This window comes from Pristiophorus japonicus, chromosome 9, assembly GCF_044704955.1.
Source record: "Pristiophorus japonicus isolate sPriJap1 chromosome 9, sPriJap1.hap1, whole genome shotgun sequence".
Classification (NCBI taxonomy): Eukaryota; Metazoa; Chordata; class Chondrichthyes; family Pristiophoridae; genus Pristiophorus; species Pristiophorus japonicus.
The window spans coordinates 15,326,021-15,470,199 of NC_091985.1; the positions used below are offsets into that span (position 1 = coordinate 15,326,021).

At 46.1% G+C, this 144,179-nt stretch overlaps 1 protein-coding gene across 1 annotated transcript; it reads left to right on the forward strand.

Annotated features, from left to right (window-relative positions):
• The first annotated feature begins 49,607 nt into the window (after nucleotides 1-49,607).
• nmbr (neuromedin B receptor) lies at nucleotides 49,608-105,065 on the forward strand. Its single transcript, XM_070890935.1, has 3 exons — nucleotides 49,608-50,011; nucleotides 83,175-83,523; nucleotides 104,682-105,065. The coding sequence occupies exons 1-3, from the start codon at nucleotides 49,608-49,610 to the stop codon at nucleotides 105,063-105,065; spliced, it is 1,137 nt and encodes a 378-aa protein (XP_070747036.1).
• Nucleotides 105,066-144,179: the final 39,114 nt, after the last annotated feature.

Consider the following 144,179-nt stretch of genomic DNA (forward strand, 5'->3'; position numbering starts at 1 on the left):
AGCTTATTCAGCAATCTCTTTCAACATGGCCAGCTCATTTGGTTCTTTCAAGCTGCTACTTGTTATTTCCCCAACTCCACAGGTTTTTATTGCCCTTCCTTGGCAGTGCACTGACTGATTCCTCATGACCTGGCCAGTCCTCTCATTTAGGGAATGGTGGCATTGGGCAGCCTTAACTTACTGAATTGAGCTTCATTGACCGATACATAGAACCATAGAACGATGCAACTCAGAAGGAGGCCATGCGGCCCATTGTGCCTGTGCCAGCTCTTTGATAGAGCTTTCCAAGCGAGGTCCCGTCCGCCCTCGCAGGTGGACGTGAAAGGTCCCATGGCACTATTTCGAAGAAGGGAAGGGGGAGTTATCCCCAGTGCTCAATCAACATCTAAAAACAGATTATCTGGTCATAATCACGTTGCTGTTTATGGGAGCTTGCTGTGCAGAAATTGTCTGCCGCATCTCCTACATTCCAACACTGACTACACTCCAAAAATGCTGTAAAGAGGTAGTGGCGGGTAGCATGCTGCGGGATGGAGTCGAGAACACTCGAGTCAAAGGCAGAGTCTCGATTGAGGAGATCTTCGAAGTGCTCCTTCCAGCGGGCCCTGACTGCCTCGGTGTCCTTGATGAATGTTTCCCTATTCTTGGCCAGCAGTGGGGTGGGGCCTTGGGAGTTTGGACTGTAGGTGGCCTTGACTGTGATGAAGAATCCTCGCACATCATGGCTGTTGGCCAGCTGCTGTATCTCCTGTGCTTTCTCCATCCACCATCTATTCTTTAGGTCATGGGTTTTTGTTGGACTTCAGCCTTGAACCATCTGTAATGCTGCTTTGCTACTCCTGAGTTGTGTTGTTTCTTAAGGCTCAGCAATGCCCTGCGAACTATTAGCTCTTGGATCTCCTGATCATTCTCATCAAACCAGTCCTGGTGTTTCCTGGTTGAGTGACTGAGCGTCTCTTTGCAGGCACTGGTTATGGAGGCCTGGAGGGCAAACCAAGCGCTGTGGGCATTCTGCGTCTCTAACTTTTTCCAGTTCTGTCGAAGGGACATCGAGCTGAAACGTTAACTCTGTTTCTCTCTCCACAGATGCTGCCTGACCCGCTGAGTATTTCCAGAAAGCAGATGAGTTTAGCATGATGGATCAGTCTGAAAACAAAAAGATTCAATGAAAGTTCTAGGACTGAAGGATGATGGATAGTTAGAAGATAATCTTGCAGGTACAGGACATTTATCAGCCAGAAGACAGGTCTCATTGGACCTCATTCATCCTCAGAGTGCTCAGCTAATTTCAGATATTGGATGATAAGCAACTAAAATTAATGGAACCACTACAGAATGTGGAAGGAGTTTCTTGTCACTGTCCCATGCCCATGAATCATTTAAACAGTCTTGTTTTCTGTAAATGTAGTGCAATTAATCCACCATGTTGAGTTAGAATCAGTACCAATTAATGTCTATTCCATTCACTGTCTGTGTCAGGCTGATGGTCCCATGGTTGGACTGGACAGTTGTTAAGGAAAAGTGTCTCCTTGCAACAGCGCTGCTGGTCTGGCTGGGCAATGTGTCTTGCTAACTTTATAAATGGTCTCTGTCAATGTTAAAACAAGTCTAGCATATCTCAAATGAAAAGAAGGCTATTTGAGTGAATATGGGGCTCAAGCGTAGTAAGTGTTAGTGATTTCAGAAAGCAGGGATTTCCGCATTAAATCACCACACTGATTCATCCTGTAGCTAATGTATTTTTGCAAGAAATACGAATAGAAAAATACATTTAATTACTTTCCCATATCTGTCCCTGAAATATTGTACTTTAAAATCAATATTATTCAAATAGCAGTCACATTGGTCATGCTGGATTCTTTGATCTCTCAGGCTCTCTCTTTCTCTCTCCCCAATCCCTGTTTCTCCCTCTTTCCTGACTCCTGTTCCTCTCGATCTCTCTGATCCCAGTCTCTCTCTCCTCAACACTAAACTTTCTCTCTCTCTTTCTTTCACCTCCTAAAGTTTATAGAACATCAAAGAAAAGCTACAAAATATGTGTAATCAGTGCACTGTCATTTCCTCTCTTTCTCTCACACAGGCGCAGATACAAAGATACACAGGGAGAGAAATTCGCATTGTTTGCACATCCCTTTCACGCCACTGGGGGTGCTAATGGGGCACAACTAACTTCTCGCCCGGGGCTGCTACCGACTCATAAGAACACAAGAAATAGGAGTAGGAGTCGGCCATTCGGCCCCTCGAGCCTGCTCCACCATTCAATAAGATCATGGCTGATCTGATCCTGGCCTAAGTTCCACTTCCCTACCCGCCCCCCATAACCCTTCACTCCCTTATCGCTCAAAAATCTGTCTATCTCCACCTTAAATATATTCAATGACCCAGCCTCCACAGTTCTCTGGGTTAGAGAATTCCAAAGATTCACGACCTTCTGAGAGAAAAAATTCCTCCTCATCTCCGTTTTAAATAGGCGACCCCTTATTCTGAACCTATGCCCCCTGGTTCTAGATTCCTCCACGAGGTGAAACATCCTCTCTGCAACTACCTTGTCGAGCCCCTTATACATTTCAATAAGATCACCTTTCATTATTCAACACTCCAATGAGTATAGGCCCAACCTGCTCAACCTTTCTTCATATGACAACCCCTTCATCTCAGGAATCAACCTCGCGAACCTTCTCTTAACTGCCTGCAATGCAAGTATATCCTTTCTTAAAAAAGGAGACCAAAACTGTTCGCAGTACTCCAGGTGTGGTCTTACCAATGCTCTGTACAGCTGTAACAGGACTTCCCTACTTTTATACTCCATCCCCTTTGCAATAAAGGCCAGCATTCATAATTACTTGCTGTACATGCATGCTAACTTTTTGTGTTTCATGTACAGGGACCCCCAGATCCCTCGGGACTGCAGCATTTTGTAATCTCTCTCCATTTAAATAATAATTAGTTTTTTTATATTTCCTACCAAAGTGGATAACGTCACATTTTCCCACATTATACTCTATCTGCCAAATTTTAACCTATCTATAACCCTTTGTAGATTATTTGCATCATCCTCTCAACTTGTTTTCCCACCTATCTTTGCATCATCAGCAAATTTGATTACACTACACTTGGTCCCTTCATCCAAGTCATTAATGTAGATTGTAAATAGTTGAGGTCCCAGCACTGATCCCTGTGGCACCCCATTAGTTACAGTTTGCTCATCATCATCATCATCATCATCATCATAGGCAGTCCCTCAAAATCGAAGACTTGCTTTCAACAGTCAAATACGGGAATTACAGTCTCTGTCACAGGTGGGACAGACAGTCATTGAAGGAAAGGGTGGGTGGGACTGGTTTGCCGCGCGCTCCTTCCGTTGCCTGCGCTTAGTTTCTGCATGCTCTCGGCGATGAGACTCGAGGTGCTCAGTGCCCTCCTGGATGCATTTCCTCCACTTAGGGTGGTCTTTGGCCAGGGACTCCCGGGTGTCGGGGGGAAGTTGCATTTTATCAAGAAGTCTTTGAGGGTGTCCTTGAAATGTTTCCTCTTCTTACCTTGAGCTCGCTTGCTGTGTAGGAGTTCCGAGTAGAGCGCTTGCTTTGGGAGTCTTATGTCAGGCATGCGAACAATATGGCCCACCCAATGGAGCTGGTTGAGTGTGGTCAGTGCTTCAATGCTGGGGATGTTGGCCTGATCGAGGACGCTAATGTTGGTGCATCTGTCCACCCAGGGGATTTGCAGGATCTTGCGGAGACATCCTTGTGCCGCAGGGATCAGTGCTGGGACCCCAACTATTTACAATCTATATTAATGACTTGGAAGCAGGGACTGAGTGTAACGTAGCCAAGCATGCTGATGATACAAAGATGGGAGGAAAAGCAATGTGTGAGGAAGACACAAAAAATCTGCAAAAGGACATAGACAGGCTAAGTGAGCAGGCAAAAATTTGGCAGATGAAGTATAATGTTGGAAAGTATGAGGTCTTGCACTTTCGCAGAAAAAAAATCAAAGAGCAAGTTATTATTTAAATGGAAAAAGATTACAAAGTGCCGCAGTACAGCGGGACCTGGGGTACTTGTGCATGAAATGCAAAAGGATAGTATGCAGGTACAGCAAGTGATCAGGAAGGCCAATGGTATCTTGGCCTTTATTGCAAAGGGGATGGAGTATAAAAGCAGGGAAGTCTTGCTACAGCTATATAAAGTATTGGTGAGGCCTCACCTAGAATACTGCGTGCAGTTTTGGTTTCCATATTTACGAAAGGATATACTTGCTTTGGAGGCAGTTCAGAGAAGGTTCACTCGGTTGATTCCAGGGATGAGGGGGTTGACTTATGAGGAAAGGTTGAGTAGGTTGGGCCTCTACTCATTGGAATTCAGAAGAATGAGAGGTGATCTTATTGAAACGTATAAGATTATGAGGGGGCTTGACAAGGTGGATGCAGAGAGGACGTTTCCACTGATGGGGGAGACTAGAACTAGAGGGCATAATCTTAGAATATGGGGCTGCCCATTTGAAACAGAGATGAGGAGAAATGTCTTCTCAGAGGATTGTAAATCTGTGGAATTCACTGCCTCAGAGAGCTGTGGAAGCTGGGATATTGAATAAATTTAAGACAGAAATAGAAAATTTCTTAAAAGATAAGGGGTTATGGGGAGCGGGCGGGGAAGTGGAGCTGAGTCCATGATCAAATCAGCCATGATCTTATTGAATGGCGGAGCAGGCTCGAGGGGTCTACACCTGTTCCTATTTCTTATGTTCTTATTTTCTTATATGGTCCACGTCTCTGAGCCATACAGTTTGCTAACCTGAAAATGATCCATTTATCCTAACTCTCTGTTCTCTGTTAGTTAGCCAATCTTCTATCCATGCTAATATATTATCCCCATCCCCATGAGCTCTTATCTTGTGCAGTAACCTTTTATGTGGCACCTTATTGAATGCTTTCTAGAAATCCAAATACACCACAACCACTGGTTCCCCCTTATCCACCCTACTCATTACATCCTCAAAGAACTCCAACAAATTTGTCAATCATGATTTCCCTTTCATAAAACCATGCCGACTCTGCTTGACTGCATTATGATTTTCTAAATGTCCTGCTACTACTTCTTTAAGAATGGACTCCAGCATTTTCCCAATGACAGATGTTAGGCTAACCGGTTTATAGTTTGTGAAATTCCGCGGGAGTTTAGTGGAGGTGCTAACCAGTAGCGCCCCTCTCCTGCCGGTAGCACGCGAGCCGCAGCGCCAGCAATGATGACGTAATCACCGTGCGCAAACCGGGCTTCAGTCCGCTCGCAGGGCGAAAATTAAAGGGGAGGTACGGCGCCGACATTTTGGGAAAATGGCCGACTCACCAGTCGCCTCCTTGCCCTCCTGAAATCGTGGGGTCTGTGATGCGATGTTGCAGCCCAACATTCTGCTTCTGTGACGGCCAAAGCACCCCATTCCCCAGTGGTGTAGTGATGGCCCCTTTCCCCGTTGCAGAGTCGGCAGCAAGCCCTCCCTTTAATGGAAGAAGAAGGCCCTGTGCTCCCACCAGTGCTACACACCTCTCCACACAGCGTTGGAAAATTCCCATGGTTATCAACCTAATCCCACCCCTGAGACTAAGTGGAGCCCACGACATTGCACTCCACTTCCTCTCTGGGGCGGTAACCCCAATTTTGCTGCCGGGGCGGTACTGATTTTTGCCTCCACAGCCTCTTTATGAAAGAAAGACTCAACATGAATTTTACAACAACAAAACTTTTGAAATTGCTCCTCTACCTTATCTTCAAATCATTTTTAAAAAATCTGTTGAGCAGAAACTAACAGAAGCTAAAGACAAATATTTGTCAGCATCGCTAGCTGAACGGTATGGATGCATCCTGGGCTCAGACTGCCCAACACAACATCACAGCTATGGGAAAATGTTTCAATTCCAGCCCCAGGCTTTAAGGAGCGGCTGAGGCCTTCAGATAAAAACCTTAATCGCGGCACTAAAAGACACAAAAAACAAATCAATGAATACATTTAATCAAGTTATTGTGAAGTATGTAATTGATTTTGTTTCAACCCTTATTTTGGACACCAGAAATTTCAGTTACTAAAAATAAACTTCAGTTTGTATTTTGAGAGAAATATGGGAACCCAATGGCCAGATTGCAGCATGACAAGGCATTTACATAGGCACTTTATAATGGTTAAAGTTAGCACAGAAAGAATGACATGAACATAGCAACAGAAAGTCAAGTGCGGTAGACAGGAAATCCATGCAGACATAAGATTTTTATTATATTGCAGATAGGTTTGGTATCAAACCATGTTTCAAAAATATTAAAAAGTCTTTCATACAGAATAAAATATATTGCAAGAACATAAGTACTGGGAGCAGGAGCCTATTCTACCATTCAAATCATTTTTTAAATGGCTGACCTTCGACCTCACTTTCCTGCACTATCCCCATATCCCTTGATTCGCTTAGTGCTCAAAAATCTATCAATTTCTGTCTTGAATATATGCAACGACTGAGCATCCATTGCCCTCTGGTGTAGAGAATTCCAAAGATTCACCACCCTCTGAGTGAAGACATTTCTCCACATCTCAGTCCTAAATGGATGACCCCTTATTCTGAGACTATGACCCCTAGTTCTAGATTCCCCAGCCATGGGAAACATCCTCCCTGCATCTACCCTGTCAAGCCCTGTAAGAATGTTATATGTTTCAATGAGATCACCTCTCATTCTTCTAAACTCTAGGGAATGTAGGCTTCCTAGGACAATCCCCCTATCCCCAGGAATCAGCCTAGTGATCCTTTGTTTCACTCCTGCAAAGGCAAGCATAGCGTTGTGCAGTTACTGTTGTTATATAAGTCAAAATGTAGCTACTGTTACGTGGGCAAATGTACAGGTACTGTTAGGCTTCTCCAATCCAACTGATCTGATGGATTCTTAGTTCTCCCAGTGTCGGGAAAGGTGATAAGTAGGGTAGGGTAATGCTTCCTCAATCCTACTGACTCTGCGCTTTGTCAGGGTAAGGACAGGTACAGAGTTGTCAGCACATCAGCTGTGGCTCAGTGGGTAGCACCCTCCCCTCTAAGTCAAAAGGTTGTGGGTTTAACGTCCCACTCCAGAGACTTCAGCACATAAATCTCGTCTGGCACTTTAGTGCAGTGCTAAGGGAGTGTTGCACTGTCAGAGGTGCTGTCTTTTGGATGAGATGTTAAACAGAGGCTCTTTCTGCTCCCTCAGCATAAAAGATCCCATGGCACTATTTTGAAGAAGAGCAGGGGAGTTATCCCCAGTGTCCGGGGTGCGTGGTGAGGCTTATAAGAGGCCCAACGTCGGAGGAGGAGCGGCAGTTCGAGCAGCGCGAGTCCAGGGTGCGTGGTGAGGCCTATAAAGGCCCAGCTTGTGCAGCTCCAGCCAGGAGAAAAAGCAAAAAAGGAGGAAGAAATCAAAAGGTGAGTCCGGGGTCGGAGGCCTATAAAAGGCCGCGAGAGGCGTCGGGAGTTCGTTGGTGAGGCGTGAGTCTGGGGTCGGAGGCCTATAAAAGGCCGCGAGAGGCGTCGGGAGTTCGTTGGTGAGGCGTGAGTCCGGCGTCGGAGGCCTATAAAAGGCCGCGAGAGGCGTCGGGAGTTCGTTAGTGAGGCATGAGTCCGGGGATCACCAGAGGCCTATAAAAGGCCGCGAGAGGCATCGGGAGTTCGTTGGTGATGCGTGAGTCCGGGGTCGGAGGCCTATAAAAGGCCGCGAGAGGCGTTGGGATTTCGTTGGTGAGGCGTACTTGTGCAGCTTCAGGGAGAAGGCAAAAAAGAAGTAGAAAGAAACAGAAAGGTGACGTCACAGCCTAGGGGGTAAGTGATTGGCTGGTGATTGGTGAGTAGTTTTTCTTTTTCTTTTTTATATTAGTCAGTAACGTTTAGCATTGTTGTTGCCAATTTAAGTGTATCTAAGGGTTAAGTCATGGCAGGAGAGCTTGGTCGGGTGTTATGATCCTCCTGTACCATGTGGGAACTCAGGGACACTTCCGGTGTCCCTGACAACTATGTGTGCGGGAAGTGTATCCACCTCGAGCTCCTGACGGTCCGCGTTGCGGAGTTGGAGCTGAGGATGGATTCACTCTGGAGCATCACGATGCTGAGAATGACGTGAGTAGCACGTGTAGCGAGTTGGTCTTACCGCAGGAGAAGGATCCACAGCCAGCTAGGGAATGGAAGACCAGCAGGAAGAGTAGTGCAAGGAAGGTAGTGCAGGGCTCCCCTGTGGTCATCCCCCTGCAAAACAGATACACCGCTTTGAGTACTGTTGGGGGGGATGACTCATCAGGGGAGGGCAGCAGCAGCCAAGTTCATGGCACCGTGGCTGGCTCTGTTGCACAGAATGGCAAGAAAAAGTGTGGGAGAGCGATAGTGATAGGGGATTCAATGGTGAGGGGAATAGATATGCGTTTCTGCGGCCGCAACCGAGACTCCAGGATGGTATGTTGCCTCCCTGGTGCAAGGGTCAAGGATGTCTCGGAGCAGGTGCAGGACATTCTGAAAAGGGAGGGAGAACAACCAGTTGTCGTGGTGCACATTGGTACCAACGACATAGGTTAAAAAAAAGGGATGAGGTCCTACGAGACGAATTTAAGGAGCTAGGAGCTAAATTAAAAAGTAGGACCTCAAAAGTAGTAATCTCGGGATTGCTACCAGTGCCACGTGCTAGTCAGAGTAGGAATCGCAGGATAGCGCAGATGAAAAGTGGCTTGAGCAGAGGTGCAGCAGGGAGGGATTCAAATTCCTGGGGCATTGGAACCGGTTCTGGGGGAGGTGGGACCAGTACAAACCGGACCTGGGCAGAACAAGAACCAATGTCCTAGGGGGAGTGTTTGCTAGTGCTGTTGGGGAGGAGTTAAACTAATATGGCAGGGGGATGGGAACCAATGCAGGGAGACAGAGGGAGACAAAAAGGAGGCAAAAGCAAAAGACAGAAAGGAGATGAGGAAAAGTGGAGGGCAGAGAAACCCAAGGCAAAGAACAAAAAGGGCCACTGTACAGCAAAATTCTAAAAGGACAAAGGGTGTTAAAAAAACAAGCCTGAAGGCTTTGTGTATTAATGCAAGGAGTATCCGCAATAAGGTGGATGAATTAACTGTGCAAATAGATGTTAACAAATATGATGTGATTGGGATTACGGAGACGTGGCTCCAGGATGATCAGGGCTGGGAACGCAACATCCAGGGGTATTCAACATTCAGGAAGGATAGAATAAAAGGAAAAGGAGGTGGGGTAGCATTGCTGGTTAAAGAGGAGATTAATGCAATAGTTAGGAAGGACCTTAGCTTGGATGATGTGGAATCTATATGGGTAGAGCTGCAGAACACCAAAGGGCAAAAAACGTTAGTGGGAGTTGTGTACAAACCTCCAAACAGTAGTAGTGATGTTGGGGAGGGTATCAAACAGGAAATTAAGGGTGCATGCAATAAAGGTGCAGCAGTTATAATGGGTGACTTTAATTTGCACATAGATTGGGCGAGCCAAACTGGAAGCAATACGGTGGAGGAGGATTTCCTGGAGTGCATAAGGGATGGTTTTCTAGACCAATATGTCGAGGAACCAACTAGGGGGGAGGCCATCTTAGACTGGGTGTTGTGTAATGAGAGAGGATTAATTAGCAATCTCATTGTGCGAGGCCCCTTGGGGAAGAGTGACCATAATATGGTGGAATTCTGCATTAGGATGGAGAATGAAACAGTTAATTCAGAGACCATGGTCCAGAACTTAAAGAAGGGTAACTTTGAAGGTATGAGGCGTGAGTTGGCTAGGATAGATTGGCGAATGATACTTAAGGGGTTGACTGTGGATGGGAAATGGCAGACATTTAGAGACCGCATGGATGAACTACAACAATTGTACATTCCTGTCTGGCGTAAAAATAAAAAAGGGAAGGTGGCTCAACCGTGGCTATCAAGGGAAATCAGGGATAGTATTAAAGCCAAGGAAGTGGCATACAAATTGGCCAGAAATAGCAGCGAACCCGGGGACTGGGAGAAATTTAGAACTCAGCAGAGGAGGACAAAGGGTTTAATGAGGGCAGGGAAAATGGAGTACGAGAAGAAGCTTGCAGGGAACATTAAGGCGGATTGCAAAAGTTTCTATAGGTATGTAAAGAGAAAAAGGTGAGTAAAGACAAATGTAGGTCCCCTGCAGTCAGAATCAGGGGAAGTCATAACTGGGAACAAAGAAATGGCAGACCAATTGAACAAGTACTTTGGTTCGGTATTCACTAAGGAGGACACCAACAACCTACCGGATATAAAAGGGGTCAGAGGGTCTAGTAAGGAGGAGGAACTGAGGGAAATCTTTATTACTCGCGAAATTGTGTTGGGGATGTTGATGGGATTGAAGGCCGATAAATCCCCAGGGCCTGATGGACTGCATCCCAGAGTACTTAAGGAGGTGGCCTTGGAAATATGGATGCATTGACAGTCATTTTCCAACATTCCATTGACTCTGGATCAGTTCCTATGGAGTGGAGGGTAGCCAATGTAACCCCACTTTTTAAAAAAGGAGGGAGAGAGAAAACAGGGAATTATAGACCGGTCAGCCTGACCTCAGTAGTGGGTAAAATGATGGAATCAATTATTAAGGATGTCATAGCAGTGAATTTGGAAAATGGTGACATGATAGGTCCAAGTCAGCATGGATTTATGAAAGGGAAATCATGCTTGACAAACCTTCTGGAATTTCTTTGAGGATGTTTCCAGTAGAGTGGACAAGGGAGAACCTGTTGATGTGGTATATTTGGACTTGCAGAAGGCTTTCGACAAGGTCCCACACAAGAGATTAATGTGCAAAGTTAAAGCACATGGGATTGGGAGTAGTGTGCTGACGTGGATTGAGAACTGGTTGTCAGACAGGAAGCAAAGAGTAGGAGTAAATGGGGACTTTTCAGAATGGCAGTCAGTGACTAGTGGGGTACCGCAAGGTTCTGTGCTGGTGCCCCAGCTGTTTACATTGTACATTAATGATTTAGACGAGGGGATTAAATGTAGTATCTCCAAATTTGCGGATGACACTAAGTTGGGTGGCAGTGTGAGCTGCGAGGAGGATGCTATGAGGCTGCAGAGTGACTTGGATAGGTTAGGTGAGTGGGCAAATGCATGGCAGATGAAGTACAATGTGGATAAATGTGAGGTTATCCACTTTGGTGGTAAAAACAGAGAGACAGACTATTATCTGAATGGTGACAGATTAGGAAAAGGGGAGGTGCAATGAGACCTGGGTGTCATGGTACATCAGTCATTGAAGGTTGGCATGCAGGTACAGCAGACGGTTAGGAAAGCAAATGGCATGTTGGCCTTCATAGCGAGGGGATTTGAGTACAGGGGCAGGGAGGTGTTGCTACAGTTGTACAGGACCTTGGTGAGGCCACACCTGGAGTATTGTGTACAGTTTTGGTCTCCTAACTTGAGGAAGGACATTCTTGCGATTGAGGGAGTGCAGCGAAGATTCACCAGACTGATTCCCGGGATGGTGGGACTGACCTATCAAGAAAGACTGGATCAACTGGGCTTGTATTCACTGGAGTTCAGAAGAATGAGAGGGGACCTCATAGAAACGTTTAAAATTCTGACGGGTTTAGACAGGTTAGATGCAGGAAGAATGTTCCCAATGTTGGGGAAGTCCAGAACCAGCGGTCACAGTCTAAGGATAAGGGGTAAGCCATTTAGGACCGAGATGAGGAGAAACTTCTTCACCCAGAGAGTGGTGAACCTGTGGAATTCTCTACCACAGAAAGTAGTTGAGGCCAATTCACTAAATATATTCAAAAGGGAGTTAGATGAAGTCCTTACTACTCGGGGGATCAAGGGGTATGGCGAGAAAGCAGGAATGGGGTACTGAAGTGCATGTTCAGCCATGAACTCATTGAATGGCGGTGCAGGCTAGAAGGGCTGAATGGCCTACTCCTGCACCTATTTTCTATGTTTCTATGTTTCTATGTCACAGCCAAAGGGGTAAGTGATTGGCTGGTGATTGGTGAGTAGCTTTTCTTTTTCTTTTTTATGTCAGTAAGTAATCTGTTAGCATTGTTATCGCCAATTTAAGTTAATCGAAGGGTTAAGTCATGGCAGGAGAGCTCGGTCACGTGATATGCTCCTCCTGTACCATGTGGGAACTCAGTGACACTCCCAGTGTCCCTGACGACGACATGTGCATGAAGTGCATCCGCCTCCAGCTCCTGACGGACCGCGTTGTGGATTTGGAGCTGAGGGTGGATTCACTCTGGAACATCGACGATGCTGAGAATGACATGAGTAGTACGTGCAGCGAGTTGGTCTTACCGCAGGTGAAGGGTCCACAGCCAGCTAGGGAATGGAAGACCAGCAGGAAGAGCAGTGCAAGGAAGGTAGTGTAGGGGTCCCCTGCGGTCATCCCCCTGCAAAACAGATACACCGCTTTGAGTACTGTTGAGGGGGATGACTCATCAGGGGAGGGCAGCAGCAGCCAAGTTCATGGCACCATGGCTGGCTCTGTTGCATAGGAGGGCAGGAAAAAGAGTGGGAGAGCGATAGTGATAGGGGATTCAATTGTAAGGGGAATTGATAGGCGTTTCTGCGGCCGCAACCGAGACTCCAGGATGGTATGTTGCCTCCCTGGTGCAAGGGTCAAGGATGTCTCGGAGCGGGTGCAGGACATTCTGAAAAGGGAGGGAGAACAGCCAGTTGTCGTGGTGCACATTGTACCAACGACATAGGTAAAAAAAGGGATGAGGTCCTACAAGACGAATTTAAGGAGCTAGGAGCTAAATTAAAAAGTAGGACCTCAAAAGTAGTAATCTCGGGATTGCTACCAGTGTCACATGCTAATCAGAGTAGGAATTGCAGGATCGCGCAGATGAATATGTGGCTTGAGCAGTGGTAGAAACATAGAAACATAGAAAATAGGTGCAGGAGTAGGCCATTCGGCCCTTCTAGCCTGCACCGCCATTCAATGAGTTCATGGCTGAACATGCAACTTCAGTACGCCATTGCTGCTTTCTCACCATACCCCTTGATCCCCCTAGTAGTAAGGACTTCATCTAACTCTTTTTGAATATATTTAGTGAATTGGCCTCAACAACTTTCTGTGGTAGAGAATTCCACAGGTTCACCTGGGTGAAGAAATTCCTCCTCATCTCGGTCCTAAATGGCTTACCCCTTATCCTTAGACTGTGTCCCCTGGTTCTGGACTTCCCCAACATTGGGAACATTCTTCCAGCATCTAACCTGTCTAAACCCGTCAGAATTTTAAACGTTTCTATGAGGTCTCCTCTCATTCTTCTGAACTCCAGTGAATACAAGCCCAGTTGATCCAATCTTTCTTGATAGGTCAGTCCCACCATCCCGGGTCTGGTGAATCTTCGCTGCACTCCCTCGATAGCAAGAATGTCCTTCCTCAGGTTAGGAGACCAAAACTGTACACAATACTCCAGGTGTGGCCTCACCAAGGCCCTGTACAACTGTAGCAACACCTCCCTGCCCCTGTACTCAAATCCCCTCGCTATGAAGGCCAACATGCCATTTGCTTTCTTAACCGCTTGCTGTACCTGCATGCCAACCTTCAATGACTGATGTACCATGACACACAGGTCTCGTTGCACCTCCCCTTTTCCTAATCTGTCACCATTCAGATAATAGTCTGTCTCTCTGTTTTTACCACCAAAGTGGATAACCTCACATTTATCCACATTATACTTCATCTGCCATGCATTTGCCCACTCAGCTAACCTATCCAAGTCACTCTGCAGCCTCATAGCATCCTCCTCGCAGCTCACACTGCCACCCAACTTAGTGTCATCCGCAAATTTGGAGATACTACATTTAATCCCCTCGTCTAAATCATTAATGTACAGTGTAAACAGCTGGGGCCCCAGCACAGAACCTTGCAGTACCCCACTAGTCACTGCCTGCCATTCTGAAAAGTACCCATTTACTCCTGCTCTTTGCTTCCTGTCTGACAACCAGTTCTCAATCCATGTCAGCACACTACCCCCAATCCCATGTGCTTTAACTTTGCACATTAATCTCTTGTGTGGGACTTTGTCGAAAGCCTTCTGAAAGTCCAAATATACCACATCAACTGGTTCTCCCTTGTCCACTCCACTGGAAACATCCTCAAAGAAATTCCAGAAGGTTTGTCAAGCATGATTTCCCTTTCACAAATCCACGCTGACTTGGACCTATCATATCACCTCTTTTCAAATGCACTGCTATGACATCCTTAATAATTGATTCCATCATTTTACCCACTACCGATGTCAGGCTGACCGGTCTATAATTCCCTGCTATCTCTCTCCCTCCCTTCTTAAAAAGTGGGGTTACATTGGCTACCCTCCACTCCATAGGAACTGATCCAGAGTCAATGGAATGTTGGAAAATGACTGTCAATGCATCCACTATTTCCAAGGCCACCTCCTTAAGTACTCTGGGATTCAGTCCATCAGGCCCTGGAGATTTATCGGCCTTCAATCCCATCAATTTCCCCAACACAATTTCCCGACTAATAAGGATTTCCCTCAGTTCCTCCTCCTTACTAGACCCTCTGACCCCTTTTATATCCGGAAGGTTGTTTGTGTCCTCCTTAGTGAATACCGAACCAAAGTACTTGTTCAATTGGTCCGCCATTTCTTTGTTCCCTGTTGTGACTTTCTCTGATTCTGACTGCAGGGGACCTACGTTTGTCTTTACTAACCTTTTTCTCTTTACATATCTATAGAAACCTTTGCAATCCGTCTTAATGTTCCCTGCAAGCTTCTTCTCACACTCCATTTTCCCTGCCCTAATCAAACCCTTTGTCCTCCTCTGCTGAGTTCTAAATTTCTCCCAGTCCCCGGGTTCGCTGCTATTTCTGGCCAATTTGTATGCCACTTCCTTGGCTTTAATACTATTCCTGATATCCCTTGATAGCCATGGTTGAGCCATCTTCCCTTTTTTATTTTTTTACGCCAGACAGGAATGTACAATTGTTGTAGTTCATCCATGCGGTCTCTAAATGGTGAAGCAGGGAGGGATTCAAATTCCTGGGGCATTGGTTCTAGGGGAGGTGGAACCAGTACAAACCGGACGGTCTGCACCTGGGCAGGACCGGAACCAATGTCCTCGGGGTGTGTTTGCTAGTGCTGTTGGGGAGGAGTTAAACTAATATGGCAGGGGGATGGGAACCAATGCAGGGAGACAGAGGGAAACAAAATGAAGACAGAAGCAAAAGACAGAAAGGAGATGAGTAAATTGGAAGGCAGAGAAACCCAAGGCAAAAAACAAAAAGGGCCAATGTACAGCAAAATTCTAAAGGGTCAAAGTGCAATAAAAAGGCAAGCCTGAAAGCTCGGTGCCTCAATGCGAGGAGTAATCGGAACCCAGGAGAGGGCTCTGATCTAGTTAGAGTGGGTGAGAGTGCAAATGAACAGGATGCCAAGAAAGAATGCAAAAGGCAGGAGGCAACAGAGCTGAGTAGCACTGGGGTAAGTGTAAACTACAAGGTGATAGGAAGGGACAATATGTATGAATATAAAGGGGCTGCAGGAGGGGTCAAAACTAAAAATCATGGTTTAAAAACTAGTATTAAAATACTCTACCTAAAAGTACGCAGTATTCGAAATAAAGTAAATGAGTTGATGGCACAAATCATTACAAATGGGTATGATTTGATGGCTATTACAGAAACGTGGTTGCAGGGTGGCCAAGACTGGGAATTAAACATACAGGGGTATCTGACAATTCGGAAGGATAGACAAGAAGGGAAAGGAGGTGGGGTAGCTCTGTTAATAAAGAATGATATCAGGGCAGTTGTGAGGGATGATATTGGCTCTAATGAACAAAATGTTGAATCATTGTGGGTGAAGATTAGAGATAGTAAGGGGAAAAAGTCACTGGTGGGCGTAGATTATAGGCACCCAAATAATAACTTCACTGTGGGGTGGACAATAATCAAGGGAATAATAGAGGCATGTGAAAAAGGAACGGCAGTAATCATGGGGGATTTTAACCTACATATCGATTGGTCAAATCAAATCGCACGGGGTAGCCTGGAGGAGCAATTCATAGAATGCATATGGGATTATTTCTTAGAACAGTATGTTACAGAACCTACAAGGGAGCAAGCTATCTTAGATCTGGTCCTGTGTAATGAAACAGGAATAATAAACGATCTCCTAGTAAAAGATCCTATCGGAATGAGTGATCACAGTATGGTTGAATTTGTAATACAGATTGAGGGTGAGGAAGTAGTGTCTCAAATGAGCATACTATGCTTAAACAAAGGGGACTACAGTGGGATGAGAGCAGAGTTAGCTAAAGTAGACTGGAAACACAGACTAAATGGTGGCACAATTGAGGAACAGTGGTGGACTTTTAAGGAGCTCTTTCATAGTGCTCAACAAAAATATATACCAATGAAAAAGAAGGGCGGTAAGAGAAGGGATAACCAGCCGTGGATAACCAAGGAAATAAAGGAGAGTATCAAATCAAAGACCAATGCGTATAAGGTGGCCAAAGTTAGTGGTAAACTAGAAGATTGGGAAAATTTTAAACGACAGCAAAGAATGACTAAGAAAGCAATAAAGAAAGGAAAGATAGATTACGAAAGTAAACTTGCTCAAAACATAAAAACAGAGAGTAAAAGCTTTTACCGATATATAAAACGGAAGAGAGTGACTAAAGTAAATGTTCGTCCCTTAGAAGATGAGAAGGGGGATTTAATAATGGGAAATGTGGAAATGGCTGAGACCTTAAACAATTATTTTGCTTCGGTCTTCACAGTGGAAGACACAAAAACCATGCCAAAAATTGCTGGTCACGGGAATGTGGGAAGGGAGGACCTTGAGACAATCACTATCACTAGGGAGGTAGTGCTGGACAGGCTAATGGGACTCAAGGTAGACAAGTCCCCTGGTCCTGATGAAATGCATCCCAGGGTATTAAAAGAGATGGCGGAAGTTATCGCAGATGCATTCGTTATAATCTACCAAAATTCTCTGGACTCTGCGGAGGTACCAGTTGATTGGAAAGCAGCTAATGTAACGCCTCTGTTTAAAAAAGAGGGCAGACAAAAGGCAGGTAACTATAGGCCGGTTAATTTAACATCTGTAGTGGGGAAAATGCTTGAAGCTATCATTAAGGAAGAAATAGCGGGACATCTCGATAGGAATAGTGCAATCAAGCAGACGCAACATGGATTCATGAAGGGGAAATCATGTTTAACTAATTTACTGGAATTCTTTGAGGATATAATGAGCATGGTGGATAGAGCTGTACCGATGGATGTGGTGTATTTAGATTTCCAAAAGGCATTCGATAAGATGCCACACAAAAGGTTACTGCAGAAGATAAAGGTACGCGGAGTCAGAGGAAATGTATTAGCATGGATCGAGAATTGGCTGGCTGACAAAAAGCAGAGAGTTGGGATAAATGGGTCCTTTTCGGGTTGGAAATCAGTGGTTAGTGGTGTGCCACAGGGATCGGTGCTGGGACCACAACTGTTTACAATATACATAGATGACCTGGAAGAGGGGTCAGAATGTAGTGTAACAAAATTTGCAGGTGACACAAAGATTAGTGGGAAAGCGGGTTGTGTAGAGGACACAGAGAGGCTGCAAAGAGATTTGGATAGGTTAAGCGAATGGGCTAAGGTTTGGCAGATGGAATACAATGTCGGAAAATGTGAGTTCATCCACCTTGGGAAAAAAAACAGTAAAAGGGAATATTATTTGAATGGGGAGAAATTACAACATGCTGCAGTGCAGAGGGACCTGGGGGTCCTTGTGCATGAATCCCAAAAAGTTGGTTTGTAGGTGCAGAAGGTAATCAGGAAGGCGAATGGAATGTTGGCCTTCATTGCGAGAGGGATGGAGTTCAAAAGCAGGGAGGTCCTGCTGAAACTATACAGGGTATTGGTGAGGCCGCACCTGGAGTACTGCGTGCAGTTTTGGTCACCTTACTTAAGGAAGGATATACTAGCCTTGGAAGGGGTACAGAGACGATTCACTAGACTGATTCTGGAGATGAGGGGGTTACCTTATGATGATAAATTGAGTAGACTGGGTCTTTACTCGTTGGAGTTCAGAAGGATGAGGGGAGATCTTATAGAAACATTTAAAATAATGAAAGGGATAGACAAGATAGAGGCAGAGAGGTTGTTTCCACTGGTCGGGGAGACTAGAACTAGGGGGCACAGCCTCAAAATACGGGGGAGCCAATTTAAAACCGAGTTGAGAAGGAATTTCTCCTCCCAGAGGGTTGTGAATCTGTGAAATTCTCTACCCAAGGAAGCAGTTGAGGCTAGCTCATTGAATGTATTCAAATCACAGATAGATAGATTTTTAACCAATAAGGGAATTAAGGGTTATGGGGAGCGGGTGGGTAAGTGGAGCTGAGTCCACGGCCAGATCAGCCATGATCTTTTTTGAATGACGGAGCAGGCTCGAGGGGCTAGATGGCCCACTCCTGTTCCTAATTCTTATGTTCTTATGTTCTTATGTTCTTATGCCCTGGCCAATATTTATCCCTCAATCAACATAATAAAAAAACAGTTTATCTGCTCATTATCACATTGCTGTTTGTGGGAGCTTGCTGTGCTCAAGTTGGCTGCTGCATTTTCTACATTACAACAGTGACTGCACTTCAAAAAGTACTTAATTGGCTGTAAAGCACTTTGAGATGCCCAGTGGTCATGAAAGGCGCTACATAAATGCAAGTATTTCTTTTTAAATGCATTGCTGTGATGATTCCCTAATCTAGAGGGTCCCAAGTCTATTAAAGTCTCCTCAATCCAGCAGGTCCCAGGTTCAGTGGAGAAAGAGTTCTGCAGCCCAGCCAATCAGGATCCTGCATTTTATCAGGGTCAGGCACAATGAACGCTGCAATAATGGACTATCAGGTCTCTTCTGGAACAACACACTGCTTATGAATAGTTAGACTTCATCTTGTAGAGGTCTTCGGCAACACTTCCCTCAGCCGACCCTAGAAGAAGCTTATGGTTCTGGCCATGCAAACTAAGTGCTTCTCCCCTTTACATTGTTTTAGTTTTTATAGATTGTTATAAAATCCACATACTTGAATCAATTTCTTCGTTTATTAGGAGCATAAATATTATATTGTGAGTCTGCATGCCTCGCCTAAGGCAATGCTGCTTCAAGTGAGAATCAATGCAATTCCTTCTAACAAAATATAATAACTTTTTTTAACAACTCTGTCATTGCTATAGTTTTGTGTTTGTATGCAAGATATTTTCTTTGATTTAACACCACCTGTAAGTTGACATTGTAACCCCTATGATGCGGAGTGTGCTTTGTTCTGCGCAATATCTAGATAAGCAATGCCCAGGATTTGCAACAGAAACCCCTTTCTCTGTACACTGGATAATGCAATGTATCACATTCCACCACGTAATTGTCCATTCTTCAAAAGGCAGACTGAATATGCACTCATAAGAACATAAGGAATAGGAGCAGGAGTAGGCCATTTGGCCCCTCGAGCCTGCTCCGTCATTCAATGAGATCATGGCTGATCTTTGACCTCAACTGCTGCATTATTCCCATATCACTTGATTCCCTTAATATCCAAAAATCTATCAATCTCATGTACGAATTCTTAACCCTGAAACAACAATTAGTTTTGTTTAAATAAAAGTGGTAAATGAACGGCAAATAATATAAAACAGTAAAGCTGATTTCAACCAATCCACTCGGTAGGATTGAGGTGCTCGTGGCCCTAAAACTGGAGTGCCTTACTTACTGCTATGATCCCACTCCCATCCTGCCCAGTGACATTTTATGTCCCAGTGCCTTTAAAAGGAGGTGGGACCCTCAATAGCATAGGCAAATCGAGATCAAATAATTTACACAGGACTTCAAATGTCATTTTTTAGGCACATCATAGGAGCTGACTGATTTCCCACCTTCCCAGAGCTGGCAAGCAGCAGCATGGTGCATATTTGGCACTTACAGCTCACTGGAGGAAAGGAAAAGAGGCTCAGGTTTCTAAATTACATATCATATCATATATCATAGGCAGTCCCTCGAAACGAGGATGACTTGCCATCACGCCAAAAAAAGGATGAGTTCACAGCTGTTTCGAATGAAGAACCTATACTACATCCTCAAGGGTGGAAGATGCCTGTGCGTGGACTTTTTTAACGTGTGGTGCCCATTGCACACCAGCCACCACATGGGCTTGACAGAGCTAGGTCTTGGTCCAGCGGCAAGGATTTCCGAAGACAACTGGGGACCTGCTCTGCTGCACGGACCTAGTGCGCGCACATATCGCAGTGTGGGCTGGCCCGTGCTGCCCCTGGGCCCCAGGCCCCGAACTCACACCTCCCCTGGGCCCCAGGATGTACGGCACAGAAACAGGCCATTCGGTCCAATCAGCCCATGCCGACGTTTATGCTCCACTCGAGCCTCCTCCCGTCTTTCCTCATCTAACTCTATCATCATAACCCTCTATTCCCTTCTCCCTCATATTCTTGTCTAGCCTCCCCTTAAATGCATCGATACTATTCGCTTCAACCACTCCTTATGGTAACAAGTTCCACATTCTCACCACCCTCTGGGTAAAGAAGTTTCTTCTGAATTCCCTATTGGATTTTTGATGACTATCTTCTATTGATGGCCTCTAGTTTTGTTCTTCCCCACAAGTGGAAACACTCTCTCTGTCTCCACTCAATCAAAACCTTTCATAATTTTAACGACCTCTATTAGGTCACCCCTCAGCCTTCTTTTTTCAACAAAAAAGAAATCCAACCTGTTGATCCTTTCCTGATAGGTATAACCTCACATTTCTGGTATCATCGTTGTAAATCTTGTTTTATATCCTCTCCAGTGCTTCTATACCCTTTTTATAAAATAGCGACCAGAACTGTACGCAGTACTCTAAGTGTGGTCTAACCAAGATTCGATACAAGTTTAGCATAACTTCCCTACTTCTCAATTGTGTCCCCTCGTGCTTGGTTTAAATAACTCCGCCCCCCACCCCCCGCCAGAAAATGACTCATACATTCTACTCTCCTTCTCCATATGTAAGACAATAAAGATGCCACTCACTTTCACTCTCATGTGACTCCTGGTTAGAAAGCTGCTACTGACTCTTGGCTCCTCCCACAATTAAGTTCACCCACAGAAATATTGATTCAAACCCGCTTGAAGTTACAGTAAAGCAAAAGGCAGTGGGTGGCTATATCTTTCATGGTTACAACGCAATCATAGAATCATAAGGGCCAATTTTCGTCAAGGCCTCCGACCGCCCAAGTGCTGCCCAAAGTGCTGCCGATGTCCACCGAGGTACCGACAGGGACTCTGGGCGGGGATTTCATCGCCGAGGTCCCTCGAAGGTCGACAGGCGGCAAATGGACGACGTACGCCGCCAATCTGGGCGGCAGCGGGCGGGAGGTCGCATTCTCGGCGGCAGAGGCGCTTGCCGCCCAAGTGCGGCCGAGGATGGAGTCGGGGCCCACGGAGGGCCGAAGAGCTGGGAAAAAGAAACAGCAGTAAAAAAATAAAAAAGAGTATCCGAAGACCTTCAGGGGACCCCCCCGTCCCAGGTAAGTCGCTGATGAAAATCAGTATTAAAATGTTCACTTACCTTCTTTTCAGGTTCTTCATACCCACCGTCGGCGACAGGCCAGCCTCCGCCCCCGTTCTGCCGCCGACTCCCGCCGAATCCCGCCGACTCCCGCCCGCAGGAATCTGGGCGGGCGGGAGCTCAAATTGCACCACTCGGCCGTCCGCTGGCATCAGCGGGCGGTGTTCCCGGCAACTCTCCCCTCCCGCCCGCTCCAGGCCACCTCGAAAGTGGCACTGGGCGCATCTTCAGGAGGAATATCGGCGCCAGTGGGCGGCAGTCGGTCAGTGGCAGCGGGCGGTGAGGTGCTGAAAACAGGCCCGATAGAAATCTATGGCACAGAAGGCGGCCAATCAGCTAATTGTCTCTGTGTCGGCTCAACACCCAGTTGTACTGCTCTAACCAATTATGAATGGATGAACAATCTTGGACGATCGTGATGGAATGCGATTGTTCTTGCCATGTCCACATTTCATACCTAAACAACCCATTTATGTTATCTTTAGAAGCAGACAGCTTTTCTGGCTTCTGAGCTGATGGTTTTCTTTGAAAAAAGATTGTGTGCGACCTTAGCTGTTAACCTCTCTCGTGCTGTTTTACTTCACTCAAAAGGCTGTGAATCTTTGGAATTCTCTGCACCAAAGGAGTGTGGATGCTCCGTTATTCAGTATATTCAAGGCTAAGCTAGATAGATTTTTGGACTCTTGAGGAACCAAGGGATATGGGGATCGGCAACAAAATGGAGTTGAGGTTCAAGATCAGCTATGATCTTATTGAATGGCAGAGCAGGCTCGAGGGGCAGTATAGCCTACTCCTGCTCCTAATTCTTATGTTCTTATGTTTTAGCAATAAAAAGTACAAGTTAAAAAAAACCCAAGTCAGGCAAAAATCTAATACAAAAGCAAAATACTGCAGATGCTGGAATTTGACATAAAAGCAGAAAATGCTGGATATCTCAGCGGGTCAGACAGCATCTATGGAGAGAAAAACCGAGTTAACGTTTCAGGTCAGTGACCCTTCGTCAGAACTGGTAAATGTTCGAAATGAACAGATTCTTAAGGAGCACTGAAGGGAGGAGGGGAAGAAAGAACAAAAGGGAAGGTCTGTGATAGGGTGTGAAACATAGAAACATAGAAACATAGAAAATAGGTGCAGGAGTAGTCCATTTGACCCTTCAAGCCTGCACCGCCATTCAATATGATCATGGCTGATCATGCAACTTCAGTACCACACTCCCGCCTTCTCTCCATACTCCCTGATCCCCTTAGCTGTAAGGGCCACATCTAACTCCATCATGAATATATCCCACGAACTGGACTCAACAACTTTCTGTGGTAGAGAATTCCACAGGCTCAACACTCTCTGGGTGAAAAAGTTTCTCCTCATCTCGGTCCTATATGGCTTACCCCTTATCCTTAGACTGTGACCCCTGGTTCTGGACTTCCCCAACATCGGGAACATTCTTCCTGTATCTAATCTGTCCAGTCCCGTCATCATTTTACATGTTTCTATGAGAGCCCCTCTCATTCTTCTAAATTCCAGTGAGCATAAACCTAACCGATCCAATCTTTCTTCATATGTCAGTCCTGCCATCCCGGGAATTAGTCTGGTGAACCTTCGCTGCACTCCCTCAATAGCAAGTACGTCCTTCCTCAGATTAGGAGACCAAAACTGTACACAATATTCAAGGTATGGTCTCAGCAAGGCCCTGTACAACTGCAGTAAGACCTCTCTGCTCCTATACTCGATATGAAGGCCAGCATGCCATTTTCTTTCTTTACTTCCTGCTGTACCTGCATGCCTACCTTCAATGACTGGTGTACCATGACACCCAGGTCTCGTTGCACCTCCCCTTTTACTAATCTCTCACCATTCAGATAATAATCTGCCTTCCTGTTTTTGCCACCAAGGTGGATAACCTCACATTTATCCACATTATACTGCATCTGCCATGCATTTGCCCACTCACCTAACCTCTCCAAGTCACCCTGCAGCCTCTTAGCATCCTTCTCACAGCTCACACCGCCACCCAGCTCAGTGTCATCTGCAAACTTGGAGATATTACATTCAATTCCTTCATCTAAATCATTAATGTATATTGTAAATAGCTGGGATCCTAGCACTGAACCTTGCGGCACCCCACTAGTCATTGCCTGCCATTCTGAAAAGGACCCGTTTATTCCCACCCTTTGCTTCCTGTCTGCCAACCAGTTCTCTATCCACGTCAATACATTACCCCCAAAACCATGTGCCTTAATTTTGCACACTAATCTCATGTGTGGGACCTTGTCAAAAGCCTTTTGAAAGTACAAATACACCACATCCACTGGTTCTCCCTTATCCACTCTACAAGTTACATCCTCAAAAAACTCTAGATTTGTCAAGCATGATTTCCCTTTCATAAATCCATGCTGACTTGGACCGATCCTGTCACTGCTTTCCAAATGCGCTGCTATTACATCTTTAATAATTGATTATTGATTCCAGCATTTTCCCCACCACCAATGTCATGCTAACCAGTCTATAATTCCTGTTTTCTCTCTCCCTTCTTTTTTAAAAAGTGGGGTTACAATAGCTAACCTCCAATCCATAGGAACTGATCCAGTGTCCATGGGATTTTGGAAAACGACCACCAATGCATCTTCTATTTCTAGGGCCACTTCCTTAAGTACACTGGGATGCAGACTATCAGGCCCTGGAGAAGTATTGGCCTTGAGTCCAATCAGTTTCCCTAACACCATTTCCTGACTAATAAGGATTTCCCTCAGTTCCTCCTTCTCGCTAGACCCTCGGTCCCCTAGTATTTTTGGGAGGTTATTCGTGTCTTCTTAGTGAAGACAGATCCAAAGTATTTGTTCAATTGGTCTGCCATTTCCTTGTTCCCCATTATGAATTCACCTGATTCTGACTGCAAGGACCTACATTAGTCTTCACTAATCTTTTTCTCTTCACATATCTATAGAAGCTTTTGCAGTCAGTTTTTATGTTCCCTGCAAGCTTACCCTCGTACTCTATTTTCCCGCTCCTAATTAAACCCTTTGTCCTCCTCCGCTGAATTCTAAATTTCTCCCAGTTCTCAGGTTTGCTGCTTTATCTGGCCAATTTGTATGCCTCTTCCTTGGATTTAACACTATCCCATATTTCCCTTGTTAGCCACGGTTGAGCCACCTTTCCTGTTTTATTTTTACTCCAGACAGGGATGTACAATAGTTGTAATTCATCCATGTGATCTATAAATGCTGCCATTGCCTATCTACCGTCAACCCTTTAAGTATCATTCGCCAGTTTATCCTAGCCAAATCACGTCTCATACCATCAAAGTTTCCTTTCTTTAAGTTCAGGACCCTAGTCTCTGAATTAACTGTGTCGCTCTCCATCTTAATGAAGAATTCTACCATATTATGGTCACTCTTCCTCAAAGGGTCACGCACGACCAGATTGTTAATTAATCCTCTCTCATTACACAAGACCCAGTCTAGGATGGCCTGATCTCTAGTTGGTTCCTCCACATACTGGTCTAGAAAACCATCCCTTATACACTCCAGGAAATCCTCCTCCACTGAATTGCTACCAGTTTAGTTAGCCCAATCAATATGTAGGTTAAAGTCACCCATGCTAACTGTTGTATCCTTATTGCACGCATCCCTAATTTCCTGTTTGATGTCATCCCTAATCTCCCTACTACTGTTTGGTGGTCTGTGCACAACTCCCACTAACGTTTTCAGCCCTTTGGTGTTTCGCAGCGCTACCCATATATATTCCATATCATCCAAGCTAATGTCCTTCCTTACTATTGCGTTAACTTCCTCATTAACCAGCAATGCTACCCCACCTCTTTTTCCTTCCTGTCTATCCCTCCTGAATATTGAATACCTCTGGATGTTGGCTACTCAGTCTTGGTTACCCTGGAGCCATGTTTCCGTAATCCCAATTACATCATATCCGTTAACAGCTATCTGCGCAGTTAATTCGTCCACCTCATTTTGAATGCTCCTCGCATTGAGACTCAGAGCCTTCAGGCTTGATTTTTTTTAACACTCTGTCCTTTTAGAACTATGTTGTATTGTGGCCCTTTTTGATTTTTGCCATTGATTTCTCTGTCCTCCACTCTTGCTTTTCTCCTTCCTACCTTTTGCTTCTGCCCCCTTTATACTTCCCTCTGATCCCTGCATATGTTCCCATCCCCCTGCCATATTAGTTTAACCCCTCCTCAGCAGCACTAGCAAACACTCCACTTAGGACATAGGTTCCGGTTCTGCCCAGGTGCAGACCGTCCAGTTTGTACTGGTCCCACCTCCCCTAGAACCGGTTCCAATGCCCCAGGAATTTGAATCTCTCCTCCTTGCACCATTCCTCAAGCCACGTATTTATCTGAACTATCCTGTAAGTCCTACTCTGACTAGCATGTGGCATTGGTAGCAATCCTGAGATTACTACCTTTGAGGTCCTACTTTTTAATTTAACTCCGAGCTCCCTAAATTCAGCTTGTAGGACCTCATCCGGTTTTTTACCTATAACGTTGGTACCTATATGCACCATGACAGCTGGCTGTTCCCCTCCCCCTCCAGCCGCTGCAGCCGCTCCAAGACATCCTTGACCCTTGCACCAGGGAGGCAACATACCATCCTGGAGTCTCGTTTGCGGCCGCAGAAATGCCTATCTGTTCCCCTTACAATAGAATCCCCTTTCACTGTAGCTCTCCCACTCTTTTTCCTGCCCTCCTGTGCAGCAGAGCCACCCCTGGTACCATGGACTTGGCTGCTGCTCCCTTCCCCTGATGAGCCATCTCCCCCAACAGTACCCAAAACGCATTTATCTGTTTTGGCGGGAGGTGACCGCAGGGGATCCCTGCACTACTTTCCTCTCCTTGCTCTTCCTGATGGTCACCCATTCCCTATCTGGCTGTGTAACCTATGCCTGCGGTGTGCCCAACTCACTAAATGTGCTATTCACGACATCCTCAGCATCGCGGATGCTGCAGAGTGAATCCATGCGCAGCTCCAGTGCTGCAATGCGGTCTGTCAGCAGCTGCAGCTGGACACACTTCCTGCACATGTAGTAGTCAGGGACACTGGAAGCGTCCCTGATTTCCCCACATAACACAGGAGGAGCATGCCACGGGTCTGGACTCTCCTGCCATGACTTAACCCTGAGATTAATTTAATTTGGCAACAATGCCAAAGGTTTCTTACTGATAAGAAAAGAAGAAAAAGATCAAATACTCATCAATCCACCACCCAATCACTTACCCGCTTGGCTGTGATGTCACACTTTGATTTCTTTTTACTTCTTTGTTTACCTTCTGCTCCTGCCCCTTCACCAGCTGGCTCCTCGAACTCCCGCTGGCTGTTCCTGTGGCCGCTCGCCAACAGTTGCGCCCTTTTATGGGCCACTCCTTGAATTCCCTCTGGCTGCTCCTCGACTAATCTTTTTCTAACTTCTGCCATTCCCATTTGAATTCGACCCCATCATCCCTTTTGTCTCTCTAATCTCTCCTACCTTCCACCCTATCACAGACCTTTCCCTTTTGTTCTATCCTCCCCTCCCCCTTTCAGTGCTCCTTCAGAATCTGTTCATTTCGAACATTCACCAGTTCTGACGAAGGGTCATCGACCTGAAATGTTAACTCTGTTTTTCTCTCCACATTGAAATTTCCAGCCAAAAATCTATTTTACCTCACATTTAGCATCTCCATTATTTTACCACACTATAATAAGACAGTTTAGCTTAAATTCCTGGGCCAGAATAAGTTCAACCCTCCATAAGTTTCATCTGTGTCTCAGTGGGTAGCACTCTTGCCTCTGAGTCAGAAGGTTGTAGGTTCAAGTCAAACTCCAGAGACTTGAACATAAAAATCTAGGCTGACGCTTCAGTACAGTGCTGAGGGTATGCTGCACTGTCGGAAGTGCCGTCTTTCAGATGAGACATTAAACCGAGGTCCAGTCTGGTCTCTCAGCTTCCATGGCACTATTTCGAAGAAAAACAGGGGACATATGCCTGGCGTCCTGGCCAATATTAATCTCTCAATCTACATCTAAAAAAAACCCACATTATCTAGTCATTATCACATTCATAGAATCAATGGGCTAGATTTTACACTTTTGTGCAGATCGCCCAAAAATGGGCGTTATTTCCGGCGTGGGCGGTAAAAATGGGTTTTCATATCGCTGGATTGTCGTCCATTTTCAAAGACCCCGTCTCCATTTTAAAAATTGGACGTTACCTCGTGCGATCTGAAATGGGCGTTAGCGTTAAATCTCTCTGACCTTCTGCTGTAAAGTGTCACTGTCCTTAGCAACGGCACGGCAACGCTCATTTCCGGAGGTCAAAGGTCATCACTACATGTGCATCAGAGGAGACAGAGAGAGAGGGAGCAGAGAGGGATTGAAGGTGTGTGTGGCTGTGGTGTGGTTGCTTGTTTGGCTGCTTTGGGAGGTAGCAGGGAGAGTTTTGAGCTTTATAGCAAATTGTGCGAAAAAAGTTAGCTGCTACCAGCCAGATATTTTCATGAATTTGGTGCCTATAATGGAGGGAGTGGAGGAGGCCTCACAGCATGCTGTGGAGACTGATGCTGATGAGAGCAGTGAGCTGGGAGAGGAACAATTGGGAGGACGAAAGAGAGCGAGGAGGTTCTCAGATGAGGCAAATGCCTCCTCTCCTGCAGGAGGTCGAGTCACGCTGGAATAATTTGACACAGGAAGGGCGTGGGAAGCCCACTCCAAAGGCCTACCAGAAAATATGGGCTGAGATTGCAGAGATGGTCTCGTCGGCGACCAACGAGGAGCGTGAAAGCAACCAATGCCGAAAGCGATGGAACGACCTTGTCAGATCCACATGAGTAAATATTACATTTGTTTACATGTACTTATATATTTAAATCATTTGATTTGTAAGAGTCATGAGTGACTATAATCAGATGTGAGGTCTTTCACTTTTACCGGGAATGTTGTACTCAAAGCCTGCGATCACGGTGCACGACTTTAAGTAAAGAATGATAATTATCATAATAATCATCATTATCTGTCGGTTATGTGTTGTATCAGTCTCTGTGACCGTGCCAAGCAATGATATCACGCGATGATCTCATGCCATGTCGTCCTGTTACCTTTTACAGAAGAAGCTATCGAGGAATAGGGCCGAGCAGAGGCGAACGGGTGGGGAGTCCACCAGTCATCAGCGACCTCACTGACATGGAGGAGCGGGTGCTCGCGCTAGTGGGGATCCACCCCCGGATGGTATGCAGGTAGTTGCAGACCCTGAAGTGATGCCATGTGAGTAAAGTATACACCATTGCGTGATGTAAAGTCAATAGATGCCACTCCCACTCATACCTGAACAATAATATATGATAGATGATAGATGATTTCTAAAAGTATCCTATAAATAATGCTGACCTCATGACAATCATTGCAATGCAGAATGTGTTGATGGTCATGAAATGTGATGTCTGTGATGATTTTGATAGTGAATATGGTGCTTTTGTCGTGCATATTCTGTATGTAGCGCTGGACTTACCTTGTGACCCTAACACCCCCTTCTCCTCTAATAACCTAATTAGTCTTTTTTACACCTCAGACAACAGTGCCTCCCAAGGCAAGAGCACAGAGGCCAGAAGGTGGGGGCGCGGGGCAGGAGTCGGCGGATGATCCAACATCTGATGCTGAGGAGCTCCGATTCTCACCCTTCAACCTGCTGGATCCATTTTCAATGGATGAGAGCGCGGACTTTGAGGAGTCTGCATCGCCAAGCTCCAGAAGGCATTCAACCCCAAGGCCATCTCGTGCTCCTCCGGCCATTCCCACTTGCACTCTGGAGGTGCAGGGCCAAAGCACCTCGCCACAGGGCACCCTAGGCTTTCCCAGGACGGCGCCGACTCCTTGGGGGTTTCGTGGACGCGGTAGGTCTGCTCCACGAGCGCCAGATGAGAGGGGCTACATAGTAGAGTTGTCCAGGAGGACTGTAAACATAGGTGTCCAGATCCTACAGGCATTGGGGGGCATATCCCGACAACTGGCCAGCATCTCCGGCACCATGACTGAGTACGTTCTGCGGATGGCGGAGGCCCTGGAGGCGATAGCCAGGAACACTGCTGGCACAGGCCTCACCATTGTCCAAGAGCGTGGCACTCCACCCCTAGGCTCCACACCCACATGAGAGGCAGGAGCAAGATCCTGCTTCTGGATCCGAGAATGTTCCCACCTCGGTACCCTCTGCTCCCGTATCCGTGCAACCACCGGCTCTGCCTTCATCCCCCCACCCCCCAAAGAGGCACCGCCTGAGGAGTGCCTCGGCCAGGCAGCATGGAGTGAGGAGAGGAAGGGGGAGAGGTGGGGAGAAGAAGAGGAGGGGGGAAGGAAAGTGAGGTGCATGTCCGCAGGTGATGGCTTTGTTATATCTCCATCTCGGTGTATGCAATTTGTTGTAAGGTATGGCGGGAGGGGGCCACCTTGTTGGTTTGCATTTGTGTTCTGTTTTTCTGGACATGTTCACCATTTGATTGATGTTAATGTTCTAAAAAGTGGGGTGGTGTGGGGTGTTTTTGCCCGTGATACTTATGATTTCAGACCAATGGTAATATTAAATGTTTTTTATTCAACATAACCTTGTTGCGCATTGTCTCAGACAGCTGGACCGGTACACACTGGTGATTCTTTAATATGAAATGGTGTAATTAACCTTAACTTCAGTCAACTTAAACTTTAACTGGCACCAAGGTGATGCCCACCATTGATGTCTGAGCTGCACACACAGCAGTTCTTTCAGGCAAATTGCTCATTGATAAGCTGCTGACGTAAGAGTCTTGCAGCTATGTAGCCACCACGGGCCCTTTCCTGCGGTCTGGAGGGGGTCGTGGGCATGGTTGCATAGTCAGTCTGATTGTGTGGCCCTAGGTCAGCATCCAGCCCCTCGTCCTCCTCTTCCTCTTTGTGGAAGCGCAGTCATGAGAAGGTGCCCACATGGCGATGTGCAAACAGTGTACCCTGTGTACAGTGTACAGCTCCGAAGGCAGGTGTTCTCGGATAAGTCGAGGTAAGACCGCTTCTCCCTGTAAGTGCGGGTGGTTTATGGTCTGGTCCTCCTCATCAGTCTGGCACATCTTAGATTGGGCACATAATGCTGTTGATTAGATGTTGTGCCATTTGCACTCTGCAGCATCTGCGTTGTAATCGATGCAAGCTGAGAAATGGCTGGCCCCATTCCAATAAAAGTATAATGCCGATTGTTCACTAGCAATAAATTTGCCCACTAAGACTCGACAGTAAAATCCAATCGTCCACAGTATGATAAGATGTCTGTTCAAATGGTCACATCACCTGAGAAGAACTCCAGAGTACATCCAAACTCCCCAGAAGTTGAAGCAGCCTACAATTTACAAAATGGCGTCCACACCGCTGTGATTAGTTCAGATCAGTTCAACTTTTTCAGAGCGATTTTTTTCGGTGAGCGAGATTGTGGGCGAGGTGTGTGCGAGGTGCTGAAAGGGACGCCGGGCGATATACTGGGCGTTAGTTTCGGCAAATGTGATCTTTACGACAAAAAAAAGTGTGTGGTCGCTATTATTAAAGCTCGTCATTAACTATGTGCCGAACGTAATGCTGGGCGATATTATGGCCGTTGAGTTCACCCATTCTGATGATTCCGCCCCCAAAAAGTGGGCGGCCAGTATTATTTTTCCTCAGCGTTACGTACATGCTGAAAGTAACGCTCGGTGATAAGTGTCCAAGAAATGGGCGTCAGTTTCCATTTTGTGCCTAAATGGGCGATATATGGGCAATACACCTCATTTCAGCATTAAAATGGACATTATGTGGGCGGTATGCATGAGAAAATAATGGAAAATCTAGCCCATAGAAATTTACAGCACGGCCAACAAAGTGATATACAACAAATCCCATTTTCCAGCTCTTGTAGGTTATGACACTTCAGGTGCACATACAAGTACTTTTTAAATGTGGTGAGGGTTTCTGCCTCTACCACCCTTTCGGGCAGTGAGTTTCAGACCCCCACCTTCCTCTGAGTGAAGAAATTTCCCCTCAAATCCCCTCTAAACCTTCTACCAATTACTTTAAATCTATGCCCCCTGATTGTTGACCCCTCTGCGAAGGGAAACAGGTCCTTCCCATCCACTCTATCTAGGACCCACATAATTTTATACACCTCGATAAGGTCTCCTCTCAGCCTGCTCTGTTCCAAAGAAAACAAACACAGCCTCTCCAATCTTTCCTCATAGCTAAAATTCTCCAGTCCAGGCAACATCCTCGTAAATCTCCTCTGTATCCTCTCTAGTGTCATCACGTATTTCCTGTAATGTGGTGACCAGAACTGCATGCAGTGCTCTAGATATGGCCTAACTAGTGTTTTATACAGTTCAAGCAAAACCTCCCTGCTCTTGTATTCTATGCCTCGGCTAATAAAGGCAAGTATTCCATATATCTTCTTAACCAGCTTATCTACCAGGCCTGCTACCTTCAGGGATCTGTGGACATGCACTCCAAGGGTTCCTTTGTTCCTCTACACTTCTCAGTGTCCTACCATTTAATATATATTCCCTTGCCTTGTTAGCCCTCCCCAAATTCATTATCTCACACTTCTTCGGACTCAATTAAATTTGCCACTGTCTTCCCACCTGACCAGTTCATTGATATATTCCTGCAGTCTACAGCTTTCTTCTTCATTATCAACAACACAGCCGATTTGAGTATCATCTGCAAACTTCTTAATCATACCCCCTACATTCAAGTCTAAATCATTGTTATATATCACAAAAAGCAAGGGACTTTGTACTGAGACCTGCGGAACCCCACTGGAAACAGCCTTCCAGCCACAAAAACACCCATCAACCATTACCCTTTGCTTCTTGCCTCTGAGCCAATTTTGGATCCAACTTGCCAGTTTGCCCTGGATCCCATGGGCTTTTAATTGTGTGACCAGTCTGCCATGTGGGACCTAATCAAAAGCCTTGCTAAAGTCCATATACACTACTTCATACGCATTGCTCTCATCGACCCTCCTTGTTACCTCCTCAAAAAATTCAATCAAGTTAGTCAGACACGACCTCCCCTTAACAAATCCATGCTGACTGTCCTTGATTAATCTGTGTCTTTTTAAATGAAGATTTATCCTGTCCCTCAGAATTTTTCCCAATAATTTTCCCACCACTGAAGTTAGGCTGACTGGCCTGTAATTACTCGGTCTAACCCTTTCTCCCTTTTTAAAGAAAGGGTCAATGTTAGCAGTCCTCCAGTCCTCTGGCACCACACCTGTAGCCAGAGAGGATTAGAAAATGATGGATAGAGCCTTTGCTATTTCCTCTTTTGTTTCTCTTAACAGCCTGCGATACATTTCATTCGAGCCTGGGGATTTATCCGCTTTCAAAGCTGCTAAACCCCTTAATACTTCCTTAATACATTGCTGTTTATGGAAGCTTGCTGTGCATAAATTGCCTGTCGCTTTTCCCACATTACAACAGTGACTACACTTCACAAAGTACTTCATTGGCTGTAAAGCGCTTTGGGACATCAGGTGGATGTGAAAGGTGCTGTATAAATGCAAGTCTTTCTTTTATATTGCTAAATAGCACATGTTCTGCTTGATTTCCCATTATATGTGACACACTGTTGTCTCACTACATCTAATGGAATGAGTGCATGTATATAGCGCCCTTTCCAACCTCAGGACATCCTGTTGAGCTTCACAGCCAGTGAGCTATTTTTGAAGTGTAGTCACTGTTGCAATGGATGGCAACACGGCAGCTAATTGCACACAGCAAGCTCCCACAACCAGCAATGAGATAAATGACCAGGTCATCTGTTGCCCCTGCTCTTCTTTGAATAGTGCCGTGGGATATTTTAGATCCACCTGAGAGGGCAGGTTGAACTATGGACTGAACTGGAAGACAGCATCTCTGACAGTGCACAGCTCCCTCAGTGCTGCACTGAATGTCAACCAAGATTTCATGTTCAATCTTTGGAGTGGGACTTGAACCCACAACCTTCGGCCTCAGTGCCCCCAATGAGTCAAGGCAGTTACCTATTGTTACTAGTGAGGGTTAATTAATTCTGGCATCAGAAATACCATGAAAACTTTGCTTTGTTTTATTACTATCTAAGTACAGGTTGAACCTCTTTTATCCGACACCTGCCCTGTGCCAGGTAAGGGATATTGCTGGACGAGGGGAGGTCACGTTAAATTGGATGGTACAGGTACTGATAAACGGGATATCGGGGATGGCTGGCTTGGGGCTGGGAGTGCGGCAGAGAGATCGTCGGGTGGGGGGGGGGGGTGTGGGTGGGTGGGGGGGGGGGCGGTGGATCGCGGGAGGGAGGGAAAAGGGAGGTTCAACCTGTATATAGAAATGGCTATGTATATAACTGAATGGCAAAGATTTGACTCATCTTTCTCCTGCAAAGTGCAGTTAAATGTAACATGGGTTAGAATCATCGTGGACATTCTTCATAACAGGTCTGATTCAAGGCACTGACTATTTACGCAGTGAAACAGACTCTGTACCTGTTTGCATATATCAACGCATTGCCAGCCGTTTATCCACATCAAGATCAGTTGTGAAATAGTCTGATAAGCTGGTTCAATTCAGCACAAAATACCTGCCTGTGTAATACTGCCTTTGTCTTGAGATGCTTATGAGTCAAGAGGTCTCGATGGGATTGTTGGTTCTGCCTCACAGACCTTACAAACTGAGATTTTTGCAAGCTTGTACTAAGCCAGTGGCTACATCAAAGGCTTATTGTTGTTTTGGGGACATTTTTTAAAGCAGGGCACAGTCCCTGGAACATTCTGATGTTCAAGTTAAGATTGAAAAGGTGAAGGATTTGTTCAAGCTGAATCGGAAAGAAAGTCTTGCATTTATATAGCGCCATTCATGACCTCAGGATGCCCTTAAGCACTTTACTTACAGTGAAGCGCTTTTGAAGTGTATTCACCATTGTAATGTAGGAAACATGGCAGGCAATTTTCCAACAGCAAGAAACCACAAACAGCAATGAGATAGTGACCAGATAATGTGTTTTCGTGATGCTGTTACTAGAGTGGTCATTGAATATATTTAAGGTGGAGATAGACAGATTTCTGAACGATAAGGGAGTCAAGGGTTATGGGGAGCGGGCAGGGAAGTGGAGTTGAGGCCAAGATCAGAGCAGCCAGGATCTTATTGAATGGTGGAGCAGGCTCGAGGGGCCAAATGGCCGCCTCCTGTTCCTATTTCTTATGGTCTTATATTGGAGCATCAATGCTTGATGCTGAGAGTTGTTGGAAGATGAGTTTGTTGTTATGATCTCAATCTCAGCCTCAACCTAGGGGAGAAACACCTCATGGGGTACAAGTGCTTCCTCAAAGCAAGGCAGGGAAGAATTAGGATTGTCACCTTCAGGTCAACAGTGGTGCATAGTAGGGAGCAAGATACCAGGCTGCAGTCCACCAGACTCAGCTCTGCATAATGCAATGAGCAGGGAGGTCCAATTGGGGAAAGGGCAGTAAATGCATCTAAAACAGGATTATTTGGTGGGTGGTTGAGTCAGAACCCATCGCAGAATGGTTGAATGCTATTGGTTCAGTGAGTAGCCCTCTCACCTCTGGGTCAGAAGGTTGTGGGTTCAAGTCCTGTTCTGGGGACTTGAGCACACAAATCCAGGCTGACACTCGCAGTACAGTGCTGAGGGAGTGCTGCACTGTCGGAAGTGCCGTCGTTCAGATGAGATGTCAAACCGAGGCCCCGTCTGCTCTTGCAGGGGGATGTACAAGACCCCGTGGCACTATTTTGAAGAAGAGCAGGGGAGGTATCCCCGGTGGCCTGGCCAATATTTAGCCCTCAATCAACATAATGAAAACAGATTATCTGGTCATTATCACATTGCTGTTTGTGGGAGTTTGCTGTTGGTAAATTGCCTGCCACGTTTCCCACATTACAACAGTGACTGCACTTCAAAAAGTACTTCATTGGCTGTAAAGGGCTTTGGGACATCTGGTGCTCGTGAAAGGCTTTTCTTTTTTCTTGCAATCTCTTTCCACTGGCCTTGAAGGCACCAGGTGGAGTAATGTTGGCGCAGTTTCAACTTTGTTGCAAGTGAGAATGAGGCCACAGCCCCAGCAGCTCATAATTCAGCATGAGCTGGTTGGTGAAGGAAATGGAAAAGTCACGCCATTGACAGCAGGGGGCGCTCCTCTGTGGTTATAGCCAAGGCATGTTGTTTAGGCAAAATGATAGAGTTTTGTCCAACAGCTAACTGGACAATGGCTGACCTGGAAGTGTTTGAGATTGAATCTGGGTGTCAATGCTCAGCAATAGTACTCTTTATCTTGATGAGCATTCATCTTAGTTTTTTATTTTCAAAAATAGAGTATTGACCTCATCAAAACGTAATGGTACACTAGATTAGCAAGGCCGTTATATAACTCCTTCAGTCGTTTGATGATTTCCAAGATAAGTGTCGCTTTGAATGTTATCTTCACCAACCAGATCCTTCAATTATATTTTGCAAACACGCTGAGCGTGTCATAGTATGAAATAGGTAGGTTTCAGGTCATAAAGTAAAGAAAGAAAGATTTGCATTTATATTGTGCCTTTCATGACCACCGGATGACCCAAAGCGCTTTACGGCCAATGAAATACCTTTGAAGTGTAGTTACTGTTGTAATGTAGGAAATGCGGCAGCCAATTTGCGCACAGGAAGCTCCCACAAAGAGCAATGTGATGACCAGATAATCTGTTTTTTTTGTTATGTTGATTGAGGGATAAACTTTGGCCAGGACACCGGGGATAATTCCCTTGCTCTTCTTCGAAATAGTGCAGTGGGATCTTTTACGTCCATCTGAGAGGGCAGACGGGGCCTCGGGTTAACGTCTCATTGGAAAGACAGCGCCTCCAACAGTGAAGCACTCCCTCAGCACTGCACTGGAGTTTCAGCCTGGATTTATGTGCTCAAGTCTCGAGAGTGGGACTTGAACCCAGAACCTTCTGACTCAGAGGCGAATGTGCCACCCACTTTTAATTTTATTATTTATTCAACATTAAAACATTTACAACATTATGATCATTCCATTGTATCATACAAATCCTTTTTGCCCCCCTGCACAGCCGTTCCTCCAACACATATTAACATCAAAACCTGAAGTTTAACTTGTTTCCTGTAACATATATTAAGCTATTGTACTTTAAAAATTGATCATAATCAAATCTTTTGAAATCTTTCTAGGATATCCTCATTCCAAAAGCTTTCTTGCAGACACAACAGGTCAGTGCCTATAAAACACTGCAACAACTGCTTCAATTTCTTCACCCTCTCGCACTGTCCGTTCACATTAATCGAGACCAATGTAATCATTGCTCCTACTAAAAGAAGTGTGCCTGAATCCCCCCAGCATTTACTCTCTGACCCTTCCCTCCTCTCATGCTCCTTCCTAACTTTTCGGGCAGCTATTGATTTCTCCTGCAGCCTCTGGCTCTTTTTCACCTCCTGTTTGAACCTTAGCTGCTGCTTCAGCCTTTTCCTTACCTTAGGTTTAGGCCGAGGAGCTGCCCCTTCTCCCTCCTTCTGCCCCCTCTCTAACCTTTCCCTTTCCACATGATGCCCCCCCTCCCCCCCCACCACCCCACTCCCCACTTCCATGTCTCCATCCCCCTCTGACTCCGCACCCTCGAGCTCTTCCATAATCTCCCGTCCCTGTTCCCGTTCAGATACAGAATCTCCCTTCGAGAGTCTTCCTACTATCGTGGTTTCTCCAACAGTGCCGCTCCCTTTGGCCTCACCTCCTACTCTGACCCTGACTCCCCATTTCTTCTCTCGCTGGGACAATGGAGTGTCTTCACCTATCTTGTCCCCTTTTATCACCTTTGTCTCCCTGCTCCCGTCCAGCTGCCCTTTAAGGCTCCTGCCTCTTGCACCCTCTCCTTGTCTTGCCCCCTCCTGCTCCCTAAGATATCCAACTCCCCATCTTTCTTTGGAGTACTTACACTTGCCCCACCCCCGATTCTTTAGGGAGAACCGAGCTGTATTATGGATCGACTCTGCCCTTGACCTGTGCTGCCCCCCACTGTCTTTGTCCTTTTCCACCGTACTTGGTATATTTCCCCCCCCATCTCCATCTTGTTCCCTGCGCCACAATTTTCTGCCTCTTGCGTTCTTTCCTCATTCTGTTCGCCGGCAGTGTCCTCCTCCTGCTCCGCTCCTCCGGCTACTCCACTCACAACTCCTGCTCCTTCTCCCATCTCCTCGTTACTCAAGAGCCTTGCTTTTGTCCCACACTCACAGTGGGTGGGGCCTTTGTGACACAGCCCACAGCTCTCTGCCTTGCAGCTCCAAGCATTGAGTCCAGACTCATCGCAGTTATGTCAGGACACGTCTGGACAGCTTCTTACAAGATGCTTGTATCCAAGACAATAAAAGCAGACCTTCACCTGGTAATCATGCAGTACCCGGAAGTACTGCACTCCTTCCATTGTCTCGAGTTTCATGCTGTAGAGTCCTTGTGCATGGAACACAACAAGTTAGTATGCAGGTACAGCAAGTAATCAGGAAGGCAAATGGAATGTTGCCTTTTATTGCAAGGGGGATCGAGTATAAAAGCAGAAAATTCCTGCTACCACTGTACAGGGTATTGGTGAGGCCACACCTGGAGTACTGCGTACAGTTTTGGTCTCCGTATTTAAGGAAGGATATACTTGCATTGGAGGCTGTTCAGAGAACGTTCACTAGGTTGATTCTGGAGATGAGGGGGTTGACTTATGAGGATAGTTGAGTTGGTTGGGCCTATACTCATTGGAGTTCAGAAGAATGAGAGGTTATCTTATCGAAACATATAAGATACTGAGGGGGCTTGACAGGGTGGATGCAGAGAGGATATTTCCACTCATAGGGGAAACTAAAACTAGGGGACATAGGGCCCAAGATTGATGGCCTTACCACCCACTGCTGCCCACAGCCGCCGACATTCCTCCTCGGGTTCCGCCCAGTGCCACTTTTGATTTGGGCTGGAGCGGGCGGGAGTGGAGAGCTGCCGGGAACCGTCTGTTGACGTCAGCGGATGGCCGAGTGGGGTAAGTGGACTCCCAGCCACCGAGATGCCAGATTAGTGTGGGTAGGAGTCGGCGCCAGAACGGAGGTGGACTATTGGCTGGAGGCTGGTCTGGCCCTGACGGTGAGTATGAAGATCTGAAAAAAGGGCGATTAAACACTTTATAATTTTTTTCTTTACAGGGACTTACCTGGATGGGGTCCCCTGGAGGTGTTCTGATGGGTTTTTTTTTAATGCTTTTCCTTTGCAGGTCTTCCTGGACCCTCCCTGGGCCCAACTCCATCCTCGGTGGCACTTGGGCGGCAAGCGCCTTTGCTTCGAGTTTGGGAGCTCCCGTCGGCTGCCGCCCAGATTGGCGGTGCCAGTTGCTCTTTTGCCACCCACCGACCTTTGAAGGACCTTGTTGATGGAAACCCCGCCCAAAGTACCGTCAGGCACCTCGGCGGCCATCGGTGGTCCTTTGGGCAGCACTTGGGCGGGCGGGGGCCTTCACTAATTTCAGTCCCATAGTCTCAGAATAAGGGGCTGGCCATTTAAAACAGAGATGAGGAGGAATTTCTTTCCTCAGAGGGTTGTAAATCTGTGGAATTCTTTGCCCAAGAGAGCTGTGGAGGCCGGGTTATTGAATATATTTAAGGTGGAGATAGATAGATTTTTGGGTTACGGGAAGTGGGCAGGAAAGTGGAGCTGAGTCCATGATCAGATCAGCCATGGTCTTATTGACTGGTGGAGCAGGTTCAAGGGGCCAGGTGGCCTACCTCTGCTCCTATTTCTTGTGTTCTTTTGTTCTTATGTAGGGTAATGGCTTCACTCCCTCTGGGAAGCACACCTTTACATAACAGGAATTAAGGGTTATGGGGAGCGGGCGGGTAAGTGGAGCTGAGTCCACGGCCAGATCATCCATGATCTTGTTGAATGGCGGAGCAGGCTCAAGGGGCTAGATGGCCTACTCCTGTTCCTAATTCTTATGTTCTTATGTTCTTATGTTCTTATGTAGGTTCCATTTGCTACCTACGTTCCTGGATAGTATCTCCTCTATATTGCCGAGCAAATTTTAATGTCCCACGACTCGAACTTTTTTATTAGCACATCATCCTCAATATAAACTGCCAGGTTTAAGAATAAGACCACCACTTCTTCAGAATACAGCAGAAATAGATCCAAGAACTTCTCACCAACCTTCAAACTCATTAAAATTCTTTCCACCTCAATCAACTTTGGTCGGCAAGCAAAGCAGCTTCCCTCACCGCAGTCCTCATGTACTGCCTGGATAATATCCCAAGCTCGTATCTCCTTATCCTCGCACTGAACCACCATCGCATTTTCTTTTCCAAACCTCCTGAGGTCCCGGCCCAAATCCTTGGGTCTTTTATTCTCCCTTCCCCCAACATATTCTCCCCGGATTAAATTCATCCTGGGAATATTGTCCTGTGAGTGGCCCCACACTCTGGGTCCCTCAGCAGCCATCTAGCTGCTGCTTATGGGCCAAAAAGACCCTAAAACCTTATAAAAGCAACCCAAAATCCTACCATCAACTTTTTACAAACTCACTCCAACTCCCAGCATTAATCAAACACCCAGCAGCACCTGCACACTCCTAGCCCCTCCCACCTAGAGAGTGCTACCCACTGAGTCACGGCTTACACAACAACAAGAACTAATCATCAGCCTAGTTCCCTTAACAATAGTTCCCTCTGTACAATATGCTTCATTGTGATTGTACTCAACCCATTCAATTTGGTTATGGAACTGAGCGACCACTGGTAAAGTCTTCAAGAAAGCATGTCTCTTGGAAACACTCTCAGAGATGGTATAGCCATATAATTATATATAATTTACAGCACAGAAACAGGCTAAACAAGGCCATGGCAGTGTTTATGCTCCACATGAGCCTTTTATGCTCCACACAAGCCATAGTTAAAAAATGTCAAATGCAACTTAAAAGTACCCAAACAGCCAATCTGTAACCTTGTAAGTGTTATTAATGAAAATGACTCACAACGTGATTACACTTCAAAAGTTAGATGCAAGTTCTTTCTTTCTTTCTTTCTTTCTTTCTTTCTTTCTTTCTTTCTTTCTTTCTTTCTTTCTTTCTTTCTTTCTTTCTTTCTTTCTTTCTTTCTTTCTTTCTTTCTTTCTTTCTTTCTTTCTTTCTTTCTTTCTTTCTTTCTTCCTTCCTTCCTTCCTTCCTTCCTTCCTTCCTTCCTTCCTTCCTTCCTTCCTTTCTTTCTTTCTTTTTCTTTTCTTCTTTCTTTCTTTTCTTCTTTCTTTCTATTCTTCGTTCTTTTCTTTATTTCATACTTTCATCCTTTCATTCTCAGGAAGGCAAGGTTTGAGGATGATGCAAAGAGGCTGTAAAGTGATATAGACGGGCTAAGTGAGTGGACAAGCACATGGCAGGTGGAATACAATGTGGATAAATGTGAAGTTATCCACTTTGGTAGGAAAAATAGAAATACAGAATATTTTTATATGTTGAGAGATTGGGAAATGTTGGTGTTCAGAAGGACCTGGGTGTGCTTGAACATGAATCTCAGAAAGTTAACATGCAGGAACAGCAAGAAATTAGGAAAGCAGATGCTTTGTTAGCCTTTATTATAAATGGATTGGAGTGTAAAAGTAAAGAAGTCTTACTGCAATTATATTGGTGAGCTCACACCTGGAGTATTGTGTACAGTTTTAGTCTCCATACCAAAGGAAACATATACTTGCCTTAGATGGATGCAGTGAAGGTTCGCTAGACTGATTCCTGGGATGGGGGGATTGTCCTGTGAGGAGAGATTGAGGAAACTCGGCCTATATTTTCTGGAGATTAGAAGAATAATAGGTGATCTCATTGAAACATAAAATTCTTAAAGGATTTGACAGGGTACATGCATTGAGGATGTTTCCCGTGGCTGAGGAGTCTAGAACCAGGGGTCACAGTCTCAGAATAAGGGGACAGTAGGATTGCGATGAAGGGAAATTTCTTCACTCGAAGGATTGTGAATCTTTGGAGTTCTCTACCCCACAGGGCTGTGGATGCTCAGTCATTGAATATATTCAATGCAGAAATTGATACATTTTTGGATACTGAGGGAACCAAGGGATATGGGGATAGTGCGGGAAAGTGGAGTTGAGGTAGAAGATTAGCCATGATCTTATTGAAAGGCCAAATGGCTTCTTTCTGCTCTTATTTCTTTTGTTTTTTTTGTCCTTACGTGTTGGTATCATCGATTAATATCGTTATTAGCTTATTTTTTATTCGTTCATAGGATGTGCATGTTGCTGGCAAGGCTGACATTTATTGTCCATTTTTAATTGCCCTTGAAAAGGTGGTAGTGAGCCGCCTTCTTGAACTGCTGCAGTCCAATTAGTGAAGGTACTCCCGCAGTGCTATTAGACTTCTTTGTAGCGGTTTGGTACAACTGAGTGGCTTGCTAGGCCATTTCAGAGGGCATTGCTGTGGGTCTGGAGTCACATATAGGCTAGACCAGGTGAGGACGGCAGATTTCCTTCCCTAAAGAACATTAGTGAACCAGGTGGATTTTTCAACAATCCGTTAGTTTCATGCTGGGGGGAGGGAGGGGAGAGACCTGGGGAGGATCATTCCAATTTGAAATCCATCTATGTAATTGCCCTGCGGTCTCTATTCGCTGGATCGAACAGTCACACCTCTTCAGTTACCATTCAGAAAGTATGAATAAGAACATAAGAACATAGAAACATAAAAAATAGGTGCAGGAGTAGGCCATTCGACCCTTCGGGCCTGCACCGCCATTCAATATGATCATAGCTGATCAGGCAACCTCAGTACCCCACCCCTGCCTTCTCTCCATACCCCCTGATCCCTTTAGTTATAAGGGCCACATCTAACTCCCTTTTGAATATGTCCAATGAACTGGACTCAACAACTTTCTGTGGCAGAGAATTTCACAAGTTCACAACTCTGGGTAAAAAAGTTTCTCCTCATCTCAGTCCTAAATGGCTTACCCCTTATCTGTAGACTTTGACCCCTGGTTCTGGACACCCCAACATCGGGAACATTCTACCTGCATCTAACCTGTCCAGTCCTGTCAGAATTTTATATGTTTCTATGAGACCCCTCTCATTCTTCTAAATTCCAGTGAGTATAAGCTTAGCCGATCCAGTCTTTCCTCATATGTCACTCCTGCCATCCCGGAAATCAGTCTGGTGAACCTTCGCTGCACTCCCTCAATAGCAAGCACGTCCTTCATCAATTGAGGAGACCAAAACTGCACACAATACTCAAGGTGTGGCCTCACCAAGGCCCTGTACAACTGCAGTAAGACCTCCCTGCTCCTATACTCAAATCTCCTCGCTATGAAGGCCAGCATGCCATTTGCTTTCTTAACTGCCTGCTGTACCTGCATGCCTACCTTCAATGATTGATGTACCATGACACCCAGGTCTCTTTGCACCTCCCCTTTTACTAATCTGTCACCATTCAGATAATAATCTGCCTTCCTGTTTTTGCCACCAAAGTGGATAACCTCACATTTATCCACATTATACTACATCTGCCATGCATTTGCCCATTCACTTAACCTGTCCAAGTGCCCCTGCAGCCTCTTAGCATCCTCCTCGCAGCTCACACTGCCACACAGCTTAGTGTCATCTGAAAACTTGGAGATATTACCTTCAATTCCTTCATCTAAATCATTAATAGATATTGTAAATAGCTGGAATCCCAGCACTGAACCCTGCGGCACCCCACCAGTCACTGCCTGCCATTCTGAAAAGAACCTGTTTATTCCCACTCTTTGCCTCCTGTCTGCCAACCAGTTCTCTATCCATGTCAGTACATTATCCCCAATACAATGTGCCTTAATTTTGCACACTAATCTCTTGTGTGGGACCTTGTCAAAAGCCTTTTGAAAGTCCAAATACACCACATCCACTGGTTCTCCCTTATCCAATCTACTAGTTACATCTACAAAAACTCTAGAAGATTTGTCAAGCATGATTTCCCTTTCATAAATCCATGTTGACTTGGACCGATTCTGTCACCGCTTTCCAGATGCGCTGCTATTTCATCTTTAATAATTGATTCCAGCATTTTCCCCAACATCGGTGTCAGGCTAACCAATCTATAATTCCTTGTTTTCTCTCTCCCTCCTTTTTTAAAAAGTGGGGTTACATTAACTACCCTCCAATCCATAAGAACTGATCCAGACTCCATGGAATGTTAAAAAATGACCACCAATGCATCAACTATTTCTAGGACCACTTCCTTAATTCTCTGCGATGCAGACTATCAGGCCCTGGGGATTTATCAGCCTTCAGTCCCTTCAATTTCTCTAACACCATTTCCTGACTGATAAGGATTTCCCTCAGTTCCCCCTTCTTGCTAGACCCTTGGACCCCTAGAATTTTTGGGAGGTTATTTGTGTCTTCCTTAGTGAAGACAGAACCAAAGTATTTGTTCAATTTGTCTGCCATTTCCTTGTTCCCCATTATGAATTCACCTGATTCTGACTGCAAGGGACCTACATTAGTCTTCACTAACATAACAAATATGAGCAGGCGTAGGCCCCTTGAGCGTGCTCTGCTATTTAATACGATCGTGGCTGATCCGATCATGGACTCAGATCCACTTCCCTGCCCGCTCCCCATTACCCCTTATTCCCTTATCAGTTAAGAAACTGTTTATCTCCGCCTTAAATATATTCAATGACCCAGCTTCCACAGCTCTCTGAGGCAGTGAATTCCACAGGTTTACAACCCTCAGAGAGAAGAAATTCCTCCTCATCTCAGTTTTAAATGAGTGGCCCCTTATTCTAAGATTATGCCCCCTAGTTCTAGTCTCCCCTAACAGTGGAAACATCCTCTCTGCATCCACCTTGTCGAGCCCCCTCATAATCTTATATGTTTCGATAAGATCACCTCTCATTCTTCTGAATTCCAATGAGTAGAGAAGAATGCTTGGACTCTGATGTTTCTTTGCTTTCCCTTGCTGCTTTCGAGGTTGAGATCTGACACTCTGCAGAATCAAAACATTTCTAATCCTGTGAAATATAACGGCAATGTGTTCTGTTCAGTGTGTTGGGGGTTGGTGGAGACTCAAACCTTTAACCTCACCCTCTACTCCCTCCGCATCACCCATTCAGTTCCAGGCGCAATTCAGAAAAAAGTGAGGAGGGTCAATTATTGCAAAAATCTCCCTTCAAAGTCACCATCTCTTCTTTAAAGCGGCTCATTATAAATTCGCTGTTTAAAATTACCACAGAATTTTCCTCGGAATTTGAAAGGGTTTCAAGATGACAAAGAAACTCAGATCATAGATTAAAAGTGGCATGTAAAACCACACATATATGAAAAGAAACCTTTAAGTCTGAGCCTTTTTTTAATCTCTCCAGTCACGGGGAGCAGTTTAGCTAGTTCTAAAGGACAAGGCTTAATCTAGGTTGTGAAAGTAGATTGTTGTGGGTCTGGAGTCACATACAGATTAGGTAAGGATGGCAGATTTCCTTCTCAAAAGGATATTAATGAAGCAAATGAATTTTTATAACAATCACCATTATGGAGGCAGAGAGGTTGTTGCCACTGGTCGGGGAGACTAGAACTAGGGGGCACAGCCTCAAAATACGGGGGAGCCAATTTAAAACCGAGTTGAGAAGGAATTTCTTCTCCCAGAGGGTTGTAAATCTGTGGAATTCTCTGCCCAAGGAAGCAGTTGAGGCTAGCTCATTCAATGTGTACAAGTCACAGATAGATAGATTTTTAACCAATAAGGGAATTAAGGGATACAGGGAGCGGGCGGGTAAGTGGAGCTGAGTCCACGGCCAGATCAGCCATGATCTTGTTGAATGGCGGAGCAGGCTCGAGGGGCTAGATGGCCTACTCCTGTTCCTAATTCTTATGTTCTTATGTTCTTATGATGTTACCTTTTTTAATTCCAGATTTATTTAATTAACTGAATTTAAGTTCCCCATTTAAAAAAATCTCATAATACTCCAGTAAAGCACCTTGGGACGTTTCACTACATTAAAGGTGCTATATAAATACAAGTTGTTGTTGTAGGTATTAGTTAGAAGATGAGGGGGTTAATTTATTCATTGGATGTGGGCATCACTGGTAAGGCCAGCATTTATTGCCCATGAGATGGTGGACTGTAGAATCTTTGGAGGATTAGAGAAAGTTCATTGGTAAAATTAAAAAGGATATTATGAATGCTAAGAGATAGCATGAAAAATTCTTGGCAAGTAAAATCAAGGAAAATCCAAAGATGTTCTATAATTATGGTAAGAGCAAGAGGATAATTAAAGAAAGGGTAGGGCTCTTAGAGACCATGAGGGTAATCATTGCAGAGGTGGAAGATGTTGGTATGGTTCTTAATGAATATACTGCATATATTTTCACAAAGGAAAGGGGCAATGCAAATATTGTTATCGAGGAGGAGTGTAAATTTGTGGCTGAAATATACATAGTGAGAAAGGAGGTATTAAGGGGTTTAACAGCTTTGAAAGTAGATAAGTTTCCAATCCCCGGCTAAAATGCATCTCAGGCTGTTGAGCAAAGTACAAGAGGAAATAGCAGAGGCCTTGACCATCATTTTCCAGTCCTCTTTGGATTTGGGCATGGTGCCGGAGGACTGGAGAACTGCTTCAGTACCCTTGTTTAAGAAGGGAGAAAGGGATAGGCCCAGTAATTACAGGCCTGTCAGCGTAACCTCAGTGGTGTTAAAATTATTGGAAAAAATCCTGAAAGACAGGCTGAATCGACATTTGGAAAGACATGGATTAATCAGTATGGATTTGTTAAGGGAAGATCGTGTTTGACTAACCTGATTGAATTTTTCAACGAGGTAACCAGGAGGGTCGATGAGGGTAGTGTATACGATATAGTGTATATGGACTTTAGCAAAGTTTTTGATAAGGTCGCACATGGTAGACTGGTCATGAAGCCCATGGGATCCAGGGCAAAGTGGCAAGTTTGATCTAAAATGGGCTTAGAGGTAGGAAGCAAAGGGTAATGGTTGATGGATGTTTTTGTGACTGGAAGGATGTTTCCAGTGGGGTTCCACAGGGGCTCAGTACTGGGTCCCTTGCTTTTTGTGGTATACATCAATAGATTTGAATATAGGAAGTATGATTAACAAGTTTGCAGATGGCACTAAAATTGACTATGTGGTTGATAATGAAGAGGAACGTCATGGACTGCAGGAAGATATCAATCTACTGGTCAGGTGGGCAGAGCAGTGGCAAATGGAACTTAATTTGGAGAAGTGTGAGGTAACGCACTTGGGGAGGGCTAATAAGGAAAGGGTATACACATTAAGCGGTAGACCACTTAATAGTGTAGATGAATAAAGTGACCTTTGGAGTGCTTGTCCACAGAACTCTGAAAGTAGCAGGCCAGGTGGATAAGGTACACGGAATGCTTACCTTTATTGGCCGAGGCATAGAATACAAGAGCAGGGAGGTTATGCTTAAATTGTACAATACTCTGGTCAGACCACAGCTGAAGTACTGCATGCAGTTCTGGTCACTGTATTATAGGAAGGACGTGATTGCACTGGAGAGGATGCAGAGGAGATTTATGAGGATGCTGCCTGGAATGGAGAATCTTAGCTATGAGGACAGACTGGATAGGCTGGGTTTGTTCTCATTGGAACAGAGGAGGCTGGGAGGACAGCTCATTGAGGTATATCAAATTTTGAGGGCCTAGACATAATGGATAGCAAGGGCCTATTTCCCTTGGTTGATGGGTCAATTATGAGGGGCATAGTTTTAACATGGTTGGTGGAAGGTTTAGAGGGGATTTGAGGGGAGGCGTCGTCATGTAGAGGGTTGTGGGGGTCTGGAACTCACTGCCTGGAAGGGTGGTGGATGCAGAAATCCTCACCACATTTAAAAGGTGTTTGGATTGGCATTTGAAATGCCGTAACCTGCAGGGTTACGGACCTAGAGCTGGTAAATGCGATTAGATTGAATAACCCCTTATTGGCTGGCGCAGATACGATGGTAAGTACTGCAGGGAATCAAATTCAGCCAGGGTGATCTCCTGAACTAGGTTCAATCGCCTGGATGGGTCAGAGAGGAATTTTCACAGACTGTTTTCCCCAATTGGCCTGGGTTTTTATCTGTTTTTTTGGCCTCTCCCTGGAGATCACATGGTTCCGGTTGGGGTAGATGTAGAGTGTTCCAGTGCAAGGGGTGTCACAGGTGTGTGGGGTGGACTGGTTGGGCCGGATGCTCTTTACCTGTCCGTCATTGTTCATTGTTCATAGGTTTATTTTTAACCTTCAGGGCTGCTGACTGAGGGCAGTGTGACTCTTTGACGGCCGACGTGGACACAATCGGTCGAAAATGGCCTCCTTCTGCGCTGTAAATTTGTATGTTACTATGTTGCTACATTGCTGTGGGTCTGGAGTCACATATAGACCAGGTAAGAATGACAGGTTTCCTTCTCTAAAAGACATTAGTGAACCAGATAGATTCTTTTTACAACAATTACCATTATTTGCAATACCTTTTTTTATTGCAGGTTTACTTAATTAACTGCATTTATACTTATATTTGAGATTTAAACGCATGATTTCAATTGTTAGTGCAGGCCTCTGGATTATTGCTCCAGCAACATAACCACTATGCTAATGTAACCCGAGTGTGGGGTGAACATTGGCCAGTCTGCTGGACTGACTTGGTTAGTCATGGAGTCAGGGCGCCCTCCAGCACGGGAAGGGCTGTTCTTCCAGAGCAGGATATCGGGGGTTCGGCTTCAGAAAGGTGAAGCACACACAACTCGCAATCCCCACCCTCCACAATCTCCTCACCATGTATATTATAAATTGAGCGGGTGATGGCATTAAAGAGTTAAATATCCTTCGGATTCAAAGAAAGCAAGTCGGATAGCAGCCCTGGGATTTCAGATAGATGAGTTAGCGGCTAAGCCGAGGCAGAGTGCTTATTGCCATGAACATGGAGGCGTTCCCCGGAGTTTATTTTAATTGGATTCAGCAAGAACTTTCGTCACACTCCACATGAACCCAGTGACTTTTACAATTTCGTCTCCACTTTGATACAATGAATGGGACCACTCTGTTTCGGCAGCAGTCGGTAAAACAGCGTCCTTTTGAGAATTGGGTAATAGAAATTGCTCAGCGAGGGAGCGAGAGATACTCAGAGGAAGAAACATCAGAATTCAGGGAGCAATCTTAAAGAGATTGGGCGAGGGAGAATAAAAGCAGTGCCCGAGAAAATGGTGAGAGAAAGAGAGGGCTGAGAGTGAACGAGAAAGGAGGAGGGCGAGGGAACCCGAGAGAGTGAGCGAGAGAAAGACAGAAGGGAGTGGAAGAGAGAGAGAGAGAGAGAAGAATCCAAATGAGAGAGAAAGGGAAATAAAGGAAGTAAGAATCAGAAAAAGGGAAAGTCAGAAAAAAGAGAATGAACAGGGAGAAGGAAAGTGTGAGAATCCGACAGACAGCGCAACTTGTCACAGCGAGAGAGAGATAAGTCCTGAGTGTGAAAAAGAGAGAGAAAGAGAATCAAGGAGTTAAAGAGAACAGCCGTGGTCGAGAAGGAAGAGAGCTTCACGGTGTCAGCACCGTGCCTGGTGAACAGCTCCTTTTTACAGTATCGCACACTGTGACTTCAGAATCAGGCACCATTTCAGCACCCCAGCATCGGGACAGCTCCCCTGCCTGCAAATCAGACTGGGACTGAACTTCAGGTATTTCCGAAGCTTTTTTAAAAAACTTCTGTTAATATATATTATTGTGAATAACATTTAGAAATCAAAATCTTAGCACAGGTTGTTATTAAAGAACATTCTTGCGAATATTTTGCCGAAATACCGACCGACTTGTGTTTTATGTTCCCTTGTTCTTTCATTCTGTCTTTCAGGTAACTTGTTGCGTTTGGGCTGAGGGGCGGTGAGCAAGCTTGCCGAATATCGCGACCACCCAGTGCATTGACTGACTATTACAGAGCTGACCTCAGGGGAGCTTGAAGCCATTGCGGACGAGAACGAAACGCAGCCTTTTCCAGGTTTTATTTCCCTTGGGAAGTTGAGGACACTGTATCAGGATGGCCAGTGGACTGTTCTCCAACAGCACCTTCCTCTCCCCAGATAAGTCAACTTTGAATAACTTTACCGAGGAGATCGTCTACCTCGATACGGTGTTTTTCGTGATCAGATGCATCGTTCCACCCATTTATCTCCTGATCATCACGGTGGGCTTGTTGGGCAACATCACTTTAATCCGAGTCTTTGTGGCGAACAGCGCCATGCGAAATGTACCCAACATCTTCATTTCCAGCCTGGCCGCCGGGGACCTGCTGCTTTTGGTCACCTGCGTCCCCGTGGACGCTGCCAGGTACTTTTTCGAGGAGTGGATCTTTGGCACGGTAGCTTGCAAACTCATCCCCCTTATCCAACTCACCTCGGTGGGAGTGTCCGTGTTCACATTAACAGCCCTCAGTGCGGACAGGTAAGCAAGATCTCCAGGCAGTCCGATAATCAATCAATCTATCTATCTATCTATCTACCTACCTAACTATCTATCTAGCTATCTATCCATCTATCCATGAAGTTGTCTTTCTATCTGATGGTCTATTGTCCATCTATTCATCCCAATTATAATTATAATTAGGTTAATGAAATAATATGCAATATACCAATATCAGAAAATAACAGCATTGAGAATGCTGTATTTAAAAATTGAAGGAAAGGGGACATACGGAAGTTACACAAAGGCAGACCAATGACTTGCCTTTTCTGAGGGATGGAGGAATTTCAATATATTTACCAAAAGTGAAAGGACAGAGTTCATGGTACCCTAACAAGTAAGACCAACATCCTTAGATTAATTACAGAGGGAGCCCCAATGATGAAAGAGCAATGCTCCGATGTTCCCTGCTATCACGTTCCCCTTTAGAGATAGAAGACTCTCAAACCTTCTGTATGATATGATTAGAAAAAAAGCTGGCATTCTTGAAAGGGCAGTCGCAAACATGCCATTGATAGGCAGTATGTTAATCTTTTCAGTAGTACATACCCTTCATGGCTTTCAAAAATATGTCTAGAATCTCTAATGATGAATGTTAGCAGTTAAAATTAAAGAGATACATAATGGTGGGGATTACAACTTCATGCATTCAGTGGAATCTCTACTTGAACTCCGAAAAAATTGAATTTCATTGTGTGCCCACTGCATGATGTTGTATACGAGTGATGAAGAGTATGAAAATCATCATCATAGGCAGTCTCTCAGAATCGAGGAAGACTTGCTTCCACTGTTAACATGAGTTATTAGGTGGCTGAACAGTTCAATACAAGAACCACAGACTCTGTGGGGCAGATAGTCGTTGAGGAAGGGGTGGGTGGGACTGGTTTGCGCACGCTCTTTCCGCTGCCTGCACTTGAATTCTGCATGCTCAGCACCCTCCCGGATGCACTTCCTCCACTTACGGCTGTCTTTGGCCAGGGACTCCCAGGTGTCAGTGGGGATGTTGCACTTTATCAGGGAGGCTTTGAGGGTGTCCTTGAAACATTTCCTCTGCCCACCTTTGGCTCGTTTGCCATATCTACACCTGAAATTTACTGTAGCCAGCCAATGAACACCATTTGTTAGACTTGCCCTTGCTCGTTTAATTTCCATGAGGTTTTGCACAGTAAATTGCTGCAAGTGGGAGATTGAAACAGTGAGGCACTCTCCACAGCGCATCTGGGTCCTATTTGAACAGGACAAGCAACTGTGTATCTCCTTAACCAATCAAATTGAAGAAATGTTAATGAGCAGCGCAAAGTCTGAACCAGGAAGTGTAAGTTAGAATAATGAATTTCATGTCATATAAGGTACAGAAAGCAAAATAAAGATAGGGAAATAAATATTAGATGATGGGTAGGGGGGGGGGGGGGGAGAGAGAGAGAGAGAGAGAGAGAGAGAAAAGGAGACAGACAGAAAATGTAAAAAAAATAGTATTATAAAAAATCTCAAACAATTAAAAGCTGAAAGAATGAGACTCCGCACTTGTAAAAGTTAATTTGAAATGCCAGAGAGATTGTTTTGCAGTAATTAAGACTTATCACGCTGTTTTAAAAAAAGTATACTTAGACTGAAATGGACATGCTCTAACTTTCTGTGTTGAGTTTGGTCCATATCTACGACATCAGTACAGGAACTTCATGCTGCTCAATACATCTGAATGGGGAGCCTGACAGATGCCCTTTAGGCACAGTTCACCACGTTATCACCAACTTCTGGATTTTCTCACTTAACTGCGCTTCTGTGCTTGGCTGAAGTTCTTATCCAATCTACGTAAACAATGGTGAGTGCCATTGGCCTCACCATTATTTTTACAGTAAGCTGTGGCCCACAATTAACACAAATGTATTCATACTTAAGAGCTTTATTTAGATGCGTTTCCTAGTGTGCGATATGGTGGGGAGGGGTCATAGCAGATGAAGCAGTGTTCACAACAAAAAAACAGCATTTATATAACTGTGTATATTATTATTGGTGGGTGCAGTAAAGAAGGGGAGAGAGAATAGAACCTGTGATACAAAGTGCTGGGGAGGACGGCATGGCAGGATAGGTGAAGAATGGAGAGCAGATGCTGAAGACAGGAAGTCGCCAGGGAGAATCGAGAAATAAGCATCCTTCTCTCATCAGGTCTTTGCTTTCCAAACCTGTTATGCCTTTTTTGCCCTCTGGATTTCTGTGGCGACCTTAATCAACATTACTGACATTCCTATCTTGTTCCCATTCCTGCTCTCCTCTCTACATCATCCGTTGTGCCAGATGATTCGACTCAATCAGGTTTATGAGGGTGAATGACATTTAAGTAAAATACAATTCTTCTTCTAGCAGTATTAAAATTCATTCCAAGAGTTAATATTTAATCTGCTTTTCCTTAGATGAATGAACTGTTTGCAAAACATGGGTTTTATATGATAGGGAGCCAATTATTTATTTGTATTTTGCATAGCTACCTGGGGAATTGTAAAGAGCCATGTGGTGGGGATGGGAGGGTTCCTTCGGTTGCTAATGGTTATACATTATACATATAGTGGGATGGTTTCATGTGTTTATTTTTCTAACAGATCGGATTTATGATTTTGCTACAAAGACAGACCAGAAAAAATCTTCCCACTTTGCTTGCAATGTTGCTAACACACAGGGACCAGAGGAAATCATCTCTCTCATATCTTCAAATCTGTAACAGAATGATAGAAACTTACAGCACAGGACAAGGCCATTCGGCCCATCGTACCCATGCTGGCTCTCTTAAAGAGCAGTCATGCTCAGTCCCACAGCCCGGCTTTTTGTCCGTAACCCTGTAAGTTCCTCATCCTACAAGCACCTATCCAATTCCCTTTTAAAGTTATTGATGGAATCAGCTTCCACCACCTTTTCAGGTAAAACGTTTCAGATCCCGACGACTCTCTGAGTGAAAACATTTCTCCTCATCTCCCCTCTAGACCTTTTGCCAATGATTTTGAATCTATGAACCCTGGTTATTGACCCACTTGCCAGAGGAAATATTTTTTTTCAACTTACTCAATCAAAACCTCTCATCATCTTGAAAACCTCTATTTGGTCATCTCTTAATCTTCACTGTTCCAAGGAGAACAGTCCTAACTTTTCCAAGCTCCTCATAACTGAAGTCCCCCATCCCTGGTAACATTCTGGTAAATGTCCTCTGTGCCCTTTTTAAGGTCTTTACATCTTTCCTAACATTTGATTAACTTGTATATTAATTCACTTCTTAGACAGATGAGATATTCATCATTCTGTTTGGCTCCGTCAAAAACTTTGGCCACTGATTCCACCCCCTCACTGGTTGCTTGCTCAATCAGTGTTCAACCTTGATGTCCTGTTTAACCCTGAGCTGAATTGCAAACGCCACACACCAGCCGCCACCAGCTCCATAGCATTGCCCACCTTCACCCCTGCCTCTACAATAACCAGAACTCTCATCCATGCAATTGTCACCTCCAGGTTCGACTGGTCATTGGCCTCATGAGCTCCACTCTGCCTAAACTATAGCCCATCCAAAATTCCACCAACTGCATCTGATTCCACACTGTCCCACTCTCCTATCCCAATGACCTCACCAAACCTTGTTGAATCCCAAACCCCCAGAATATTAATATCAACATCTTTGTGTTTATTTACAAATCTCCCCATGGCTGTATGCTTCCATACCTCTATTACATAGAAACATAGAAAGAAACATAGAAATTTACAGTGCAGAAGGAGGCCAGCCGACAAAGAGCCGCACGGCCCTCGGTCAGCAACTCTGAAGGTTACATTTAAACCAATGAACAATGAACAATGGTGGAAAGGTAAAGAGCACCCAGCCCAACCAGCCCGTCCCACACAACTGGGACACATCTTACACTGAAACATTCTACACTCCACCCCAACAGGAGCCCTGTGATCTCCTGGGAGAGGCAAAAACCAGATAAAAATCCAGGCCAATTGGGGAAAAAAATAACCTTCTTCAATCCTGCATTTCAATTCATGGCCTCTGCACTTTCAACCTGAGCTTCTTTTGTGCTCATTCCGCTTTTGATGGCAAAGCCTTCAACCATCTTGGCCCCAAACTCTGATGTACTCTCCCTAAACCCCTCTACTGTGCCAACTTTCTGACCTGATACAAAGCCTCCTCAAAATCTACCTCTGCGACTATGCCTTTAGTCACCTCCCTAACTTCATTCCTTTCACTAAATGTCTGTTTGCACCTCTGTTGAGCACTTTGAGACATTTTATTACAGTCAATGCACCATGTAAATGCAAGTTGTTAATCTTTATACTTTGAAACATAGCAACATAGAAAATAGGTGCAGGAGTAGGCCATTCGGCCCTTCAAGCCTGCACCACCATTCATTATGATATGGCTGATCATGCAACTTCAGTACCCCATTCTTGTAGGTGGATAAATCCCCAGACTTGGATGAAATGTAAACCAGGCTGTTAAGAAAAGCAAAAGAGGAAATAGCAGAGGCTCTGACCATCATTTTCCAATCCTCTCTGGCTACAAGTGTGGTGCCAGAGGACTGAAGGACAGCTAATGTTGTACCTTTGTTTAAAAAGGGAGAATGGGATAGACTGAGTAATTATAGACCAGTCAGTCTAACCTCAATGGTGGGAAAATTATTGGAAAAAATCCTGAGGGACAGGATAAATCTTCATTTGGAAAGACATGGTTTATTAAGGACAGTTAGCATAGATTTGTTAAGGGATGGTTGTGTTTGACTAACTTGATTGAATTTTTTGAGGAAGTAACCAGGAGGGTCGATGAGGGCAGTGCATATAAGGTAGTGTTTATGGATTTTAGCCAAGTTTTTAAGGTCCTACATAGCAGGCTGGTCACGAAAGTAAAAGCCCATGGGATCCAGGGTATTTGAGGAGCTCTAACAAGGCAAGGGAATACACATTAAATGGTACGACACTGAAAAGTGTAGAGAAAAGTGGAGTGCAGATCCACAAATCCATGAAGGTAGCAGGCCAGGTAGATAAGGTGGTTAAGGAGGCATTGAATACAAGAGCAGGGAGGTTCTGCTTGAACTGTATAAAACAATGGTTAGGCCGCAGCTGGAGTACTGCATGCAGTTCTGGTCACCACATTACAGGAAATGTGTGATTGCACTGGAAAGGGTGCAGAGGTGATGTACAAGAATGTTGCTTGGATTGGCGGATTTTGGCCATGAGGAAAGATTGGAGATGCTGGGTCTGTTTTCTTTCGAACAGAGGAGGCTGAGGGGAGACCTGATTGAGGTGTATAAAATTATGAGGGGCCTGGATAGAGTGGACAGGAAGAATCTGTTTCCCTTAGCAGAGGGGTCAACAACCAGGGAGCATATATTTAAAGCAATTGGGGGGAGGTTTAGAGGGGATATGAGGGGAACTTTCTTCACCCAGAGGGTGATAGGGGTCCGGAACTCACTGCCTGAAAGCGTGGTAGAGACAGAAATCCTTTCCACATTTAAAAAATACTTGGATGTGCCCTTAAAGTGTTGTAACCTACAGGGCTATGGACCAAGAGCTGAAAAGTGAGATTAGGCTGGATAGCTCTTGGTCTGGCGGCGTAGATACGATAGCCTTCCTCCGTGCTGTAAATTTCTATGATTCTATAATTCTGTGATGCTTCCAATAAACATACAGCAGGCACCACCACGGAGACATCAGAAGAATTTGTGATTGAGTGATGTTCATCCATTCCTTCAGCTGTGCTTTTGCAGCTTTTTCATCATACATATGGACAGATTTCTCATTTTTCCAATATCCCTCTATCACTTCATGCGTTGACTCATACTGGCAGCTCATTGGGATCCCATTGTTCTGTATGAGTATTTCCTCCCGAAGTCTTAGGCTATCTGACCACGACGAAGCACGTAACAGCAAAGCCCGACTCAGACCCTACCACATTGGATCATTTTCACCTTTGGCGGATGGTGTAAAATTGCCGTTAGCACACTGGCAGCCTGTTATATTTCCAGCTTGATTTTTCTTTCAGTTCACTTCATTAGAGAGGAAAATTGGACGGGGTGTAAGAATCACAGAATAGACTCAAAGAATGGTTACAGCACAGAAGGAGGCCATTCAGTCCATTGAGCCTGTGCCGGCTCTCTGCAAGAGCACCTCAGCTACTACCAATTCCCCCCTTTTCTCATTAGCTCTGCAATTTATTTTCTTTCAGATACTTATCCAATTCCCTTTTGAAAGCCACGATTGAGTCTGCTTACACCACCCTTTCAGGCAGTGTATTCCAGATTCTAACCATTATAGGCAGTCCCTCGAAATCGATTGCTTCCACTCTAAAATGAGTTCTTAGGTGACTGTACAGTCCAATACGGGAATTACAGTCTCTGTCACAGGTGGGACAGACAGTCATTGAGGGAAGAGGTGGGTGGGACTGGTTTGCCGCACGCTCCTTCCGCTGCCTGCGCTTGATTTCTGCATGCTCTTGGCAACGAGACTCGAGGTGCTCAGCGCCCTCCCGGATGCTCTTCCTCCATGTAAGGCGGTCTTTGGCCAGGGGTTCCCAGGTTTCGTTGGGGATGTTGCATTTTATCAAGGAGGCTTTGAGGGTGTCCTTGAAAGGTTTCCTCTGCCCACTCGGGGCTCGCTTGCTGTGTAGGAGTTCCGAGTAGAGCGCTTGCTTTAGGAGTCTTGTGTCGGGCATGTGTAAAGAAACTCTTCCTTATGTCACCTTTGGACCTTCTGCTAATCACCTTAAAATGGGCAGGTGATCCATGAAAGTGAAAATTAGCTCCGTACACTTTCTAGTGGGGCCATCCACTAGCAATCAAGAGCAGGGACCTTAGCTGATCCTTGCCTTCCTAGCTCAGGAATAATAAGGCTTATTGCAGCGATCTCATCTTTTAAAAAATGTGTTCTCGGGATGTGGGTGTCACTGGCAAGGCCGGTATTTATTGCCCATTCTCTCATTGCCCTGAGAAGGTGGTGGTGGACCTTCTTCAACCACTGCAGTCCGTGTGGTGAAGGTACTCCCACAGTGCTGTTGGGCTGTGGCGGTTTGATACCAACTGATCAACTTGCTAGGCCATTTCAGAGGGCTGTTAAGAGGCAACCACATCAGCTGTGGGGCTGGAGTCACATAGAGGCCGGAAGGGTAAGGACGGCAGGTTTTCTTCCCTCAAGTTCTTTAGTGAACCAGTTGGGTCTTTATGATCCGACAGCTTCATGGCCACTTTTACTGATGCCAGCTTTTTATTTCCAGCTTTTTCTAAAAGCTGAATTCAAATTCTCAAACTGCAGTGGTGGGATTTGAACTCTTGTTCTGTTAGGTTATTAGTCCAGGCCATTTAAGGTCGACTAATATATCCCAGAGCAGAGACGGGAGCTGAAACCTTGCTACTAGCGTGAGCCAGTTCCACGTGGCAGGTGCATTTACACAACTGAACCAGAGGGGGAGCTGGCACCACAGTTCTTCCTTGGAGCATTGTTGACGGTGAGCTATATGGAGGAACATCTTCACAAACTGCAACAGTACTCTAATTCCAGGCTAGGCAAAAACTTTATATAGGGCTAGATATTCCTGTTGTCAATAACAGCAGACAAACCCTCAGTGCATCCATGTGACACTTAAGAGGAAGTTAGATAAATGCATCGGGGAGAAATGAAGAGTAGGATATGTTGAAGAGATGGGAGGAGGCTCGTGTGGAGCATAAACACCGGCACAGACCAGTTGGGCTGAATGGCCTGTTTCTGTGCTGTAACTTCTATGCAATTCTATTTAATCTCAACAGAGGCCTTAATCTGTTTTACAGGCGGGCAGAAACATCAAACTGACATGACACAGATAGATAGATTTTTAACCAATAAGGGTATTAAGGGTTATGGGGAGCGGGCGGGTAAGTGGAGCTGAGTCCACGGCCAGATCAGCCATGATCTTTTTGAATGGCGGAGCAGGCTCGAGGGGCTAGATGGCCTACTCCTGTTCCTAATTCTTATGTTCTTATGTTCTTATGTTAAAGCCGTTATCCAGTATTCTTGCCAACAATTTCTAGCCATTTATGCTTCCATTACATTCCTGCTATGAGGTGTGAATGTATCCCTGATCGATACACATGCTAATCTATCTGTGCACGGCTTGGCTTTCTTGTGCTGTGTTTGATTTGATCGCAACATATTTACACTCGAGTTTCATTTATACTTGTCTCTTTTGCTGTGCATATTTACTGACCCCCTTCCCCCGCAGGCTTGCCCTCAGTCACCGCGATAATTGATGTTTACACACTCCCACTGTTAGTTGTATTCATGTGGTAGTTTGTTGTAGCTCAGCTGTTGGGTTCTGTTGTGACTGGGATCTAAATGTGTTCTCTTGTTTGTGTCCCAGCCCTCATGTCTCATGTTCTTCAGTGAGCTGCAGCACTGTAAAGAATCTTTAATTTACTATTAATTGGTTTCTACATGGCTGGTCTTATTTTGGTCGCTTTCTTTACCTCATCTAGATGTTTGTTGTTTTAAACAATCTTCAGTTTTCACTTGAGTAATAATGAATTCAGTCTAATGGTTGTAACCACTATTTTTTTTTCTATTTTAACATAAAAACAATCTAAGTGTTAAATATAATTTCTTCAGAGTATAACACAATTTACAAGCGGAGTTTTGTCAGCAGATTTGAAGGTAGGCATGCGCTCAATTTATGTAGGTTTCTCTCTCTTCAAACTTAACACAAAATGCTTCTTTTTTATGCTTTATTCTTTTTATCAAACTGGACGTGGCCATGCCTTATTTGGTAGGCTCTGGTCAATGCACTGTCCTTCAGCCGATTCTTGCGCACACAAGTTTACATTTCTCGTACATCAATATCCTATCGCCTTTCGCGTAGGTTGCAAAGTTATGTGATGGGATGTTTACAGTATGGCATTACTATAAACATCCCAAGGCCTTACTTCAATCTTGCTTGGGAGATCTGTAATTCTCTCTCTCTCTCTCTCGACTGTTGCTAGGCTAGGGGATCTTTCCCTCCCTCAATGTTGATCTTCAGTAACGTCATCCTTACACATGGGGTCAGTTTCCACATGCACACTGATGGCACTCAGCTCTACCTCCTCTTGGGATTATAAAACCCACATGCACATACAAGTGCACACACACTTGGGGAGGTGGTATTTCTGATCACCAGCTTCCCATAAAAGTTACGACAGGAAATAGAATAAAAGAAAGATATGCATTCATATAACACCTTTCATAACCGCCAGATGTCTCAAAACATTTTACAGTCAATGAAGTACTTTCAGAGTGTAGTCACTATTGTAATGTAGGAAACATGGCAGCCAATTTGCACACAAGCAAGCTCCCACAAACAGCAATGAGATAATGACCAGATTATTTGTTATGTTGATTGAGGGTTAAATATTGAGCCAGGACACCAGGGATAACTCCCCTGCTCTCCTTCGAAATAGTGCCGTGGGATCTTTTATGTCCAGTTGAGAGAGCAGACGGGGCCTCGGTTTAACGTCTCATCCAAAAAGGCAGCACCTCCACCATTGCAGCACTCCACTGGAGTGTCAGTCTTGACTTTTCTGCTCAAGTTGCATGGAGTGGGACTTGAACCCCCAATGTTAAGTCTTGGAGGCAAGTGTGCTACCCACTGAGCCACAGCTGACACTGGGAGAATCCTCTTGTAATCTCTCACTCAGCCACCATAACATCACTGCAATCTGCATTTATTGGCGTGCAGTGCTGTAAACACGTGTCCTTCTTCGCAGAGAGTTTGCTGAACAAAATTTTTGGTAACTTTTAGGAAGCAGATTGCTGAATTGATCAGTTAAAAATATCCTGCAGGCAGACACTGTGTTATGTTGCTGTGCACTCCTTTAATTGTGTGCCGTCCAGACATACAGGAGAGAGAGATACTTGCACCAGGTTTATTTCCCTCGGGGAAGTTAGTTCTTGGTTCAAAACCATTGCATATTTACCTTATCAAGTCAGCCTTTGGGGGACCCACCTCAGGCAACAAATTGTCTGGTGCCTTGTTCTGTCAACCCCCCTTAAAAATAAATCCGCCGCAGAAAAACATCACAATTGCTGAGTCCACAGAGCTTCCTCTACAACTGATGGAGCTTTGATTCCTTCTGGGGAGCGGAATATGGAATGTGGACTGCAGCTGTGAGTACCGGCTGCTCCCCCGGCTGCTGATAACTGATGTTATTTTGCCAGATGTGAGAACCGTTCATTGTTTCACGTTGTTTATATGGATTATATTTTGTTAATTTTCCAGAGGAAATCACCACACAGCTTATTTTATAAATAATGTGTCTGCATGTATGAGTGTGTATGTTTGTCTGTGTGCGTATGCACATGCTTGTGTATGTGTATGCATGTACGTGTGTGTGTGCTTGTACATGTGTGTATGTATGCACATGTTTGTATGTGCATGTGTGTGCATGTACATGTGTGCATGTGTGTGTGCTTGTACGTGTGTGTATGTATGCACATGTTTGTGTGTGCATGTGTGTGCATGTACATGTGTGCGTGTGTGTGTACTTGTGCATGTGTGTATGTATGCACATGTGTGTGTACATGTGTGTGTGTATGCACACATTTGTGTGTATGTGCATGTATGTGTATGTGTATGTGTGCGTGTATGTGTGTGTGTGTGTATGCAAATGTTTGTGTGTATGCATGTAAGTGTGTGTGTGTGCATGTACTTGTATGTGTATATGCACATGTTTGTGTATGTATGTACATGTGCGTGCATGTATTTGTGTGTGTATGCACATGTTTGTGTGTGTGTGTACATGTGCGTGTGTCTGCATGTACTTGCGTGTGTATGCACATGTTTATGTATGTGTGTATGTATATGTGTGTGCGTGTGTGATGGTGTGAAATTCACACTGCCTAACAAGTGGCTTCCACTTCAGTGGAGGCTTACGCGCCATTTCATGGAACAGAGATCTTGGCTCGTTACAAAAGTCATGTGGTTCAATTCTTGTTGAGCTATTTAATTCGCCTGATTACATCTGATGTTCCAAGATCGGCTTAACTAACTGTGGGCAGTAAATTAAAATGTAAATTAGTGGCAAATCATGCCCGCGTGCTTGAGCAGGACATAGGTTTTATTGCCCTGCATCTACCACCTACCTAATATTAATGGCTGCTACACATTCACTTTCCCCCAGGACTATTATGAAAAAACTTCTGCTCACTGAATGTATGTTTATTTACTATTCCTGTTTGAATTTACTTTGCAATGGAAAAGTTGCAAACAAAATTAAAATTCCACCTGAAAGGCCAACATCGATAATCCTGGAGGTTACCAAGGCTTGAAAGATTAAGGGAGGTGAGGTAATTCAAGTATACAAAATCAAAATACTGCGGGTGCTGGAAATCTGAAATAAAAAATAAAAAATGCTGGAAATATTCAGCATCTGTGGAGAGAGAAACAGAGTTAACGTAAATCAAGTATTGGTTTGGTGATTCCAAGCCAGGGTTTTCGCAAGGACTGCAGTGAAGAATAAGCCCCAGCACTGTTTTCTTAAGGGCAATGAGGGATGGACAATACACGCTGGTCCTGCCAGTGACATCCACATCCCACGCACAATCAAAAGCTTGTCGGAGGAAGGGAAGGCTAAGGGAAGTAAGGAACAGACTTGAATTCCTGGGAGGAATTTGAGTTAGGAATTTAAGATATGTCAAGTATGAGAAGAAGCCTATGGTCGCACCAGAATTCTGACTCTCCCAGCCCAATATCCAATTGTGTTTTGAAAATCTTCTAAAGCGTGAGTCCCGACTGTCTATTCTGGCAGATTATTCCAGCTATTTATCACCCTTTGTGCAAAGAAGTTCTTTCCAATATGTGATCGAAAGATTATGAGGGGGCTTGACAGGGTACATGCAGAGAGGATGTTTCCACTGATGGGGGAGACTAGAACTTGGGGGCATAATCTTAGAATAAGGAGCTGCCTGTTTAAAATTGAGATGAGGAGGAATTTCTTCTCTCAAAGGGTTGTAAATCTGTGGAATTTTCGTTGCCTCAGAGAGCTGTAGAAGCCAGGACATTGAATAAATTTAAGACAAAGATAGACAGCTTCTTAACCGATAAGGAGATAAGGGGTTATGGGGAGCAGACAGGGAAGTGGAGCTGAATCCATGATCGGATCAGCCATGATCGTATTAAATGGTGGAGCAGGCTCGAGGGGCCAAATGGCCTACTCCTGCTCCTATTTCTTATGTTCTCATGTAAATTTATTTTCACTATTTATGCACTATTGCACCAGTATTTTGAAGTAATATTAAGAGGATGCAATGAGTCTTGCTTTAAAGCCAATGAGAATGAAGGGAGGTGGAAGAGTACAGAGGATGATGGATTTGTTCCTGTGGGGGAATGAGAGAGGGAAGTTTAAAGGAACGCTGACCAGAGCTTTTCAAAAATAGAGAGGAGACAGGATGTGAGGGGGAGATCAGTAATGTTGGTTGGTCACTGTTGAGGTAATACTTCAGAGACCAGACCCCTCGTCCGGGTGAAATACGCCCGCACTGTCTCAGTTGCTTTTCAACCAAGACCACCTCTGGTTCTTCTAATGAGTTGAGTCGGGTTAGTCTTAATTCAGCATCAGGTCTTTATTTCCCGAGCATATCCACAGGGAGCCTCTCTCGAACGCTCGAGGTGGAACACTCTGCAGAATGCAGAAATGGTTACATTCTTATACCTTTCACGGTCCCTGTCCATGTGCTCCTGGAGAGAGTCCCCACGGCCTTGCTCACAATCGTTCTCCTTGATTATACTATAGTTGCGTATCTATCGATAGTCGAAGGTTCTTGGCTTGCTTTTAATCCATTTAGTACGTCTAGCTTATTTACCTTGTTTGCCCATCTGACTCCACATTCTTGAAATAGTGACAATGGCAGTTTGTTAATTAGATCAGTATCCAGTCTGCGTTCTGCAAATAGATCAGTATTTCCCTGACAATTTTCTTGATTGAATTTCCATCATGCTACAACAGTCACGATTATACTTACCTCAGCGAGTCCGTGGTGGCGATGCCGATGGTGGGTCACGATCCTGCTGCTGGTTCCAGCTTGCTCTGTGAAATGACTTTCCGTTGATTGTTAAACCCGCTCAGCACACCTCCCGGGCCAATTGGAGGAAGCGGGTCCGGTGATGTCATTTGATGATGCGTCATCAGCCGGTTTCCTTAAAGGGGCCTTGGCCAACTTTCTTTTGACATCTGTGCTATCAGTGTTCTACAGCATTGAGGTGCTGCAAACACTGACAATTACTGCACAGAGGCAGAGGGCTGAACCCAGGATCTCCCATGACTCCCTCCATATGCTTATGAAGGGAGTCATAAGATGCAGGGAGGTTCTCTTCCCTTCTCTTCCCTTCCGATGGGCAAAAGAGACCTCCCCAGGAGACCTAAACAGCCTAGTTCAGAGGAGAGCACAAGAAGGGATGTGATCAGGATGATCACAGTGGGTGCAATGGCACAAACCTTTCAATGATCTCAGTAGATCACGAAACATTAGCAGTACAAAGCCACATTCAACCTCATCCTGCTGTATCTCACATCCCCACCACTCTGCCTTCCCTACCCTATTTCCGCATATCCTTACTCTCACCAACTTACCTTGCAAATCTACCCATCCCTTTCTCTATCTACATTATCACATTCCCATCTCTCTTGCCAACCTTCACACTCATTGTCATCCTAGTCCACTCGTACCAACTAACAAAGCACAAGGGTAGCCACTTGAATGTGTTATCCAATGTTCATGTAAAGTTTCTGTTAATATGCTGTCAAACAGTGATACCTTTATTTTCAATACTTTCCATTCTTGGGCCGATTTGTGTGCACCTTTGGAAGTGGTTTAGTGAGTTGCAGTGAATGGTGAGACATAACGGAATCCCCCCCACAGTGGCGATGAGTGTGAAAGGAATGACTTGGATATTGTAGGGATGTTTATGGTGTTAGTGGTGTCAACCTGGAGCATCATGTGGCAGCCAGGGTGTACAGCATTAAATGAAATAAATCTGGCCATGGTGTAAGGCCATTCCTGGCCTCCCAAGCAGCAATGTAGTCGGGTGCTGATGCCCTGTGTCCTGTGCAGCATCAATTGACTGTGGAGAAGGTTGGCGTTGTTGTTGGTGCTGCTGGTGTGCCTGGTGCTGATCGTGGTCAGATTCTGAGGACCAAGGTGAAACAATATAAGTGGTACCCATGCTGATGGAATAGATGACAGGTGAAGTTGAGATGACAGAAGTAATCTGTCAATGGCAAGAGAGGTTGTTCCAATGAGGTGACACATAGAAACATAGAAACATAGAAACATAGAGTGTTTGCTCCAAACACTTGCAACCTGCATAAAGCTCAATCTGTCTTCCAAATGCAGTAAGCAACAGCTTCTGTGTTTGGAAAGTGAAGAACTTCGAAGTGGGAGCTTTTAAAACATATTTCAAGCTGTCAGGTAATCAGCTGATTCAATGGCCATTCAACTCCCGCCTCAGCTTAACAGACGTGATCCCCGAGCAGCGTGGGCCCTATGGGCGAGCAGTTAAACAGAAAAGGTAGGGCTAAATGTATTATTAATGATCTGTCAACAATGCAATAATCAACTTAATGGGGTTCCCCGTCGCTGCGTGTTGGGTTTGCTCAGCGCTGACAGACGTGACATTGAGATGGTAGGTTGACAGCACTGCCCTAACCCGCTGTTAAAAAACACATTCCCACCCGACCTGCCACCGATCCCGCCCACGGAAAAATTCCGGCCTAAGTCTGCATCAGAGAGACTGCACTGCAAAACATTCCAGAGAGGAGTCGCCGGGGTAATTTTGAAGCCTCCTTTTCGGCAGAAATTAGGCGCTAGTGCCCCCAAACAGTGGGAGAATGACTTACTGCCCCAATCCTGAAGACACTGAGGCCGATCATCCCCAGGGCCTATCGTTAAGTGGCCACAGCTCTCACCTGAGTTAGGCACTAGGGGGCCGAATTTGCCCAAGGCCTCCGCCTGCCCAAGTGCCGCCCAAAGTGGCCGCCGATGACAGGCGAGGTACCCGACGGTACTTTCAGTGGGATATTCATGAAGAAGGTCCCTTGAAGGTTGGCGTACGCCGCCAATCTGGGTGGCAGCCGGCGGGAGGTCTCATTCTCGGCAGCAGAGGTGCTTGCCACCCAAGTGCCGCCGAGGATGGAGTCGGGCCCATGGAGGGTCGAGAGCTAAAAATAAAAATCATTTACTAAAAATTGAAAAACTATTGGAAGAGCTTCAGGGGACCCTATCAAGGTAAATCGCTGTGGAAAAAACAATAAAAAAATGTTCACCAACCTTTTTCCAACGATCTTCCTACTTACCGTCGGGGACAGACCAGCCTCTATGCAGTGGTCCACCCCCGTTCTGCCACCAACTCCCATTGACTCTCGCCTGTCCCCAATCTGGCATCTCGGCAGGAGGGAGTCTACTTACGGCCGTCCGCTGATGTCGGCGGGCGCTTCCCGGTGGTTCTCCCCTCCCACTCACTGCAGACCACGTCAAAAGTGGCACTGAGCAGATGTTGCAGAGGAATGTCGGCGGCAGTGGGCGGTAAGTTGATCAGTTTCGGCCCCTAGGGTCCTTTGATGCTTCCTGTCTTACATTGCAACAGTGACTACACTGCCAAAGTACATCGTTGATGGTGAAGCGCTTTGAGACATCCTGAGGCAGTGACAGGCATTATATGGGGTATGGTAGCATAGTGGTTATGTTATTGGACCAGTAATCCAGAGGCCTGGACTAATAATCCAGAGACATGAGTTCAAATCCAAGAATGGCAGCTGGGGAATTTAAATTCAATTAATTAAATAAATCTGGAATTCAAAAGCTAGTGTCAGTAATGGTGACCATGCGACTACTGGATTGTCATAAAAACCCACTTGGTTCACGAATGTGCTTTAGGGAAGGAAATCTGCCATCCTTACCCGGTCTGGCCTATATGTGACTCCAGACTCACAGCAATTTGGTTGACTCTTAACTGCCTTCTGAAATGGCCCAGCTAGGCACTCAGTTGTAACAAACCACTACAATAAAGTCAGCACTGTGGGAATACCTTCACCACATGGACTGTAGCGGTTCAAGAAGGCAGCTCATCACCACCTTCTCAAGGGCAATTAGGGATGGGCAATAAATGCTGGCCTTGCCTGCGATGCCCACATCCTGTAAACTAATAAATAAAAAATTATTTTATTTCTTTAGTGATTAAGATTGAGAAATAAGAAGGGAAATAATTTTATGGAACAAGTCATTTAACATTAAGTTCCATTTTATATTACATTCTATATAGTTAAATCTTAGAATTAAAGACTGCAAAAGTAACTAACTTTACAATGTCTGTACAGAGGTTAACTACAGCCTGCATCTGTATCTGGCCTGCACATGTTAACATTTAGATTCACTTTATCACGCTAAACTTGAGACTCAATATTACTGTTTTCATAGGTGCACTCCTTTGGTGTCTTGCTGACCCTAAAACACCAAAGTTTTCTCGTACAACTCGGGACCATAAGACACCAGAAGGTCGATTGAGTGTGGGTAAAGGTACACAGTAAATGGTAGGACACTGAGAAGAGTAGAGGAATAAAGGGACCTTGGAGTGCATGTCCACAGATCCCTGAACGTAGCAGGCCAGGTAGATAAGGTGGTTCAGAAGGCATATGGGATACTTGCTTTTAGGGTGTGGGGGAGGAGTCAGGTGAGGGACAATTTAGATATCTAAAGAGAAAGGTCAGTGCGATAGAGCAGTGTAGTGATTTGGGTAAAAATAAGCAGGAAGGGACAGAGGGTTGAATTTTGGTCACCATTCTGCGGTGTTTTTTTGGCTTACGCTGTTTTTTTTGGAGCAGACTAAAATCTGCAAGTTTTGGCAGAGTCTCTGCGCCATTCTAAAGTAGGTACGCCCGATTTTTTTAGTTCCCGATTTTTTGACGTCACTGGGGGCGGAACCTGCCGGGTGCGCCATTTCTGGCCATTGTAGTGAGTTTGGCCAAGTATGATTTTTTTCTAAAATGGCGCACTGCACCATTCTGAAAACCTGCCTTATGCTTAAGGAAATCGCCGCAGAGAAGACGGCATTCTTTCAGCAAAGCTGAAGACACGGTGGCCGGGGGGGGGGGGGCGGGGTGGTGGAGATGGGGGGATTCAGACTCAGATTCAGGTTCAGATTAAATTGCACAGTCCAGTGGAATAACGTTCTGTGACTTATTCACTAATGTCAAAGGTTGTGGAGTTCCCTTGTTTACGTGCAGTGCGAAAGGTTACTTAACTGTCCAATAATGTGAATAATATTTACCGTGCTCACTGCAAGGTCACTGTGCATTGAGTTGAACATTTGGAGGACTAGATTAGCAGTGGAATAAAATACAGCAAAAATTCCCTCATTCATTACAGGATTACCTTGCAGCAGGAAATTATTCTGGTACGCACCTATCACACTGCTTTATGATATCCAGCATTATAACATTATTTTATTATAAATGATGCACCACAAGATTGAAAATATCCAACATTGAAGGTTAAAATCTTTTAATTATTTAAAAACTGTTTGTCACGGAGTCGTTCAGCACAGAGACACAATTAGAGTAAATCTAGAATCTGCACATTAAAAATAAAAGAAAATGATAGAAACACACAACAAGACTGTCTGCATCTACAAAGAGAAAAGGTAAGTTCATGTTTCAGGTGAAAATCCTACATTATGAAGAAAGAATCAGAACTATACTCATTTTCATGGGCGAAAAGAATGAGGCGAGATATAATCCATGTTCATAAAATGCAGAGAAGACAAATTACACAGATGGCAACGGGCCAATGCGGGGGCCTTTCGGCCCGGGATCGGAGGGGGCCGGTGATGGGGGGGCGGGATGGTGGGGGCCTTTCGACCCGTGATAGGAGCGGGCCAGTGCTGAGAGGTTGCTTCCCCTGGCTAGAGAGTCTAGAACTAGGGGGCACAGTCTCAGGATAAGGAGTCGGCCATTTAAGACAGAAATGAGGAGCAAGTTCTTCACTTAGAGGGTTGTGAATCTTTGGGATTCTCTGCCCCAGGGGGCTGTGGATGCTGAGTCTCTGAATATATTCAAGGCTGAGATCGATAGATTTTTGGAGTCTAGGGGAATCAAGGGATATGGAGATCAGACAGGAAAGTGGAGTTGAGGTCAATGATCTGCCATGATCTTATTGAATGGTGGATCAAGCTCGAGGGGCGGAATGGCCTACCCCTGCTCCTATTTCTTATGTTCTTATATTTTTATTAGCTGAGGTCTAGAATATAAGAGCAGGAGGGGTTATGCTTGAACTGTATAAAACACTGGTTAGGCCAAAGCTAGAGCACTGTGTGCCATTCTGGTCACCACATTACAGGAAAGATGTGATTGTACTAGAGGATGTTACTTGGACTGGAGAATTTTAGGTATGAGGAAAGATTGGATAGGCTGGGGTTGTTTTCTCTGGAACAGAGGAGGCTGAATGGAGACTTTATTGAGATGTATAAAATTACGAGGGGCCTAGATAGGGTGGATAGGAAGGATCTATTTCGCTTATCAGAGAGGTCAACAATCAGGGGGCATTGACTTAAAGTAATTGGTAGGAGGTTTAGAGGGGATTTGAGGAGAAATATTTTCATCCAGAGGGTGGTGGGGCTTGGAACTCACTGACTGAAAAGGTGATAGAGGCAGAAACCCTTTCCACATTTAAAAAATACTTGGATATGTCTTGAAGTGTTGTGACCTATAAGGCTACGGGACCAAGAGCTGGAAAGTGGGATTAGGCTGGATAGCTCTTGGTTGGCCAGCACAGACACGATGGGTCGAAATGGCCTCCTTCTGTGCTGTAAATTTCTATGGGCTAGACTTTCAGCACATAATCGCCCATTTACCGTCTATATAAGTGCTGAGATTCAGGATATCGCCCATATTTGATGATAAATGGAAACTAGCCCCCATTTATTGCCCATTTATTGCAGGTGCAACTTTTGGCATACAGGAATGAGCTGAATTGTCTGTCTTATTTAAAAAAATATATGACTTCATCACTCGTGCAAGGCCCAGAATACTGTTTATAATGGAAACTAGCGCCCGATTGTCGCCCAGGTTATTGCCGAGCGCTACTTTCGGCGTTTCACCATATTGCGCCCAAATGATCGCTTGCCCAAAAAGACGTTCAAGAAAAGCTGCACTCACCTGACCTTAACACGGCAGTATGGAGGAAGTTTAATAAAAGGCTGTTTGAAGTGGTTGGCAGCATTGAGGTAATTCATGAGTGATTTTAGGGGCGTTTTTGAATCTTGCCAATCATCTAATCACATTGTGGTTAATTTCCAGTTTATATTGTATTTGCTGAGGACAATTTAAGAAGACACAATAGGGCATTTATAGTGATTTATAGTGATGAGGCCTGTAATTTCTCAACCAGTAGTGATGACTACTCAGGTGCTGCAGAATAGAGATGGGAGAAGGTTCATTGAGGAGCATTATGTGCCCAATCAAAGAGGTGGCAGACTGCTGTGGAGGAAGAGACTTTACACCCAACGCATTTACAGGGATAAGCGATCATACTTGGACTTGTCCGATAACACGTGCGATAGGAGGCTGCGCTTCCAAAAGGAGGTCATCAGTGAGATATGCAGCCTACCAGCACCATCAGGACTGCACTGCCCGTTGAGGTTAAGATTACTGCCGCATTTTCCTTCTATGCATCGGGCTCCTTTCAGGCCTCAGCTGGCAACATTTGCTGCATCTCTCAGCACGCCACACATTGCTGCATTCGACATGTGACTGAAGCCCTTTACGCACGCAGGATGGACGTTATAAACTTCCTTATGACCAGGGAGGGCACAGAGTGAGAGGGCTTTCAAGTTCTTGAGAATAGCAAACTTCTCCAAGATGCAGAGAGCAATAGGCTGTACGCACATCGCTGCGAGCACCTTTACAGGATGCAGAGGTGTTTTGGAACCGAAAGGGATTCCACTCCCTCAATGTGCAGCTCATTGTCGACCACAAGCAAATAATCATGGCAGTAAATGCAAATTTTCCAGGCAGCATCCATGGTGCGCACATTTTATGTGAGAGCACTGTCTCTGACCTGCTTAACAATCAAGATCACAGTCGGATGCTGGGGAATAAAGGATATGGTCTTGCCAGCTGGCTCATGACCTACCCCCTGCGTAAGCCCGAGACAGAAGCCGAGAAGTGCTACATCGAAAGCAATATAGCCTCACACAATATCGTCAAAACGACAATTGGAGTTCTGGACCACTCAGGAGACAACCTACAATACCACCCTGAGCAGGTCGCTAAGTTCATTGTGGTGTGCTGCATGTTCCAAAACCTAGCTATCAGGAGAGGACAGCCATTGCCAGATGGAACTGCCGGTCCACCTCAGGACAGAGGGGGGGGGCGGCAGAAGAGGAGGACGAGGAGGAGGAGGCTGAGGACCTCGGGGAGGACAATCAGCCTGGCGATGAACCCATGCCACCACCATCCGCCCCTGCGCCGCCCCCCCCCGTCCCACTAGAAAAGGTAGTTATGCAGCTGCAAAACTGTTGCATTAGCAGTTCATAAATGAACGCTTTGCGTGGTTACATTGGTGACAGTTACAGTTGCATTATGTTTCATCCTTGCCTGGCCTATCCATTCTTTGCAACCCTTGTATTGATGTTTAACCTTACGTTATTAGAAGACACTGCACAGCAATTGTAAAGTTAAATAAAATGTTTTAATAATTTAACAAGTAACGTAAAAAAAAAATTTCAACAAACTATAACACCCATCCACCCCCCACACACAACAGTCAACAAAATGTCTCCAACAAAAATACATTTTTAATTAAGGTAACAACCTTCCACAACTTCCAACATTCAATAAATTTTTAACAACAAAAATAGATTAGGCACCCCCCCTCCCTACCTGAAGCCAGATAGAAAGAAGAAAAGTAAAAGTAGAGGGCAGAGAAACCCAAGGCAAAAAGCAAATAGGGGTAGATTGCAGCAAAATTCTAAAGGGGCTAAGTGTGTTAAAAAGACAAGCCTGAAGGCTCTGTGCCTCAATGCGAGGAGTATTCAGAATAAGGTGGACAAATTAACTGTGCAGATAGCAGTTCACGGATGTGGTGTAATTGGCATCATGGAGACATGGCTCCAGGGTGACCAAGGCTGGGAACTCAACATCCAGGGGTATTCAACATTCTTGAAGGATAGATAGAAAGGAAAAGGAGGTGGGGTAGCATTGCTGATTAAAGAGGAAATTAACGCAATAGTATGGAAGGACATTAGCTAAGATGATGTGGAATCAGTATGGGTGGAGCTGTAGAATACCAAAGGGCAGAAAACGCTAGTGGGAGTTCTGTACAGACCACCAAACACTAGTACTGAGGTTGGGGACAGCATCAAACAAGGAATTAAGGATGCGTGCAATAAAGGTACAGCAGTCATCATGGGTGACTTTAATCTACATATTGATTAGGCTAATCAAACTGGTAGCAATGCGGTGGAGGAGGATTTCCTGGAGTGTATTAGTGATGGTTTTCTAGACCAATATGTCGAGGAACCAACTAGAGGGCTGGCCATCCTAGTGTGTAATGAGAAAGGACTAATTAGCAATCTTGTTGTGCGAGGTCCCTGGGGAAGAGTGACCATACTATGGTAGAATTCTTTATTAAGATGGAGAGTGACACAGTTAATTCAGAGACTAGGGTCCTGAACTTAAGGAAAGGTAACTTCGATGATATGAGACGTGATTTGGCTAGAATAGACTGGCGAATGATAGTTAAAGGGTTGACGGTGGATAGGCAATGGCAAACATTTAAAGATCACAAGGATGAACTTCAACAATTGCACAAGCCTGTCTGGAGTAAAAATAAAATGGGGAAGGTGGCTCAACCGTGGCTAACAAGGGAAATTAAGAATAGTGTTAAATCCAAGGAAGAGGCATATAAATTGGCCAGAAAAAGCAGCAAACCAGAGACTGGGAGAATTTTATAATACAGCAGAGGAGGACAAAGGGTTTAATTAGGAGGGGGAAAGTAGAGTATGAGAGGAAGCTTGCTGGGAACATAAAAACTGACTGCAAAAGCTTCTATAGCTATGTGAAGAGAAAAAGATTAGTGAAGACAAACGTAGGTCCCTTGCAGTCAGATTCAGATGAATTTATAATGCGGAACAAAGAAATGGTGGACCAGTTAAACAAATACTTTGGTTCTGTCTTCACGAAGGAAGACACAAATACTAGGGGACCGAGGGTCTAGTGAGAAGGAGGAACTGAAGGATATCCTTATAAAGCGGGAAATGGTGTTAGGGAAATTGATGGGATTGAAGGCCGATAAATCGCTAGGGCCTGATAATCTGCATCCCAGAGTACTTAAGGAAGTAGCCCGAGAGATAGTGGATGCATTGGTGATCATTTTCCAACAATCTATCAACTCTGGATCAGTTCCTATGAACTGGAGGGTATCTAATATAACATCACTTTTTAAGAAAGGAGGGAGAGAGAAAATGGGTTAGCCTGACATCAGTAGCGGAGAAAATGTTGGAATCAATTATTAAAGATGAAATAGCAGCGCATTTGGAAAACAGTGACGGGATCGGTCCAAGTCAGCATGGATTTATGAAAGGGAAATCATGCTTGACAAATCTTCTAGAATTTTTTGAGGATGTAACTGGTAGAGTGGACAAGGGAGAACCAGTGGATGTGTTGGATTTGGACTTTCAAAAGGCTTTTGACAAGGTCCCACACAAGAGATTGGTGTGCAAAATTAAAGCACATGGTATTGGGGGTAATGTACTGACGTGGATAGAGAACTGGTTAGCAGACAGGAAGCAGAGAGTCAGGATAAACGGGTCCTTTTCAGAATGACAGGCAGTGACTAGTGGGGTGTTGCAGGGCTCAGTGCTGGGACCCCAGCTATTTACAATATACATTAATGATTTAGATGAAAGAATTGAGAGTAAAATCTCCAAGTTTGCAGATGACACTAAACTGGGTGGCGGAGTGAGCTGGGAGGAGGACGCTAAGAGGCTGCAGGGTGACTTGGACAGTTTAGGTGAGTGGGCAAATGCATGGCAGATGCAGTATAATGTGGATAAATGTGAGGATATCCATTTTGGGGGCAAAAACACGAAGGCAGAATATTATCTATATGGCGGCAGATTAGGAAAGGGGGAGGTGCAACGAGACTGGGTGTCATGGTTCATCAGTCATTGAAAGTTGGCATGCAAGTACAGCAGGCGGTGAAGAAGGCAAATGGTATGTTGGCCTTCGTAGCTAGGGGATTTGAGTATAGGAGCAGGGAGGTCTTACTGCAGTTGTACAGGGCCTTGGTGAGGCCTCACCTGGAATATTGTGTTCAGTTTTGGTCTCCTAATCTGAGGAAGGACGTTCTTGCTATTGAGGGAGTGCAGCGAAGGTTCACCTTCTATTCTTACTACTAGGGGGATCAAGGGGTATGGCGAGAAAGCAGGAATGGGGTACTGAAGTTGCATGTTCAGCCATGAACTCATTGAATGGCGGTGCAGGCTCGAAGGGCCGAATGGCCTATTCCTGCACCTATTTTCTATGTTTCTATGTTTCTACCAGACTGATTCCCGGGATGGCAGGACTGACATATGAGGAGAGACTGGATCGATTGGGCCTGTATTCACTGGAGTTCAGAAAGATGAGAGGGGATCTGATAGAAACATATAAAATTCTGACAGGACTGGACAGGTTAGATGCAGGAAGAACGTTCCCGATGTTGGGGAAGTCCAGAACCCGGGGACATAGTCTAAGAATAAGGGGTAAGCCATTTAGGACTGAGATGAGGAGAAACTTCTTCACTCAGAGAGTTGTTAACCTGTGGAATTCCCTACCGCAGAGAGTTGTTGATGCCAGTTCATTGGATATATTCAAGAGGGAGTTAGATATGGCTCTTACGGCTAAAGGGATCAAGGGGTATAGAGAGAAAGCAGGAAAGGGGTCCTGAGGTGAATGATCAGCCATGATCTCATTGAATGGTGGTGCAGACTCGAAGGGCCGAATGGCCTACTCCTGAATCTATTTTCTATGTTTCTATGTTTCCTTCCTCTACCTTTATCCCCCCTCATCTGAACCCCTCCACCCTTTCTCACTTACGCCCCTAGTAACGGGGCTAAGTCGTCATGCAGTGGAGCACCTGGAAGGCTGCTGCTGTGTGTGGGGCGGTGTGTGCCGTTGACAGATGGACTTCCGGGGGCCGAGGAGAAGAAACTTCTTTTGAGTTAGGATGTTGTTGGTGGTACGGCACGTCGGGGTGCAGTGCTGCTTCCCAAAACCATCGCCTGCCGCATGGTATTGACGGAGTAGGCCGTTTGCCGTGTTGCCACAACCATATGCCCCACGTTCTCTGAGATTCTAGCAGATAGTATGGCAATGTTGCCGGTCCACCCACCAATTGCTTGGAGGCGTTCTCGACCAGTGTCGACTCGCGCCCTCGACAGAGACACCACGTCCTCGTTCACACTCTGCCTGTCGCGGCGCGTGCCGACCTCACCGACCCAACCTCCACTGGGTCGGCGTAGGCACTGGACCACTCGGAGTGCCCTGCTGCAAGCCACTTGGCCCCGTTACTTCATCCGTTGAGGCTGACGTGGCCGCAGGTACTTCCTCAGCCGGCTCATCGTCCTCCTCAGTTGTATCGCCTTCCCCCATAGTCAGCACGACCTGCAGCAATTGTTGCACCTGGGGAGTCTGGGGAGCTGGAAAAAATAATTGAGGTTAGTAGAAGAGAAGGGGAGACATGAGAATGATTGTGCTGCGCAGGCATATATACGAGGAGCAACACTACTGCAGTAAACGTGAACGAAAGACGTTGCATATAATTAACATGGGAGTACAGAAGAGTACAGAAACTAAATGCATAACATTACATCATTGATATATTATAATCAAATGGCATTAAATTACTTTAAATTACCACTGCTTTACACATTTCTCATGTGGCGCAAGAAGGAGATCTGCGCCACCACGGGTGGCAGAACAATTATGTGTGCCTATTAGGACAGATGCATGCTGCTCCAGATCAGTGAGAGGTTGCAGGTCAGCAGGCCCTCCTCGGTCCGCCTCTGCTCGGCTTGATTCTTAGATATCTTCCTCTGCAAATATGCCTTAGCTAATTGCCTAGGTACTATTACGGAAACACACAAATATTGTAATCCACAATTAGTCATTCCACATGCTATTCATCATTAACGTTAACATTATATGCTAATACGGTTTGTATGCAATTGATGCATGGTTATAACATCTATGTTCAGAGAAAGTATTTAATATGATCGTGTTTAGGGACTAATGCTTGACACTAACCCTCTCGCGTACAATCCCCAGGAAAGGCCCCATCCACGGGCCGTGCCGTTCAGCACCTGAGAGGAGGGAGCCGGGTTATTGCAATCGATGGAGGTCCCCTGGGGTGGGCCGGGGGATCAGGACCTCCGGTGAGCTCGGCAATGACAGGATCGTAATGGGAGGGGGCACCATGTCCCTGGGCTGTGCTCAGAGGCCTCCGTGTGGCCGGAGCTAATGTCCCAAAATGACCCAGGGGAGACAGTGAGCCAGGGCAGCTGTCCCCCAAATCCAGGCTGGGTCACTGTGTGAGTGGCAGCAGCCGGAGAGACTCACACAGTCTGAGTAAAGGTGACCAGACCCCTCAGTGCTCAGTCGTGTCCCCATCCACCAACGTAACCCAAAAGGAGTTGCTCACAGCACACAGGCAGCGATATAATTTTATAATTCTCCTTCGAAGCCAAAGTGGTAGAAATGCCGAGTTTTTGCGGTCTGTCTGTTTCCAGTCATTCTTTTGACCCAAATTTTTGATCAAAGCATTTAAATAATAATTAAAAATGTCGATTAAAATGTAGCTCAGCAAGATTAGACTTAAAGGACACAGGTTCCGACCCCAGTCCAATTCTGAACAGGAAAGCTACCCAAGATTACACAGTTTAATTACAATCCAGCAGATTTATATTCTAATTAATGAGTCAGTGCATCATTACAATTATGAATGTAATATTTTAATACTTACTCTTGCAGATGCAACAAGACTGTTCCATCGCTTGCGGCACTGGTCCGGCTCTCTGATATCATGGGCTGCCGATGAGACTACCTCGGCAATATCAGCCCATATTTTCCTGTATGTTCCTGCGGGGGGGTGGGGTTCCCACACCCACACCTGGGTTAATTGGACCCACCGAGTCTCCACCTCCTGGACCAAGGCCTCGTTCACCTCTTCGGAGAACGGTCCCACTCTCCTCCCTCCAAACTCCCCAACGCTCTCTCCGGTTCTTCGTGCTCCATCTCGATGTTATCCATTATTTATACTTCAACTGACAAGCTCAACAAGAAACGCCCTTCTCTCAGAAATCCTCTCTCTCTCCCTCCCTTTGCGCTCTGAGCATGCGCAGATGACCCCTGGCCTCCCGAATCGCGGGAAACGTTCTTTGCCTAAAAATAAACGCGCATGCGCAGAACGGCTGTTGCTATGGACGCCAGCCTTGCACGACTGAATACATCGCTATTGCCCATTTCACATCGTTAAGGCAATTGCCCAAATTAAAAAGGCGAAACTAGCACTTTTCTGAAATGGCCGATATTCCAGCGATCCTGAAAAATAAAAAAAATATTAAGGCCGGAAATATCACCCATTTTTGGGCAATAGCGATCAAAGAGGAAATTCTAGCCCATAGATGATTCTATAAAAGGGTTATGGCAAGTGTTTTAACTCCCGTACCCAAGAGTTAATTCTTGGCACAGAACTGCAGCCTTTGTCTAATCATTTATAGCACGGAAGGAGGCCATTTTGGCCCATTGTGTCCGTGCCGGCCGACCAAGAGCTATCCAGCCTAATCCCACTTTCTAGCTCTTGATCCATAGCCTTGTAGATTACGGCACTTTAAATGCACATCCAAGCAGCTTTTAAATGTGGTGAGGGTTTCTGCCTCTACCACCCTTTCAGTCAGTGAGTTCCAGACCCCCACAACCTGTGGGTGAAGAAATTTCCCCTCAAATCCCCTCGAAACCTTCTACCAATTTCTTTAAATCTATGCCCCCTCCTTGTTGACCCCTCTGCTAACAACAACAACTTTTATTTATACAGCGCCTTTATCGTAGTGAAATATACCAAGTTGATTCACAGCAGTGTTATAAAACAAAACCAATAAATTTGACACCGAGCCACATAAGAAGAAATTACAGCAGATGAACAAAAGAGGTAGGTTTTAAGGAGTGTTTTAAAGGAGGAAAGAGAGGTAGAGAGGCAGAGAGGGAATTCCAGAGCTTGGGGCCCAGGCAGCTGAAGGCACGGCCACCAATGGTTGAGCGATTATAATCAGGGATGCTTAAGAGGGCAGAATTTGAGGAGCACAGACATCTCTGTGAGGCTGGAGGAGATTATAGAGATAGGGAGGGGCGAGGCCATGGAGAGATTTGTAAACAAGGGTGAGAATTTTAAAATCAAGGCATTGTTTAACCGGGAGCCAATATAGGTCAGCGAGCACAGGGGTAATGGGTGATCGGGACTTGGTGTGAATTAAGACACGGGCAGCCAAGTTTTGGATGACCTCAAGTTTATGTAGGGTAGAATGTGGGAGGACAGCCAGGAGTGGGTTGGAGCAGTTAAGTCTAGAGGTAACAACGGCATGTATGAGGGTTGTAGCAGCAGATGAGCTGAGGCAGGGGTGAAGGCGGACAATGTTACGGAGGTGGAAATAGGTGGTTTTAGATGATAGGGAGAGGGATGGAGTCGATGGCTGGGAACGCAGTTTATGGCGGGGAACAAAGTTCATGGCTTCGGTCTTCCCAATATATAATTGGAAAACATTTCTGCGCATCCAGTACCGGATGTCGGACAAGCAGTCAGACAATTTAGAGACCATGGAGGGGTAGGGAGAAGTGGTGGAGAGGTAGAGCTGGGTGCCATCAGTGTACATGTGGAAACTGACTCGGTGTTTTCGGATGATGTTGCCAAGGGGCAACATGTAGATGGGAAATAGGAGGGGGCAAAGGATAGATCCTTGGGGGGACACCAGAGGTAACGATGCGGGGGCGGGAAGAGACGCCATTGCAGGAGATTTTCTGGCTATGATTAGATAGATAAGAATGGAACCAGGCGAGTGCAGTCCCACCCAGCTGGACGATGGTGGAGAGGCGTTGGAGGAGGATGGAGTGGTCAACTGTGTCAAAGACTGCAGACAGGTCCAGGAGGACGAGGAGGGATAGTTTGCCTTTGTCACACTCACAAAGGATGTCATTTGTGATTTTGATGAGAACCATTTCAGTACTGTGGCAAACCAGAATGAATGGATTCAAACATGGAGTTCCGGGAAAGATGTTCATGGATTTGGGAGGTGACAACACGTTCAAGGACTTTGGAGAGGAAAGGGAGGTTGGCGATGGAGTGGTAACTAGCAAGCACAGAGGGGTGAAGGATTGTTTTTTTGAGGAGAGGGATGATGACGGCAGATTTTCAGGAGAGGGGGACAGTATCTGAGGAGAGAGAACCGTTAACAATGTCGGCTAACATGGGAGCCAGTAAAGGAAGTTGGGTAATCAGCAGTTGAGTGGGAATAGGGTCAAGGGAGCAGGAAGTGGGTCTCATGGACAAGATGAGCATGGAGAGGTCAAGAGGGGAGATCAGAGAGAAATTAGGGTGGGCTAGAGGAAGGAAGGATCTGGCAGAGGCAACTGATGGGGTGGTCTCAATCTTTTTGTCGGAGGCGAGTGTGGTGGAGACAGGGGAGAGGGGTTTCAGGAGACGGTTAGCAGTAGAGAATAGTAGCCGGGGGTTATTTTTGCAATCCAGAATGATCCTGGAATAGTGAGCAGTTTTTGTAGACAAGAGTAGGACCCAATACTTGATGTGGTCCAGCCAGATCTGGCGGTGAATGGCTAAACCAGTTGTCTGCCACATCCGTTCAAGTCTGCGCCCCTGGACTTGAGGGAGTGAAGATTAGGGCTGTACCACGGGGAATGGCCAGGGTGAGAGAGAGTAATGGTTTTAATAGTGACTAGGGTATCAAAGCTGGTGGTGAGGGTGTGGTTGAGCAGATCAGTGGCTGCAGAAAGGTCATGGTGAACGGAAGGCCAAAGGCTGGACAGTTTGGAGTTGATAAGTGCCGTTGTAAGAGAGTTTGGAGACTGTTTTCTCCTGCGACAGATGCAGAAGGAAGTAGGGTTGGGTGGGGGAAAGGGGATGTGGGTGGAGAACGATACAAGGAAATGGTCAGAGATGGCTTTATCTGTAATTGACACGGTAGGAATAGCGAGGCCACGAGAGATGGTAAGTTCAAGGGAGTGGCTGTGAATATGAATTGAGCAATTCACATGGCGGGAGAGATTAAGGGAGGACAGGAGGATGGTGAACTTAAAGGAGAGAGAGCATGTTGAATTGTGATGGATTTTGAAATCACCGAGGATGATTAAGGGAAATAGATCCTTGCTATCCACTCTATCTGAGCCCCTCATAATTTTATACACCTCAATAAGTTCTCCCTCAGCCTTCTCTGTTCCAAAGAAAACAACCCTAGCCTATCCAATCTTTCCTCATAGCTAAAATTCTCCAGTCCAGGCAACATCCTAGTAAATCTCCGCTGTATACTATGCTTCATCTAATAAAGGCAAGTATTCCATATGCCTTCTTAACAACCTTATCAGCTGGCCTGTTACCTTCAGGGATCTGTGGACATGCACTCCAAGGTCTCTTTGTTCCTCTACACTTCTCAGTGTCCTACCATTTAATGTGCATTCCTTTTCCTTGTTAGCCCTCCCCAAATTCATTACCTCACACTTCTCAGGATTGAATTCAATGTGTCACTGTTCTGCCCACCTGACCAGTTCATTGATATCTTCCTGCATTCTACAGCCTTCTTCTTCATTATCAATCACACAGCCAATTTTTGTATCATCTGCAAATGTTTTAATCATACCCACTACATTCAAGTCTAAGTCATTGATATATACCACAAAAAGGAAAGGACCTGGTTCTGAGCCCTGCGAATCCCCACTGGAAACAGCCTTCCAATCACAAAAACATCCATCAACCATTACCATTTGTTTCCTGCCTCTGAGCCAATTTTGAATCCAACTTGCCTCTTTGTCCTGGATCCCATGGGCTTTTACTTTTATGACCAGTCTGCCATGTGGAACCTTATCAAAAGCCTTGCTAAAATCCATATACACTCCATCAAAAGCACTACCCTCCTTGTTACCTCCTCAAAAAATTCAATCAAGTTAGTCAGACATAACCTTCCTTTAACAAATCCATGCTGATTATCCTTGATTAATCTGTGTCTTTCGAAATGAAAATTTATCCTCTCCTTCAGAATTTTCTCCAATAATTTTCGCACCACCGAGGTTAGGTTGACTGGCCTGTAATTACTCGGTCTATCCCTTTCTCCCTTTTTAAACAATGGTACAATGTTATCAGTTCTCCAGTCCTCCAGCATTGCACCTGTAGCCAGAGAGGATTGGAAATTGATGGTCAGAGCCTCTGCTATTTCCTCTTTTGCTTCTCTTAACAGCCTGGAATACATTTCATCTGGGCCTGGGGATTTATCCACTTTCAAAGCTGCTAAGCCCCTTAATACTTCCTCTCTCACTATGTTTATTTCATCTAATATTTCACACGCCTCCTCCCTGATTGTGATGTCTGCATTACCCCTTTCGTTTGTAAAAGTAGTCGCAAAGTATTCGTAAAGAACCATAACCACTTCTTCTGTCTCCACACACAGATTACTTTTATGGTCTCTAAAAATTTACATTCCTAACAAATCCACTATGGAGAGACTGCACATTGTCTGTTGGAAGATACAGGCTTCAAAACAATAACAACAACTTGCATTATATAGCGCCATTAACATCGTGAAACATCCCAAGGCGCTTTACAGGGGCGTTATCAAGCAAAATTTGGGACCGAGCCACATAATGAGACCAAACGCTTGATTAAAGGGTTAATCTTTGAGGAGATAGAGAGGCAGAGAAAAGAAAAGCACCTTTCACGATCATCGGACATCTCAAAGCATTTTACAGTCAATGAAGTACTTTTTGAAGTGTAGTCGCTCTTGTAATAGGAAATGCGGCAGCCAATTTTCGCACAGAAAGCTCCCACAAACAGCAATGTGATAATGACCAAATAATCTTACTTTGTTTTGTTGATTGAGGGATAAATATTGGTCAGGACTACAGGAATAACTCCCCTGCTCTTCTTTGAAAATAGTGCCGTGGGATCTTTTATGTCCACCTGAGAGTGCAGACAGGACCTCAGTTTAACATCTCATCCAATCGAAGGCACCTCCAACAGTGCAGCACTCCCTCAGCACTGCCATGGATTATCAACCTCGCTTCATGTGCTCAAGTCTCTGGAGTGGGATTTGAACCCATGATCTTTTGACTCAGAGGCAAGAGTGCTGCCCGCTGAGCCACGGGTGTCATTCCTGAGAGGTGGAGGGAGGGAATTCTGGAGCTCAGGGTCAACATGACTGAAGGCACCGCCACCAGTACTGGGGCAAAGGAATTGGGGGATATGCAAAAGGGCAGAATTTGAGGAGCACAGGGGTCACAGGCCAATTGGAGCTTGACTTGATGACTTGGTGCACTGATACACTTTAAGGAATTAAAAAGGCATGACTTCTTGGTAGATGGACTGACCATTTCCCATGCCTTTTAGAGGAGGCTCGATAAGTACACTGTGTTGCCAACTCTGGTTGGACCTATTCCTGGAGAGTTCATCACATGACTCCACCTCCAGCTGCCCTATCCAGTCAATCTGCGTTTCTCCCCTCATCTCTAATATTTATATAACTAATAAACCAAAGGGTACAAAGAAAATTAAAACAAAAGCATCCTTTATTTCAATGCGCCTGCAATGTTTCCCCCAGCTTGCTCGCAGCGGTGTCCAAGAGATCAATCTTTATTTGCTGGACACTCCAGGGCAATCCTGGAGGGTTGGCAATCCTATTACATGAGGGGATAGAAGGATGTGCTAATGGTGCGAGATGGTGGGGTGGTAGGAGGTTCATTTGGAGCATAAACACCGGCACAGACCAGGCACCGAATGGCCTGTTTCTGTGCTGTACATTCTATGTAGCGATATTTAAGATTATGAAAGGGTAAATGTAGAGGGGCTGAAACTCATCACCTCACCGCCCGCTGCCGCCCACTGCCACCGACAGTCCTCCTGAAGATCCGCCCAGTGCCACTTTGGAGGTGGCCTGGAGCTGGCGGGAGGGGAGAGCCGCCGGGAACCGCCCGGGTGATGTCAGCGGGCGGCCAAGCGGCGCAACGGACCTCCCGCCTGCCGAGCCCCCAGATTCCTGCGGGCGGGAGTCGGCGGGACCTGGCGGCAGAACAGGGGTGGGCCGCTGTGAGGAGGCTGGTCTGTCCTCGATGGTAAGTCTGACGAACCTGAAAAAACGGTAAGTGAACATTTAAAAAAAAAAATTTCCACAGCGACTTACCTGGGATGGGGGTCACCTGAAGGTCTTCCAATAGTTTTTTAAATTTTTTCTTGATGCTTTTTATTTTCAGGTCTTCCCCCCCCCCCCCCCCCCCGGTGGGCCCGACTCCATCCTCGGTGGCACTTGGCTGCCGAGGACGCGATCTCCCGCCCTCTGCCGCCCAGATTGGCGGCGTACGTTGTCCATTTGCCGCCTGTTGACCTTCGAGGGACCTCGGCGATGTGTATCCCGCCCAAAGTACCGTCCGGTACCTCGGTGGCCATCGCCGATACTTTGGGCGGCACTTGGGTGGGTGGAGGCCTTGATCAAATTCGGCCCCCAGAAAATACGTTTCCACTTGCAGGTGAGAATAGAACTAGGGGCCGTAAATATAAGAGTCACGAATAAATCCAATAGGGAATTCAGGAGAAACCTCTTTGCCCAGAGAGTGGTGAGAATGTGGAACTCGCTACCACAGGGAGCGGTTGAGGCGAATAGCAGAGATGCATTTAAGGGGAGGCTTGATAAGCACATGAGGGAGAAAGGAATAGAAGGGTATGTCGATGGGGCGAGGTGGAGAGGGGTGGGAGGATGCTGGTGTGGAGCATAAACACCGGGACGGACCTGTTGGTCTGAATGGAGCGTCTGCGTGCTGTAAATACTGACTTGTCAACTGGAGTAAAGTCGTCACGTGTGCATTTACTGTTGTTGCAGGTACAAGGCCATCGTAAATCCCATGGACATCCAGGCGTCCAGCGCTGTCCTTCACACCTGTCTTAAAGCGGTCACCATATGGATTGTCTCCGTGGTGCTGGCCATTCCGGAGGCTGTCTACTCACAAGTGGTGCAGCACCACAATGGGGAGAACGACAGCTTCAGCGCCTGCGTGCCGTACCCGCTCTCCGACAAGCTGCATCCGAAAATCCACTCGGTCCTGATATTCCTGGTGTACTACCTCATCCCCCTGGGCATCATCAGCGTCTACTACTTTCACATCGCTCAGAGCTTAATCAAGAGCGCGCACGACATGCCCGGGGAAAGCAGCGAGCACGCCAAGCGGCAGGTATGTTCGCGGAGTGTACAGCGAGAGGCCTCTGAGCCTGTCACCGAGCTCAGTGATGCATTTAAGGGGAACAACAACAACAACAACAACAACTTGCATTTATGTAGCGGCTTGAACAGAGTAAAACGTCCCAATGCACTTCACAGGAGCGATTATCAGACAAACATTGACACCTCTGATTGGACGTATTCCTATATCAGAGTCACATGAAGAGGTAGTAGGGCAGGTGACCGAAAGGTTGGTCAAAGAGGCAGGTTTTAAGGAGCGTCTTAAAAGAAGAAAGAGAGGTACCGAGGCGGACGGAGAGGTTTAAGCAGGGAGTTCCAGAGCTTAGGGCCCAGGCAGCTGAAGGCACCGCCACCAATGGTGGGGTGATTAAAATTGGGGATGCTCAAGAGGCCAGAATTGGAGGAGCGCAGACATTTTGGCTGTGGTGGGGGGAGGGGTGGGGGCGGTGGAGTGGGGAGAGGGCGTAGGAGGGGGTGGCAGTGCTGGAGGAGGTTACAGAGTTAGATAAACACACGATGGAGAGAGGAATAAAAGGATATTCTGATAGGGCGAGATGAAGTAGGGTGGGAGGAGGCTGGTGTGGAGTGTAAACACCGGCATGAACTAGTTGGGCTGAATGGCCCATTTCCGTGCTGTAAATTCTATTTAAGTTCAAAACAAGCCCAGGCAGAACAGAATTTAAAAAAAGTCAAAGTGATTGCAATTCAGCAAAACTGACATTTCCGCTGTGGTGTCGATTTCACATCTTCGGCAATTTCAGGGAGATGATGTGCAGCCCAACTGAGGGTAACGGCCGAGAACCACATTCAAGGTGAGTTGGGAATGGAACAAGATTGCATTTGGAAAAGCACCAACAACTACAGCAATAAAAGGCTCCAACATGAATAAATGCAAAAACTGGGTCTTGAAGGACAGGCGTTCTCAGGTGCAAGGGGCCTCGTTAAAATCAATAGCACGTCGAGTGCATTGCATCGCAATAATAGGTCACTCCAATGTTGTTAGCATTACCTTGCCATGTACTGTGAAGACCCCTGTCAGAGTGTTTATATTTAATTTATTGCTTGTAGCCTTCTGTCTGGGTATCTCATGAACTGTTGGAATTGTAATTCTGACTGCAGATTGAACATTCCGTCGACTGACAACAAGAACAGAGGTCACTTTAATTCTCCGCTCCACTTCTGCTCTGACCTCTCCGTCCTCGGCCTGTTCCAATGAAGCTCAACGTAAGCTCGAGGAACAGCACCTCATCTATCAAGGGAAACCAGGGATAGTATTAAAGCCAAGGAAGTGGCATACAAATTGGTCGGAAATAGCAGCGAATCCGGGGACTGGGAGAAATTTAGAACTCAGCAGAGGAGGACAAAGGGTTTGATTAGGGCAGGGAAAATAGAGTACGAGAGGAAGCTTGCAGGGAACATTAAGATGGACTGCAAAAGCTTCTATAGATATGTAAAGAGGAAAAGGTTAGTAAAGACAAATGTAGGTCCCCTGCAGTCATAATCAGGGGAAGTCATAACGGGGAACAAAGAAATGGCAGACCAATTGAACAAGTACTTTGGTTCAGTATTCACTAAGGAGGACACAAACAACCTTCCGGATATAAAAGGGGTCAGAGGGTCCAGTAAGAAGCAGGAACTGAGGGAAATCCTTATTAGTCGGGAAATTGTGCTGGGGAAATTGATGGGATTGAAGGCTGATAAATCCCTAGGGCCTGATGGACTGCATCCCAGAGTACTTAAGGAGGTGGCCTTGGAAATAGCGGATGCATTGACAGTCATTTTCCAACATTCCATAGACTCTGGATAAGTTCCTATGGAGTGGAGGGTAGCCAATGTAACTCCACTTTTTAAAAAAGGAGGGAGAAGGAAAACAGGGAATTATAGACCGGTCAGCCTGACATCGGTAGTGGGTAAAATGATGGAATCAATTATTAAGGATATCATAGCAGCGCATTTGGAAAGAGGTGAAATGATAGGTCCAAGTCAGCATGGATTTGTGAAAGGGAAATCATGCTCGACAAATCTTCTGGAATTTTTTGAGGATGTTTCCAGTAGAGTGGACAAGGGAGAACCAGTTGATGTGGTGTATTTGGACTTTCAGAAGGCTTTTGACAAGGTCCCACACAAGAGATTAATGTGCAAAGTTAAAGCACATGGGATTGGGGGTAGTGTGCTGACGTGGATTGAGAACTGGTTGTCAGACAGGAAGCAAAGAGTAGGAGTAAACGGGTACTTTTCAGAATGGCAGGCAGTGACTAGTGGGGTACCGCAAGGTTCTGTCTGCGGCCCCAACTGTTTACATTGTACATTAATGATTTAGACGAGGGGATTAAATGTAGTATCTACAAATTTGCAGATGACACCAAGTTGGGTGGCAGTGTGAGCTGCGAGGAGGATGCTATGAGGCTGCAGAGTGACTTGGATAGGTTAGGTGAGTGGGCAAATGCATGGCAGATGAAGTATAATGTGGATAAATGTGAGGTTATCCACTTTGGTGGTAAAAACAGAGAGACAGACTATTATCTGAATGGTGACAGATTAGGAAAAGGGGAGGTGCAACGAGACCTGGGTGTCATGGTACATCAGTCATTGAAGGTTGGCATGCAGGTACAGCAGGCGGTTAAGAAAGCAAATGGCATGTTGGCCTTCATAGCGGGGGGATTTGAGTACAGGGGCAGGGAGGTGTTACTACAGTTGTACAGGGCCTTGGTGAGGCCACACCTGGAGTATTGTGTACAGTTTTGGTCTCCTAACTTGAGGAAGGACGTTCTTGCTATTGAGGGAGTGCAGCGAAGGTTCACCAGACTGATTCCCGGGATGGCGGGACTGACATATCAAGAAAGACTGGATCAACTGGGCTTGTATTCACTGGAGTTCAGAAGAATGAGAGGGGATCTCATAGAAACGTTTAAAATTCTGAAGGGCTTAGACAGGTTAGATGCAGGAAGAATGTTCCCAATGTTGGGGAAGTCCAGAACCAGGGGTCACAGTCTAAGGATAAGGGGTAAGCCATTTAGGACCGAGATGAGGAGAAACTTCTTCACCCAGAGAGTGGTGAACCTGTGGAATTCTCTACCACAGGAAGTTGTTGAGGCCAATTCACTAAATATATTCAAAAAGGAGTTAGATGTAGTCCTCACTACTGGGGGGATCAAGGGGTATGGCGAGAAAGCAGGAATGGGGTACTGAAGTTGCATGTTCATTGAATGGCGGTGCAGGCTCGAAGGGCCGAATGGCCTACTCCTGCACCTATTTTCTATGTGTCTATGTTTCTATGTTTCGATTATGCACTTTACAGCTTTCCACACTCAACATCGAGTTCAACAATTTCAGACCATAACCTCTGCTCCCGTTTTTTCCCACATGGCAGCTGTTGATGATCCTGCCATTTCCATTTACACCTCCTCTCGACCCATCTTTTGTTTCTTCACTTGTCCCATTACCATCTCTTTTTGCCTCCCACCATCATCCCCTTTGTCACAGACCTTCTCTGCTGTTCTTTCATCCTCTCCCCATTCTCCCTGCCTCTGCACCTGCTTAAAACCTGTTACATCTCTACCTTTTTCCAGTTCTGATGAAAACCGCCCTGAAATGTTAACTCTGTTTCTCTCTCATAAGAACATAAGAAAATAGGAGCAGGACTCGACCATTTGGCCTCTTGAGCCTGCTCTGCCATCCGCTGATCTGATCTTGGCTTCAACTCCACTTTCCTGCCCGCTCCCCACAACCCTTCACTCCCTTATCCTTCAAAAATCTGTCTATCTCCGTCTTAAATGTATTCAATGACTCAGCCTCCACAGCTCTCCGGGGCAGAGAATGTCGAAGATTCACGATAGACTGTCCACAGATGTGGCCTGACCGGCTGAGCATTTCCAGCATATTCTGCTTTTATTGCAGATTCCCAGCATCCGCAGTATTTTGCTTTTGTGAGAATAAAGGTTGGCTGGGTTTGGCTGCATTGAGTTGGCAAAGTAAACCAGCAATGCTGCGAGCTGACTGTGAACTGTGTGCAAGTTCCAGCCATGGCTGAGCGGGTAGCGCTCTGTCCTCTGAGTCAGAAGGTTGTGACTTCACGTCTCCCCTCCAGAGACTTGTGTATGTAATCCAGGCTGACACTCACAGTGCAGTGCTGAGGGAGCGCTGTGCTGTTGGAGGTGCCATCTTTCAGATAAGAACAACTGAGGCCCGGTCTGCTCTCTCAGGTAGATGTAAAAGATCCCACGACACTATTCCAAGAAGAGCAGGGGAGTTATCCTCGGTGTCTGACTGATATTTATCCCTCAACCAACATCACAAAAGCGAGTTATCTGGTCAATTAGCTCTGCTGTTTTTGGGAGCTTGCTGTGCATCATTGGCTGGCTCATATCCTGCATTACAACAGTGACAAAAGTACTTCTGTGGTTGTAAAGTGCTTTGGGAAATCCTGAGGTCGTGAAAGGCACTATATAAATGCAACTCTTTCTCTGTAAGGTGCTGAGATGAAATTAACCTCTCTCTCACCTCTCCCAACAATCCTAAAGCTCTTAAATAATATGATCTTAGACCAGTTTCATGCGAGGTCATAGTGTGTCCAAGACCAATCCCAAATAAAAACTTGGCTGTATAAATTGCCAAGTTGAAGCCATTGCTCCATCCATGTTGCAATAAAATACTCCAATAAATTAGTTTAATGTTACTGTGTTAACACGAGATGAGTTTATTTGGCCTTATCGAGTGCGTGAGTTATGCAGCAAAAAATGAGAACCGAATCATTTGCGACTCGTGTTTGTATAACACAAAATGGGGGTCATTGCAGAAGCACGATAGTTCAATCACTAAACTGGTGAGTATATCACTTTTCAAATAGGTCTTACCACTCTGAATCCAATATAGTACTCCAAAATAATTGTAAGTGCAAAATTGAAAGCAATAGAGGAGATACTGCAGATCTAGCAATCCATCCTGCCAGCCTATTCCTCAGCCACATGGCTGATTCCTCGTCTGTCCTGCTCATCAGTGAATAATAATACTGGTGGGATGTTTGGCTGCAGAAGCACCACGGAGCATAAACAAAATGTGATTGTATCGAAGGAGATCCCAATAGGCAGCGGTCCCCAGTGCGGAAATGGGGAAACTGTGTGTCAGCTGATTGGACAGATGATTTGATGGGATTACAATCTCTTCACACCAGCCTGAAGTTGCCAGTGGGGTCCAACAACTATCAAACCAGTAATCAGCCTCATTCTTCAGGTGCTGACCCCAACAAGTTGCATTTATATAGCCCCTTTTTTCATAGTAAAACATCCCTGGGAGCTTCTCAGGAGCGCCATCAAACACCGAGCTGCATAAGGAGATATTAGGGCAGGTGACCAAAAACTTGGTCCAAGAGGTAGGTTTTAAGGAGTGGCTTAGAGGAGAGAGAGTCAGAGAGGTACAGGGAGGGAATTCCGGAGCTTAGGACCGAGGCAGCTGAAGGCATGGCCAGCAGTGGTGGAGCGATTAAAATCAGGGATGCGCAAGAGGCCAGAATTGGAGGAGCTCAGAGATTTCGGAGGGTTGTAGGGCAGCAAGAGGTTGCAGAGCTAGGGAGGGGCGAGGAGGCCATGGAGGGATTTGACCGGGAGCCAATGTAGAATAGCGAGCACAGGGATGATGGGTGAATGGGACTTGGTGCGAGTTAGGACACAGGCAGCAGAGTTTTGCTGAGTTCAAGTTTATGGAGGTTGGAAGTAGGGAGGCCAACCAGGAGAGTGTTGGAATAGTCAAGTCTAGAGGTAACAAATGCACCAGAAGGTGGTGACCTTGAAAGAAAACACCCCAAAATCCTGAGTTGATTGTGCAATTTAGTTGCTCTTGACGTCCAACCAACCCTCGCCGTAGTTGAACATTTCTGTCTTCCTCTTTTTATCCTTCCATTGATTCTCCATTAGTGCCACTATAGTAACTGGCCCTGTGAATTTATGACCTATCTTTTGACTCACTCATCCCAGCAGCTCTTTCTCCTCTTGTCCTGCCAACTAGAATATCTCTATTGTTTACCATGTGCTGCCTATCGGGCCAGAAAAGGCAGTTTTGAAAGGGATTTCATATCTATAAAACCGGAACAGTGTTTGGCTATAGTCTAAGGAAGTTATGTCAAGTCCATCAGGGTGCACCGATGGGACTCACTACCACAGGAGCAGTTGAGCTGATTAGCATTTAAAGGGAAGCTAGATAAATACATGATGAAGGAAGGACTGGAAGGATATTATGATAGGGTTAGATGAAGAGGGGTGGGAGGAGGCTCATGTGGAGGATAAACTCCAGCATGAATCTGTTGGGTCGATTCAAGCCCAACACAAGCTTGATGTTGAAGGTAAATCCAGGCTCGGCTTGAGGCCTAAGGCCAGATTTACTTGACGCAACTTCAGTATTGATGTGAAAATTCTCATCCTTGCTTTCAAATACCTCCATGGCCTCACCCCCTCACTATCTCTGTAATCTCCCCCAGCCCCACAACCCCCCCGAGATATCTGAGCTCCTTAATTCTGCCCTCTTGAGCATCCCTGTTTATATTCGCTCCACCATTGGTGGCCGTGCCTTCTGTTGCCTGGGCCCCCTGGAACTCTTCGCCTCTCTACCTCTCTTTCCTCCTTCAAGACGCTCCTTAAAAGCTACCTCTCTGACCAAGCTTTTGGTCACCTGCCCTAATTTCTCCTTATGTAGCTCAGTGTCAAATTCTTTGTCTCCTAATACTCCTGTGAAGCGCCTTGGGATGTTTCACTACGTAAAGGCGCTATATAAATACAAGTTGTTGTTGTTGAAGTGAAAAGCGCTTCACAGCATTTGCAGTATTAATGTGCCCGAAATCTCCGCAATGTAAGCGGAGTCTGGCTCTACCTGACTTTAGTGTACCGTCTTTATATTTATATTCATTTTTATGCAAGGTGCAAGGGTTGAATTTCCTACCCAGCAGTCTGTAATTAAGCTGAATAATATCATGTGCCAGCTCTATTGCTGCATGTTTCAATGCTTAGAACGGCAGATGTAGTTTTAACAATGGAGTTATTCATTGAAAATGTTGTCCTGAAGCATGTATTAATCAAAAAGGAAAGCTTGATGAGTTTTTCTAACGCCAGCTGCGTCCCAAGGGAGTGTTTATAATGTGTACAGAATAGTTCCGTATTCAGCTATTTAAATCACATAACTCACACGGTTAGGGTCAGATGCGCTGACATTGTGCGACTGGATATTTCTGCTGCAGGACTACCGTTCTAATATAAGCACCTTGTGACAGGAAGCGACGTTCTGCAGGATTACAATTAAGTTTCTATAACTGAGCGTTTTAAAGGAGGAGAGAGAGCCAGAGAAGTTTAGGGAGGGAACTTCAGAGCTTACAGCCTAGGCAGCTGAAGGTAAGACTGCCACTGGTGGAAGTAATTAAAATTGGGGATGCGCAAGAGGCCAGAATTGGAGGAGCGCAGAGATCTCGGAGAGTTGTAGGGCTGGAGGAGGTTACAGAAGTAGAGTGAAACTTGTAGCTATGCCACCTCATTTGCCTTTCAGTCGGGCATTGATGCAGACTGTGCCACTCGGAGGTCAATACCAGGTCCCAATCCGACCTCCGGGCAGAGTAAAGCCAAGCTATGCAAAGCCTCCTCCAAAGGGCACTCTTCCAATCACACCAGCTGCAGTATAACTCCAATCCACTTTGTTTTAAAAATGTCTGGGAGGGACCTACCTGGGAACCTTAAAGGCTTCATGTGGGATTTATGAACTGTTATGAGAGAATGGATAACCTCAGGAGCCCTCCTGTCACATGTCACACCAGTCGGTGTCCATTGTCATATGCGCTGGGCAAGGAGTTGCTACGTCCTATATCGGGGAATTTGGCAAGTTCATGAGAGATGACATTTCGAGTTACAGAGAGTATTACTAGTTAGCTAGGAGTAAAGCTCAACAACAACTTGTATTTCTATAGCGCCTTTAATGTAGTAAAACGACCCAAGGCGCTTCACAGGAGCGTTATCAAACAAAACTTGACACCAAGCCACACAAGGAGATAGTAGGGCAGATGAAGGTAGGTTTTAAGGAGTGTCTTAAAGGAGGAGAGAGAGGTGGAGAGATGGAGAGGTTTAGGGAGGAAATTCCAGAGCTTGGGGCCGAGGCAGCTGAGGGCACGGCCACAAATGTTGGAGCGATGAAAATGGGATGCTCAAGTGGCGAGAATTGGTAAAGCACAAATATCTCGGAGGGTTGGGAGGCTGGAGGAGATTACAGAGTTAGGGAGGGGTGAGGCCATGGAGGGATTGAAAAACAAGGATAAGAATTTTTAAACTGGGAACCAATGCGTCATCATCACCATAGGCAATCCCTCGAAATCGAGGAAGACTTGCTTCCACTCTAAAAGTGAGTTCTTAGGTGGCTGAACAGTCCAATGTGGGAATTACAGTCTCTGTCACAGATGGGACAGACAGTGGTTGAAGGAAAGGGTGGATGGGGAGTCTGGTTTGCCGCACGCTCCTTCCGCTGCCTGCGCTTGTTTTCTGCATGCTCTCAGCGACGAGACCCGAGGTGCTCAGCGTCCTCCCGGACGCTCTTCCTCCACTTGGGCCAGGGACTCTCAGGTGTCGGTGGGGATGTTGCACTTGATCAAGGAGGCTTTGAGCAGGTCAGTGAGCACAGAGCTCTTTCAGAGTTGGCACAGGCATGATGGGCTGTATAATTCTATATAGGGTATGGTAACGTTATTGTGATGGAATCATAATCCAGAGGTCTGCACTACTAATCCAGAGAACGTGAGTTCAAATCCCACCATGGCAGTTTGAGAATTTGAATAGAGTTTACAAACCTGGAAATAAAAAACTGGTCTCAGTAAAACTGACCATGAAGCTGAGGAATTGTGGTAAAATTCCACTGGTTCACTAATGTCCATTAGAAAAGGAACTCTCTGTGGAGAGAAACAGAGTTAATGTTTCAGGTTGATGACCCTTCGAAGGGTCACCGACTTGAAACTTTGACTCTGTTTTTCTCTCCACACATGCTGCCTGACCCTCTGAGATTTCCAGCATTTTCTGCATTTATTTCAGATTCTAGCATCCGCAGTATTTTGTTTTTGTATTAGGGAAGCAAATCTACCATCCTTAACCGGTCTGGCCTAATTGTGACTCCAGTGCCAAGCTAAAGTGGCTCACTCTGAGCTGCAAGTATCAAACCAGGGCAATTACGGTGGGTTATGCCAGCTGTACCGACAAAAAGTTCCCTCTAAGCTGCGCGGTTGTTTACCGGTCCCACGCAGTCCGGGACCGTTTTTTTCATTGTTACGTTTTGTGTGCGCGAAACTGCGGATGGGCCCCACAGACCCTTAAAGGGGCCATGCACCCAAAGAAAATTAGGAAGGACATTGGCCGACACACTAAGAATGAATAAGGAAATAATTAGTCAGAGTTTTTTTTATTGCCTGTCCAAGGAGATTATGTTGTTAATGGGGTAGGTGAATGGTGGACAAGGTTACACTGTTACAAAAGCAAAATACTGCGAATGCTGGATAGCTGAAATAAAAACAGAAAATGCTGGAAACACTCAGCGGGTCAGGCAGCATCTGTGGAGAGAGAAACAGAGTTAACGTTTCAGGGCAATGATCTTTCATTAGAACTGGAAACAGTTAGAGATGTGACAGGTTAGCGATGGTACAGAGTATTGGTGAGGCCACACCTGGAATACTGCGTACAGTTTTGGTCTCTGCATTTACGAAAGGATGTACTTGCATTGGAGGCTGTTCAGAGAAGGTTCACTGGGTTGATTCCGGAGATGAGAGGGTTGACGTATGAGGATAGGTTGAGTAGGTTGGGCCTATACTCATTGGAGTTCAGAAGAATGAGAGGTGATCTTATTGAAACTTATAAGATTCTGAGGGGGCTTGACAAGGTGGATGCAGAGAGGATATTTCCACTCATAGGGGAAACTAAAACGAAGGGACATCGTCTCAGAATAAGGGGCCGCCCATTTAAAACTGACATGAGGAGGAATTTCTTTTCTCAGTGGGTTGTAAATCTGTGGAATTCTCTGCCCCAGAGAGCTGTGGAGGCTGGGTCATTGAATATAATTAAGGTGTAGGTGGACAGATTTTTGAGCGATAAGGGGATAAGGGGTTATGGGGAACAGGCAGGGAAGTGGAGCTGAGTCCATGATCAGATCAGTCAGATCTTATTGAATGGCTGAGCAGGCTCGAGGGGCCAAATGGCCTACTCCTGCTCCTATTTCTTATGTTCTTATGTTTTAAGCAAGTGCAAGGGCAGAGAAAGAGGAGAGGGGAGGAAAGAACAAAAGGAAAGGAGTGTGATAGGGAAGGGAGGAGAGATTAAATGACAAAAGGGATGATGGTGCGAGGCAAAAGGAGATGATAATGGGACAAGTAAAGAAACAAAAGATGGGTCTAGAGGAGGTGCAAATGGCAACAGCAGAATCATTACCAGCAGTTGCTGTCTGAAAAACGGGAGCAGAGGTTATGGTCTGAAATTGTTAAACTTGATGTTGAGTCTGGAAGGCTGTAAAGTGCCTAATCGAAAGATGAGATGTGGTTCCTCGAGCTTCTGCAGGAGGCCGAGGACAGAGAGGTCAGAGTGGGAGGGGGATGGAGAATTAAAATGACAAGTGGACAAGGTTGCACTACTGTTTGCTGTGGGGCCTGATAGACTTTCCTTGTCCCTATTCACATATGTTTGTGTGAGCTCAGGCTGAGATCGGTCTGAGGAAAATCCTAAAGTCAGACTGGTAGCTGCAACCTAACATAGCATAGTTTCAGAATAAGAGGTCACCCATTTAAAACGGAAGTAAGGAGGAATTTCTTCTCTCAGAAGGTGGTGAATCTTTGGAATTCTCTGCCCCAGAGAGCTGTGGAGGCGGGGTCATTGAATATATTTAAGGGGGAGATAGACAGATTTTTGAACGATAAGGGAGTCAAGGGTTATGGGGAGCGGGCAGGGAAGTGGAGCTGAGTCCATGATCAGATCAGCCATGATCGTATTAAATGGCGGAGCAGGCTCGAAGGGTCAAATGGCTTACTCCTGCTCTTATTTCTTATGTTCTGATTTAACTGTGGCCGAGAGCACGATTGACTCAGGTTATACTCAGGTTAAGCAGATAGTGTTGGGAGTCAGATTCTGGATCAACAACTCTGTTGGTAGCTGACGAACCAATTGAATTGACTGGAACGGCCTCACCTCAGAAAGAATGGAGAAGAGCACGCAGTCCAGTGAACATACCAGCCACAACCAATCTGTTTGTCCCAACTGAACAGCAGCTGTGGGGATGAATTCAGGTTTCATACAGCAGGTCTCACTGGGGTTCCCACAGGCCCATACACCACTGAGAGGCTAGTGTTGGAGGAGCTGTGGTGAGTTGATAAACCCAAGATATCAAACATCCCGTCGCACTATTCGAAGGGAGCAGGATGTTGTCCTGATCAATGTTCCTTCCTTCCCCCACTAGATGAATGTGATTGGGAAAAGTTGGTGTTCAGAGGGACCTGGGAGTCCTTGTATACGAATCACTGAATGCTGGTATTGCAAGCAATCAGGGTTACGGTAGCATAGTGGGTATATTACTGGACTAGTAATTCAGAGGTCTGTTCAATCCCCCCCCACAGCAGCTCGGGGAATTTAAATTCAGTTAATTAAATAAATCTGGAAAAAAAAGCTAGTAATGTTGACCATGAAACTGCCAGATTGTCGTACAAACCCATCTAGTTCACTAATCTGCCATCCTTACCCGATCTGGCCTATATGTTGACCTTTAACTGCCTCTGAAATGGCCCGGCAAGCCACTCAGTTGTAACAAACTGCTATGACAAAGTAAGCACTGTGGGAGTACCTTCACCACATGGACTGCAGCGGTTCAAGAAGGCAGCTCACCACCACCTTCTCAAGGGCAATTAGGGATGGACAATAAATGCAGTCCTTGCCAGCGAAACCGACATCCCGTGAACGAATAAATAAAAATGTTAGCCTTTATTGGAGTATGAGAATAAAGACATCTTGCTGTAATTAGAGACTTGCTGAGACCACACCTGGAGTACTGTGTGCAGTTTTGGTCTCCTTACCAAAGCAAAAACATACTCGTCTTAGAGGGAGTGCAACGAAGGTTCACGAGACTGATTCCTGGGATGGGGGGATTGTCCGGTGAGGAGAGATTGAGTAGACTAGGCCTATATTCTCTAGAGTTTAGAAGAATGAGAGGTGATCTCATTGAAACATATAAAATTCTTACAGGGCTTGACAGGGTAGATGCAGGGAGGATGTTTTCCCGGGCTGGGGAGTCTAGAACCAAGGGTCACAGTCTCAGAATAAAGGGTCGGCTATTTAGGACTGAGATGAGGAGAAATTTCTTCACTCAAAGGGTGGTGAATCTTTGAAATTCTTTACCCCAGAGGACTGTGGATGCTCAGTCGTTGAGTATATTCAAGACAGAGATCGATAGATTTTTGGATATTAAGGGAATCAAGGGATATGGGGACAGTGCAGGAAAGTGGAGTCGAGGTCGAAGATCAGCCATGATCTTATTAAATGAAGGCGCAGGCTCGAGGGGCCGAATGGCCGACTCCTGCTCCTATTTCTGATGTTCTTATGTTCATTCGCTGTATGTGGAAGCTTTCTATGCAGAAAATTGTTGCTGCGCCTGTGATTCATAGGAATAATCTCGAGCCTGGTCCGCCATTCAATTCGGTCATGGCAGACCTCTATCACATAGGACTGGATTTTCGGTTCTGCTCATTTCGGGGCGGTAATGGAGGTGGGGCAGTAACGATTGCGCCTGGGAACAGTTTGCGCCTCAGTCAGCAAAATTCATCAGCTGGGCCCTGAGTGTGGGGCGGAGTGCTAAGGGAGGCCTTACACACCTCTCTTAGGGCACTAGGCCGGCTAAGCATGCGAAAATCCCGAGCTAAACATACAAAGGGATTGGAGAGAGGCCTGTTTTGAAAAAAAAAAACCCGAAAAAAAACCCCACCAATTACATTCCCAATAAATAACTCTGGCCACCACGACATAAATCGCAATTAAAAACCAATCACACTTACCTGAGGTCGCCATTACTTGCCTTACTGCAGCCGCTACAGCTCGGACCGCCCGCTTTCACAAGCAGTCCCAGCAGGGGGCGCTCTGTGGAGCGCTACAGATCGGGTGGCAGACAAAAATCGAGCCGGTGTCGCAACCAGGGGTATTGTGCACCGGCTCGCCTCTTCCGGGCGGGACTGCTCTGTGCCCCATCAAAACCAGAGCCGAAAGTCCCGGCGGGACGCTGGAAGCTGGCCGCTCTCCCGGAAGTGCTGACCACCGCCATTCCCGCCCCTCCGGGGCGCTAACAATGTTGACGTGAAGAAGTGTTTGCTGACTTCATGCCTGAACAACCTAGCTCTAGTTGTAATTAACTTTGGTCTCCTAACTTGAGGAAGGACATTCTTGCTATTGAGGGAGTGCAGCGAAGGTTCACCAGACTGATTCCCGGGATGGCAGGACTGACATATCAAGAAAGACTGGATCAACTGGGCTTGTATTCATTGGAGTTCAGAAGAATAAGAGGGGATCACATAGAAACGTTTAAAATTCTGATGGGTTTAGACAGGTTAGATGCAGGAAGAATGTTCCCGATGTTGGGGAAGTCCAGAACCAGGGGTCACAGTCTAAGGATAAGGGGTAAGCCATTTAGGACCGAGATGAGGAGAAACTTCTTCACCCAGAGAGTGGTGAACTGTGGAATTCTCTACCACAGAAAGTTGTTGAGGCCAATTCACTAAATATATTCAAAAAAGGAGTTAGATGAAGTCCTTACTACTAGGGGGATCAAGGGGTATGGCGAGAAAGCAGGAATGGGGTACTGAAGTTGCATGTTCAGGCATGAACTCATTGAATGGCGGTGCAGACTCGAAGGGCCGAATGGCCTACTCCTGCACCTATTTTCTATGTTTCTATGTTTCTATGTTCATCTGAAGTGATCATTCATACCTTCTTAGGGGCCGAAATTGCCCTGCACCCCGCTCGGAGGCGGTATCCATCCGGGGCTGAGACTTCCTGAGCGCAGCCAGGAAGTCCCGCCTCCCGACACGGGATTGGGCCGTGCGCCCCGGAAAGTAAGCGGTGTGCTGCCTCCGGCACTCCGCTTCGTTGTAGGGGCGGCCCCGGTGCGGTTAAAGGGGAGGGCCTCTGCGCACTCTGCGGGCCTTTTGGAGGCTGCCACTGGGCCACCAGGGACGCAATCAACCCGGGCCCACCAGCCCGGCACCCAAATCAGAGTGCCGAGCTGCATGATGGCGGGCCCAGTCGACGCGAGGGTCGCCATTGTCGGGCCGGCACAAGTGGCGGCCGACAAATAAAGATGGCGGCCCGAGGCAATAATGGCCTCCGCGTTGGTAGCGGATGTCTGCCAGCTTCGCGACCCGTAGGGCAGTTTCCCCCGCAGGGCGCAAAGGTATCATCAAGGGTGGTGAGGTGTTGGCGCGCCGGCGATGATGTCATCACTGGGTTCGTGCCGGGGCCTGGGGCGCTAATTGCGGAGCGCGGTGCTGCCGGGACAGCGCCCGCCCCCCCACCCCCAAAATCTCTGGGGCAAGTTCCCCGGACTCTCCCCCAGGCAAAATCGACATTGCATCCCATTAGCGCTCCCCTGGAGGCGATTATGGGGCTATAAAAAGAAGCAATTGTGGCCCCATCGTATCTTACAGCACAGGAGGAGACCATTCAGGAGGCCCGTCGTGCCTGTGTCAGTTCTTTGAAAGAGCTGTGCATTTTGTCCCACACCCGAACTTTTCCCCATAATCCTGCAAATTAGTCCTTTCCAGGTTGAACCTCCCTTATCCGGCAACCCTCGGGCAGGCTTGAAGTGTCGGCGGGCCCCAAAGTTGGGGTGGAGGTCGGCCGTGTTCTGCTCATGCGCCCTTGGCCGCTGGAATCATGCCCGATGAGGGGTGGTGCCGGATAAGGGAGTCCCGGGGAAGGGTGGTCCCACCTGTACATGCCCAATTGCCTTTTAAATGTTTGATGGTAGATTATGAGGAGCCTTCGCAATCCAAGATGTAAGTCCACAATTTGCAATCGCAGTGGAGCTGTCATGGAGTCTGGGTGTGAAGATAGGGTTCCTCTCCACTCTCTGACGTGCTCCTTGCTAACACGGCCCCTGCTCGGAGCACGGGTTTGCCACTATAATTTAACAATTGAAGCAGCTCCGTGTGTGCATCCCGGCACTGCTGTCCTATCGGCACGAGAGCTGTCAGCGTGGCCCAGTGGGTAGCGCTCTCACCTCTTGAGTTGTGGGTTCAAGTCCCGCTCCAGAGACTTTGAGCACAAAATCTAGGCCGACACAGTGCGGAGGGAGTGCTACGCTGTCGGAGGTGCTGTCTTTAGGATGAGATGTTAAACCGAGGCCCCGTTTGCACGCTTAGGTGGATGTAAACGATCCCGCAGCACTATTTCGAAGAAGAGTAGGGGGAGTTCTCCCCGGTGTCCCTGGTCGATATTTATCCCTCAACCAACACCGAGAACAGGTTATCTGGCTATTTATTTCATTGAGTTTGTGGAAGCTTTCTGTGAACCATTTGCCTGCCGCGTTTCCTGCATTGCAACGACGATACTTCAAAAGTACTTCGTTGTCTGCAAAACACTGTTGAGACATCTTGAGGTTGTGAAAGGCGCTCTTTAAATGCTTGTTCTTTCACACCTTCTGTTGAAATTTATATTAGCGTGGGATATTTGCTCCTGATGAAGCGAGTTGTAAGTGTTTGTTCAGCAAAGACGACCTTGTGGTGACCTGAGGATAGACACCTGATTTCTGGCCGGACCTGAGCCGTCCCATTGTCGTTCCATAAAGCACCGAGACAAACACTAGTACATCTGATTCCTCCAGATTGTATTCAGGGTATCAAGGGCCGAATCGCGTTGTTCAGAAATTGGACCTTTCGCTGTCCTCAAACACTGGTTTTTGCAGGTTTTTTTGTTCTGCTCAGTAAACATCCATAATTAAGATGCAAGGACTTTCAGCTTGAACCCTCTCCTTCACTGCCTGGAGACGATTGCTGTGTGGTGACTGGAAGGTGGTGGAATAGGACACGGCAGTTCCAGCATTGCAGAAGCGTTCAGTGAACGAGTGTGTTTCTATCTGTGAGGGATGCAGAGGGAACATTTCCACACAGTGGAAACTAAAACTAGGGGCCATAGTCTCAGAATAAGGGGTCGCCCATTTAAAACTGAGGAGGAATTTCTTCTTCTTGTAGATCTATGGGATTCTCTGCCCCCAGAGAGCTGTGGAGGCTGGGTCACTGAATATATTTAAGGCAGAGATAGACAGATTTTTGAGCGAAAAGGGAATAAAGGGTTATGGGGAGCGGGCAGGGAAGTGGAGCTGAGCCAATGATCACATCAGCCATGATCTTTTTGAACGGCGGAGCAGACTCGAGGGGCCATATGGTCTACTCCTGCTCCTATTTCTTATGTTCCTATTTTGTGATCGGGTAAGCCCACACACAAAAAAAGTATACCCACTTGCACTCCATTCCTCTCTGTGCTACTTTTTGGCTTAATTTTTGAGTGTGGAAATACATTAACGTGACAAGAGGTGAGACTCATTTTTGATTATTTAGTCTGTCCACTTTCAGACTTCCATTAGACAAATGGCCGGAGCAGGAAATAACCCATTGGCCCATCCAGCCTGAACCACACAAATATGATATCTTGCATGGATCACAATATAGACCCTCCACACCCAACCCAAAAACGTGATCTCCTGAGAGAGGTGAAAAATCAGGTTAAAAACCCAAAGCTTATTAGCAATGTGGAAAATTCCTCTCCGACCCCCTTAGGCGAGAAATCTAGTCCAGGAGATCATTCTGGCCCTGATCAATATTACAAGGTGCCTAAGAACATAAGAAATAGGAGCAGGAGCAGACCATTCGGCCCCTTGAGCCTGCTCTGTCATTTAATAAGATCATGGCTGTTCTTCTACCTTAATTTCACTTTCCCGCCCGATCCCCATATCCCTTGATTCCCTTAGTATCTAAAAATCTGTTAATAAGAACATAAGAAATAGGAACAGGGGTAGGCCATACGGCCCCTCGAGCCTGCTCCGCCATTCAATAAGATCATGGCTGATCTGATTATAGACTCAGCTCCACTTCCCCGCCCGCTCCCCATAACCCCTTATCCCCTTATTGTTTAAGAAACTGTCTATTTCTGTCTTAAATTTATTCACTGTCTTAAATATACTCAAAGACTGAACCTCCACAGCCCTCTGGGGTAGAGAATTTCAAAGATTCACCACCCTCTGAGTGAAGAAGTTTCTCCTCATCTCAGTCCTAAATGGCCGACCCCTTATTCTGAATCTGTGACCCCTGGTTCTGGACTCCCCAGCCAGGGGAAACATCCGCCCTACATCTACCCTGTCAAGCCCATTAGGAATTTTATGTTTCAATGAGATCTTCTCTCATTCTTCGAAACTTTAGAGAATATAGGCTTAATCTACTCAATCTCTCCTCATGGGACAATCCCCCCATCCCAGGAATCAGTCTGGTGAACCTTTGTTGCACTCCCTCTAAGGCCAGTATATCCTTCCTTAGTTAAGGAGACCAAAACTGTACACAATATAGGTGTGGTCTCACCAAGGCCCTATATAATTTCAGTAAGACATCTTCACTCTTATACTCCAATCCCTTTGTAATAAAGGCCAACATACCATTTGCTTTCCTAATTGCTTGTTGTACCTGAATGTTAACTTTCTGTGATTTGAGTACAAGAACACCAGATCCCTTTGAACACCAACATTTCCCAATCTCTTATCTTTTAAAAAACACTCTGCTTTTCTATTTTCCTACCAAAGTGGATAACTTCACATTTCTCCACATTATATTCCATCTGCCATGTTCTTGCCCATTCACTTAACTTTTTAAAAATTTGTTCATGCGTTGTGGGCATCATTGGCATTTTTATTGCCCATCCCTAATTGCCCTTGAGAAAGTGAGCCACCTTCTATGAACTTTGAACTGCAGAGGGCAGTCAAGTATCAACCACCTTGCTGTGGGTCTGGAGTCATATATTAAGGACATTAGTGAACCAGATGGGTTTGCATGATAATCTGGTAGCTTCATGGCCATCATTACTGATAACAGCTTTTTATTCCAGATTTATTAATTAACTGAATTGCACTTCCCCAGTTCTTTAGATGGGATTTGAACTCCTGTCATTGGATCATTAGTCCAGGTCTCCAGATTACTATTCCAGTAACATAACCACTATGCTACTGTACCCTATATACAGCCTAGCTACATCCTATTGCAGCCATGTTGCGTTCTCCTCACAACTTACTTTCCCATCTAGATTTGTATCATCAGCAAACTTTGATACATTACACTTGGTCCCCTCATCTAAGTCATGGATATAGATAGTGAATAGCTGGGGTCCAAGCACTGATCCTTGCGGTACCCCACTAGTTACAGCTTGCCAACCCAAAAATACCCATTTATTCCTACTCTCGGTTTTCTGTCCGTTAACCAATCCTCTATCCATGCTAATATATTACCCCCAATCCCATGAGCCCTAATTTTGTATAATAACTTCTTGTGTGGCACCTTATTGAACGCTTTTTGGAAAACGAAATACACCACTTCCACTGGTTCCCCCTTATCTATTCTGCTAGTTAATACCTCAAAAAACTCTAATAGATTTGTCAAACACGATTTCCCTGTCATAAATCCGTGGTGACTCTGCTTAAGCATATTATGATTTTTCTAAGTGGCCTAATACTACATCCCTAATAATAGATTCTAGCATTTTCCTTACCACTGACATCAGGCTAACTGGCCTATAATTCCCTGGTTTCTCTCTCCCTCCTTTCTTGAATAGCGGTGTTATGTTTGCTATCTTCCAATCTGTGGAGACCATTCTAAAATTTTGGAATCTCAGAACTAATGCATCCAAAACCAATATCTCTGTAGCTACCTCTTTTAAAACCCTAGCATGTAGGCGATCAGGTCTAGGGGATTCAGGTGTATGGTTGCATAGTGGTTATTTGACTAGTAATCCTGAGGCCTGGCTGAATGATCTGGAGACATGATTTCAAATCCCACCATGACAGCTGGGGAATTTAAAATCAGTTAATCAAATAAATCGGGAATAAATAGCTAGTATCAGAAATGGTGACCATAAAACTACCAGATTCGTGCAAAAACTCATCTAGTTCACCTTTAGGTGAAGTAAATCTGCCATCCTTACACAGTCTGGCATATATGTGACTCCTGAAGCACAGCAATGTGATTGATTATTAATTGCCCTCTGCAGTTCAAGAAGGCAGCTCACCATCTTCTTCCCAAGGGCAACTCAGGATGGGCAATAAATGCCGGCCTTGTCAGCGGCGCCCACATCCTATGAACTAATTTTTTAAAAATCGGTGGCTTTTAGTCCCATTTTTTTAGTACTATTTCTTTACTAATACTAATTTCTTTAACTTCCTCATTCTCACTAGACCCTTGGCTCCCTACTATTTCTGGAATGCTTTTTGTGTCTTCTACCGTGAAGACAGATGCAAAGTAGTAATTTAACGTCTCTGCCATTTCCTTGTTCCCCATTATAATTGTTCCTGTCTGTGCCTATAAGGGACCTACGTTTAGTCCCGCTGATCAAGCTAGAGAGGTGGAGAGGTTTAAAGAGGGAATTCCAGTGCTTCATAAACTGTTGGTTTATAAGCTACTCACGACAGTATGGAACTAATGAACTTCCAGACGTCCAGATATGGGAGTGGAGGTGAATCCCGAAGACAGTAAGATGCTGTGGGGGGCACGTGGTGGGGAGCGGGGTGGGAGGACGGGGAGACAGCGGGGATCTGTAGAGATCTGTTGGATCAGCTGGGATAGGTTAGATGACCTTCCTCACTCATACCCAGCCTGTGATCTTACCGTGAGGAATTCGAGTTCAGAAAGCTGATGTACTCTTGCAGGAAGAGGGAGCAGGGGAGGAAGAGACGAGTAAAAATTGGACAAGTAGCAGCAGCAGGTTAGGAAAATAAACCTTGCAGGTCATGGGAAGAGATTGAATCCTTCCTGCATATAAGAACATTAGAAAACTTGAACAAGAGAAAGGCATAAAAACAATAGATTAATGAATATGCCCACTGTACAGTGACCCATTAAAACCATTTTCATTTGTTCTTTGCCTAATGGATACATAATGTAGGATAGAAACAGAATCCATTAAAATGACCTATGGAACATGATTCAAGTTTCATTTGCTGCACTGATCATGTAACCTTTACATCCCTCTGTTTATACCTATTAATTATTGAATGTTGACAGCATAATCTGAGGGAAACCGTACTCATTGTAATTGGAGTTGAAGAAACTGGGTTAACGGACACAATGGCGATAATTCAGCTTTCTCACATCAATGGAGTGGGTAGGGTCTGTAGGACAGTTGACATGGCAGCCGTGGCTCAGTGGATAGCGCTCTTGCCTCTGAGTCAGAATTTCAAAGGTTCAAGCCCCACTCCAGAGACTTGAGCACAACAATCTAGGCTGACACTCCCAGTGCTGTACTGAGGGAGTACTGCACCATTGGAGGTGCCATCTTTCAGATGATCCAATGGCGCTATTTCGAAGCAAAGCAGTGGAGTTATCCCCGGTGTCCTGGCCAATATTTATCCCTCAATTAACATAACAAAAAACAGATTATCTGGTCATTATCACATTGCTATTTGTGGGAGCTTGCTGTGCGCAGATTGACTGCCACGTTTCCTACATTACAACAGTGACTGCACTTCAAAAAGTACTTCACTGGCTGTAAAGCGCTTTGGGATGTCCTAAGGTAGTGAAAGGCGCTATATAAATGCAAGTCTTGGTAGAGTGACAACAGAAGTGCACAATAGGCAGACCAACTACTTGAAAGACAAGTTAAGGTTTCAGATAGGGATCTGGAGCAGATTTTCTTCTTACTGTGCTTGGTTGTAAAGGAATATCATTCTGCACTTTGATGGAATTATCCACTCAGCAATTGGGGGAGCTTGTTACCCCACCCCTCCCCCATAGGCTGAAATGGTTGGTGCCGGAGAAGCCATTTGAGTTGAGGGAAGGGCAAGTGGTGACATGACTGTTGACATCCCTATGCATCAACTGGTTCTGCCCGATGATTTCACCTTCCGCTCTGTTACTCTTTCTCTTTCCAGATGGAAACCCGAAAGCGCCTGGCCAAGATCGTGCTGGTGTTTGTCGGCCTGTTCGCACTGTGCTGGTTCCCCAACCACGTGCTGTATATGTACCGCTCCTTCCATTATGGCCAGATCGACCCTTCCCTCGGGCACCTCCTGGTCACCGTGATGGGCCGGGTGCTGAGCTTCTGCAACTCCTGCGTCAACCCTTTCGCCCTCTACATGCTGAGCGAGAGTTTCCGAAGGCACTTCAACAGCCACCTCAGGTGCCAGAGGAAGCGGCATTCCTCCACATCCAGCTATTTCCAGAGCACCTCCGCCATGCGCATGACGTCCATGAGGAGCAGCAACAGGAACACCATCGCCAATGGCCAGAGCCTCAAACAGGAGTCAATGGCGTGAAGTTTAACTCAATGGGAAAATGTCTTTTATTTTGCTTCACCTCTCACGTACCGTCCGCTTTGCTAACACAAGAACATAAGAACTAGGAGCAGGAGTCGGCCATTCGGCCCCTCGAGCCTGCTCCACCATTTAATAAGATCATGGCTGATCTTCTACCCCAACTCAACTTTCCCGCACGATCCCCACACCCCTTGACCCTTTTAATATCCGAAAATCTATTGATCTCTGTCTTGAATATACTCACGACTGAGTATCCACAGCCCACTGGGGTAGAGAATTCCAAAGATTCACCGCCCGCTGAGTGAAGAAATTTCTCTTCATCTCAGTCATAAATGGCCGACCCCTTATTCTGAGACTGTGACCCCTGGTTCTAGATCCCCCCAGCCAGAGGAAACATCCTCCCTGCATCTACCTTGTTAAGCCCTGTAAAAATTTTTGTATGTTTCAACGAGATCACCTCTCATTCTTCTAAACTCGAGAGATTATAGGTCAAGTCTACTCAATATATAGGTCTAGACTACTCAATGAGGCGATTTAACAACCTCCACCCCTACTCTGCCCGCTCCGCTCCCGACACCATTCGACGGTCTGATGCAGTGGGTCAGCACACTGCCCTTCCATGTCTTCAACCCAAGTCAGGCTGATGACTTGAAAGTCTCCCCTCCCTCTGTTGAGGTAGGATCCTGTGTGAGAGGAGTTTGAATGTCTCACCCCACCTCTCAGTGGGCCAAGCCCCACAGCACAGAGATGCTCAGAAGTTAAAATCCGTTGAGGTAAGAACGATCAGACTTGCTCAGAGGCCATCCCATGAGTTGGTCACTCTTTGGGTGAAGAAGAACATCCTTAGCTCAGTCCTAAACTTGCCTTGTTGTAGTTTGAACTTGTGCTCCCTTGTTCTATAATCACAGTTTGGTTGGAACTAGTAATCTAGCTTTAGGGGATAGAGTATAAAAGCAGAGAAGTCCTGCTACAACTGTACAGGGTATTGGTGAGGCCACACCTGGGATACTCCGTACAGTTTTGGTTTCCATATTTAAGGAAGGATATACTTGTTGTATTGGAGGCTGTTCAGAGAAGGTTCACTAGATTAATTCCGGAGATGAGGGGTTGATTTATGAAGATAGGTTGAGTAGGTTTGGCCTATATACATTGGAGTTCAGAAGAATGAGAGGTGATTTTATTGAAACTTATAAGATAATGTGGGGGCTCGACAAGGTGGATGCAGAGAGGATATTTCCACTCATAGGGGAAACTAAAACTAGGGGACATAATCTTAGAATAAGGGGCCACCTATTTAAAACTGAGATGAAGAGAAATTTCTTCTCTCAGAGGGTTGTAAATCTGTAGAAGTCTCTGCCCCAGAGAGCTGTGAAGGCTGGGTCATTGAATATATTTAAGGTGGAGATAGACAGATTTTTGAGCGATAAAGGATTATGGGGAGCGGGCAGGGAAGTGGAGCTGAGTCCATGATCAGATCAGCCATGATCGTATTGAATGGCGGAGCAGGCTCGAGGGGCCAAATGGCCGACTCATGCTCCTATTTCTTATGTTCTTATGTTCTTATGTTTAGCTTTTCTGTGCTATACGTTCATTATCTTAGATAGATCGATGAGGGTCCTTTTTTTAGTTGTTCCTTCAATAAGTCCACATGTTAAGATGCTGAAATGAAAGGTAGATGCTGAGAGATTGTTTCCCCTGGCTGGAGAGTCTAGAACTATGGGGCATAGACTCCGCATAAGGGGTCAACCATTTAAGCCTGAGATGAGGAGGAATTTCTTCACTCAGAAGGTTGTGAATCTTTGGAATTCTCTACCCCAGAGAGCTGTGGCTGCTCAGTCGTTGAGTATATTCAAGGCTGCGATCGCTAGATTTTTGGGCTCTAGGGGAATGAAGAGATATGAGGATCAGGGCGGGAAAGTGGAGTTGGGGTCAAAGATCAGCCATGATCTTATTGAATGGCAGAGCAGGCTCGATAGGCCATATGGCCTACTCCTGCTCCTAATTATTATGTTCTTACTTCTCCAATCTTTCCTTGTAACTGAGTCCTCAAATGCTAGGGAGAAGTCTCGTAACTCTTCTGTGCATTGCCTCCCAGGGTTGCATGTCTCTCTGTGTGTCTGGGCGACAAGGTCCAGTCAAACAATAGGGATTTCTGGGTGGCGTGTCAGTCCAGCTTCGCTCATTAAACACAAAAAAAAAGCTTGATTGCAAATTGGGTAATGCAGGGGAGTCTTATCATCCTTGGCACCTGGGTTCGAATCCTTGAGGAAAGCACATCTCGCAATCACTGTGCGTTTCACATCCAGCACCCCTTTTCCGTCCCCGACCCTCTGTACCTTAATGCTCCACCGCACCTCGATCAGCTGACTCAGCCCCCTCCCCCCATGGAGTGTCAGCATGTGTTGCCGTACCCACGCACCACACGGTCAAAGGTCATGCAATCGCAGCAATTTACTAGGCACCCCTGTAGGAAGCAAATGATCCCACGCCAACTCCAGGACTGAATGGGACATAAATTCAAACATCGCTGCGGGCATTTTACATAAGAAGACAAGAACATAAGAAATAGGAGCAGGAGTAGACCGTTTGGCCCCTCGAGCCTGCTCCGCCATTCAATAAGATCATGGCAGATCTGATCATGGACTCGGGTCCACTTCCCTGCCCGCTCCTCATAACCCTGACTCCCTTACAGGCGTGAAACGGGTGCAGCCATGATGAATTTAGTGGAGCGTTAGCCTGGGGCCTTTTTCTTTTGTGGCATGTCTGGTGCCTGCCTCAAATGCATCCACGCAAATTGGAATGAGGGTCCTGTGCCCATTTCCTGGAAATCATTGCCACCCAATCAAACACATCTCAGAATCATTAGCCCAGGCCTCTGGATTACTAGTCCAGCAACATAACCACTGTGCTACCGTTCCCATTAACATTTCATCTGAAAGACGGCACCTCCGACAGTGCAGCGCTCACTCAGTACTGCACTGGAGCATCAGCCTGAATTATATACTCAAGTCACTGGAGTGAAATTCACTCGGATAAAAGTTAAAGCAGAACCTTCATTATCTAACGTAATAAGAGGGGACACTTCCCCACACCTGCCCCGGGGATAATGGAAATTGGTTAATGGCCAGAGATCACATTTTAATCTTTTACCTGTGGTACAGCAATACCCTAAGTACAAGAATGAAAACCAGTACAGGATAAATACGATTAATTTAATCCATCTTGGGCTGTGATGTTTTTTGGCAGAGGGCTGTGAAGTGAAGTAAAATCTCACACAAGGCTGTGTCCCGTGAACGTTCTGCAGATAATTGGGAAATTGATAATAGGAGCTGGATGATGGAGGTGATAGATCAATGAGGCTGAAGAAGACTGAGGGCCTCATGCAAGAGATGTTTAAAGTGACTAAATCCAATACTTTAGAATAGCTAATAGAGACATTAAAATTCCAGTAAATCTCAATGGAGTTTGAGAGGAAGCCACAATTCCAAACACATCTCGCCTGCACATTTTAATGGTTTGGAATTTGTTAGAAAAGCTTGTATTTTCTACTAGTCACAGAAAACCCAACAACTCCAACGATGCACATGTTCTGCCTGTCCAATCAGTGGGGACTGGTAACCTTTTATGGCGCACAACTAACTAAGGCAGTGTGTTACCATGGCAATGGGTCCCACCCCCAACTGTAAATGTTTTTGTTATAACAGGATATGTTTTAAAAAGTCCCAGTAAGTACATTACTTAAAGGATAAATGAAAGAAATCTTCTACCTTAAGCCACATTCCCTCTTGTATTCTCCTGACGTTAATTAAAGACAACGTGAGGTGGAAAAAGCTTTAAATTGACAGGGGGGGGGGTCAGATGGAGTTTCGGTTTAACATCTCATCCAAAAGATGGCACCTCCCACAGTGCAGCATTGCCGAGAGCACGCAGAAAACAAGCGCAGGTAGCGGAAGGAGCGTGCGGCAAACCAGACTCCCCACCCACCCTTTCCTTCAACCACTGTCTGCCCCACCTGTGACAAGAGACTGTAATTCCCGTATTGGACTGTTCAGTCACCTGAGAACTCACTTTTAAAGTGGAAGCAAGTCTTCCTCGATTCCGAGGGACTGCCTATGATGATGATGATGGTCGTGAAAGGCACTATATAAATGCAAATCTTTTATTTTTTTCCCTGCCTCTGTCCATGCTTAAAACCTGTTACATCACAAACTTTTCCCAGTTTCTGACGAAAGGATGCGGACCTGAAACGTTAACGTCCACGGGTGCTGCCTGACCCGCTGAGTGTTTCCAGCACTTTTTTGTTTTTATTTCACTCACCCACTATCCGGCCAATATCACATTGCTGTTTGTGAGAGCTTGCTGTGTGCATATTGGCTGCCGCATTTCCCACATTACAGCAGCGATTACACTTGAACAATACTTAAATGCCTGTAATGTGCTTTGGGACTTCCTGAGGTCGTGAATGGCTTCTTTTTTTCTTTTGCATGATGAATCATCCATAACCCTTTTAAAATGGTAAAACACGTATCCCTGTAAGTGCAGTGGAGTCATTACGTTGATTAGCTACCTGCCATCATGTGCCAATGAGACCACAGCAGTCAATGCTTGAGCCTTTTTACACAGTGCCTGCGTGTGAAACCTTTCTGGTTCGATCACAGTTGGAGAGAGCTGCCACACAAAGTCGGTCCTTGTGATTAATTATCATTTTGCTTTGCAACAAACAGCGTTGATCAGAAAAAAGAAAGACTTGCATTTATGCATTTAGTGTCAGCTGTGGCTCAGTGGGTAGCACAGTTGCCTCTGAATCAGAAGGTTGGAGGTTCAAGTCCCACTCCAGGGACAGACATAAATCTAGGCTGACACTCCAGTGTAGTACCAAGGGAGTGCTGCACTGTCAGAAGTGCTGTCTTTCGGATGAGACGTTAAACAACAACAACTTGTATTTAATTAGCACCTTTAATATAGTAAAACGCCCCAAGGCGCTTCACAGGAGTGTTTTAAGATAAAACAAATACATTTGACACCGAGCCACATAAGAAGAAATTACAGCAGATGACCGAAAGCTTGGCCTAAAAGATGCGTTTTAAGGAGCATCTTGAAGGAGGGGGTAGTTAGGCGGAGAGGTTTAGGGAGGGAGTTCCAGAGCTTGGGGCCTAGGCTGCTGAAGGCACGGCCACCGATGGTTGAGCGATTATAATCAGGGATGCTCAAGAGGGCAGAATTAGAGGAGCGCTGATATCTCTGGGGGTCGTGGGGCTAGAGGAGATTACAGAGATAGAGAGGGGCGAGGCCCTGGGGGGATTTGAAAACAAGGATGAGAATTTTGAAATTGAGGTGTTGCTTAACCGGGAGCCAATGTAGGTCAGTGAGCACAGGGGTGATTGATGAGCAGGACTTGGTGCGAGTTAGGACACGGGCTGTTGTGATTTGGAGGAACTCACGTTTACGTAGGGTAGAATATGGGAGGGCAGCCTCACACTCAACCAACAAACCCTCGCAAGCCCATGTTTGAAAATAGAACTGACAGTCTGCAACACTACAGCTCTGATCAATCGGTCCTGGTGGCATTTTGCTAAGCACTGTTCCCCAATAATACAAACTAAAGGAAAAGATCTGATGTACTTAAAAAAAATTAATTCATGGGATGTGGGCGTCGCCGGTAAGACCAGCATTTATTGCCCATCCCTATTTGCCCTTGAGAAGGTGGTGGTGAGCCACCTTCCTGAATACAATTGAGTGCCATGCTGGGCCATTTCAGAGGGCAGTCAACCAAATTGCTGTGTGTCTGGAGTCACATATTGGCCAGACCGGTTAAGGAAAGAAGATTTCCTGCCCTGAAGGACATTAGTGACTTAAAAATGCCTTGAACACGGGAAAAAAAGAACTTGCATTTATAAAGTGCATTTCACAACCTCAGGGGGTTCCACAGCCAATGAAGTACTTCTGAAAGGGATTCATGAAGGGGAAATCATGTTTAACTAATTTACTGGAATTCTTTGAGGATATAACGAGCATGATGGATAGAGGTGTACCGATGGATGTGGTGTATTTAGATTTCCAAAAGGCATTCGATAAGGTGCCACACAAAAGGTTACTGCAGAAGATAAAGGTACGCGGAGTCAGAGAAAATGTATTAGCATGGATAGAGAATTGGCTAGCTAACAGAAAGCAGAGAGTCAGGATAAATGGGTCCTTTTCGGGTTGGAAATCGGTGGTTAGTGGTGTGCCACAGGGATCGGTGCTGGGACCACAACTGTTCACAATATACATAGATGACCTGGAAGAGGGGACAGAGTGTAGTGTAACAAAACTTGCAGATGACACAAAGATTAGTGGGAAAGCGGGTTGTGTAGAGGACACAGAGAGGCTGCAAAGAGATTTAGATAGGTTAAGCGAATGGGCTAAGGTTTGGCAGATGGAATACAATGTCGGAAAATGTGAGGTCATGCACCTTGGAAAAAAAAACAGTAAAAGGAAATATTATTTGAATAGGGGGAAATTACAACATGCTGCGGTGCAGAGGGACCTGGGGGTCCTTGTGCATGAATCCCAAAAAGTTAGTTTGCAGGTGCAGCAGGTAATCAGGAAGGCGAATGGAATGTTGGCCTTCATTGCGAGAGGGATGGAGTACAAAAGCAGGGAGGTCCTGCTGCAACTGTATAGGGTATTGGTGAGGCCGCTAAGTACCTGGAGTACTGCGTGCAGTTTTGGTCATCTTACTTAAGGAAGGATATACTAGCTTTGGAGGAGGTACAGAGACGATTCACTAGGCTGATTCCGGAGATGAGGGGGTTACCTTATGATGATAGATTGAGTAGACTGGGTCTTTACTCGTTGGAGTTCAGAAGGATGAGGGGTGATCTTATAAAAACATTTAAAATAATGAAAGGGATAGACAAGATAGAGGCAGAGAGGTTGTTTCCACTGGTCGGGGAGACTAGAACTAGGGGGCACAGCCTCAAAATACGGGGGAGCCAATTTAAAACCGAGTTGAGAAGGAATTTCTTCTCCCAGAGGGTTGTGAATCTGTGGAATTCTCTGCCCAAGGAAGCAGTTGAGGCTAGCTCATTGAATGTATTCAAATCACAGATAGATAGATTTTTAACCAATAAGGGAATTAAGGGTTATGGGGAGCGGGCGGGTAAGTGGAGCTGAGTCCATGGCCAGATCAGCCATGATCTTGTTGAATGACGGAGCAGGCTCGAGGGGCTAGATGGCCTAATCCTGTTTCTAATTCTTATGTTCTTATGTAAGTATAATCACCATTGTAATGTAGGAAACACAGAAGCCAATTTGCGCACCGCCAGATCACGCAAGCAGCAATAGGATATATAACCAGATTATCTGCTTTTTCTTTAGTGAGATTGATTGACGGATAAATGTCAGCCAGGAGAACGGGAAAACTCCCCTGCTCTTCTTCTAAAATTGCCGTGGGATCTTATGCGTCCACCTATAAAATTCTTGGCTTGTTGCCACCTTTGTTTTCACCCTCGAGGGGCAGTAATTGCGGCGGAAGACATTTCCGGGTGGGCGGCCAGTGCCTCTGGTTGCGACATTGCTTTGATATTTGTTTCACGCCCGATCCGTAACGCCCCGCAGCGCCCCGTAGTAGGACCGCCTGTGAGAGCTCGTGTTCCGAGCTGTACCGGCCGCTGTGAGTGAAGTAATGTCAATCTGTGTGATTGTTTTTTATTTTGGTTTATTTTTGCGATTAAGGTCGACGTGGCGTCTGTAATGTATTGGGAATGTTTTTGGTGGGTTTTTTTCCCAGATTTTTTTTCCCAGGGAAGCCTCTCTCAGGGCGCTCCGAGGCCGGCTATTTAGCTCGGGATTTTCGGTTGCTCATCTGGCCTAGCGCCCTAAGAGAGGTGTGGAACGCCTCCCTTAGCGCTCCGCACCACACTCAGGGCCCAGCTGGTGAATTTTGCAGCGGGAGACGCAAATCATTTCCCGCTGCAAAAGTTACCGCCCCGCCCAGGTTAACGCCACAACAGAGACGTGACCAAATTTTCACTCCTAAAAATTTGAACAGAATATAATAGTAATTTTACAAGTGATTCTAATAAATCAATAATGGCCATGAATAACATATTTGTGTCAGCACAGTCTCTAGTAACTCTTTTTCAGTAAACGTTCAATCTGAAAGAGGAACATATTTGAAATGTGCTGGGGATTCTTCAATGGAAAATCATTTTAATTCCAGAGAATAAGCATTTGATTTAAACAGATTAATGTAATATAGTAATGCATATTCAATAGACTGTAATTGTTCACAATTAGAAAAGAACAAAAACTATAACACATTGAAATTATAGAGTAAAATCTTCCGCAACATATTTCCCAGCTCTGGTAGAATTACAATTTGGTTTGATTTGATTCTTGAGCAAACTCACGACTACAGAAAACGAGAAACTGGAGTTGATGTACAGGTCAGCCGTGATCATATTGAACATGATTGGCAGAGCAGGCCTGAGGGGCCGAATGGCCTGTTCCTGTCCCTAATGTTACTGTGTCACACCACTGAATCTAGTCGCCCTGACACAGACACCAGTGACTGAGTAATAGGGAACGGACTGATCCTCCAATTGTACTGTTGGCCATGGCTCAATGGATAGCACTCTCTTCTCTCAGTCAGAAGGTTGTGGGTTGAAATCCAGAGACTTGAGCACAAAAATCGAGGCTGACATTGCAGTGCAGTGCTGAGAGAGTACTACAGTGTCAGAGGTGCTGTCTTTCAGATGAGATATTAAACCGAGGCCCCGTCTGCACTCTCACGTGGATGTAAAAAATCCCATGGCACTCTTTCGAAGAAGAGCAGTGGAGTTATCCCCGGTATCCTGGCCAATATTTATCCCTCAGTCAACAACACTAGAGCAGGTAGAAATTGCCCTCCACCGGAAACGGGGTGCACTGACTGCTTTTGAAGTGTTCTGGCTGCCACAATGGGTGCGCCGGCCTATCCGTCGAAATTCAGCTCCTAGGGGTTTTTATCCAGCGGGATGGAAGTGGATCATCATGGGGACGGAAGTAGGAGTGGAGCGGAGTCGTATCACTAGCGGGGCGAAAGTGGGGGCGGGACGCCGTATCCGAGGCTGTCAGATATCAGTGCCGCGCTGATGACATCATCGCGCTGGCGCGTCGCAATGTCTCTCCCCTTCAGTTAAATGGGAGGGCTGCTGGGAACTCTGCGTTCATTTTAGTAAAGTCCACTGGGCCACCAGGGAGGGTTTCGGCCCGGCCAGCAGCCTGGCGCCCAGGGGCAATCGGCCGACAAAAAAAAACATGGCAGCCGCAGCAGAGCGCCCGCTGTTTTAAGAGTGACCGTGCCGCCATTTCACACAGAGTGCACCGACAGCAAAAGCTATCAGAGGCACCGGCCAATTTCAGGTAAGGGACAATTTTGGTAGGGAAATTTCGCGAGGGGGGGGTCCCCAGCAGACGATAAGGGGTCAGTGTGTGCACGTCGCGGCGGAAAAACAGGCAGAGCGATCCCGGACACCGCACCGCTCCTGGGGAAGGGCAATTTCTAAAATGGCGGCCCCACGGCGAGTCGCCGGCCATTCCACGCCGCCTCGTGGCCGCCATTTTCCGGCGGTCAGAGGCCTGATCAAAAGGGACAATTTCAACCCCATTAGCTGGTCATTATCACATTGCTGCTTGTGGGAGCTTACTGTGTGCAAATTGGCTGCCGCGTTTCCTACATTACAACAGTGACTGCACTTCAAAATAGGACTTCATTGGCTGTAAAGTGCTTTGGGATGTACTGAGATGGTGAAAGGCGCTATATTAATTCAAGTCTTTTTTCTTTTCATATAGGGAATAACCAGTTTGCAATGGTCATCACACAGAAATTGACAACTAAAGAAATACTTGCATTTATATAGTGCCTTTCACTGCCACCGGACGTCTCAAAGCACTCGACAGCCCATGAAGTACTTTTGGAGTGCAGTCACTGTTGAAATGTGGGAAATGCAGCAGCCAATTTGTGCACAGCAAGCTCCCACAAGCAGCAATGTGGTTATGACCAGATGACCTGTGTTTTTGAGGGATAAACATTGGTCAAGGTACCATGGATAACTCCCCTGCTCTTCTTTGAAATAGTGCCATGGGATCTTTTACAGCTCATCCGAAAGACAGCACCTGTGAAACTGCAGCACTCCTTCAGCACTGCATTGGGAGTGTCAGCCTTGCTTTTTTGTGCTGCAAGTCTCTGGAGTGAGACTTGAATCCTTAACCTTCTGACTCAGAAATGAGGGTGCTAACACACTGAGCCACCACTGACACTGACACTAACCCCAAACACAATCGGCTTGTTGTGCAAACGATGCTTGTGGACTCATGTTATGTTCCTACGACACTCTTAATCAGTGACATAGTGCCATGCCTTTTTGCAGGGTTGAAAAGGGTTTGGACATGAGCTTGCCAGACCAGGCAAAGCTGCTTCCCAATTGAATATTGGGAAGACCAAAGCCATTGTTTTCGGTCCCTACCACAAACTCCGTTCCCTAGCTACTGACTCCATCCCACTCCCCAACTTCTGTCTGAGGCTGAACCAGACTGTTCGCAACCTTGGTGTCATATTTCACCCTGAAATAAGGTTTTGACCACATTTCCGCAGCATAACTAAGACCGCCTATTTCCAGCTCCCTAACACCGCCCATCTCCGGCCTTGCCTCAGCTCATTCGCTGCTGAAACCCCCATCCATGCCTTTGCTACCTCTAGACTTGACTATTCCAACGCACTCCTGGCTGGCCTCCGACAGTCTGCACTATGTAAACTAGAGGTGATCCAAAACTCGGCTACCCGTGTCCTAACTCGCACCAAATCCTGCTCACCCATCATCCCTGTGCTCATTGACCTACATTGGCTCCCAGTTAAGCAATGCCTCGATTGCAAAATTCTCATCCCTATTTTCAAATCCCTCCATTGGCCTCACCCCTCCCTACCTCTGTAATCTCCTCCAGCCCCACAACCCCCCCCGAGGTGTCTGCCCTCCTCTAATTCTTCGCTCTTGAGCATCCCTGATTATAATCGCTCAACCATTGGTGGCTGTGCCTTCTGTTGCCTCGGCCCCAAGCTCTGGAACTCCCTACCTAAACCTCTCCACCTCTCTACCTCTCTTTCCTCCTTTAAGACGTTCCTCAAAACCTACCTCTTTGACCAAGCTTTTAGTCACCTGCCCTAATTTCTTCTTATGTGGCTCGGTGTCAAATGTTTTGTCTTATAATACTCCCGTGAAGCGCCTTGGGACGTTTCACTACGTTAAAGGCGCTATATAAATACAAGTTGTAGTTGTTGTACTGTCAGCCATAGCTCAGTAGTAATACTCTTATCTCTGACATAAAAGGACGTGCCAAGTCTTGTTCACCTATCATCTCTTTGTTCGCTGACCTATACTGGCTCCCGGTCTGGCAATGACTCAATTTTAAAAACGTCATCCTTATTTTTATTTAAATTTGTTCCTGGGCATTGCTGGCAAGGGCAGCATTTATTGCCCATCCCTCGTTGGCCTTGAGTGGCTCGCTGGGCCATTTCAGAGATCAGTTAAGAGTCAACCACATTGCTATGGGTCTGGAGTCACATATAGGTCCAGACCGGGTAAGGACAGCAGATTTATTTTCCTAAAGGACAGAAGGACCAGGTGGACTTTTACAACGATCCAGTAATTTTATGGTCACCATTACTGATAGTAACCTTTTATTTCAAATGTCTTTAATTAACTGAACTTTAATCTGCCAGCTGCGATTTGAACTCGCGTCTCAAAACCATCAGTCGAGGCCTTTAGATTACTAGTCCAGTAACATTACCACTCTGCTACCTTTCCCTTCCATTTATTTTCAGATCCCTCCATGGCTTTTGCCCTTCCAGCCCTACAACCCTCCAAGATCTCTGCGCTCCTCCAATTCTGGCCCCTTAACATCTCCAATTTTCACTGCCAGACCATTGCCAGCCATGCCTTCAGTTGCCTTGGCTCTAAGCTCTGGAAGCCCCTCCACAAACCTCTTTCTCCTCCTTTAAGACGCTCCTTAAAACCTATTTGACCAAGCTTTAGGTCACCTGTCTTTATATCTCCTTATGAGGCTCAGTGTCAACATTTGTTTGAAAGGTTCCTACAGGCACTTTGGGACATGTTACTATATTAAAGGCGCTGTTTAAATACAAGTTGTTGTTGCTGTTGTGGGTTCAAGCCTCACTCTAGAGGCTTCAGCTGATAATCCAGGCTGACACTCCAGTGCAGTGCTGAGGGAGTGCTGCACTGTCAGAGGTGCCGTCTTTCAGATGAGACGTTAAACCGAGTCCCTGTCTGCTCGCTCAGGTGGATATAAAAGAACCCACAGCACTATTCGAAGAAGAGCAGTTGATCCCTCAACCAACGTCACTGAAAACAGATCATTTATGATCAATGGTCATTTATCTCATTGCTGCTTGTGGGAGATTGTTGTGCGCTAATTGGCTGCTGTGTTCCTACATTAGGAATTTCACAATAAGATTCAAATTGAAACATTATTAGAACGTAAGAATTAGGAGCAAGAGTAGGCCATACGGCCCCTTGAGCCTGCTCCGCCATTCAATAAGATCATAGCTGATCTTTGGCCTCAACTCCACTTTCCTGCCCGATGTCCATATCCCTTGATTTCCCTCGAGTCTAAAAATCTATTAATCTCAGATAAAATTATTATTTCCATTAATTTAACAATTCACAATAAAAGATATGAAAAGAAAAAACTAACAGTCTTGGTGGACAAAATCTCGAAAAGTGTTGGTTCTGTGACACTCATCATCATCATCATAGGCAGTCCCTCGAAGCGAGGATGACTTGCTTCCACGCCCACAAGGGATGAGTTCACAGGTGTTTCAATGAAGGACCTAAAATTCCAGGTGCCGAACTACATCTTGGAGGGTGGAAGATGCCTGTGCGTGGATTTTTTTAACGTGTGGTGGCCATTGCACACCAGCCACCACACGGGCTTGACAGAGCTAGGTCTTGGTCCTGTGGCAAGGATTAACCAAGACGACTGGAGACCAGCTCTGCTGCACGGACCGAGCGGGCACACATATTGCAGTGTGGGCTGGCCCGTGCTGCCCCAGGGCCCTCGCCTCTTCTGGGCCCCAGACTCACGCCTCTCCTGGGCCCCGGTCACTTCCTTCTACAAACTCTTGCCGCTCCTTCACCCCTCCTGCTGTGCCTGCTCACATTGTAATCAGCGACCTGACTTCGCAGCCGTTGCCCTCCTGCAGTGGTATGCCACCGTACGCTGCTCCCTCTGATGGCCCCGGCCTGCTGATGGTCTTGCAGGCTGGGACCACGCCGCCGCACGCTTCTCCCTCTAACGCAGCCTTTCAATCACAGTAAATCCTCTTCAATTTACTGTGACACTAGTCGACCAATAACTACGTAAAACCCCAGAGAACATTTAGAAGCAGGAGCCTATTATTTGGTTTTCACCGGGTTTTGATAGAGCAACTGGGGAGAAACTGTTTCCACCGGCAAGTGGGTCGGTAACCAGAGGCCACAGAGTTAAATCAATGGGTAAAAGAACTCGCGGGGAAATAAGGATACATTTCTTTACACAGAGGGTAGTTGAGATCTGGAATGCACTAACTGAAAGGGTGGTGGAAGCAGGTTCTACAGGAGCTTTCAAAAGGCACTTGGGCATGTACTTGAAGAGGACTAATTTGCAGAGTTATTGGGAAAAAGATGGCTTGTGGCCTTACATTGCACGACTCTTTCCGAGCCGGCACAGGCACGGCGGGCCGAATGGCCTCCTTCTGTGCTTTAAGGGTTCTAGGATTTCTGTGTTCTGTCAAGTGATCCAAAGCACATCTTTTGAAAGATGGCATGGTCCAATAGAAATATAAAATACCAGTTTCTGGAGGGCGTTTGAACACCGTGAACACATCCCTGCCCCCTTCCCTACATCACTGCACTTAATCTTTTCGCACAAAGTCTCCCTCGCCTTCTGATGTGACACTGAAACTGTGATACCACGTTCCCGACCACATCCAGCCTTATGTTGAAAGGCAGACAGCTTGCTCTGTACAAGAGGATTTCAGTCAAATCACTTATTGAAACTCCGTTAAAGAACTTTGAGTAAAAAAAAAAATGAAACAGTCAATAAAATATACCCAACGCAATCAGTTCTTCAATTCCCTTTTAGAGATAACCTTGCGTTTCGTCGTACAAGTAAGGCCCCCTCCCTGCACCCACTCCCGCACTGAATGTAAGTTTAGGACCCACTTTTCACTTGCTCAGTTTTCTCAGGATAGGTGAAAATTCTCCTCAGTCCTAACGATCAAAAAACAGCTTGAGTTTAATTGTTTGCTGCTGCCATTTTGTCAGAGCGGCAGTGATACGGAACGGACAGCCCGACTGCTCTTCTTCACCATTTTCTGGTTTTCGTTTGGATTCACACACAGAGAGAACGGTGCCCCTGAAATGGCAGCCCTCTCTCAGAGAGGCGCCGAAAGTACTTGGCCTGAGAGACTGAGATGCCTCATCCAGCAATGGGACATCTGCAGGCCTTCGAATGAAGCACAGCGGGTGTGAACTGCCCCGCACGCTGTGTGTAATGACAATCACATGCATTATGCGAAGATCCACTTACCATCTCGCGACACATAGTGATTTGAACCTTCTCACCCCCCTTCCTCAAAAAAAAGCTGTTGATGCTAGGGGTCAATTGAAAATTTCACAGCTGTGATCGACAGATGTTTGTTGGGTAAGGGCATTAAGCGATATGGAACCAAGGCGGGTAAATGGAGTTAAGATGCAGATCATGATCATCATAGGCGGTCCCTCGAACGAGGATGACTTGCTTCCACATGAGTTCACAGATGTTTCAATGAAGGACCCGATGTTCCAGTCCTGAACTCCAGTGAGGTGGTGGAAGATGCCTGTGCGTGGATTGTTTTTACGTGTGGTGACCGTTGTACATCAGCCACCACACAGGCTTGACAGAGCTAGGCCTTTATCCAGTGGCAAGGATTAACCAGGAGACCTGCTCTGCCGCACGGACCTAGTGCGCACACAGATCGCAATGTGGGCTGGCCCGTGCTGCCCCTGGGCCCTCGGCTCTTCTGGGCCCCGTACCCTCACTCACCGCACTTTTGCCCAGGATGTTCCAGGGCCCGGCATTCCAGCTCTATTTATAGCCCCGACCCTGCGGTGGTATTCTCACACAGGTCGGGGCGGCCCACAATGTTTGTTGCAGATCAGCCACGATCTGAATAGCGGAACAAGCTTGAGGGGATAAATGGCCTGCTCCCATTCCTATGTTCCTAAGAACTCTTACCACTGTTGCTGGGACAATGCAGGAGGAACTTCACTCTGTGAGTAACCTGCACGATTGGATGTTCTCGGAAGGGGTTGGTCCTCACACAAGGCAGTGTCAATGTGGCGGGGTGTAGCTTTGAAACTGATGCTGAAGGTATAGCACAAATCCAGGATTGAGTCCCATGCCCGATCCCGGAATCACACTGTTTCGTTGCACTGTACATGTGCTTTGACTGCGTAAATGTAGCCTGAATAAGGCCTCATCCCTCGAGATAGGCAATCTCTCCCCTCGTTAGGGTAAGAACGTTTACATCAACAAAGCTTTCCTTGAACCTTGCAGCCAATACCGTTGAGTTGGGTTATTGACAATAAGAATGGACATAACCACGGGCAACGGTTCCCAAAAGACCTGTGAAGGTAGTGGGATCCAATGGGGCGGATACTCAATTTGACTTGCTCAGCCACCGAAAACCAGCCACACCGGGTCGCAGGTCAAACCAATGAGGAATTCAGGAGAAATGTCTTTATCCAGAGAGTGCTGATAATGTGGAACTCGCTATCACAGGGAGTGGTTGTGGTCAATAGCATAGTCGCTTTTAAGGGGAAGCTGTATAAGCACATGAGGGAGAAAGGGATAGAAGGTTATGCTGATAGGGTGAGATGAAAAAAGGTGGGAGGAAGCTCGTGTGGAGTATAAACACCGAATGGCCGAATGGCCTATTTCTCTGCTGTAGACTCTATGTAATCCTCTCAAAGCAAAGAGACAAGAATTGAGCCCTGGGAATGAAACCGCAGATTATCAACATGTTGCGATTTAAGACTTATTTTCAGAAAATGCGACAGAGAATTGAAAGTATCAGAGAGGATGTGTATGGCCATTTCATTCCAAGGCATCGGGAAATGATTAAAAAATGTATATATCGTATGTGATCTTGGTGAAATGTGTCATGAATGCTGCTTTATAACATGCAGGAGAAGTAGATTCTGCTGAATGGTCAACACTACAGAAATATTATAAATTGAACTATCTGTGCACTTGTCATCATTTCTGAGCTATCTCTTCCAGGCTGACACTCCAGTGCAGCACTGAGGGACAAAGTTACCCCTAATTTGTGGACTAAGTGCACGGTCTCTTCAAATTTGCTGCCCGGTATCTCCCAGCGGCAGTCGTTGGCAAGCGGCTGAGCGGGACCTCCCGATTGGTGTGCAGCCGGACACCTTAGGGCAGGGGGACATTGCTGAGGGCAGGGGGACATTGCTGAGGGAATGCCGCACTGCCGGAGGTGGCGTCTTTCGGATGAGACGTTACACCGATGCCCTCTCAGGCGGGCATAAAAGATTCCCCACAGCCTCTATTTCGAAGGAGGGCAGGGGAGTTTTCGCGCTGAAGCCCTCATCCATGCTTTTGTTACCTCTGGATTGACTATTCCATCGCACTCCTGGCTGGCCTCCCAGTATTCGTCCTGCAACCAACAGCACTAAAACGGAGGATCTGTTCATTTATTTCATTTCTGTTTGTGGGATCTTGCTATGCGCACATTGGTTGCCATATTTGTCGGCTGACTTTGAATGTCGCACTGATGAGTGAGCAGATTTTTCTCTTTACTACACAGGGCAATTCAATAGTCCGCGCTGGTCCTTCAACACCGCTTGCCGATTCCTGCGCTTACTAATATATGGCCGCATTGTGCATTGTGCGATATATTCTGTGGGCTTCCTCTTGCACGGGTCCAATGCCGCTGCATCATTCTGAGCTTGGATTTATCTCTAACTGTTTTGACACGTGGAAATGTATTTGATTGCATTTACTAAATATGCTTGATTGTATAAAACGTCTTCAATTTGAATAAAAAGATGAATTGATCAATTATTTTCTATGGCGTGATGTTCCAATTCTCCCCTTACACACACTTTTTATTATAATGTAAACTCTCATTTCCTTCCTCAGAACTGTAGTGTGCCTGGGAAATTCTCCATTATAACCTTGAAATAAAGCAGTGTGAATATTTACCGATAAATGGTCTCCGCCCTTGCCTCAACTCATCCGCTGCTGAAGCCCTCATCCATGCCTTTGTTACCTCTAGACTTGACTATTCCATCGCACTCCTGGCTGGCCTCCCACATTCTACCCTACGAGGTGATCCAAAACATCATCTGCCCATGTCCTAACTCGCACCAAGTCCCGCTCACCCACCACCCCTGTGCTCACTGACCTACATTGGCTCCTAGTTAAGTAATGACTCGATTTCAAAATTCTCATCCCTCCATGGCCTCGCCCCTCCCCATCTCTGTAATCTCCTCCAGCCCCACAACCCCCCGAGATGTCTGCGCTCCTCTAATTCTGCCCTCCTGAGCATCCCTGATTATAATCGCTCCACCATTGGTGGCCGTGCCTTCTGTTGCCTGGGCTACAAGCTCTGGAACTCCCTCCCTAAACCTCTCCGCCTCTCTACCTCTCTTTCCTCCTTCAAGACGCTCCTTAAAACCTACCTCTTTGACCAAGCCTTTGGTCACCTACCCTAATTTCTCCTTATGTAGCTCAGTATCAAATTTTTTATCTCATAATAATCCTGTGAAACGCCTTGGGACATTTCACTACGTTAAAGGCGCTATATAAATGCATGTTGTTGTTGTTATGAATGTGTAACATATTTGTATGGAAGTCCTCTAACAATGGTTAACCTAATGACCTCAAAACAATGTTTTAAATGTGTATCATTCTTTGAGATATGGCATCCTTTACTGTCCCTCCCTAGTTGACCTTAAGCAGTGGTGGTGGGCACTGTTCCCTTTAATTATTTTTGGGTGTGCGGCCATGCTAAATACCACGCGTTTTTCCTATTTAAGAGCCAGTGTGCTGGCTGCACCAGAGCTGCCGAGCACTGTGCAACTGCGCGGCTTGAAGGGAACATTGGTGGTGAGCCGCCTTCTTGAACCGCTGCAGTCCGTGTGGTGAAGGTACTCCCACAGTGCTGTTAGGGAGGGAGTTCCAGGATTTTGACCCAGTGGCGATGAAGGAACGGGCGGTACATTTCCAAATTGGGATGAAGTGTGACTTGGAGGGGGAACTTGGAGGTGATGGTGTTCCCATGCGCCTGCTGCCCTCGTCCTTCGAGGTGCTAGAGGTCGTGGCTTTGGGAGGTGCTGTTGAAAAGGCCTTGGCGAGTTGCTGCAGTGCATCTTGTAGATGGTACACACTGCAACCACGGTGCGCCGGTGGTGGGGGAAGTGAATGTTGAAGGTAGTGGATGGGGTGCCGATCAAGCAGAAGCTGTTGAAGCCAACCTCTTAATCGGTTGACCTCACAGTTAAACTAGCCAACATGTCATAAAAAAAGAACCGATTTCCTATGACATTGCTCTGGGGAGCCGAGCTAGTGTAGATTTCAGGTAGAGCGGTGTTAAAGGGTCAGGGATAATTGGGTTCAGCGAGTGCAAACAGAAGTCATAGTCTTACATTCGATCCGTATTTTTATTCATGTAGTTTTCAGCCTGGCAGCACTGTGGCCTCTGATTCAGAAGGTCATGGGTTCAAGTCCAGCACCAGAGACCCGAGCACAAATTCCAGGCTGATACTTCAGTGCAGTGCTGAGGGAGTGCTGCACTGTCATAGGAAGGGAAAGAACTTGCATTGATATAGCGCCTTTCATGACCTTGAGACCCCCCCCCCAAAGAGCTTCACAGCCAATAAAACACTACGGCCATGAAATCGGGCAGTTTAGCGCCGGCGGTTACGGCCGGTAACGCTGAAAATGGCGGAGGCCTCGCTGCCACACACTTCCAGCGTGGAACATGGCGGCTGCCATTTTGGGCAAGTCGACAGATCTGCCATTGGCTGCGCTCGCCGCCCACATTTAAATGATGCCGATCGTGACACCAATTGCCGTGCAACGCCTGCATTGTCGCACGATCTGTGATTTTGGACATCGCCGCTCTTGAAACTGCTGTCGCCAAACCACACACGGAATAACGTGCGCACAGCAGTATGACAGAAATGCTACCAGTGCTACTTAAAGGGGCACACACATCTTTCAGGCAAATTTAGATTTTTGCTTTTTGGACTTTTCTTTGTACATTTTATTGGAGTAGCGGCTTGGTGCAATGTGGGAGGTGGGTGGGGTGGTTTGACCCATCCACCTCCATGGCACGAACCTGGTATTACAGTACTTCCAGGAACGGTGCTTGGGCTCTAGGCCTTTTGGCTAAGAGCATTAGCGCAGGGTGATCCTTGATGTGTGCAAGGTGACCTCTGGCGTTTGTGATCTGACGAAGAATTGGAAAGATTGGCAACGAATTTTAAAAAAAAATACATTTAAAAAGTTGTTGAAGTGTGCAGAGCATGTTGCTGGACATTTGCAAGTATTTTGGCTGATAAAGGAAGGCATCTCAGAACACCACTTGCTCCCAGTCCTGGGGGCTCTAGTTGTAGTCCCCCATGGAGATGGAGTAGAGGCAGCAAAGGGGACAAACTGCTCACCAAGGGACAGCATAAGAAAATGAGAAATAGGTGGAGGAATAGGCCCTAACGCCCCTCGAGCCTGCTCCGCCATTCAATAAGATCATGGCCTGATCTGATCATGGACTCAGCTCCACTTCCCTGCTTGCTCCCCATAACCTTTGACTCCCTTATCACTCAAAAATCTGTTTATCATCGCTTTAAATATTTTCAATGACCCAACCTCCACAGCTCTCTGGGGTAGAGAATTCCACAGATTTACAACCCTCTGAGAGAAGAAATTTCTCCTTATCTCAGTTTTAAATGAGCGGCCCCATATTCTGAGACTATGCCCCCTAGTTCTAGGTTCCCCTATGTGGAAATATCCTCTCTGCATCCACCTTGTCGAGCCCCCTCATCATATTAAATGTTTCGATAAGATCCCCTCTCATTCTTCTGAACTCCAATGAGTATAGGCCCAACCTACTCTGTTATATATGTATACTTGTATTTACTCTGTACAGCCACCAGATGGCTCATCCCCTGGAGTCCCAAGGGATTCCATAATCCTTTGGGAGCACAGGTATTTAAGGAGGCCTCACAGGTTGGAGATGCACTCTGGAGACCTACAATAAAAGACTAAGGTCACACTTTACTTTGAGCTCACATTATCCAGTCAGACTCTTTCTTCATACATAACAACTGGTGACGAGATACAGATAGTGAACCTAAAGATGCAGCGAACACTGTGCATCCTGGAGAAATTCTCAGAGGGAGATGATTGTCAAACCTTTGTGGAGTGACTTGACCAATACTTTATAGCCAACGAGCTGGAAGGGGAAGCGAACACTATCAAAAGAAGGGTGATTCTCCTCACCGTCTGCGGGACACCAACGTATTGACTCATGAAAAATCTGCTTGCTCCAGCGAAACCCACATAGAGATCGTACGATGATTTGTGCACACGGGTCCGGGAGCATTTGAACCTGAAGGAAAGCATTTTGATGGCGAGGTACCGGTTCTACACCTACAAAAGGTCTGAAGGCCAGGAAGTGATGAGTTATGTCACCGAGCCAAGACGCCTTGCAGGACATTGAGAATTTGAAGGACATTTGGAGGACATGCTCAGAGATTTTTTCGTACTTAGCATTGGCCACGAAACCATACTTCGCAAACTTATGACTGTTGAGACCCCAACCTTGAGTAAGGCCAAGGCGATAGCCCAGGCGTTCATTGCCACCAGTGACAATACTAAGCAAATCTCTCAGCACCCAAGTGCTGCTATAAGTACTGTGAACAAAGTGATGTTGTTTTCAATTCACAACGTAGAGGGCAGGCCCCATATGCCTGCAGCTGCACGTCCACAGATGTCTCAGAGTTCACCATCAAGGGTGATGAATGCAAGGCCATTAACACCTTGTTGGCGCTGCGGGGGTGATCATTGTTTCCATTCATGCCGCTTCAAAGAGTACGTTTACAAAGGCTGTGGAACAATAGGACACCTCCAACGAGTGTGCAGGAGAGCTGCAAATCCTGTTAATCTTGCAAACCACCATGTTGCAGAGGAGGACAGATCCACAGCGGATCACGACAAACCAGAGCCTCAGACCGAGGAGGCAGAGGTACATGGGGTGCACACATTTACCACAAAGTGTCCCCCGATAATGCTGAATGTTGAACTAAATGGACTCCCGGTGTCAATGGAGCTGGACATAGGCTCGAGCCAGTCCATCATGGGCAAAAAGACTTTTGAAAAATTGTCGTGCTGCAAGTCCTCAAGGCCAGTCTTAACTCCAATTCACACGAAACTAAGAACTTATACAAAGGAACTGATTCCCCTAATTGGCAGTACTACTGTAAAGGTCTCTTACGATGGAGCGGTGCACAAGCTACCACTTTGGGTGGTCCCACGCTGCTCGGCAGGAGCTGGCTGGGGAAGATACGCTGGAACTGGGACGAGGTCTGAGCGCTCTTGCCCACTGGCGACACTTCATGTACCCAGGTCTTAAACAAGTTTCCTTCATTGTTCAAACCAGGCATTGAGAAATTTCAAGGAGCTAAAGTGCAGATCCATCTAATTCTGGGGCCGCAACCCATTCATCACAAGGCGCGAGCAGTACCGTACATGAAGAGAGAAAGGGTAGAGTTCGAGCTAGACTGGCTGCAAAGAGAGGGCATCATTTCACCGATCGAATTCAACAAGTGGGCCAGCCCGATCGTTCCAGTCCTCAAGGGAGATGGCGCCGTCAGAATCTGTGGTGATTATAAAGTAACTATCACCTGCAGGACCAATATCTACTACCAAAGGCCGATGACCTCTTTGCAATGCTGGCAGGAGGAAAGACGTTCACGAAGCTAGACTTGACTTCGGCATACATGACACAGGAGCTGGAGGAATCCTCAAAGGGCCTCACCTGCATCAACACACACAAAGGTCTCTTCATTTATAACAGATGCCCATTTGGAATTCGATTAGCGGCGGCGATATTCCAGAGAAACATGGAAAGCTTACTGAAGGCAGTCCTGCGCACGATGGTCTTCCAGGACGACATCTTGATTACAGGTCGGAACACAGTAGAGCATCTGCAGAACCTGGAGGAGGTTCTTAGTCGACTCAACCACATGGGGCTCAGGTTAAAACGCTCGAAGTGCGTTTTCCTGGCGCCTGAAGTAGAGTTCCTGGAGGAAGATCGTGGTGGACAGCATCAGGCCCACCGATTCGAAGACGGAGGCAATCGAGAACGCACCGAGGCCACAGAACGTGATGGAGTTGCTATCGTTTCTAGGAATCCAAAACTACTTTGATAACTTCTTACCGGGTTTCAGCACACCATTAGAACCACTGCACGCCTTAGTGCATAAAAGAGGCGAATGGGTATGGGGCAAAAGTGAAGAAAATGCCTTTGTAAAAGCGAGAAAATTGTTATGCTGAAACAAATTGCTTGTGTTGTATGATCCATGTAAGTGTTTGGTACTCGCATGTGATGCGTCGTCATATGGCGTCGGGTGTGTATTGCAACAAGCTAATGATTTTGGGAAATTGCAACCGGTTGCTTATGCATCCAGGAGTCTATCTAAAGCTGAGAGAGCCGACAGCATGATTGAAAAAGAAGCTTTAGCGTGTGTCTATGAGGTAAAGAAAATGCATCAATATCTGTTTGGGCTAAAATTTGAATTAGAAACCGACCATAAGCCACTAATATCCCTGTTTTCCGAGAGTAAAGGGATAAATACCAATGCATTGGCCCGCATCCAGAGATGGGCGCTCACGTTGTCCGCAGACAACTACGCCATCCGCCACAGGCCAGGCACAGAAAACTGTGCCGATGCTCTCAGTAGGCTGCCATTGCCCACCACGGGGGTGGAACTGGCGCAGCCCACAGATTTAGTTATGGTTATGAAAGCATTTGAGAGTGAGCAAACACCAGTCACAGCCCGACAGATCAAAACCTGGACGAGCCCTTACTGTCCCTAGTTAAAAACTGTGCTTCGCGGGAGCTGGTCCAGTGTCCCAGTGGAAATGCAGGAAGAGATAAAGCCGTTCCAGCAGTGCAAAGCTGAAATGTCTATACAGGCAGACTGCCTTCTGTTGGGTAATTGGGTAGTGGTTCCCAAGAAGGGCAGACCTCCACAGTACCCACTCAGGCATCGTAATGATGAAAGCGATAGACAGATCCCATGTGTGGTGGCCCGGTATCAATGCGGACTTAGAGTTCTGCATGCACAGATGTAACACATGCTCGCAGCTAAGCAAAGTACCCAGGGAGGCACCACTAAGTTTATGGTCTTGGCCCTCCAAACCATAGTCTAGGGTCCATGTCGACTATGCAGGCCCGTTCTTGGGTAAAATGTTCCTTGTGGTTGTACATGCATACTCCAAATGGATTGAATGTGAGATAATGTCGGCAAGCACATCCGTGCCACCACTGAAAGCCTGCAGGCCATGTTTGCCATGCATGGACTACCTGATGTACTTGTGAGCGACAATGGGCCATGTTTTACCAGTGCTGAGTTCAAAGAATTCATGACCCGCAACGGGATCAAACATGTTACATCTGCCCCGTTTATACCAGCGTCCAATGGTCAGGCAGATAGAGCAGTGCAAACCATCAAGCAGGGCTTGAAGAGGGTAACGGAAGGCTCACTGCAGACTCTCCTATCCAGAGTCATGCTTAGCTACTGCAACGGACAATAATCAAGGGAATAGGGGCGGGCAATAATCAAGGGAATAATGGAGGCATGTGAAAAAGGAATGGCAGTAATCATGGGGGATTTTAACCGACATATCGATTGGTCAAATCAAATCGCACGGGGCAGCCGAGAGGAGGAATTCATAGAATGCATACGGGATTGTTTCTTAGAACAGTATGTTACAGAATCTACAAGGGAGCAAGCTATCTTAGATCTGGTCCTGTGTAATGAGTCAGGGATAATAAACGATCTCCTAGTAAAAGATCCTCTCGGAATGAGTGATCACAATATGGTTGAATTTGTAATACAGATTGAGAGTGAGAAAGTAGTGTCTCAAACGAGCGTAAGATGCTTAAACAAAGGGGTCTACAGTGGGATGAGGGCAGAGTTGGCTAAAGTAGACTGGGAACACAGACTAAACAGTGGCACAATTGAGGAACAGTGGAGGACTTTTAAGGAGCTCTTTCATAGTGCTCAACAAAAATATATTCCAGTGAAAAAGAAGGGCGGTAAGAGAAGGGATAACCAACCGTGGATAACCAAGGAAATAAAGGAGTGTATCAAATTAAAAACTAATGTGTATAAGGTGGCCAAGGTTAGTGGGAAACTAGCAGATTGGGAAAATTTTAAACGACAGCAAAGAATAATTAAGAAAGCAATAAAGAAAGGAAAGATAGATTACGAAAGTAAACTTGCGCAAAACATAAAAACAGATAGTAAAAGCTTTTACCGATATATAAAACGGAAGAGAGTGACTAAAGTAAATGTTGGTCCCTTAGAGGATGAGAAGGGGGATTTAATAATGGGAAATGTGGAAATGGCTGAGACCTCAAACAATTATTTTGCTTCGGTCTTCACAGTGGAAGACACAAATACCATGCCAAAAATTGCTGGTCATGGGAATGTGGGAAGGGAGGACGTTGAGACAATCATTATCACTAGGGAGGTAGTGCTGGACAGGCTAATGGGACTCAAGGTAGACAAGTCCTCTGGTCCTGATGAAATGCATCCCAGGGTATTAAAAGAGATGGCGGAAGTTATAGCAGATGCATTCGTTATAATCTACCAAAATTCTCTGGACTCTGGGGAGGTACCAGCGGATTGGAAAGCAGCTAATGTAACGCCTCTGTTTAAAAAAGAGGGCAGACAAAAGGCAGGTAACTACAGGTCGGTTAGTTTAACATGTGTAATGGGGAAAATGCTTGAAGCTATCATTAAAGAAGAAATAGCGGGACATCTAGATAGGAATAGTGCAATCAAGCAGACGCAACATGGATTCATGAAGGGGAAATCATGTTTAACTAATTTACTGGAATTCTTTGAGGATATAATGAGCATGGTGGATAGAGGTGTACCGATGGATGTGGTGTATTTAGATTTCCAAAAGGCATTCGATAAGGTGCCACACAAAAGGTTACTGCAGAAGATAAAGGTATGCGGAGTCAGAGGAAATGTATTAGCATGGATAGAGAATTGGCTGGCGAACAGAAAGCAGAGAGTCGGGATAAATGGGTCCTTTTTGGGTTGGAAATCGGTGGTTAGTGGTGTGCCACAGGGATCGGTGCTGGGACCACAACTGTTTACAATATACATAGATGACCTGGAAGAGGGGACAGAGTGTAGTGTAACAAAATTTGCAGATGACACAAAGATTAGTAGGAAAGCGGGTTGTGTAGAGGACACAGAGAGGCTGCAAAGAGATTTAGATAGGTTAAGCGAATGGGCTAAAGTTTGGCAGATGGAATACAATGTCGGAAAATGTGAGGTCATCCACCTTGGCAAAAAAAAACAGTAAAAGGGAATATTATTTGAATGGGGAGAAATTACAACATGCTCTGGTGCAGAGGGACCTGGGGGTCCTTGTGCATGAATCACAAAAAGTTAGTTTGCAGGTGCAGCAGGTAATCAGGAAGGTGAATGGAATGTTGGCCTTCATTGCGAGAGGGATGGAGTACAAAAGCAGGGAGGTCCTACTGCAACTGTATAGGGTATTGGTGAGGCCGCACCTGGAGTACTGCGTGCAGTTTTGGTCACCTTACTTAAGGAAGGATATACTAGCTTTGGAGGGGGTACAGAGACGATTCACTAGGCTGATTCCGGAGATGAGGAGGTTACCTTATGATGATAGATTGAGTAGACTGGATCTTTACTCGTTGAAGTTCAGAAGGATGAGGGGTGATCTTTTCGAAACATTTAAAATAATGAAAGGGATAGACAAGATAGAGGCAGAGAGATTGTTTCCACTGGTCGGGGAGACTAGAACTGGGGGGCATAGCCTCAAAATACGGGGGAGCCAATTTAAAACCGAATTGAGAAGGAATTTCTTCTCCCAGAGGGTTGTGAATCTGTGGAATTCTCTGCCCAAGGAAGCAGTTGAGGCTAGCTCATTGAATGTATTCAAATCACAGATAAATAGATTTTTAACCAATAATGCAATTAAAGGTTATGGGGAGGGGGCGGGTAAGTGGTGCTGAGTCCACGGCCAGATCAGCCATGATCTTTTTGAATGGCGGAGCAGGCTCGAGGGGCTAGATGGCCTACTCCTGTTCCTAATTCTTATGTTCCTATGTTCTTATGTTCTTATGTTCACTCGCTCACTGGGATCCCACCTGCTGAACTGCTCATGAAAAGGGCACTTAAGACAAGGCTCTCGTTAGTTCACCCTGATCTACATGAACAGGTGGAGAGCAGGCGGCTTCAACACAGTCAAGGTTATGATAGCGCAAATATGTCATGCGAGATTGAAATCAATGATCCTGTATTTGTAGTGAATTATGGACAAGGTCCCAAGTGGCTTCCCGGCATTGTTGTGGCCACAGAGGGGAGATGGGTGTTTCGGGTCACTGTCAAATGGACTCATTCACTGGAAACACTTGGACCAAATCAAACTCAGATTCACGGACTATCCTGAGCAACCCACTTTTGACCCTACCTTCTTTGACCCTCCATCATACACACCAGTGGCAACCGACACTGCGGTTGGCCATGAAGCAGAACCCATCATCCACAGGTGTTTTTGTCCGTGATACTTATGATTTCAGACTAATGTTGGTATAAAATGTTTTTTATTGAACATAACCTTGTTGCGCATTGTCTCAGATAGCTGGACCATTACACACTAGTGATTCCTTAACATGAAAGGGTTAAATAAAACTTAACTTCAATCAATGTAAACTTTAACTGGTCCCAAGGTGATGGGCACCATTAATGTCTGAGCTGCACACACACAGCAGTGTGTCAGCATTGTCACTCACAGCAACGTTCTTTCAGGCAAATCATTCAGATATCAGCTCCTCACATATAGGGGGGGGGGGAGGGGTGCGTTTGTCAGCCTTTTCTGACCTTGACGGTTTGAATCGTTCCACTCCCTAGTTCTCGGGCTTGGAATTATTTCGGGGATGTAGACAGACAACTGTTTGGTGCAAGACCAAATATTGTATTTAGAAAATAGCACACCACACTATTTAACTTAATAGCATATAACAAAATGTAGAGAAAAAGGGAGAAAACGTATACGCAACAGGTACAGAGGTTATGCAGTGAAAAAAAACCCCACCTCCCACCACCACACTAACTAAGATAGGCTCTGAAATGCAGGGACTATGCTCACCAAAGGATTTCTCCACAGGTTAGGCCAGTTGCACACTGCTTTCTCTCTCCTCAATCTTGTGGATTCTTTGGCTGGTTGCGGTGTCTTCGGTATTAGCACTGGTCGACGTTTTGATGGTAAATAAGTTTTTTCCTTGAGTCAGCGCTGGATGATTGTTGGTTTTTCACTGACTCCGAGGCGTCTTGTTCGGTTCTTCTTGTTGTGATGCTGTAACCTCGTGTGGCAAGTTGTATGTTTCAAAGCCAGAGTCAAAGAGCCCAGAGACCAAGTGCTTTTCCAGAATGTTCTCGGATACGTTTCTTCAAAAGTGTTTCCTCAGCCCAAAGGTTACCACCTCAAGCTACCAGCAAGGCCCCCAGTTATACCTGAGAGGCTGCTTAAACTTTCGCACCAAAACTCGGGTGCACAACTGATTTTTGATGACTGCTTTTGTGCGATTTTGGCAGGCTGATCAACTGTAATGTGATCCCTTTGTGAGAATTTTGGTGGGCTGTTTGAGCATTAGCGTGATACAAGATTCCCAAAGGTGTTGATGGGGTTTTTAAATGGTGCTGTTAGAATATAATCAGGTCTTGATACTGACCATTGTGTGTTTTGCTGATGCCAGGGTTTTTCCGATAAGCCGTTTTAAGAAGTATTAAAATATGTATGTATCTGTGTCCCTGGTAAGTGGGCTTTTGTTAGACTGCTAATGTCTCCCTGGGGCCTGCCTCCCAGGTGGGTTAGTAGCCCGATAAGGATCCCATTTCCCTATGCAGACAATTTAAAATGTCCAAACTCAATCTAAAAGGCCCTAGTTTAGTCCAAAGGCACCTAATAGTGAGATATTTCTGTCCACATTTCTCCTCCAAAAGTCTAACACAGTTCCCTTTTAAATTCCAGACACATGTCCATTGAGTAGGGGTCCCAGAATCTTGTAAATCCTACAACGTAAGAGTCTTGCAGCTATGTAGCCACCACGGGCCCTTTCCTGCAGCCTGGAGGGGCGCGTGGGCATGGTTGCAAAGCCAACCTGATTTTCTGGCCCTAGGTCAGTGTCCAGCCCCTCATCCTCCTCTTCCTCTCTCTCCTGAGGTGGAGCATCAGTCCCTTCTGGCAATTCTTGGCCCCTCCTGATAGCCAGGTTGTGCAGCATAGAGCACACGACCACCAACTGAGCCACCTGATCAGGGTTGTATTGTAGCACCCCTCCTGAGTGGTCCAGACATCTAAAGCGCTGCTTAACATAGAAACATAGACATAGAAACATAGAAAATAGGTGCAGGAGTAGGGCATTCGGCCCTTCGAGCCTGCACCACCATTCGATAAGATCATGGCTGATCATTCCCTCAGTACCAAACATGGTTATTGATCAGTCTCTCTTCCTAGGCCCCTGATCCCTGGGCTCTCTCCCCTCACCTCTCATCTTGTATGTAGTTCCTGATCTTCGTGTCCCTCCCACCCCTTCTATAGCTCCCTCTCCCGAGTCTCTCTCCCCCTTGTAGCTCCCACTCCCCCCAGTACCTCTTCCCATTCCCAGCATGTCCCTCTTTTCCTGATTTTCTTCATCACCCACTTCCAGGTTTCTGCTTACGTCCCATTCCAATTTTCCTTTCCAGGTCTCCCCTCCCCCACCCTCATTCTCACTCTCACCTCATCCCTCAGTTTTCCATGACTTCCCAGCCACTTTTCCCACCCCGGCAAGATGCTCCTTTCCAGTTACACCCTATACTTCCGCCCTCCTTCACCACCTTGTCCATATCCACACTTGTCTCCTCCCTACTGCCCTCATGCGTTACTCCCTACCCCCTCACTCTCTCCACCTCATTACATCCTTCACTCCATGTCTCCCCTCACTCTCTCCTCCATCACTCACTCCACCTCTCCCGTCCATTACACCCTACCCCCTCCTCGCTCACTCTCCCTATTCGCCCTTCCCCTCCATTTCTTCCTCCCCCTCCGTCTACCTACAACTCCTTCCCCCTCCCTCACTACCCATTGCCCTTACTCTCCCCATCACACCTGCCCCCTCCCCATCCCATCCCTCACTCCGCCTCTACCCTCACTCCCTCATTCCACTCTCCCCAATCATTATGCCCTACCCCTTCATTCCCCTCATGAACCGCTCCCCTCCACAATCCATGCCCTCCCCACCCTCCCTCCCTGACCCCACTGGTTACTCCCTACCACGTCCCCTCAACCTGTGCCCCTCTTCCCCCTCCTCCCTGACCCCCACTCCCCTGGGGCCCTCTCCGCACCCCTCCCCCCACTTCCCCCAGCTCTGCTCCCCCTCCCTCGGCCCCACTCCCCCCATCCCTCCAGCCCCACTCCCCCCCAGCCCCACTCCCGACCCTTCCTGAACCCCGCTCCCCACTCCCCCCGGCCCCTCTCCCCCCGGACCCCCGGCCCCACTGCCCCCGGACACCCAGCCCCCGCTCCCCTCTCCCCCCGCCCCTCGGACCCCCAGCCCTCTGCTCCCCTCTCCCCCCTCCCCCCTCAGCCCGGCTCCCCCCACTCCCGGACCCCCAGACCATCTCCCCCGGACCCGCTCACCTGGCCGCACGGTGCTCACCCGGACGAGCTGCGGGAAGTGTCGGAGGGCAGTGCGGGTGTCGTGGCGGGTCAAGCCGCTGACCGAGGTGCCGTTAACCTCGAGCAGGATGTCCCCGGGGCCAGGCCCGAGGTCGGGGCTGCCGGAGGCTGCGCCCAACACCAGGAACTGCCCGAACCCGACACCGCCGCTCAGCGCCAGCACCTCACCCAGCACCGCCACCTCCCGGGCCCGGCTCAGCCAGTGCCACCGCCGGCGCAGCGAGCGTGACATGGCGGGGCGGGGCGGCGGGAGGGAACTCAGCTCAGCTGGAGGGCATGGCGGCGGACCCCAGCTGCAGGCCTCCGCTCCAGGCGTCCGCTCCCCGGCCTCCGTTCCCCGGTGTGCCCGCTCTCCGCTCCCTGGCCTCGGGCCTCAGCTCTCAGTGTCCCTGTCCGCGGCCTCTCCTGTCCGTGGCCTCTCGCTCGCTCTCCCGTTCTCTCCCTCGGGCCCTGGGCTGTCCGCTCCCTCTGGCCCGTCGCCTCTCACGCTCCCCTGACTTCCTCTCACACTCTCCGCTGCCCGCCCGCCGTGCCTGCTTAAGCACAGTTATTGATTTCTGGACCACATTGCGTATGCCTCTGTGGCTCTGGCTGTATCGCTTCTCGGCTTCGGTGCGAGTGTCACGCAGTGGGGTCGTCAGCCAGGTGGCTATGCCATATCGGTTATCATCAAGCATCTAGCATTGTGCTTGTGGCTGACTCTTAAACATGTCAGAGACAACGCTCTGACACAGAGTGCTGCCTGGACATTTGGCATTCACTGCCATTACGATCTGGTTGTGGTCGACAACTAGTTGGTCATTCAGGGAGTGAAATCCTTTTCTGTTACGAAAAAGCTCTGGGTCCTGAGAAGGTGGTCGCATGGCTCTGTGAGTGCACTGTATTGCCCCCTGCACCCTGGAGAACTTAGCAATGCGGTAGAATGCTCCAGCCCTGTCAGTCTGAGCCGATGTGGTCATGGGTAAGCTGATAAAGTCCATCCATCGCGTGTACAGGGCCTCCGTGACCTGTCAAATGCAGCGATGGGTGGCATGGTGAGACAGAGGGGAAATTTCGATCGCGGAGCCCCGAAAGGAACCTGATGCGTAGAAAGACAGTGCCGCGGTGACCTTGACCTTGACCGACACTGATGTCCTGATGTCAGGCTGCATATGTGGCCTGATGAGCTCACATATTTCATTGATCACCACCTTGTGGAAGCGCAGTCTCCGAAGGCAGGTGTGCTCGGACACGTCGAGGTAAGACCTCTTTTTCCTGCAAGTGCAGGGTGTGTATGGTCTGGAGTTCCTCCTCATTCTTGCATGTCTTAAATTGGGCACATAATGATGTGCATCACACATTGTAGTCATTTGCACTCTGCAGCATCTGCGTATTGATCGATGCAGGCTGAGAAGTGGCTGGCCCCATTGCAATTAAATTACAATAGCGATTGATCAGAAGCAATAATTTTCTCACTAAAATACTCCGACAGTAAACCCCCAATAGTCCAGAGGCTGAAAATATGTCTGTTGAGATGGCCATTTCACCTGAGAAGAACTCCAGAGTCAATGCAAACTCCCCCGAAATTGAAGCAGCCTTTTGAATGAAGCGACCTGCGATTTTAAAAATGGCACTCGCACCGCTGTGATTAGTTCAGAACAGTTCCACGTTTTCTGAGCGGTGTTTTGGGCGAGCGATATTGTAGGTGAGATGTGTGCGAGATGGTAAAAGTGACGCTGGGTGATCTCCTGGGCGTTAGTTTCGTCAAATGTGATCTTTGCGACAAAAAAAAGTGGGCGGGCGGTATTATTGAATCTCGGCGTTAATTACATGCTAACTAACATGAAAGTAACGCTGGCCGATATTATGGGCATTGATTTCGCCCCAAAAAAGTGAGCGGGCAGTATTATTTTTTCCCGGCGTTACGCACATGGGGAAAGTAATGCTTGGCGATAAGTGTCTGAAAAATGCCCGTCAATTTCCATTTTGTGGCTAAATAGGCGAAATATGGGCGTTACATGTCATTTCAGCAGTAAAACGGGCATTAAGTGGGCGTTATGCATGTAAAAAACGTGGAAAATCTAGCCCTAAGACTGTAGTTTCGGACTTAGGCAAGTCAGTCTCAAACTTAATGTGAAATTCTTTCGTCTTATGATCACTGCGCCAGAGAATCCTTTATAATGAGATTGCTAATTAACCCTGTCACATTCACAATAGATGATCTAAAATAGCTTGTTTCATGATTGGTTCCATGATGTATTGTTCCTGCAAATCCCCTGGGAGGACAGGCGCACTTACATCAGTGTCCTCGAGCACAGAAACATAGGAACATAGCAAATAGGTGCGGGAGTAGGCCACTCAGACCCTCGAGCCTGCACCGCCATTCAATAAGATCAAAAGAACATAAGAATTAGGAACAGGAGTAGACCATCTAGCCCCTCGAGCCTGCTCCGCCATTCAAAAAGATCATGGCTGATCTGGCCGTGGACTCAGCTCCACTTACGCGCCCGCTCCCCGTAACCCTTAATTCCCTTATTGGTTAAAAATCTATCTATCTGTGATTTGAATATATTCAATGAGCTAGCCTCAACTGCTTCCTTGGGCAGAGTACTCCACAGATTCACAACCCTCTGGGAGAAGAAATTCCTTCTTAACTCGGTTTTAAATTGGCTCTCCCATATTTTGAGGCTGTACCCCCTAGTTCTAGTCTCCCCGACCAGTGGAAACAACCTCTCTGCCTCTATATTGTCTATCCCTTTCATTATTTTAAATGTTTCTATAAGATCACCCCTCATCCTTCTGAACTCAAACGAGTAAAGACCCAACCTACTAAATCTATCATCATAAGATAACCCCCTGATCTCTGGAATCAGCCAGTGAATCGTCTCTGTACCCTCTCCAAGGCTACGATATCCTTCCTTAAGTAAGGTGACCGGAACCAATGTCCTAGGGGGAGTGTTTGCTAGTGCTGTTGGGGAGGATTTAAACTGATATGGCAGGGGGATGGGAACCAATGCAGGGAGACAGAGGGAAACAAAAAGGAGGCAAAAGCAAAAGACAGAAAGGAGATGAGGAAAAGTGGAGGGCAGAGAAACCCAAGGCAAAGAACAAAAAGGGCCACTGTACAGCAAAATTCTAAAAGGTCAAAGGGTGTTAAAAAAACAAGTCTGAAGGCTTTGTGTCTTAATGCAAGAAGTATCCGCAATAAGGTGGATGAATTAACTGTGCAAATAGATGTTAACAAATATGATGTGATTGGGATTATGGAGATGTGGCTCCAGGATGATCAGGGCTGGGAACTCAACATCCAGGGGTATTCAACATTCAGGAAAGATAGAATAAAAGGAAAAGGAGGTGGGGTAGCATTGCTGGTTAAGGAGCAAATTAAGGCAATAGTTCGGAAGGACATTAGCTTGGATGATGTGGAATCTATATGGGTAGAGCTGCAGAATACCAAAGGACAAAAAACGTTAGTGGGAGTTGTGTACAGACCTCCAAACAGTAGTAGTGATGTTGGGGAGGGCATCAAACATGAAATTAGGGGTGCGTGCAATAAAGGTGCAGCAGTTATAATGGGTGACTTTAATATGCACATAGATTGGGTTAACCAAACTGGAAGCAATACGGTAGAGGAGGATTTCCTGGAGTGCATAAGGGATGGTTTTTTAGACCAATATGTCGAGGAACCAACTAGGGGGGAGGCCATCTTAGACTGGGTGTTGTGTAATGAGAGAGGATTAATTAGCAATCTTGTTGTGCGAGGCCCCTTGGGGAAGAGTGACCATAATATGGTGGAATTCTGCATTAGGATGGAGAATGAAACAGTTAATTCAGAGACCATAGTCCAGAACTTAAAGAAGGGTAACTTTGAAGGTATGAGGCGTGAATTGGCTAGGATAGATTGGCGAATGATACTTATGGGGTTGACTGTGGATGGGCAATGGCAGACATTTAGAGACCGCATGGATGAACTACAACAATTGTACATTCCTGTCTGTCGTAAAAATAAAAAAGGGAAGGTGGCTCAACCGTGGCTATCAAGGGAAATCAGGGACAGTATTAAAGCCAAGGAAGTGGCATACAAATTGGCCAGAAATAGCAGAGAACCCGGGGACTGGGAGAAATTTAGAACTCAGCAGAGGAGGACAAAGGGTTTGATTAGGGCAGGGAAAATGGAGTACGAGAAGAAGCTTGCAGGGAACATTAAGACGGATTGCAAAAGTTTCTATAGATATGTAAAGAGAAAAAGGTTAGTAAAGACAAACGTAGGTCCCCTGCAGTCAGAATCAGGGGAAGTCATAACAGGGAACAAAGAAATGGCGGACCAATTGAACAAGTACTTTGGTTCGGTATTCACTGAGGAGGACACAAACAACCTTCCGGATATAAAAGGGGTCGGAGGGTCTAGTAAGGAGGAGGAACTGAGGGAAATCCTTATTAGTCGGGAAATTGTGTTGGGAAAATTGATGGGATTGAAGGCCGATAAATCCCCAGGGCCTGATGGACTGCATCCCAGAGTACTTAAGGAGGTGGCCTTGGAAATAGTGGATGCATTGACAGTCATTTTCCAACATTCCATTGACTCTGGATCAGTTCCTATCGAGTGGAGGGTAGCCAATGTAACCCCACTTTTTAAAAAAGGAGGGAGAGAGAAAACAGGGAATTACAGACCGGTCGGCCTGACATCGGTAGTGGGTAAAATGATGGAATCAATTATTAAGGATGTCATCGCAGTGCATTTGGAAAGAGGTAATATGATAGGTCCAAGTCAGCATGGATTTGTGAAAGGGAAATCATGCTTGACAAATCTTCTGGAATTTTTTGAGGATGTTTCCAGTAGAGTGGACAAGGGAGAACCAGTTGATGTGGTATATTTGGACTTTCAGAAGGCTTTCGACAAGGTCCCACACAAGAGATTAATGTGCAAAGTTAAAGCACATGGGATTGGGGGTAGTGTGCTGACATGGATTGAGAACTGGTTGTCAGACAGGAAACAAAGAGTAGGAGTAAATGGGGACTTTTCAGAATGGCAGGCAGTGACTAGTGGGGTACCGCAAGGTTCTGTGCTGGGGCCCCAGCTGTTTACACTGTACATTAATGATTTAGACGAGGGGATTAAATGTAGTATCTCCAAATTTGCGGATGACACTAAGTTGGGTGGCAGTGTGAGCTGCAAGGAGGATTCTATGAGGCTGCAGAGCGACTTGGATAGGTTAGGTGAGTGGGCAAATGCATGGCAGATGAAGTATAATGTGGATAAATGTGAGGTTATCCACTTTGGTGGTAAAAACAGAGAGACAGACTATTATCTGAATGGTGACAGATTAGGAAAAGGGCAGGTGCAAAGAGACCTGGGTGTCATGGTACATCAGTCATTGAAGGTTGGCATGCAGGTACAGCAGGCGGTTAAGAAAGCAAATGGCATGTTGGCCTTCATAGCGAGGGGATTTGAGTACAAGGGCAGGGAGGTGTTGCTACAATTGTACAGGGCCTTGGTGAGGCCACACCTGGAGTATTGTGTACAGTTTTGGTCTCCTAACCTGAGGAAGGACATTCTTGCTATTGAGGGAGTGCAGCGAAGGTTCACCAGACTGATTCCCGGGATGGCGGGACTGACCTATCAAGAAAGACTGGATCAACTGGGCTTGTATTCACTGGAGTTCAGAAGAATGAGAGGGGATCTCATAGAAACGTTTAAAATTCTGACGGGGTTAGACAGGTTAGATGCAGGAAGAATGTTCCCAATGTTGGGGAAGTCCAGAACCAGGGGACACAGTCTAAGGATAAGGGGGAAGCCATTTAGGACCGAGATGAGGAGGAATTTCTTCACCCAGAGAGTGGTGAACCTGTGGAATTCTCTACCACAGAAAGTTGTTGAGGCCAATTCACTAAATATATTCAAAAAGGAGTTAGATGAAGTCCTTACTACTAGGGGAATCAAGGGGTATGGTGAGAAAGCAGGAATGGGGTACTGAAGTTGCATGTTCAGCCATGAACTCATTGAATGGCGGTGCAGGCTAGAGGGGCCGAATGGCCTACTCCTGCACCTATTTTCTATGTTTCTATGTGAGGCCGTACCTGGCAGTATTCCAGGTGCGGCCTCACCAATACTCTGTTCAGTTGCAGCAGGACCTCCCTGCTTTTGTATTCCATCCCTCTCGCAATGAAGGCCAACATTCCAGTCACCTTCCTGATTACCTGCTGCACCTGCAAACTAACTTTTTGGGATTCATGCACAAGGACCCCCAGGTCCCTCTGCACCGCAGCATGTTGTAATTACTCCCCATTCAAATAATATTCCCTTTTACTGTGTTTTTTCCCCAAGTTGGATGACCTCACATTATCCGACATTGTATTCCATCTGCCAAACCTTAGCCCATTCGCTTAACCTATCTCAATCTCTTTGCAGCCTCTCTGTGTCCTCTACACAACCCGCTTTCCCACTAATCTTTGTGTCTTCTGCAAATTTTGTTACACTTCACTCTGTCCCCTCTTCCAGGTCATCTATGTATATTGTAAACAGTTGTGGTCCCAGCACCGCTCCCTGTGGCACACCACTAACCATCGATTTCCAACCCGAAAAGGACTCATTTATCCCGACTCTCTGCTTTCCGTCAGCCAGCCAATTCTCTATCCATACTAATACATTTCCACTGACTCCATGTACCTTTATCTTCTGCAGTAACCTTTTGTGTGGCATCTTATCGAATGCCTTTTGGAAATCTAAATACACCACATCCATCGGTACACCTCTATCCACCATGCTCGTTATATCCTCAAAGAATTCCAATAAATTAGTTAAACACGATTTCCCCTTCTGCGTCTGCTTGATTGCACTATTCCTATCTAGATGTCCCGCTATTTCTTCCTTAATGATAGCTACAAGCATTTTCCCCACTACAGATGTTAAACTAACCGGCCTATAGTTACCTGCCTTTTGTCTGCCCGCTTTTTTAAACAGAGGTGTTACATTAGCTGCTTTCCAATCCGCTGGTACCTCCCCAGAGTCCAGAGAATTTTGGTAGATTGTAACGAATGCATCTGCTATAACTTCCGCCACAACTTTTAATACCCTGGGATGCATTTCATCAGGACCAGAGGACTTGTCTACCTTGAGTCCCATTAGCCTGTCCAGCACTACCTCCCTAGTGATAGTGAATGTCTCAAGGTCCTCCCTTTCCACATTCCCGTGGCCTGCAATTTTTGGCATGGTTTTTGTGTCTTCCACTGTGAAGACCGAAGCAAAATAATTGTTTAAGGTCTCAGCCATTTCCACATTTCCCATTATTAAATCCCCCTTCTCATCTTCTAAGGGACCAACATTTACTTTAGTCACTCTCTTCCGTTTTATATATCGGTAAAAGCTTTTACTATCTGTTTTTATGTTTTGCGCAAGTTTACTTTCATAATCTATCTTTCCTTTCTTTATTGCTTTCTTAGTCATTCTTTGCTGTAGTTTAAAATTTTCCCAATCTTCCAGTTTCCCACTAACCTTGGCCACCTGATACGCATTGGTTTTTAATTTGATACTCTCCTTTATTTCCTTGGTTATCCACGGCTGGTTATCCCTTCTCTACCGCTCTTCTTTTTCACTGGAATATATTTTTGTTGAGCATTATGAAAGAGCTCCTTAAAAGTCCTCCACTGTTCCTCAATTGTGCCACCGTTTAGTCTGTGTTCCCAGTCTACTTTAACTAACTCTGCCCTCATCCCACTGTAGTCCCCTTTGTTTAAGCATAGTATGCTCGTTTGAGACACTACTTCCTCACCCTCAATCTGTATTACAAATTCAACCATACTGTGATCACTCATTCCGAGAGGATCTTTTATTAGGAGATCGTTTATTATTCCTGTCTCATTACACAGGACCAGATCTAAGATAGCTTATTCCCTTGTAGGTTCTGTAACATACTGTTCTAAGAAACAATCCCGTATGCATTCTATGAATTCCTCCTCAAGGCTACCCCGTGCGATTTGATTTGACCAATCGATATGTAGGTTAAAATCCCCCATGATTACTGCCGTTCCTTTTTCACATGCCTCTATTATTCCCTTGATTATTGTCCGCCCCACCGTGAAGTTATTATTTGGGGGCCTACAAACTACGCCCACAGTGACTTTTTCCCCTTACTATCTCTGATCTCCACCCAAAATGATTCAACATTTTGTTCATTAGAGCCAATATCATCTCTCACAACTGCCCTGATATCATTCTTTATTAACAGAGCTACCCCACCTCCTTTCCCTTCTTGTCTATCCTTCCAAATTGTCAGATACCCCTGTATGTTTAATTCCCAGTCTTGGCCACCCTGCAACCACGTTTCTGTAATGGCCACCCTCATACCCATTTGTAATGATTTGTGCCGTCAACTCATTTACTTTATTTCAAATGCTGCGTGCGTTTAGGTAGAGTGTTTTAATAGTAGTTTTTAAACCATGGATTTTAGTTTTGACCCCTCCTGCAGCCCCTTTATATTGTCCCTTCCTATCACCTTGTGGTTTACACTTACCCCAATGCTGCTCTGCTCTGTTGCCTCCTGCCTTTTGCATTCTTCCATGGGGTCCTGTTCATCTGCGCTCTCACCCACTCTAACTAGCTCAGAGCCCTCTCCTGTGTTCCGAATACTCCTCGCATTGAGGCACCGAGCTTTCAGGCTTGCCTTTTTATTACACTTTGACCCTTTAGAATTTTGCTGTACATTGGCCCTTTTTGTTTTTTGCCTTGTTTTTCTCTGCCCTCTACTTTTACTCATCTCCTTTCTGTCTTTTGCTTCTGTCTCTATTTTGTTTCCCTCTGTCTCCCTGCATTGGTTCCAATCCCCCTGCCATATTAGTTTAACTCCTCACCAACAGCACGAGCAAACACTCCCCCTAGGACATTGGATCATTCCCTCAGTCCCGCCTTTCCTGCTTTCTCTCAATACCCCTTGCTCCCCTTAGCCGTAAGGGCCATATTTATTTCCCTCTTGAATATCTCCAATGAACTGGCATCAACAACTCTCTGCGGCAGGGAATACCACAGGTTAATAACTCTCTGAGTGAAGAAGTTTCTCC

Bases quoted from the DNA above. Each gene is read 5' to 3' on its own strand.
- nmbr (XM_070890935.1), top strand. From the start codon at position 49,608: ATGGCCAGTGGACTGTTCTCCAACAGCACCTTCCTCTCCCCAGATAAG. The intron at 50,012-83,174 runs GTAAGCAAGATC...CTGTTGTTGCAG, and splicing joins ACAGCCCTCAGTGCGGACAG to GTACAAGGCCATCGTAAATC. The intron at 83,524-104,681 runs GTATGTTCGCGG...TTCTCTTTCCAG, and splicing joins GCGAGCACGCCAAGCGGCAG to ATGGAAACCCGAAAGCGCCT.